The sequence below is a fragment of the Falco biarmicus genome, chromosome 6 (assembly GCF_023638135.1).
Source record: "Falco biarmicus isolate bFalBia1 chromosome 6, bFalBia1.pri, whole genome shotgun sequence".
Lineage (NCBI taxonomy): Eukaryota > Metazoa > Chordata > Aves > Falconiformes > Falconidae > Falco > Falco biarmicus.
In genome coordinates, this window is record NC_079293.1 from 70,610,130 (window position 1) to 70,737,279 (window position 127,150).

The following is a 127,150-nucleotide window of genomic DNA, read 5'->3' on the forward strand; positions in this document are numbered from 1 at the left end:
AAGCTGGTCCTTAAAACTGCAGTTCTGCTAGCAAGTGTTTTCTGTAAACCTACTGACTTTGGTGGACCAACTGCTGTGGGAATGGCTGTTTCTGTGTGAAAGGGGAAAATGTGATCCAGACAACCTCAATTAGCTGCGTTAGTCTGACTTTATAATTTTAAGAAAGAGTATGTCACAGAAAAGGGAATCAAATACAGTTTCAATCATCTATACGTACGTCTTTTCAAGTTAACTTGATTTTTAGTAAGGTAACTAATAGCAAGTAGTAAAATAGCGTTTCCTAAAATCGAGATTGCAAATCATGCCACAACACTTACTACTTGCATTCTGACTCTTCAGCTGGAGAAGTGTATTTGCAAGTGAATGTAGTCACCAGCAGAGTATTTTTGAAACCACTACATATAGCTAGTCTATCCAGAACACAGATTTTATGTTATCAGAGTTTATATGTTATCGTGTTGGAAATTATTAAGTCAGCTAAGGAACAATCTGAGTTCAAGAGTGATAACATGAGGGAAAAAATAGCTGGTGTGGATGGTACTAGCCAACGTTGATAGGAAACAACCTTCCTGAAAAGATTTTGCGGAGAAAACAGGTTAATGTGGAACTTTCAGGGACTGATCATGGGACCAGCAAGATTTACTATTTTCCCTCAGAGACCCGGAGCAAAGGGAGGAGTGTGTCAATAGTATTCTTAATTGCATATGCTGGGGAGATGTGGCTGATGTGAAGTATAAGACTGTCATACAGAAAGAAACAAAAAGAATAGAGGACAGGCTAAAGCAATAGAAATGTTATAACATTTAGCAGCACAAAGCCATAGATTTTTCTTATTAGTATTTTTTTATAAATAGAAAGCACTGCTGTCAGTTGGAAAACAGAGGAAAAACTCGTGGGACTGCCACGGGCTGTCAATAGGCTAAGGCTGCATGGGAAGCGCACACAGCTGTAATACGTGTAAGGGTCTGCTTTTCCGGGGGAGAGGGAAATGCTAATGCCATTCTCCAGGCTCACAACAAGGCCTGAAATACAACTCTCACCAGCTGTTTCCAGGACAGATAAGATTCAGATTGGAATAAGAACAGAAAAGAACAATTACTAGAACCAGAAGAATGGAGAACTAAGAAAATTAATCTAAATTTGTTTTTTTTTTAAAAAAAAAAGGCTGAGAGGTGTGTGCTTGCCCTCCATAGATCAGGAGCACATGCAGCAGAAAGGGTACAAGAGCAGCGGGGTAGACCACAATCAGGAGGTATTAAAGGGCAGTAACTGGAAGGTGGTTTTTAGCTTCCAGAACAGTGGTGTCCTGTGATAGCCTTTGGTAGGAGTAGTGGAAGCAAAATTACTTCTGAGGTGAAGTTACTCTGTTATGAGGAGGTCTTTTTTGATCATGTTGCCTGTGACAGCCAATGACTCGGTTCTGTGACAAGGGTTATCTCTTCCAATCTTAGGTTCCTGCTTTTCCTAAATTTACCAAAAAACCTCCAACGTGTTAAACAATGTACCCAGTGCCTTACACTATATCTCAGCTGTTCTGTTCTTTATTCCTTGCTGAGATGGGAAATTAAGTGTCTCTGTACTGAGACAGCATACTATCAGATTACTCTGATTTCTATAATTTTGTTTTAGATCTGTTTCAGAAGTAAAAAACAAGCTAATGTTAGAAATGTGGGACTTTCCATGATGACGTTTGGCACAGCACTTGATACATGTCTCTAAGTGATGTTATCTGGCTTGACTGTGGGGTTCAGTTAAACAGCAATACCTTTTTGGCCCAAGGTATCTTGGACAAACTGTAGCTATAGCTAATCTAATGACAAATGTTAGATGATGGTGTTATTCAACAACAAATTAGATAGTTGAATTACTTGAAAGTATTCACAACTAAATATGATTAAACAAAGGAAGTCACAGAGGCAGAGATGTAGAAGAGAAATGGCTAGCACTTCTTTGTGCAGTTTTCCATAATGGGTTCTGAGCAAGAATCAGTCTCGCAAGATTTAACAGGTCTTATCCAGTTTTACAGATGTGAACAAAGTTTTTTCACCAGGCTTTGATTGCCCAAACCGTCATCTGGGTGTTCCCAAAGAGAGGCACTACTGACAGTAAAACTACTATCTTTGTCATATGCCTAAGACAAGATAAATTGCCCCCAGAGTTCTGTTTCTCTGCAGTGATTATAGGAGCCAAGATCATTTGGAGACATTAGAGGTCTAAATTTCAAACTGAGAAAATTAACTTAGAAGAATCCCACTCTCAATTATAAGGAGAAAAAGATAGTACAAGTCTTTCCTGATAAATACCGAGCTTTTTCAGCTACTAGGGGGACATAACATGTACAGAAATAATACAAGAGGAAGCACCGTGCATGCTTAGCAGCACAAAAGAGCTACAAGATAGTATTAAGTAGGCATAAGACTGCTAATGTTGGACCTGTTCTTCTCAGGACTTAAGATCTAGGGAAACTCCAAGTGAGAGCAGAAAGGAAGTGGACTATGATTAACATCAGAGCTGGAAATTTAAAAAAGTTTTCTTCAAGCTGGTTTGCTCTGAAAGGTTAGATTTAGTAGGGAAGGACAGGCCTAGGTGGGAGGATGGCTTTAAAGCTGGTGCTACTTGCCATTGCACATGTGGCCCATAAGGGATGCCATTTTAACCTTTCCTATTTGAAGAAAGGGTATGCGCTTGCGTTTTTAAATGTGTGATACCTATAAATCATCTTGTCTTTGACCTGAAAGATCACTTCCAAATTAACACTTAACCTTCTAGTTAATGAAGACTCTCTGTCCAGGAGGGTATAAATAAATTCTGATGACAGCACATAGCACAGTCAGGAGGGATAAATAATTACTGATGACAACACATAATGTATTTGTCATGTTCCTTGAAGTTGTTACTGGAGTGACAGCCAAAATCTGGATTATCACATTGTCATGTCTGCTCAACACTTCTTTTTTTAATGGATTGGGATCATTCAAATCCATTCTTTAATGACTCTGAACTGTAGAAGTAGAATTGAAGCAAAGGTAGGACTAACCACAGATTTAAAATACTCACAGGTTTTGCAGAATAGCAATTTTCTTTTGTACATTTTTCATAGGGTGCTTCAGAGATGGAAATTAACATGGCATGCTGGCATGGGTGGAAGGATGAATTGACCAACAAATATATGGGGTTTGAGTTGAAATTGAGGCTATCACTATTATTTTCCTAGCGCCTTTTTTTTGAGGCTATCACTATTATTTTCCTAGCGCCTTTTTTTTTTTTTTTTTTTTTGGTAGAGTGATTGTTATAGCGGAAGGCAAGCACTGCTGCTTTAATAAAATATAAGAAAGTTATAAACTATAAAATGTGGCCAAAATTATTTGAGATTATAAAGTTTACTGCATAAATTACCATTTAAATATTGTGGCTCTGAGCCACCACAGGGAACTACATGAAATCTGTAAGAAAATACGTGTCCTGGCCTCTAGACACTGATTTGAAAAGGCATCATTTTCTGAACCTCAGTGTAAAGCATGAGGCAGTAGGTATTACAACACTTCCCTTTACATCAACCATGGGACAGTTTTTCAGTGTGTGTTCTCTGTTCATTAACATCGTACTGGTTTTGGCTGGGATAGAGTCAGTTTTCTCCACGGTAGCTAGTATGGGGCTGTGTTTTAGATTCGTGCTGAAAACAGCATGATAATTCAGGGATGGTTTCGTTACTGCTGAGCAGTGCTGACACAGCATCGAGGTCTTTTCTGCTCCTCACTTCACCCCCCCAGTGAGTGGGCTGGGGGTGGGCAAGGAGCTGGGAGGGGACACAGCCAGGGCAGCTGACCCCAGCTGACCAAAGGGATATTCCATACCGTATGACATCCTGGTCAGCAATAAACTTAGGGAGAACGTTGGCCAGGAGGCTGCTGCCTGGGGACTGGCTGGGCATCCATCAGTTGGTGGGGAGCAATTGTATTCATTTGCATCACTTGTCTTTCTTGGGGTTTATTTCTCTTTGTTATTTTCCTTTTCATTAAAATTATTATTGTTATTATATTTCAATTATTCAACTGTTTTTATCTCAACCCACAAGTTTTCTCACTTTTACCCTTCCGATTCTCTCCCCCCCGCCTCCTACTGGGGAGGGAAGGAGTGAGCAACTGAGCAGTGTTTAGTTGCTGGCTGGGCAAGCATAGTGTGCAAGTTTAGAATTTGCGATTTGCATTCTCCACAAGTAATTTCCAATTTTGTATTATTTATCCTGTTAATGTAAATGAAATAAAGCAGAAGACAACCTTTTTAACTTTTTCATAAAATGACATGTACAGGCAGTTTTCAGATGCTTTGAAACCTGTGTGCTGGAGCGTAATGGTACCATTTGGTGCCTTGCAGGAAATACAGTTTGGGCCTTTTCTTTTCCTGGAAATTTTGCATCCTTCACTGTTCACAAAGCTAAGGCACTGGAGGAAAAATATCACTTATGCATCATTCTCTCCACAAGCTCCTGCTATTAGTGCCAGCAGATACAGTTTATAGATGTCTGGCTTTGGTTTCAGTATCATAACCAGATGACAATGAATCATACTTTATGATTTATTTTAAATGTTTGAAAAAAATACTTTTCTTTGTTTAGTCCCTGTAGCTCACATTTGTTTCTTTGGAAACAGTTATTTCATGGTTTGTAGCATACAGTGAAGGCAACATGAAAAATACAAAATTAGGAACTCTTCTCACACGGGTCCTTTCAGGAAATGATGGTCATAGAGTTGGGCTTCTGAAGGTGGTTTGTGGGTGGAATTCTCCCAGCTGCAGGTTATTCTGAGTCTTCCAATAAGAATGATAAATAAACTGGTACTTTGCAATAGACTGGGGAAAAAAAAATGGTTAGAGATACTGAGAGGAAGCCTAGAAAAACAGCTTAGAATAGACATCTAATTTGTAAGTGAATGTAGGTAAGGTGATTTCTATATGGAGACTGTGGATAAGGCCCTTTTTAATAAAGTCCTGTAATTAAAAAAACGTGTTATAAATATCAGTGCTTTTCAAAGACACTTTGTGCTTCTTCATTTGATTTGTATAGAATAAGGCAATTTAAAGTCAAGAATTCTTTCAATAGCATGTATAACATTGCTCCAAGCCTAAAGCAGGGGGTGTACTAAGATAAGGATTATGTTTTGGTAAAGGAATCTAGAAAAACATACGTATCACACAAAAGCTATGCAACATAGACATTATAAAATGGCAAAGCCAAACTCTCAGTACTTATATGAAGACTCTGCATACAATTTTAATTCAGTTGCATTCCCTGTTGTGGTAAAAACTTCATGAGACTATCTTTAAATATTTGATCAGATGCTATTTTTTTCCCCAGAGGACCATTCCTCTTTCAGCAGTTCCCTTTTTACCTTGAGCACTCAAGAACCTCCTGTCCGCATCTTTAAGCAAGATTCTGCCCTGGTTTAACCGCACTGCAGAAAAGCTCTGATCTCACCCCCCATTTATGCTGGGCTGATATTTCTGGAGTTTCTATGTCCATCAGACCTGTGTTTATTTTGAAAACTTTATAGTTTTCAAAGGAGAATATGGATAATTGTGCTGATGTTAATAAATTAAATATTTATTAAAACTCAGGTCAAAAAAATTCAACCTGACTGGAAAGCAGTCACATAACATATATTTCTGAAACATATTTTATTGACTATTTAATATATAATCAAAATATATTTCTGTTGAGCCTAAAATGTTTTGTTTGAAACATCTTTGGGTTGACAAACTTCCTATAACTCTAAAACAGTGGTTCTGGTGGTGTGCATATTTGTGTGCGATTCAGTTTTGAGGTCTGCTGTATCAACAGTATAGTTGGAAAATGGTACAGTAACTGTGTCAGGTAATCATCTTCATGTCTCCCAATTTATTTTGGAACACAGAAGAAAACGATGCCAGATATCTATATCTGCAATCTGGCTATAGCAAATTCAATTTGTATCTTGGCATGCCCTTTCTCATTCACTAATGGACACAAGTAGGCGAGTGGGGTTTTGGCAGCCCTCTTTGCAGCATCATTACCTCCCCGGACACATGCAACCAGTTTACGTGCGGTGCCATTATGACCTCAATGAGTTTGGACAGACACATAGTTTTACATTTTCATTCTGTATCCCAGGTAAAATTTATGCAAAGCTGTAGTAATTCAAGAATGAGAAATGCCATCCATCATGGTTAATGTTTTTTTTGAAAACTGCAGAAATCCTTTTCTGACATTTGTGGAGATGGCAGGAGTATTTTAAGTCTCACTATAGCATCACACTATGCACAAGGCCTTAAGGGATCCTCGTCACCACTAGTGGTATTATTCTGGGGAATATCTTTAGAGATGCAGCTTTCAGTAAAGGCTTAATGTCACCAAAACTAGATTTAACAACTCTTGTTTAAGATAAAAAATTGGCTTCCAGGCAGCCTGCAGAAACCTACTATATCTATTTATTATCGATATTAAAAAATGTTGGGAGGTTTAAAACTTTTTTAAAATTCAGTAAGAATACAACAAGAATTTTAGCTTTTATTGTAACTTCAGATTTCAAAAACAGCTTCTGTATATTCTTGACCTTAAGGAAAAAGTGACCAAATTCAGCAAAAATAAAATCTACTTTGGACCAAGGAAGTCTTCGTTCATATGTCTGGTTTTTTTGTTTTCCTTCATGCTTTCTCAAACTAACATAGATGCCTTAGGAGAAGACATCTCACCCCGCCAAGGCCCTCCCAAGTCTCCCTCCAACATTCCCCCAGCTTTCCCCCCGCCCCCAAGTGCTTCCCTAGCACCCACCCCCTGCTCTCCCGCTGCCTGGACTCCTACCCAGCCCCACAAGGAGAATTCACGTTTCCCAGCCCTACACCCCTCAACAAATATCCCTTGCAGCCCACCCAGATGTTTCCATGACCCTCACCCCTGTATACCTTCACAGCCCCGACACCACATCCACATGTACACCCCCCCACACAACGGGGTTCCCGACACCTCTCCCAACCAGGCCCATACCAGGCAGGCTCACCCTCGCTGCCACATCCACCGCACTGCTGGAACAAGCATTTAGTCACCGACCGCCCCAGGGCTGCAAAAGACATCTGGTGCCCCGGCAGCGCCAGGAGGCAGCAGGACCCACCTCCACAGCTCCCAGCAGGGCAAGAGGCACAGGGCAGCAAGACCCCAACCAGGGCTGCTACACCCCCCCCACTCACCACCAGGTCTGCAGCACCGACATTTGTTTGCCAGGTGGCTGCAGGGTGGGGCCACTCAGGCCATGGGGCAGGGCTGGGCCAGGCCAACGGAGGGGACAGGCAGAGCTATATGCAGTAGTAGAAAGAGACAGAGTGCCAGAGATACCGCTTTTTATATCAATGGATACTGTTCTTCAGTATGCATAAAACGAGAGTCTTTTTCTTTATTTCAACCCTTCACACCCGTACCTACAGTTTTTAAAAATGCTTTAAAGCCACCCGCCAACCGCCGCCACATGCAGTGTGGGCACTGCTATTTTTTTGAGTGCGGCAGGTGCTGTGCCATTTTGAGGGCGGCGCCATTTTGAGAGTGGCGCCATTTTGAGAGTGGCGCCGTTGGTAGCGCGGAGGCACGGGCAGCGCCATTTTGAGTGCGGCGTGGCACAGGCGGGGACAACGCCGTTTGCAGCGCGGCGGCACAAGAGGCGCCATTTTGAGCGCGGCGGCGCCGTCTGGAGTGGGGCACAGGCGGCGGCATCTGCAGCGCAGCGGTGGCGCCATCTTGAGTGCGGCGGCACGGGCGGCGACGCCACTACCGGCACCATTTGCAGAGCGGCGGTGGCGCCATTTGCAGTGCGGCGGGGGCGGTGCGATTAGCAGCGCGGTGGCAGCGTCACGGGCACCATTTGCGGCGCGGCGGCGAGGACGCGGTTTCAACTCGCGATCGGCAGAATTCGTCCCGCGTCGAGGAGCATGGTTCGAGCGCCGTAAGAGCAGAACCGTCGCATTGCCGTGTGAGGGGCAATTGAAACCGTGGAGGGGCGCAGCCGTTCCGCACCGCCGCGGTCTCCAGGTGGGGGGCCTGTCGCCAGGGGCGGGGCCGTTGCAGCACCGAGCACCCGCGGGATGCGTTTGTCCCGGGGCTGCAGCGGCGCTGCAGTTCCGGACTCCCGTGCCGAGCACGCTCTGGCAGCGTGCCCGGGGGACGGCAGCGGCGGCTCCTCACCAGGAGGCAGCAGCGGGCGCCGCGGGATCGCGACGCCGTTAACAAAGGCCGGCAGCGCCGAGTGGAGAGGCGCCACCGCAGATCCGCGGCGCCAGGGCTGCAGTACGGACCCCTGGCCACTAGATGACAGCAAAAGCACACAACCAACTGGGCGGCTGCAGTATCCAACTTTGGTCGCCAGGTGGCAGCAGTTCTCCACCAACCCTATGCTGAGCACTGGTAGGGCGAGCACTCGCCCTCCCCAGAAGCAATGCCGCCAATAATTGACTACCTGGGGCTTTATCTCTTACCAGTTTGGAGCCAGTCCTCCCACGAGGGAATGCTACCTACCTCTCACAGGAGACCTGGTCTGCCACTCTGTCCTGGAGTAGTCTCACATTCTCCCAAGGAAATGCTGTCTTATGTCATTGAAGGCCCTCGTCGAGTTTCACAGCCTAAACGTACCTCAGTTAGGATCTTGTTTTGTCAGCTGGTGGGGTCAAGAGATAGCACACAGATACCAGCAGAGAAAATAACCGTTATGTACTCTTTGTCTCAAAGGAATACAGAAAATAAGACAAGAAGCACGTACAAAAGGGATCAGCCTACAAGACCCTCATTCAGGCAGATAAGCGAGGCAACGTACCTCATCAGTCCTACCGCCAGTTAGCTACAGCAATAAAGAATGATACCTATTCCAATTGCCCCAGTATGTTACCATACTCCAGACGTGCAGGCACTGGGGAGCCCCTCTTGCAGCAAGGATTTGGAGAGCCTCTCTCGGCAATGGAGAAGTGCTACACAGGGTGTCCCCTTGTAGCTGAAGTCTCCAAAGTCGCTGCAAGAGGGTCCAGCTTTTGAACTATGGAATAAACAAGCTCACCTCATTGCAAATGCAGAAATATCTGGTTTCGCTTGCCTCTCAGATCCCAACAAAGCCTGGCCAGGGCTCAGGGAGGACCTGAGGGAGTTTCCTTTATCTACTGCATTTTGACCATGTGGTTCCAAAGAGGGCCAAACAGCTGGATCCACGGCCTTGACCACCCGCCTCTAAGCAAGGAAGGATGCGCTATCTTGATGATAACACCCCACCCCCAAACCCCCCTAAACCTGCCTAACCCCCCCAAACCCCCTTAAAACCCCTTAAACCACCTTAAAACCCCTAAACCCCCTTAAACCACCTTAAAACCCTTAAACCCCCTTAAAGTCCCTAAACCCTAAAACACCTTACCCCCCTTAACACCCTAAACCCTAAAACAGCTAAAAAATATAAACCCTAAAAACCCTAAATCCTAAAGGCCCTTAACCCTAGAAACCCTAAACAACCTAAACCCTAAAACCCATAAAAAACCTAAACCCTAAAACCCCTAAACATCCTTAAACCTAAAAATCCTAAAACCTAAACAACTGAAACGCTAAAAACACTAAACCATAAACAACCTAAACCCCTAAACAACTTAAAACCTAATACCCCTAAACCTCCTTTAACCCTAAAAACCCCCCAAAACCTAAACCCTAAAAACCCTTAACACTCTTAAACCTAAACTCTAAATCCTAAACTTAAACCTTAAAACCCCTAAACACCCTAAACCCTAAAAAAAACTTAACAACCCAAAACCCTAACAACCCTTAAAACCCTTAAACCTAAAAAATCTAAACCCTAAAACCCCTGCACAGCCTAAACCCTAAAACCCTAAACAACATAAACGCTAAAAAGACTTAACACCCTAAACCCTAAAAACCCTAAACACCCTTAAACCTAAAACCCCTAAACCCTAAACAACCTAAATCCTAACCCCTTAACACACTTTAAAAACCTTAACTCCTAAATAACCTAAACCCTAAAAACCCTAAACACCCTTAAGCCTAAATACCTGAAACCCTAAAAACCCTAAAACCCCAAAATCCTAAAACCAAAGGCACCCACCCAAACCCTGCAAAGGCCAAAAAGCTGAAAAAAAGCCACTCTCCACAAAAAAAACCCCACACCACACAGAACACAAGATCACACTACCACAACCCCAGGAACCCAGGGCCAACAAACCCAGATTCTGTCCACAACGATAACATGCTTTAACACTACTCACTTAACCTCTGGCATACCATAACCCTGTTGCCCCAAAACCCCAGCACATTGTAGCCCTAAGGCAACATGAAATGGAACACAAAGTCCCTGGAGATCTCTGCCAGGGCCTTCAGGTGGTCCCTGACCTCAGGCATCACAACCTTGAAGTGAGACCAAGATAGAGGCACCAGGACAACACCGGCATCCATCTTCACACCCTGAGAAAGTGCCTGGGATAAACGCTCCTGGGGAGAGAGGCTGAGGCTCTCGGAGGCTTTGAACCGGCCAGCCACAATCACAGGGCTTCAGCTCATCATTTCTGTGTCAGAGCCACCAGGCAGATGGTCCCATCCTCCCTGAGAGACCGCTCAGGGCACCTGTACCCAGCTCCAGGGAGCTGGATACACAGCCCCGGATCCATGGCGGGGAGGGGTGCTTTAATGCTGGGAGCAGGATTTCTAACAGTGCCCCTGAGGAGGAAAGCCTCCTCAGGCCTGGAAGCCTGAGAAACATCCCTGCACTGCTCCACGTGTCACCAAAAGCAGGGGCCGAGGAAGGCTGCTTTGGGGCCCGTCGAGGGAACCAGCTCCCCTGGGCTGCTCTGTGGCCACCGGCTGCCGTTGCTGTCACGCGGGTCTCGGTGCTGCTCTGCACAGTTGGCCATCACCTCTCCAGCGCACCACACGTCTGCACTGGCTCTCCCTGGGAACAGAGATCACAAGCGAGGGATGGGCTTGGCTTTGCCCCCGGTCCCAGGCTGCCACCAGAGACCTGCCACCCCCACCCCAGCTGTGCAACGTGGGCACCACGTACAGCTGCAGATGTGGGTCAGGGCAGCTGTGGGCAGGGGCCAAGCCCCGTGGTGGTGCTGCCGGCGCTGGGGAGAGCGAGGGGACGCCCAGGGCAGCTGGCGGCGGGGCCCGGCAGGGTGCAGCACCCTCAGCAACGCCCGGCTCCTTGCGCCTCGGCCCCAGGGCTGCAGCGCAGGGCTGGCCCAGCTGGGGCTGGGCTGGGAGCAGCCAGGCAGGGCCCCCCGGCACACACCTGCTCCCTGCATGGGGCGGCCTGGTCCTTTGCAATCGACTGCGTGGCATCCAGAGAAGAGCCCTGTGGGCCCTGCCCTGGGCCTGAGCCATCTCTCCAGGGATGAGGCCTTGCCTCGGCTTCTGTCCCTAAAATCCCTCCCTCCGGCCCCCACGGTCCATCCCTAAAACACTTCCCCTCACCCCCAGTCCCTGTGAGTGGGGAATCCGCCTCCCCAGCTTCGGGCCCGGCTGGCGCAAGCCCCCGCAGGGCTCACCCTGCCATCCATGTGGTTCCTGGAAGAAACACCATCCCGCCATGCCCACAGGCAAACTGCTATCCCTATGGACACAATGGGGGCAGCTGGCATATGGGGGTCACTCTCGGGGCTATTCTAGTGAGCAACACTCAGAAAGGCCCAAAACTGGAGTGCAGAGTTGATGCCAGCATTACAGCTGGTTGCAAGCAAAAGGCACTCAATGGACATGGGAGCTGCTGGGAGGGAAAGTGCCACGTCAGGACGGTTGGGAATCTCAGGCTGCCTGGGAGGGAGCTCCATCAAGCGCTCAGAGGCGAGGCTTGAGATCCTTGCAGCCATGGAGTTTTTTGTATGGAGAGTTGCGCTAAGCAAGGCTGGTTTATCCCTTTGGCTACAACACGAGGGTGCTGCACCCCTGCATGTGTGCTTCCCCTGAGCCGACAGAGAACTTTCTCTCCTGTGCTTTGTTTCCTCTGGGACAGTGGCTGTGAGCGAGGCAGGGCTGTCAGATATGCACAGCAGGAGTCGAGGGGCTCAGAACGGATAAATGCCCCGGCCTGTGCCTGGCCCTGCCCCTCTCATACAGCCTCCATGGCAGTTACCTTTCAGCTGAATAGAACCATCAACGAAGTTACTTGTACATAGAAAAAGGGGACATCACATACCATGAAGCAAAGCCAAGAAGGTGACACCTGATTTTAAAAAAGAATATATTTAGTACATCACAAAAAATGCGGTGGAACTCACTCTTCCAATTGGATTAGGCAGGAGGAAAATGGATTTGGAAAGCAAATAAAAATCGCTCACTTCAAGCTATAAGGTGGCTACTAAACACGGACTCTCCTGTGCATGTCCTGCTCGTTAGTTCCGTGCTTTGGATGTGCCTGCAGTTTCCCTGAAGCACCCTCTCTGGGTTTCTCTTGCAAAGTGGTTCCTAGGACATCTGCATAAGGAAGCTGCCTGAAGAAATCACCGTTTGTTATCCTGTCGGGTTTCAGCCAGGGCAGATAGCCTGTGCTGAAACCTGACTACAAACTGCTGGCATCGCAGCTTGTGGATCCTAAGAAAAAGGAGGTACACGATATGAATTTACGGTACAAGGCTGTCACTGAAACAAGCCATGTGAAGCAGAATATAGTACTTTTAGCAACAGTGAAATAGCGTACATTAAAAAACTAATCATCTATATACAAAAAAGTAATGAAAACTTATTTTCAGGACATTTCTCAAGATCTTGAGAAAGATACCTTTGTTACTGGTAAGGAAAGAAGAAGTAAGAAACTAAAAAGTGTCCATCCCAATACACACACCACCACTACAAACACCACCCCCACCCCCCACCAAATTACCTCAGGTGAAATGTGGCCTTTTCAAAAAGTACCAGCATCTAAGGTGTATGTAGTGACCTGGAACAACGTTGCTGCATATTTGGGATTCAGATGATACAGGGCAGCGTGAGGATTGCCAACACAGACAAAACAGTGGGACTTACTTTGCCTCTTTATTTCGGTAGCTAGGTGAATAGCTAAGGATTGAGGCTCTTGGGGCGAGGTGTCTGCTTACCCTTGAGCAAACAGTACTTCAATAAGTGTAAAACAAAACCTGCAACATTGGGAATGGCATTTTCCTGCTGACGTGCATTTTTTTCCAAACGCCAGGTGTCTGCTTCTTATCTGGGGCCATCTTTGTGCACACTAAATATAGTTCATGCACTTAGTGCAGCGTTCAGAGTTTTGAAGGATGGACAGCAGTGTCTGGTACACACCTGGGCTTCTTGACCTTCCTGAATTTTTTCAGCGGTTGATCTCCAAAAGCTTTTTTTCTCTCCTTTTCTCTTCTGGTATGCTTTCAGCCTCTTTTCCAGAAGCCTGTTTTTTCTTTCTGTTTCTTTGCTTTTCATTTTCCTGAAATGAAAGACCCTGCAAACCTTGATATTCCACAGTGTTATTAGATGGGTAAAACCATGATCAACTGGAATCAGTTCTTATTTTAAACAAAGGGAGCTCATTTTACCTTCTTTCCTCTGAAAGGCTCATCAGCTATTCGGGGTCTACCGAGGAGTCTGCTGTGCTCTCGGGGGTGGTTGGAGGCAAAGGTACAAGCACCTGAACCAGAAAAATTGAAGTTGACAGGTGGCAAGACACCTAGAGTAGTAAGCTACTGTTTTCCAAATTGCTACCTTAGCTCCTCAAATAAGATCCCTTTGGTTGTTTTGCATTATCCACATTTTGCACAGTTGTAAGATAGGCTTCAGGAGCTCTGACAAATTGGGATGATGGACTGCCCCTTGCGGGCTGGGGCACCACAAACTGGAGGGGCCTTGGAGGGTAGGACAGACCTCAGAGAAACACGGGGAAAGGAGGGCAAGAAAAGCCTTGCCAGCTTCTTTCTGCTGGGGTTTCTTCTGCCTTCCTGGGACACGGTTCTGCTGTTATCCTTTGAGCAGCATTATCCCATTCTGGGGCATGAGCCTTTTATTTTTAAATCTGCTGTTTTGTATTGGACTTCTTGTAAGTATTTAGATTGATTAAGCACATTCCCAATGCATCTGAGAAACAACCTTTCTGTTTTTTCTTCTCTATCAGTACAGGGTGAGAAAAGTCAAACAGGCAAGTGATCTAATGACAGAAAAAGGCACAGCAGCTACTTGGACCTATCAGAAACTACTGTCATACATGAGAAACGTCACATTGTTTGTTGGCCTGACATCCCTCTACTATTTCTGATTTCACCACTATATCTGCCCCTGCTTCTTTGTAGAGGAGGAACAGAGACTGTGCTGTGTCCAAGAAGTCTTTTGCCTGGGGCTCTGTGTTTCCTTCAGCTACATGGCTCCTTTGATCTGCCAAACGCACTTCTGGAACACAAAAGTACATGCAGCAAAGTGACTTCGTGGAAGCGGACAACACCTAAACCAAAATCCACCAGCAGCACAATAAGGAATAGGACCAGAAGCCCCAGATTTTGAAAACCCTCAGCCCCTCCTCATACCTGTGCATCTGTCCATAGGTACTGGCACCTCCTCGGCTGATGGAGGGGGGAGGCCGGCCACCTCCTCCCCAAAGATGTCCCCGCAGTTTTCAATCACAAACTCCACCAGCACCTTCACCTGCACACATCAAAGCCTTGGTCTCAGCCTACGAGTTTTCTCCCTTTGAGCCTCCCAGTTCTCCCTGCCATCCCCCTGGGGAGGGAGGGAGCAAGCAGCTGTGTGGTGCACAGCTGGCAGCCCCACCTAAACCACAAGAGCTTATGAACAAAATAGTTAGCTGGTTGATGGTGAGAGTGCTCATCCTTTGTCCTCCATCAGGGCACAGGCGTCTCCCATGTCACATTGGGATGCACAAAAGCCTCAAGCAATCCAGCTGCTGTTGGAGCTGCTGGAAAAGCTTTTTGGGTGAGCAGACATATTTGTAGTGGCCAGCATGGCAGTTTGGTTTATACCATTGCACTGAGTGTGGGGGTCTGGAGAAACTGCCCGGCAGTCAGTGTGCAGGGATGACGGCCGCAGGGGATAGCAAGCTGCAGGTGATGGGCAGCGGCAACACCGTGTCTGCCTGCGTGTTGCCCTGGCTCTGAGCTAATGGCGCTGTTCCCCGATGGAGCATCCATCAAGCCTCAGCACGAGTTGTGTCTTAGCCAGAATCTGAGCAGGAGCTGAGAGGACAGTGACACCTCCAGAGGTGCGATGCAGCCCCTACCTCCCTGCGTGACTGTGCTGCAGTGTGAGTCGTAAAGCACCTGAGCTCAGCTGTGATGCCCACTGGCAAGAAGTCTGGGCCAAGGGATGATCCCAAAGTCCTCCCCTAGGACACACCACCAAACAATATCTGCCTAGTCCCCAATTGTCACATGGCAGACAGTCAGAAGAGAGGAACGATCATTTTATTGAGGACATCATCTGCAGGCTGGGGTGTGGTGGCTACACAGGAGCCCCAGGGCTTCAGACAAGAAAACAGCACCTGCAACGATAAGAGCCAGAAAGCACTGCTAAAGCCACAAAGCCAGGACGAGGCATGACTTGGTTGTCCTTGCTTTGGGGAACACTTTACAAAGTGCCTTGCCTCAGCACTCCCACCCAAAAGACTGGTTCTCTTCATTTACTCCAGCACCCTCAGCAGACAATAAAAGCCTTACACAAGCAGCCTGCCACAGCAAGAAAGGATTTTCAAATGGAATGTTACTGCCTGTGGAACAGGGTTTAATAGGCTGTATTCCCAAGACCTCTGACTCCCCTTTACTGACCTAGGCCCCCATGTTCGTGCTTTTCCCAAATGATATTCGTTCTAATGTTTGGTCCACAGTTCCGTATTCTAATATCTAATATTGCATTCCACCACTTCATACCTTGATTTTTCAATCGCTTCATCTGTCTCTGGCCGGCCCCCTCACAGGGAACACTGAAACACAGATTGGGACTCCCCACTCGCTTCACAGTTAAACTGCGTCTCACACACATCACTCTCTCTGGGCAGCCCTCAGTCACACAGGCAGTATGTTACCAGGTACCATGCACTTACATACAACTCTAGGAATGCTGACAGCTTGTGCTGGCACACAAAGTATGTATTTCAATGAACAATTGCCAAAAACCAAGTTCTAAGTTTTTCTGGCCCTAAGCAGCGTGTTAAGCTTTCAGCTATCCTCACCTAGAATTGCCAGATTATTTTTTGTTGTTGTTTGTTTTTGTTTTTGTTTTTTACACAAGATTCATAACTAATTTTGAACATGTAACAAGACAACACAAACAAACAAGACACAGAGCGCTATGTCAGTTGTTATGTTCTAGGAATTTCCCAAATCTTAAGACACCCTAAAGGAAGTTTTTAGCTTCCCAGATCTTAAGACAATCAAATATTCAAAACAAAGAATAAATATAAATACCTTTCATGTTGTGCAGAAGTCCTTGTCCACTTGTGTGAGAAGCAGAGCGGTAGGGGAGTCTCACCAACAGCAGATCCAGTCAAGGGCCCAGAGGGCCCCCAGACCCCTGGATTCCAGCACCGGCAGAGAGTTCTCCTGCCTGGCTCACCACATTGATGCCAAAATGGCACAGAGTAACTGCTCACAGACCAATTTTGTCTTTAAGCAGCAAAGGTATTTATTTCATGCAACGTTGGGGAGCTAGCCGATCCGCACCGGCCAAACTAGCTCCCAAGCTTCCAATGAAAAGTTAGGTATTTTATACAGTTTTCGTGAGAGGTTACACAACATCTTTACATACATATTCACTTGATTTGGGCACCCAATCATTCCATTCATAATAGGTGGGATCTAGGTGGAATAGACCTTTCCATTTTCTTTGTTCAACAATTTCCTGACTTGATGGTCTCCTCCTGTCCTTCAGGTGCCCACATTATCTTTTCTAATTATTCAGAGTACACTCCTTTCTCAACACAGACCATTGTACCAAACTCATCCTGATTCATTGCCATTTATTTATTTATTAAGACCTTGTTCTCTTTCACAGGTGCAGCAGCTGTTTCTTGGCTTTCTCCACACCCTGGGCTAGGCTCCTGATGGTCACGGTGTCACTGCCAGAGCCCTTGGTGGGGAAGTGGATGTGGACTTCACCATGCTCCTCCACGATGGAGCGGATGAAGTGGCCTTTGGCACCAATGAGGGAACTGTGCAGTTTGGAGGGAATAGAGACCTCCACCTCTGTGCTGTTGGCCTAAGAGAGGACAGTACCAGCCTCTTAAGCTGTAGAAATGTGTTTGCACCCACTCTGCTTACCCTCTAACGTCCACCTTGCTAGGAGCTTTATAGATCTGGAAGAAATGCCTGAGCAGAGGGCTTTGAGACTGGCTACTCCTGACAGGAGCAGTCACAAACTTAGGTTTACGAGTCAAGAACAGACTGACACATTTGTCTCCTCCCTGCCCTCACCCATTACAACCACATCTATATCTGTGTCTTCTAGCAACATTTTCAAGTCCTTCAACTGCAAAAGGCCAGTTGCTTCACTTACCAGCTCCTGGATGGCAAGAACCCTGTGGCAAGCAGCGTCACAGTTTGCTGTCTTGCCTGTGATAACAATTGTCTCGGTTGCTGTTCTTTGCTGGGAGATCAACTTTGGTGTTGCTTTCTTTACAGATCTGCCACAAAGGAAAAAAAAATCATCTCAGAAGTGTCCCATGTCAGAAAAAAGCCCTTGCAGGCCATATTTGACATCACCAATGAGCAGGAGAGAGCATCCAGTGGGATTCTGCTGCAGGCAGTGATCATCATGAGCACTTGAGTTAGGAAAGATGTCTCACCTTCTTGATGTTGGCACCTCCTTTCCCTATGATGTTCTTGTGGAACTGTTTGCAGATGGGGACAGAAATAGAAAAGCTGTTTCAACCTAAGGGAGAAAGGAAGGGAGAACTGAAGATTACACTGTCGTGGCAAGTGAGGCCCGACTGCAGGAACTCTGATACAAGCTTTTGACAATAGGCTTAGACCCAAGGAAGTTCTCTATACAAGAGACTTGTAAGAGTAAGCAAAGGCAAGTACGTTCCCCTATAGCCTTCAAATAACAGGTATTACCCTCCTGCCTCCATTCAGCCAAAACAGTGTCGACAGCTCCCTCCTCTTGAGGTGTTTTAGCTCTACCCAAGCCAGTACAGCTCTGCTTTACCCCAGGGTTATTCAGGCATGTAGGAGGGAACATCAGACAGAAGACCTCCTTACCAGGTCTGCCACCATCTTGTGCATGTACTCTGTGCACTTCACCTCATTTTTGGGACCTCTAAGTTGGACAATATCATTCTTCTGTGCAGGGTCTGGGAAGCTGATGATAACCTGCAGGAGGTGGTCATTTATAGTCAACTCAAGCAAATGCAAGAACCCTTGTGTCAGACACATGCAAAGGTTGGGGGGGATCCTACACATCCCGTTTTCCCATTCAGAAAAGGGTAACCGTGTTAGCGGCTTCTGGCTAAAAGAACTACCTTCTCAGACACTTGAGCTACAGACCCACTAAAGTTACAACTTCATTGATGATAGGCCTACTACCTGTGTAGAAAATACCCCCCCCTGGATTCCTCGTCTCCTAAAAAGCCTTCCCTCTGGGAATTTCTCCCAGATCCGCTCACCCTTCTGCCCAATGATGGTCTGGTGGAATTTCTGCTCAACAATTAGGTCTTTGGTGTGTTTATTTTCCTGATGAGAACAGAGTTCACATTGAGTGTTCAGCAGGAGAGCCATATACTTTTAATTACCATCTTTCTGCCTGACAGTTTACTTGCCAGCACTGTCCCTCTTTTCTCTAGAAAAAATTCACTCTAGGTTGACAGAGAAGGGCTACTCGAGGGAACAGAGGAAGACATATGTGAAGAGGAACTTGCACTTATGAGATCCAAGTGCTCAGTGGGCAAGGGGCACACACTTGCACCAGAAGGTTACAAGGGAACACAAGAGCCCAAACCTTGCAGTCTCCCAAACATCACATCCTACTCACTTACCATATGGGAAGCAAGTTCCAGCAGCTCTTTCTTGGCCTGTTGGACCCCCTGTGGGTCTCCTTCAATTCTGATCAGGTTGCTCTTCTCATTGTCTGGGGGAATACACACATACACCTTGTAGAGGTCCTTAATCCTGTTAACTTCAAGGCAAGGACTGTGGTGACGCAGTCTGCTAGGCAAGGACTTGGAAGCAAGGCACCTTGATTTATCACTGCTTAGAGGCTGTTTAAGAAGTAAACCCACCTCTGAGAATGGCTCAGGGGGGTAGGGTTGAGACAGGAGAAATTGACTCGTCACCCTGGAGTTCAGTGAGAGCAGATCTGTGCCACACAAGAACCTGCACAAGTAAATACTGTGGCATCTGCAGAGCCAACTGTTCACTTGTCAGAACAAGGCACATTTCTTCCCCAAACAGTATCACATTTAGAGCAGAAGATAATCATTCATTTCTATCCCAGATTCTTTGTTGAGGAAGATGTTGCAGCACAATCAAACTAGTAGACTGCAGTAAGGTCATATTCTACAGTCTGTGCTGTATCTCCTTCCTCCAAAAGCCAGACCACCACCCCACCATCTACAGGGCTATTTAACCACTTAGTGGGAACCAGCTACACCTACACATCATCCATGTCAACCAACCCACTGCCTCTGAGGCAAGGCCACAGCTGCATGTTATCACTGTTAATCAACCCACTGCCTTCATTCCTCTACAGGGAGAAGCTCACCAAGCAGATTTCCACCACCCACAACTGGCTGCTAAAATGTAATTCACACAGAGCAAACTTTAAAAAAAAATAATAATAAAAAAATTTCCTCCAGGACATGTCAAAGTAATTCCACTACTGTTCAAGCTCCCAAGATACTTTCACACATTAAAGCCATTGCAAGGCCTCACAGCCCATTTCTCTCCTTGTACCACCACCACTCCAGAAAAGCAGAGGAAATGTGATGGAGACAGCACACTGGATGAGCTACAGAGCCCCTGATACGATCTACTAAACACGGAGAGTCTGAGCATGGGAAGGATTAGAAAGGCACTCCACTTACTGTTAGCTCCATTCTTGCCAACGAGGTGTCGGTGGAATTGGTGATTTCTGCGTAATCCATCCGGTTGATCTAAAAAGAATTGTATAGGGCCAGGTAGGGTAGGCCACTGCTTCTGTCTCGTGCCCTAAGTAACTGCCTACTGCCAGTATTGGCACTGACTCACCAGCAGTCAGCTACAAGCACTTCTCCTGCTATTAAGCAGAGCACAAGCATTCCTCTGGTTTGAGAAGAGAACATTGTGCTCATGAAACATTGAAAAGACTTACTTATATGCCTCTCCAGCTATAACAAAGAGAATCCTTCCTTCTCTGCATCAAAAAATTGAATGCTGACTTTTCAAGAATGCTATGGATGAGTTTCATAACCAAGGGGTGTCATCCACCTGCCACACAATTTGTCTTCTGCAAGTTCGATTAAGCATGTCAAGACATCATATGGATGTGATAAACACCTCATCACCTCTGCTCTGTTGCCCCTTCTTCCCCCAGTTTCTTACTGGATCTAGTAACTCCAGCTCACCAGATCCTTGACCATGACTTCAATCTGTTCCTGAGCCACAGACACATCTTCTGTAGGTCCTTCCAAAGTGATTTTATCCTCTCCTTCAGTGAATTTGAGGTGAACCTTGAGATTAAAGACAATGAATCTCTTAAGAATTTTCCAAGATCCAAGCCAGGCCAATGCTGTTGGTCAGGCCTACACCATCGATCCCTGCCACTAAGAGATGTGCTCCTTCCCAAAAAGCCCAAACAAAATCCCCGCATTTTTACAAGTCAGTAACTTAACAATTTTGGCCATATGGCAGTGCCTAGAGCCCAAGGCTCTGGTGCTGTCCCAGAGTCTGCAAGGGCTTTGGAGAAGTTACTTATCTAGCCTTTATCTAGATACCGTCTAACTCACCAGGGAGAAGCCTTGTTGCAGTCAGCATTTCCATGTATCCTACTACATCAGTTCTCAAAACAGCACCACATAAAGCTTCCTTGGAAGGGCTCAACCCATGAAAATAACATAGGATGAGCAGTGTTTGCAGCAGTAAAAGAGGGTTCCTGTCGCGACGGAGGGAAGACACAGTCACTCAATATGAGTGATCAGCAGACTTCGTTTATTGTACCTTACAGTCACCTTTTATGCCTTCTTATAATTAGCTCATACATATTACAAAAGTTAAGCTCATTATTGGTTAGTTGCCTAAATACGAAGCCCGCCCCTTGTTTCTCTTCTGTAGTTATCTGTTCCCACCTGCAACATTCTTTTCCCACCAAAATCTTCCTGTTATTGTGTAACAAGGACAGCCAAAGACAGTGTATTTTGCTTTACTTCAGATAAGCTGAGAGCGATGCGCATTTTTGTCCAGCCAGCTGGACTATGTCTATGTGACCCTTTTCAGCTAGTCAGTTATCCACAGGTTCCCTTTAATAGTAAAGATCTGTGTCATTTCCCCCTGGTTTTACCCACGCTAGAATACATCTCTCTCTTCCGTGACAAGTGATCTGAACTAAACCATTTTTATTACAAGGTAACATTGAATGATCTTTGGGTTTATTTCTTTTGTTGTTGTGTTGTGTTTTTTTAAGGAGAATACTAGTGATAAAAGTGAATCCAGTACATCAGAGACAGAAGAGAGACAATTCACCTCAGGAACTGAGCCTGTGAACGAATCTGTAGAACAGACAGATTCATCTGTAAAATCTTTCTCCAGGAAAAGACGCGGTTCAGACACAGGCAACTCCCTCGGTAAGAAAGATTCTACGTTTTCTCAGAGATTATGGAGACAGCTACTCTGAAACTAGCTATTACAGAAAGGGGAGAGTAGAAGAATTTAGTTGTTGTCTGCCGTGTAAGTACCTCATTGTTCCTTCATTTAAAATATTATACTTGTACAACCTCTTAGTGTACTTACCAACACACTTCTATAGATACACTTATGCTAATTACTCTGATGTGGGAAAGGGTATAAATTATGTAAGTAAATAAAACTTGAAGTTCTGGGAGTTGTGTCAGAAACCTGGATGTCACAGTGTCGAGATTAAGTCCATAGATGTGTTTGCTGGAGGGTGGCAGTGCTGTGAAGGAAACACTGAGTAATGAGGTAACTATGGAAGTTCCAGGGGAAAAAAAACATCCCACCAAACTGATGAAGTCAGTGTAGAAGTCTGAACTCTTTGTCTCAGATCACTAAATACATTGTACCAGTCTGATACATGTCCTGAAACACGAGAAAAACAAGCAGCAGAGTATCTGAGGCTAAAAACTTCACAAATCTAGTAACTGAAGGAAAAACCTAAATGTCCACAGATTAGAGAGACGTAAGAGGACACAAAAAGTACTTGGGATCCATTCTAGAGGAGAATTTGGTTCAGCCTGCAATTCTCTAAGAAGCTGTTTCCCTCACAGCTGTTCATCAAAGAGCTGATGGTAGAGTTTGAAGAGCTGTTGCTCACTTCAAAGGATAGTTTCTAGATTCCAGATCATGATGCTAGTTAATAGTTCAGCTCATAATGCCCATCAGTTTCAAATATTTAAGTAAGGAATAAAGTCTTTCTGTCAGGAAGGTCAGAAAAAATGTCGGATGCCACCTTGAAAGAAGACAAGCTTTTGTTTAAAACACAGAATCCAGAGTTCTTGTTCAATTACTTCCTGGTATCACGGATCATTAGCAAACCTCTCAGCTTTCATATCTGAAGCAAAACATTTGCTTACCATGCCAGTTGTAAAGTTATGTACAGGAACATGCTGGAAAGCATTCCCATGGGATTGTTCCACAGGGATGAAACACTGTTATGCTAACGCTAATTAGCAACAATTGACATAGTCTACTCTCTGGGAAATGTGACGGTCATCCAGGTCTGCATTTCCACTGTTGTACCTTTTAGGCTTGGTGTGCGTGTAAAAGGTAGAGATAGCAGCATACCTGAGCCAAACGTGATCAGGCTCAAGCTAGCCCAAAATCAGTTGGGTGCATGATAGAAGCCTCCAAGCTGGCATAGCCTGTCGGCTGCGCGTCAGCTGTAAGCCTGAAGCAGGCAGGCTCAAGTGCAAGCTGACTTCTGAGGCTCTGACTACACCTTTGTCTGTCAGCACCTCCTGTCCTCTGTGAGACTTTGGAAACTTCTTTCTTAATCTTTCTGCGCTAAAATGCATCACGATGATTTCCAGGTGTTTCTTGGCAACTTACCCTCTGAGTGTGATGGAGTCTGTCTGTTTTCCTGTTTTCCTTTGGGCACTCCTTTACAAGTTTTCTGAGCCTGCACTTTGATACATTATACCCTGCTGTGGAAAAGGCTTTTGTTCCATCTGTTTCAGTAGGCTGTTGACATGTTCACTTTTCTTTGTTACGTGGTGACACCGAGTTCTAGATGCCACACAGTGAGAGCCAATATAATGTGGTACATAATGAAGAGGGAAGGAAAAGTCACTTCAGTGACTGGGAGCAGCTCTGAGCCCAACCCCAAGGTGTTAAACTGTAAAAACGTACCAAGAATCAAACCCGCCTTTGTGGAGAAGGCATTGCTTCCCTCTGAAGAGCTGGACTGGACTTCTTTGCATTTCACAGCTATTCTGTAGCAAGAAAAGACAAGCATCCTTTCACTAAAACACCGTCCCCGGGGTTTCCCTCCATAGCTGCCAGCCCATCTCTGCAGCACCATAAATCACTGAAATAGGTTATCTGCTTCCTTCAAATGGAAAAACAATGTATTTAACCAACCTTCTCAGCTAAATTCTAGTTTACCAGTTTTAAGAACATTCTGCCCAGCAAAATCAAGATGAAAGGTGTCTCTAGTTCGTTGTCCTGTCTCCAACAGTATCTTTGGCATTTCTGTACCATTAAGCAGAAAAGGCCCCAGTAACCTTTTCTTAATTGATTTTTAGAGTCACTTTTTGAAGCTGTGCAAACATTTAGCATCCAGCGTGTTTTTTGTAAGTTAATGTCATTAATGCAGATTAACTACACAGTGGGTGAAGAACCCTCCTCTTCCTTTGTTTTGGATGCAAGTGTTCACTTTAACCATATCTTTACTCCTTATGCACTAATTTGCTTTGTGCCTGACAATCTGGCAGAGGGACCCAGTTTTCTTTGGTAGCAGCAGGAGAACAACAACTATTTCTGAGTCCTCCCGGGAGCCAGAGTAAGCTGCAGAGGGTGCAGAACTTAACTCAGCACTAAGATACATCATTGCAAATGATTACAGGCTGTGTCATCTGTTCCCTTCCCACTCTTTTTCTTGAGAGGCAATGGGTATGGTGCTCTAGCTCCTGCCATGTTTATCACATGGAGGTGCAAGGAATAGTTCACCTTTCAGGGGCTGCTTTTTTTGAGCCCCAAGCTCGCTCTTAGGACATAGATTCGAAGGTGCTGATGATGCATCTGCTTTTCCCACTACTTTCTAGCTGAGCTCGTCTGTTAAAATGGGATTTTTGCAATAAATCTGTCAGCTTTTGTTGGCAGCTTACACACTTGCAACAGGAGTCCTTTTGGACTTCACAAATGATTGAGAGGAACTCTGTAAATACTTTGAGTCTCCTTCCCCATCTCCTCTGTATTGTGCTCCACAGGTACACTCAGCTAGTGAACATAGCTGTAGTGGACCTAATATCTGTGGCTTGTGCTTCCTCTTCTAAAAGAGCACGGGAGAAGGACCAGATTCTGATGGGAGGAACTTTTGTTTGCAGCCCTTCTTTCTGGAAATAGGGATCTCAGAATGGAGCAGGTGGAATTTGTTACTTCTGGATTGAAGCATTTAAGCTGATGCTGAGACATTAAGGAAAAAAACTTTCTTTCTCGATGGCTGACCATATATTTTCTGTGAGTCGTCTAGTCCTTAAAATAATCTGATGACTCTCTCTGACTTTTTTTCTTTTTTTCCCTGCAAGAATGCAGACATAATACTGAGGTGCTACTGACTCAGGTGAATCCATCCCTATCATGCTGCAAGGTGCCCTAGACATTTGCCACCCACTCCCATGCCACTACACTTGTGTCACTATGCGTTCTCTCTCATTCCCTCCAAGGTAAATAGATTTCTAGGTGCAATTCCTAAGGGGAAATCTTCATTCAGGCAAGGTCTCCCATGCTATCATCTGTTCCCTTGAACTGTTGCCTGCACCTTCCAGCCAAAAATATTGTTACTGTTCATTTAGTTTTCCTAGCAGGTCACAGTGAGATCTCTTCCTACAAAGGTGTTAAAAGTTAATGTGGGGACAAGCCTGGCCCTGAACTCTTGAACATATGTGTGAAGCCCAAAGCGAAGTTGCTCTCGGGAGTCCAAGCAGCAGCTTCTTGCTCCAGCTCAGTTGCCATTACCTTGACGTCATTATATATTCATTGAAGGAATTTCAAATTGCCTGTCCTGGCAGTCTGCTATTTGGGATGAGTGGATGTTATACCCTGTGTCTTAACTTGACATAATTGAGGTGCATTGTTACAAACCCCTTCATTTCTCTATCCCTATGTATTTTCAAGATGCGTTCCCAACAGAGTCTGCTTTGGTAGGAGGCAGATGTCAGAAAGTGCAAAAGTGATGCCTGTTGGGCAGGAACTTTGTAGTACAGAGAAAGAACAGAGGCTGGAAAATGTGAATGTGTCTGTTTAGAGGTTACATTTCTTGTGGGTGATGTTTGCAGTGGTAGCGCTGTTGTGACTTTATCAGGGTACTTGTTTGCTTTCTTGACCTGCAAGATCTGGCCGCACATTGGAAGTATCTCTGTTTTGCTGTTGATTGAGGTATTTGTCAAAAAAGGAGCCTCTTGTTTGTCCTCTCTGTGATGCTATGAGTTTTCTCTAGGATCCTGGCACTGGCTGTGTTGTGCTTTGAGGCAATTGTGCCTTTTCTGGGTAAACAAAGGGATATGGCACAAGCAGATCAGGCCTTTCTGTAGATACTGCCAAGGATTCATAGTAATTAATGTTTGACTTTTGGTATCCATGGTAGCGAAGGCATGTCTAAATAATACATACTGAAGAATGGGAGCACTTTTCTTATAATCTGCTTTGTTGGGGTTTTATATTTAAATTTTTGAAAAATTGGAAGAATTCCTATTTCTTTAAACAGTAGGCCTCAGGTGATCAGGTTATAGTGTGCCTTTGAAAGCATATTTTACAGTACCTGATAGAAATGCAATTGCTCTGTATGCTGCCAAGTGAAACATATACAAGCACTGATACGTACTCAGTATTCCCTTTTCTTCCTAGATCTCCGTCTGCTGGTGGATGTACCTTGGAAGCGGGGTGCTTTCTGGAGGACGAAACAAGTGAGTGAGAAGTGGGTGACAAATGTGCAGCAGCTGCCAGCTGGATTCCCCTGTCAGACCCCAGCAGCAGTGGAGCTTTGCACACTACAGCCACTTTGGATCATTTCAGCTGTGTTTAAAAAAAACCCAAACCAAAAAATCCCCCAAAACACACACCCCCCCCGAAAAAAAACCCAAAAGAAAGCAAAAAAAACCCCAAATACAACCAACCAAACCCCCCCTCCACACACCACTATTTTTTGCTTTCTTTCCAACTTGGTAGGGTATTGTTTAGTAGGCCTCTTTCATTACATTTTCTACCTGTCAAGTTATAAAGCACCTAGTGGTCAGGGTAATTAATATGAAGTAATTACTTAGCTGTTTGTATTCTTTAGATACGGAAAGTCTGAACTTTTTGTAAACAGGAAACCTTAAAAACTTTCTTGAGAAATCCTTACTGGGAAGCAAATTGTTTTTAGTGGTCTATTAGGAATCTATTTAACTATTTATTTATTTATTTAATGTTGTTGGGAGCTACAGTATGCTCAGCATAGACGGTGGTTGGTGTTCTCGCTGTCTTTGCTTGAAGTCATACTGTGGCCCTTTACTGGGGTCGTGTATGAAACAAAAGCATTGGAAAGTCGCAAGATTCTGGGTCTGAATGGGTCAGAGATTTCAGGAGAGCAGCTAAAGGAAAGATGAGCTAATTTTCTAAGTGATTAACCAGGAAATGTTCTTCCTTCCTGAACCAGCTCTCTGTTTCACCAGCAAGTGTATGTATGTCACAGCTGCTGATCTTTTACATTCCTGGGGAATTCTTCTGGTTTAATAATTTTCTTTTGATGCTAATGGTATCTGTAATGATAAGTTCTTTATTATTATTGTTGTTATTTATTGTTCTAGTACTCTGTTTTAATTATGTCTTGAAAATATTTTTTAAACTTTTAGAGGAAGATTGTACTTACGTTGATAGCAGATCTTAAGTTTTTAATAGCTATACATTTGTGTTTATGTTAAAATACTGTTTAAAGGATAAAGGGGGCACATCCTCTGTTTGTGGTGTTAAGGAAATCCATGTGGAAGAGCACCTAAACTATCAATATAATGGCTTCATGCATGTTCATACGAGCCAGACCTGAGCAAAACGCACGAGAAGGGAGCAGAGAAGTTGTCAGGACCACCTCGGCTTGTGTAGCTCCCAGCTGTGGCCAGGATGTGCTAAGAGAGCACCGGGCAGTAAGATGAACTGAGGCGAAACCTTTAATTACAGCTTCTGTAATAAGATATTTCTTAACCAGTAGTAACTTCTGTAATAAGATGGTTTGTAACAAGATATTTTTAAAAAAGTAGTAACTTTTGTAATAAGATGTTTTGTAATAAGGTATTTTAAAATAAGTAGCAACTTCTGTAATAAGATGTTTTTACTGATAGTCCTGTTAACGGGACCAGGGTGGGATGTGGTTTTCCTTGTGTGTTCTGTTGTACCCCTGCCCAGGCAGGGTAGGCCTCGGGTGATCAGGTTATAGTCTGCCGTTGGAAGCGTATGTTATAGTATGCTGCCAAGGGAAACATATACAAGCACTGATACGTACTCAGTATTCCCTTCTCTTCCTAGACCTCCGTCTGCTGGTGGACATACGTTGGAAGCGGGGGTGCTTTCTGGAGGTGACAGATGTGCAGCAGCTGCCAGCTGGATTCCCTTGTCAGACTTGTAGCAGTGTTGCAATAAATTAAGCTTTGACACGGCAACGGGTGTCGCATTGGTGTTCTCTCCGTGTTCTCGCTGACAAAGGGTATGCATATCACAGCTGGAAGAAACTGCTGCTTCCTGTTCCAGCGGTTCTTGCTGACACGTGTATCACCCACTGGCTGCTGCCCGGCGGAGCAGTTTCCAAGCAGGCGGCCCGCTCTTCTTTGCGCCATGTCCCAGTTCCTGCGGGGCGGCTGCAGGGGCGAGCCTGGCTGCGCGCAACGAGTCGCCCCCGGCCCCTGGCCCTTCTTCGGGAGCCGCGGCGGCGGCTCCCAGCGACGCGCCGGACCGTGCGCGCTTTCTGCGCGGCTGCGGAGGCTATGCGGGGTTTCCGCGCACGCCGCTTCCCGGCTGCAGCCCCACGCCGAGGTTCAGGTCTGACCTGCAGCGTTACGCGCCGGGCAGCGCTGCCAGCGCGGAGCCGCCGGAATTCCGGGCCTCTAGCACCAGCCTGAGCCCGAAGCTCCCGGCGGCAGCGCCTCGGGCGCGGCAGCGGCGGGACCGGCCCCCGGCCCCGGCCCCGGCGCTGCCCCCTCGCGCCCCGGTGCCGTCCCGCTCAGCTGCAGGCGGGCGGCGGGGCCGGGAGGGGGAGCCCGCGGTCCCGGCCCAGCGGGGGGCAGTGGCTCCGGCTGCTCCACATTCCCGGTGTGTCCGCGGGTAGGAGCGCGCCGGCCGGCCCCGGGGAGGAGCGGCCGCAGCTGCCGGCGCCGGGGGTCGGGCCGGGGGGGCTTCGCCGCGCTTGTGCCGGGGCGGGGCAGCGGGGGTTGCGGCGCTGCCAATGCGCCCGGCGCTGCTGCCCGCCCGCCCCCGGCGCCTGGCGCTCGCGGCAGCGGGGGCGCCGCGCGGGGGGACGGTGCGCTGGGCTCGCGCTGCGTGCGGGCAGTCCGCTCCGCTCCGCTCCGCTCCGCCGCGTCGGCCCCGCAGCGCTGCCTGCGGCGGTGCTGCCCTTGACCCTGCTGAGTGCTCTCGGCTCTGCTCGCACCTGCCTGCCTGCTGCCTGCGCGCCGCAGGGATTGCCTGCTGTCTTTTAACCTTTTTTTATTATAAATACCGACTTTGGGGTAGTGGTGGTTTTTTTTAAAGAGCGCGAGCAGACATCACCAGACCCACGCAGTTTTCTTAAGCTGCTGGAAATAACTTTGGCCCAGGATTTACAGCCCAGTTTCCACCCGCCCCGGCCCCTGCAGACTCCAGCAGGCACGCGCTGCCTAACAGGTTTGCAGATTATTTTATAATTTTTAAACCATTTTTTCTCCTCATGGCTGTGCGATCACCGTAACTTTGGGTTTAGCTGAAAACAGCCTCTGCCTGAGCTCTCTACATTAAGAAGGCTCCTCGACACATTTCATGGGACCTTTGGGCAGACGATGGAACTTTACATTTTATTTTGTGGGGCCTTCAGTCGGGATCTTCTTAATGTGCGCGTGGAAGCGGTCATACCAGAACTTGGGCGTGCACAGAAAAAGCGCGAGAGAAACCAGAGATGCTGTAACTTTTTGCTTGCTACCTCTTTGGTGTGCTATCTAAACGTCCAAAGACTTTGAGAGCCTTTTTATTTCCTGGGAACTTGAAATTCTGAAGAGAAGCTCCGAGCTTTATTAGTTGTTCTCGAGAACTGTACCCGGAGTCAGACTCGGAACGTGGATTGCCCGGAGAAGAGTAAAGTTGATCTCCAGACTTGAAAGAAGCACTTCTGGCAGGATGGAGCAGGATGGAAGGGATCGACTCGATTTGCAGAACAGTACTGAAGCAAACTTCCTTTTCACCATACATTCAAGCAACACCTCCAGCATAATTTCTGAGAAGGCCGCTGGTAACTGCAGGTAACATTCAGGGGGAAGAGCTTGAGCTGACGTGGTCAGAAGTGCTGGCGAGAAGGTGAGGTGTCTCTCAGGGGTATTTGAGATGGATGTTTTGAACCTGTGGATCTCCCTAACCCTTGGGTGGGAAACACGAGGACACCACGTCCGTAGGGAGATCTCCCGGGGCCTCATCTCCGTGGGACCGGTGCGTTCCTAATGTGCCCCAGTGTTCCTGTAGGGCCGAACTGATTTCTTGCTTGCAACCTGTTCTGCTGACCTTTTGGGATTTATCTGCTGGAGGAGGGACTTATACTTCAGGATATTTTTTTTGTTTGTTTGTTTAAAATATGCCTTTGAGCTCCCAGTGGCCTTTGAGCATGTGGCACCAAGGAAGAGAAACGGTGATGGCAAGGACTGAAGAAGTTGTGCGGTAAGCAGTGCTGGCGGTGACCGAGGCGCTCTGTCCCCACTCTCCCACCTCCCTGCTGCTGGGACCGCATGCTGGGCAAGCCGACGAGCTTCGCCGATGGCCGGAGCCCACCGCAGGGTGAGAACTTGTTCCTGAGCGGTATGTGTGGCTGGAGCCTGCTGCTGCAGCTGGTAGCATGAGTGCTGGCCCTCAGCTGCAGCTGGCTGTCCTCTGGCCCTGGCTGCTCATGGTGACGCTGCAGGCAGCACTGGACCATACAGGGCTGGTGCTGGCAGCGGCGGTCGAGTCGGAGAGGTCGGCAGCACAGAAAGCCTTTATCAGGGTGATCCCCCTCAAAGTGGAGCCGATCGTCCCGGAAGGGGAGTTTGCAAAAGTTGCGGAGGTGACTCCAGCTCAAGGAAAGCTGCTCCAGGGAAGAGCAGCTGCATGTTACCCAGCTCCACCTGCCTTGCCTTCCTGCTCCTCTCCCCGCTTTGCCCTCCTTGCTGCTTCAGCTCCCAGCGCAATGCGTTTGGTTTTATTTCCTGGCTGCGGATTTATAGCCGAAGCGACGAGGTGTTTTGCGTGTGAGCTGTCCACCTGTGTGTTTTGTCACTTCGTGTTCCTGCCCCCCAGCCCTGCAGGCTGTGGTGAGAGAGAGGGGATGGTGCAGATCAGTCACGATCTGTAGCTGTGTTGTGTTAATGTTTAATTTTGGATGTGGTCAGTGGATTCCATGAAGATTATTGCATATCTTAATTGATGTTATAAAGCTGAATGTGTTGAGTCACATGTTGTGATGCTAAACATCTGGCCGAAAACATGATTTTTTTCTTTTTTGTGAAATCTGTAAGGTTTTACTCACGCTGCTGTGGGTTACTGGGCTTCTGCTACAGCTAAAATACATATCCAGACTTTGCCCACCAGAATGACTGACCCTGCTAGTTCTCACCTTGTGTGTTGCCTGTACCTGAAAGTTGTGTTTTACCCATACAGCGGTGCCTGTGGTGTCACCACCATGTGTTTTTGTAAGTGAAATCAATGCTGGTTTCTGACCTCTACTAAGGACCTTTACTTGCCACAGGCCCTTGTAAAAAGTCCCCCTCCAGCTTTCCTGTCAGCCCCTTCAGGTACTGGGAGCTGCTCTAAGGTCTCCCTGGAGCCATCTCTTCTCCAGGCTGAACAACCCCAGCTCCCTCAGCCTGTCTACACAGCAGAGGGCTCCAGTCCTCTGAGCATCTCGGTGGCCTCTTCTGGACTTGTTCCAACAGCTTCATGTCTTTCTTATGTTGAGGGCCTCAGAGAAGACAAGCACTGCACAGGGAGGGTCTCACCAGAGCAGAGCAGAGCAGAGGGGGAGAATCCCCTCGCTCGCCCTGCTGGGGATGTAGCCCGGGGCACGGTTGGATTTCTGGGCTGCAAGCACACGTTTCTGGGCCAAGTTGAGCTTCTCATCCACCAACACCCCACAATCCTTCCCCTCAGGGCTGCTCTCCATCCATTCTCTGCCCAGCCTGTGCTTGTGCTTGGTATTGCCCCAGCCCACATGCAGAACCTTGCACTTGTTGCTTCTTTCCTACTTTCCATTAGATCTAAAGATGTGGGTGACTTTCCTCCTACGGGACATGCAGCAAGAGCACTATGTCAGATCAAGGTTCTCTCTCTTTGAGTTTTAAAAATTTTTTCACAGGTTGGTACTTGCATAATGGCTGCTTAGAAAAGAAATCTTTGCCCAAAGGAGCCTGCTGTGTGGCCCAGCTCTCAACTAGGTGTTCAGGCCTGGACATAACTTTTAATACTGAAGTGCAAATCACTTCTGTTTTGATGGAGTTCTGAGAGTTCTGACACCGTTTAGGTAACAGAATGAAATGTTTGCATGTGGCTGAATTTTGTTGATTCAATAGCTGGTAAATATTCCCTGGTCAGCCTTCCAAAAATAATCTATCCAGGGGGATGCAGGAGGCTAGGCAGCAAATAAAGCAGGGCTTTGCCGGGTAGGGGGGTGGTTTCTCATTAAATGTGTCTTCAGGGAGACTGACATATTTGAAGCAAATGGGAGGGTGGTGGAATAGGTGCACACAGCCAGTGTGCATGTTGTAAAATATATGTTGTGATTTCTAGCCTTAGACTCTGTGTTAGCAATTACTATATCCAAATATATAAAAAAATTGAAAGTATCAGAGCTGCACAACAAAGGACAACCTTGGGAAGCACAAAAGCCAGGAAACAAAACCAGTGCACTTACAGGTACCTTAACTCTGCATCTTCATGTTGGATGATTTGCTGTTAGATGCTGGCAAAACAGTGTATTACTTCTGGAAGAACTAAATTCTGCAGCAGAGTGATAATGAGTGCTGCTTATTGTATGGAGCTCTTCCCTCTTTGTAGACAAGTCGGCTAAGAAGTTAATTGTATTTGTGATTGCTTTTGCTAAAAATGGTCTGGCGCTGGAGACTGTCCCAGTGTGCCTCCCCAGCTGAGGGCAAAGCCGTGTCTTTTTGCTGCTCTAACATTGTTTCTTGCTTGATAGTATCGCTGTAATGGTACCCAGTAATTTACAAGCGGAGCTGCAACCCTTTGCAGCCTGGGATCAGATTAGAAGATGCCGACAAGTGATGTTACAAGGTGGGACAAGTGCTTGCCCCTGTGTCTCTCTCACTTTCATGCACTCTTTAGCCTTTGCCCTCAAGACTGAAGTCTTGGCCAGGAGGCTCCGTGAGGGCCATGACTGCTTCTGGAGTGCCTTGTGCTGCATGAAAGGGGAAGAAATTAAAAGCCCTACACTCAGTTCCTCCTCTTCCTCGCTCATAGTTCAGGAGAGAGTGGAGAACCCCGCTGGAGTGTGTGCATCCCTGTAGGGGACTCTGTAACCGTAAGACTGGTAGACTTCAGACCTTTTGGAGAGCAACTCTGAATTCATTGGGTCGCAGATCTATACAACATGACACCAAAGGTACCGCATTATCAGTTTTCTATAAAAGTATAATTTAGCTGTTAGGGAAAGCAGAAGTTCAGGTCTCCATCTCTGAGTCCTCAGTGAAGTACAGCAGAGATGCAGGAGCCTTCAGGCACAATTCACTTGTAAAACAACGCCAAGGATGCAATTAACTATTTAGCTGACTGCATAGGCAGACGGGCATTGTATGCCAGCCGCTTATTACTCTCTGTCTACACAGCCACCTTGAGAAGACCTTGAGACTATGTTAGCAAGAGGGCTCCTCACAGACACTCAGTATCACCTTGCCTTGTTCATGCTGCAGTGGCTGTCGGGGAAGCGGCGGGAAACCAGTGGGCGTTGCTCCAGCACCATGGCTGAGCGCTCAGTCTCAGGCTTTTCAGATCATGCCCGTGAGCGAGGAGTTTAGTTGAGACTTGAGAAATGAAAGCACTTGTATACATGCCTCTCAGCTGGGAACCTTTAGGTGACAGCTGTGTAAACCCTCTTTCAGCTTTTTCTTGTTTCAAGCTAAGCTGTTTGACTTTGCATTGTGGATGAGCACTTTTATGGCCAGAGAGAGGTTACTTGATGCTTTCTGGATGATTGTTATGGGCTAAATGGCATGTACTGATGGTATCAGATGCACTTTAGCCTTGTGCTCCAAACGAATCTGGGAGTAAAAGCTCAACTGATAAAGTACAAATGCACCGCATACTCTGGCTTTGGGTTCTTGAGTAATTAAAAGTAAACTGAGGCTCTCTAAAGATTAATTTTGTCCACATACGTTAAAACACTATGGCACCTTCTGCCATGCCAGTTTCAAGAAAGGAGCTTTTTCCTTTGAAGAAAAGTTCCACAGCAACGGCCAGAAATGGTTCATATGTTTGTGGGTTTACAGGAGAACGCAGAGTCAAGCTATGGGGGCCTCCCTGACCTGGAAGCTCACTGCAAGCTCGGTTGCGGTTTTGATTTGTCTGCTGGCACCTGCTATACTTTCTGCTTGCTGGTGACTTCATGCTCATCAGTGGTGGCCATATCTCCTTGTGTTTATTGGCATGTCACTATGTCTGTTGAAACTGGCTACCTCAAGGCCAACCTCTGCCCAGCATTTGTTGCCGTGCTGAGAAGTTTGTGCTACAAAGTTTTCTGAATGTAATACGACTCTTTGGCAGTGTTTGTAGTATTACGTTAAGCAGGCTACCTCTGACTTCAGGTGGCCTACACAGCTAAACCCTTCTACCTTCTGCACCCCAAACAGTGCCATTGCATCCAAATGCCTGTTGGGAGCAGTCCCTGGCACACCACCTGCATTTCCCCAAAACGTGCTTAGGCATTGTTTGGGTAAGTGCTGGTTGGCACAGGCCAAAACCTGTAGGTGTGCTAACAAACAAGCTTGGATGATCACAGGCTGGTGCTTAAGTCCACACCTGGGCTCAGTTTCATTTACTAGTACAAACAAAGCCTTTGCTGCTGTCTGTATTAACCATACTTGAATGATCCTGAAGACAGGAATAGATCTTCTGGGAGTGACTGCTCTGTAAGTCCTTGCAAAACAGAACAGCAGCAGAGAGCACTGAAAGAAAAAGGAGCTCACAGTATTTTGACTTGGCTGAACATGAATATTATTTCTTTGGAAGTCTTCAATTTAAAGTCTTCATCGTTAGTGGCTATGAGGTGTCACTAACGATAATACGTTTTCTGCATTTATTGATAAGTTGCCTCAGGAGAATAAGGGAACATTGTCTTCGAGAAGCAAGACTGTTCCTGAAAAATGTGGTAGCTGCTGCTGAGATACTGTGCACCGTTGTTAGGAGGAGTTCAAAGCCTTGATGCATTTTCTTGGTGTACTGCCTTACAGCAAATAACATGAGCAGGCACTGTCATCCTCTGTGGAAAAGCAGGGCCTCTTACAGGGTGGCAGCATGAGAAAGAGATACCTTCAGGAGTGCTTCTAATAGCCCTCGCTGGCAGCTAAACAGCCTTTGAGCAATGGGTTGAGGTGTGTGCTGGTATGTGCTTTAGGATCTAGAGCATTACATCCCCTGCTTTGCCACCAATGCAACTTTTTCAGAGCTGTTGACCTACAAATAAAAGAAAAATACTTGGATGTTGTTTGTCAGGAGCTTTATCTATATCTTTGTTATTACTCCAGCTCATCTTCAGAGAGGTGCTGCATGAGGGGTGGTGGGATAGGGAGGGGCAAGCACTCTTGTAAAGAACTGAGGTGCGGGGCTGTCCAATTTATTACCCTGTCTCCAAGGAGAGCCAGGCACTGGGAGCAGCATCTTGGGGAAGTGTAATAAATGTGACAGGTATGCAGGTATTCTTTCCCGGTGCATCTTTGGAGCAGCCAATATCTTAGATTTCCTACAACAACTATTCAGGAGAATGTGTGGTCATGTTTCATGGTCACTTGGTGGACCCACCTTCCATGACTTCAGTGTATTTTGGAACCAATTTATACTTCCACATTGCACTGTGGCAGTGAGTCCACTGTCTGTTTTGTTGTTGTCTGGAAAATACTTGTTGAACATATATCATGACCATTCCAGTACCTGTTTGTGTTTCTATCAGGGAAAAATAAGTCTAATCTTCCAAATGCACTTTTTTATATCTTTTATGACCTTTTATGCTTCTCACCCATTCTTGTCCTCCTCTTGTGGTGGGGAGCTGTTTCCTACTTAAGTTGTCCCTATAGCAAAGCTCTTCTATACCTGTGATTGTCCTTGCCACCCTTCTCTGGAGGCTTGAGTACTATGTTATCCTTTTTGAGATGGATTGGTGAGAAATTTTTGTCACTCTGAAGATGCGTAAGATGTGATGCCATAATTTTTCCTGTCTTACTCTTTTCTAAATAACTGCTAACACATTCTTAACCGTTTTGCTTCTTTTGAGCATTGAGCTGAGGCTATTTGAGAGCTCCACAGTGACCTCAAAGTCTTTGAGGCTTGGCTGCTGATTTGTACTGAACTGCTCTGTGTCATAGCTGGGGTTATGCTTTGGTCATCTGTAAATACTTTACATATATTTATATTAAATTCTGTGCTCTCTTTTTATCACAACATCCTTTGCAACCTTTTCCAGACAGCCATAGATTCTCCTGGATAATTCTGTATCACCAGCAACTTTGTCACCTAATGGCCCATTCCCTTTCCAGGCTGCTTGTGAATGACTTGACTGGTGTGTTCATGTGAAAAAAGAACACTTATTCCTACCTCAGGCCTTCTGCCAGGCATCAATAAGCAACAGCCAGGGTAGGCTGTTTTCACATTTTAGGGGTTCTTAATAAACACCAGCTCAGGCCTCCACCCAGAAACTAACCAGTCTGATGGGAGTGAGCTAATCTTTCCAGCTTAGAAGTGATAAATGAGATGGTTTAACAACCAGTATATACTTTAAGTGAGGAAGAAAAAGGAGGAGAATGGAAGAACAGAACAGAATTAAAATAAATATTACTTTACCAAAGTACAACCATAATTATTTAAACCCTGTGGTTTAATGTTTAGATATTTATATATCTATATACAATAATATGCATATTATATATTATATATTTATAGATAATAGTATATATTTGTATATCATTATAAATAAAAATAGTTTAGTGAAGGCTAAATAACTGGCAGCTTCCCCCTGGCTGCAGAAACTCCCCGATCATTTCAGTGGTAGTTGATCCCCGGGCACAGCCCTCGATCCTTGGGGTGAGGCCCAGTGAGCTGCAGCTGACCCCGGAGCTGTCACCATCCACTGGCACCGGCTGCTCCCAACAGCCGCTGCAGCGACCTACTCCTCTGCAATCTCATTTTGCCAGCTGTTCCAGCTCCATTAGCCGCTCCTGTGCTGTCTTCTCGTGTTCCTCATGGCCGTGACATTAGTGACAGCTTCTGTGTCGCTGCTGCTGTTATTCAATAATGGTTATTTGAAATGCCCTGTCCCCTGTTTCAGTGCTTGAATGCAAGAGTAAATGCAGCAGACAAGGCAGTGAGGAGGGTTGCACAGGTGCGGACTGTACCTAAGGAGAGGTTGCTGGGCTTGTTCCTCACTTCTCCAGGTGAGGCTTCATTAGGCTCTCCCTTCCTTTGCAGATGTGTGCAATGGGGCAGTGATTGCACGCTGCAGCCAGCCTGAAATCAGCTGGTGGTGCTGGCGAAATGCTGATGACGAGTATCTTGTGGCACCTGTTGCCAAAGCCTGTTCCTTGAACCCTGGAGTAAAGGTATCTGGTGGCATGCCACACAACGGGAGCAGCGACGACAGCGAGGCCTGTGATGCTGACTTCGGTGAGACAGCTCACTCCCTTCCGTGCTCTCCTAAACATGAATTAGTCAGTGCTTTTTACACCTAAGTGTTGCTGTTGCTGCTAACAGGGCTGTCACAATGCAAGGTTTAAACCCAATATCCAGGTCGATAATCTGTGCCCTGTCATGCCTTAACAGCGGTGTGTGGGGCAGGTCCCTGGGCTCATTCACAGCCAGTGTTGGGGGGTACTGGAGGCCTGTTGTAGGAGGGAGGGAGGTGCTGGGAGCTCAGTCCGTGTCTGTCTCTGCAGACTCATCCCTGACCACGTGTTCAGGTGTGGAGAACGCAGGAACTCCTCAGGAGCTGCTGATTCTTGATGCCAGGTCCTACACTGTGGCTGTGGCCAACAGAGCAAAGGGAGGTGGCTGCGAATGTGAAGGTACAGAGGGCTAAGTGCATCCTGGAACATCTTCCTCTTGAACCTGCTTTGTCAAGGGGGTCCTAGAGCACAGCAGGGGGTGTGTGGGTGTGTGGGTGTCAGCATTTTGGTACTCAGTTTCTGGCACCACGTTCCCCTTCTTGCTCGTGCAGTCTGTTATTCCATATTTATCGCTGCTGGCCCACAAGTCTTTTCTAGAAAAACTGCCTACCTACTGCTGAAGACCAGAAATGGTACTGTGAGGGAACAGCTATACTAAGTGTATGGAGGCAGAGCTGCAGTGACAGCAGCTCTCTGGATGTTTGCATCTCTGTTGCGTTTAGAGTATTACCCAAAGTGTGAAGTCACATTCATGGGCATGGCCAACATTGACTCCATCCGGAACATTTTGCAGTATCTACGTACTGTCTGCAGCCAGGTGCCAGACCCCAGTAAGTGACTTTTCTCTAGCTGAGTTTGACATCATATATGTCAATGTCCTGGAGGGGGTTCCCTCCCTTTTCCTTTTTCCTGTCCCAGGTTTCTACCTCAGAAAATGGAGGGAATGTGCCCACAGTGATTGAACACTGCTTATTTTCACCCCTGGTAATCCAGAAGGGGTTGCAGCACTGCCTCAGTGTCACTTGGTTGTGTGTGTCCTTTGAGGGTTTGTAAAATGTAGAGTTGTATCTAGGAAAATTTGAAGTTAGGCGTTCAATTCTTTGTGCTTATTCTAGGCTGGCTGGCTCCTCTTGAGCATCTTTTAGAAAAGACTGATTTTCATTGTGGACTCCAAAAAGACTTCAGTTAAAGTGTATGTGTGTATATTTATTTATTTATCCTCCCACTGGAGAGCTAAGCAATCGTTTTCTTGCTTTTTGCACACCTTCTAGCTGGCTTTCAGCCCTGGAGAGTACCAAGTGGATGCCGCACCTTTCTGTCATGCTGAAGGCAGCAGTGCTAGTCTCCAGTGCAGTTGAAAGAGAAGGGCGTCCAGTGCTGGTTCATTGCTCAGACAGCTGGGACGGGACTCCGCAGATTGTAGCGCTGGCAAAGGTTCTTCTGGACCCTTACTACAGGACCATGGAGGTGTGGGTTGTGCTGGGCTGCTCATTCATGTCTGTTCAAAGGCAGCTTTTGTCTCTGAGTCTCCAGAGAAAGGAGCAGGGTCACATTTGTCAGTAAGCTTAGTGATGTTTCAGAGCTACAATTGTGGGTGTTGGGGTTTTCCATGTTCTTTTCCTGCCTGTTTTCGATGAATGGTACGTCACTCTTCTGCTCAGCTTGGTGAAGTACTGTGGTAAATAACCTCTTGTGTTCAAGGTTCAGCTGGTTCTCTGCTCCTAATTGTGCGTATTTTCCAAGCTGTTTCTTGTATAGAAATAACAGCTGTTAGTTTGTATTTGGAAACCTCTGACATTCAGGTTTGTTCCCAAACCAACCACAGGTGCAGCCTCCTTTCCAGCCCTTCAGAAGGCCTGCGTTTACCTTGCGCGAGTGGCAGATGGGCCTTGCCTTATCCTGCTATGTGCCTACAGAAGAGTGTCAGCAGTTAGTTTTTTCTTTTATTTACAGGGCTTCCAGGTGCCTGTTGAATCAGATTGGCTGGATTTCAGTCACAGGTTTGGTGACCAGGAGAAGGTGGAAGATCAGAATGAGCAGTGCCCAGTGTTTCTCCAGTGGCTGGATGCTGTTCATCAGCTTCTTGGCAATTTCCTTGCCTCTTTGAATTTAATGAAGCTTTTTTGGTAAGAGATATGCGTGCAAACATCTCTTTATCCCATGCCAGATGCAAGCAGAGGCAGAGGGAAGGCCATGATGTTTTAAAGTGTTGTAGCTGAAAGAAGACAGAAGTTGAATTCTTTAAAAATGTCCAAGTGTCTGAGTAGTGCTGGGACTTTCTGCTGGCATTCCTGACGTACCTTCACTGTGTGGGTCCAGCCCTGCCCTTCAGTTGTGCTATTTTGACCTGGGTCTGTATGTGTGATACTACTGCTGGCTTCTGTTAGCTCCTTGTAACTTCTTCCTCCCTTCCCAGTGCAGGCTCAGAGGACCTAACAGACTGCACAGTGACAAAGGGTTTATATTCTCTGGTTTCTTTCAATTGCTTCTTCTGCACGTCCCTTTCTAGCCCAGTGAATTCAGATACCATCAGCAGCACTGTTTTGATTAAAAGCCTAATTTGCATATCTCAGCAATATGAGTCTGAAACATTTTTAAAAAATACATTAGGGAAACAATGGCTATTAATCTCGGTCTTATCAAATAATACACGTTAGGGTTATAGAGGGATGGTTATGGTATGAGTTGACTGTTGCTTTCACTTTAAGTGATTCCTGTTGCTGTCCCTTCTCTGTCCTGCTCTGTGTGGAAAAGGACAGCAGTAGGGTCACCAGCTGGGTAGGAAGTGCAGGAGCCACCGCAGAGGAGCGCAAGACATTTCCCTTTCAGACAGGAGACACCATTTCCCAATGGCCCTGACAATTGTTCCCCTTCTAGTGCTGCAGGTGAAGCTGGTGCAGCACACGTATTCCTGCCTTTATGGGACCTTCCTTGGGAACAGCCCCTGCGAGTGAGAGATGCACAACATCTACAAGCGTACCTGCTCCGTGTGGTCCCTCCTACGGGCTGGCAATAAGAACTTCCACAATCTTCTCTATATGCCAGGGTCTGAGCAGGTCAGTAGAGCTCCTGGCCCAGTTTTCCAGACTTTTCATCTGCCAGGCACCAGGGACTGTGTGGGGAGTGTTTGGAGGGGTTTCCTTTTGCGTTCATCTCTGATTGTAAGTGGTGGTTGCAGGTGCTGCATCCAGTGTGCCATGTGCGAGGGCTGCATGTCTGGACAGCAGTGTATCTCCCAGCTTCCTCGCCACATCCTCTGGGACAGGATGGCATGGACATTTACCTGACCCTTGACCTCAGAGCCAGGAGTTCAGTGGCAGATGTTTGGATAGGTAAGAGCTTAGAGCTCCAGGCCCAAGTTGCTGCCTACCCGCAGGCTGCCTTTACCTCCTCACTCATTGTAGTCCCTCTGTTTTACCTGTTCTCATCTTTCCTGTGGAGAGCAAGAGCTCTGTAGCTCTTGTCCCAGCCACTTGGAGAAGAATGTGTGCAGCTCCCTGCTGCACCTAAAAAAGCAGATGGCAAAGGCCACGCTATAGCGTTGTTCTCATGCTGCTGCACCGCCCCTCCCCCACCCTTTGATCCGTAATTAGGAACATTTCCCGTCCCTCACCTCAGTTCTGACTGAAATGAGGGAAGTTTCAGGGGGTTTGTTGTGAGATTTGCTTTGCTTTTGGGTTCTGGATTACTAAAGACAAGATCTATGGATGACCTCCTCTCGGCTTGTGACTCCAGCAGCCCACTGACCCGCATGTCTAGTGATCCCAACCTGAATAACTGCTGTCAGGAGGTCTGGGTGGGCCTGGAAGCCCGGCATGCCGCTGCTGAGGGAGCTGAGCCACACTTGAGCGAAGGGCAGTGCGGTGGGTGCAGGAGAGACACAGCAGGTGGAGGAGCAAGAGGAAAACGCTCCCCTGCAAGCCAACAGCGCTTGTAGCAGCCATGCTGAGCGCACAGGACATAGCAAGCAACTGAGTGGCTGGGCTTCTGTGCCAGCAAGCAATGGCTCTCTGGAGGCAGAAAAGGGAAGTGAAACATACACGGAGGAACTGGATGGCACATGTCCAGCTCCAAATTCTTCCAGACAAGAAAACGCTGACAGGGTTTCCACCAGTTCCAGAAAGTTCCAGTTAGAAACCTGTCCTCGGGAACCTTTGAAGGCTACTGGCATGGTGTCCAATGGAGGAGACTGCCCCATGAGAAGTGCCACCTGCCAAGACATTCGCAGCCAGGTGTCCCTGGCACCAAAAGGGCCTTGACGTGACATCCCAAGCCCTGCCCTGGGCATTCACTGCCTGAATGAAGACAACAGCAAAGGTGACGCTGGAAGGAGTGCGCCCTGCAAGGAGTCTGGCTGGCTGGGGAGAGTCCCCCTAGATCAATGGCGCAAGCCCATTTCCCAGAGCCAAAGCAGTGAGTTCTTCTTCCTGGGGTCCAACTGGGACAGTTTTCAAGGAATGGTGACATCACTCCTCAGTGGGGAGCCTGCACCCAGATACCTCCTCTCCTATGGCTGCTGTAGCAAGAGGTTGAGCAGAAAACCTCTGTGGGCACCGGGCCTGTGTCTCAGTGGCCAGTGGGCTGCCAGGGAAGGTGCAAAACCCTCAGTCTGCTCTGGCCACGTCGGCACGCATTTTGCAGGCCCTGCAAGGAAGCCCAGCCATTCATGGCTACCCTGCCACCTGAAACAAGCGTCTGGTCCCAAGCACTTGCCACCAAAATGCCTTTCTCCTGTGCCTCCTCTCTATCTGGACAATGACGGGCTCCCCTTCCCCACAGCCATGATTCAGCACAGGCTGTGGCAGATCAAGGCCAGCTACAAGCAGGAGGTGGAGCAGCTGCGCAGGCAGGTGAGAGAGCTGCAGCTGCGCCTGGACATCTGCCATTTCTGTTCCCCCTCTGGCCGAGCCACCGATGGACTACCTGGATGACTTTGTAAGTAACTGCCTCTAACATCCCAACTCTGGCAGTGTGGCTCCAGCAGCGGCGGTCCCTGTGCCCCCCCTCACACTGCCCTTTCCAATGCACAGTTTGCAACCTTTTACTTTTGGGCTGAGTGGTTAAGCTTGTTCCTATGCTTTCTCAGCCCTGCTCCCCTCCTGTCCATGTGCCGTGTCCTCATGCTGCCTGGAGGTATCTCTGCATCTTGAGAGCAAGCAGTGGCTCCTACATAGTCATGAATGCTTTACCTCCTCGTATGGGGAGCTGTGGAGCCACCCACGTGTCCCTCACAAGCACTGAGCATGGCCAGAGCGGGGAGTGCCCTTGGCTGTGTGAATGAGGCAGCTGAGGGGATTTGTGACTTCACCTCTTCTTGCAGACATGTTTGAAGGAATCGGATGGCAGTGACACTGAGGATTTCTGTTCTGATCATAGTGAAGACTGTCAGAAGCAAGCTGGGAGCCTGTTGATAAGAAGGAGACTTGAGGTATGTGTTCTGTTATGGCAGTTGTAATGCAGCAGGGGAGGGTTTCTTTGCAGCTAACTGTGGTGGTTATGGCAGCAGAGTGTGATCTGGAAGCAAGGCAGAGAGCAGCCACCCTTGTCCTTTAACACATCCTCTGCATCCTCTGCTGCTGCAGTGCCCGATAGAAAGGGACCTGTGGGGTGGGCTCGCTCTGAGCTAGCCTGTTGTGGTCCAAAGCCAGCTCAGCCTGCACTGGGGCCCTGAGACCTGGTCGTTGTCATGTTGCAAACTGAAAGCTGATGAGGACTGGTGTCTGCCCTAGGTCACACGTTGGGTTGCAGACCACATGGCCTTGCATTGTTTTAACTGCGATTGTGAATTCTGGCTGGCCAAACGGAGGCATCACCGCAGGTAAACTATGCTATCACTGTAGTTCCACTCTTCTTCTCAGCCTGTTTCTCACAAACCTCACAAAATGCCTGTCTGCAATGTTTCTTCCCTCCAGCTCCCAGGAGAAAGTTTTAAGTCTTTATTTGCCAGGCCGCCTGAATTCCCTGCCGATTTCCATTCTGCATTGTTTCTGTTTTTCCAAGGCCTGTGATCCTTCTCCTAGGTAGTGATGCCCATTAGTACCTTTTTAGTGGTAGCCAGTTGGCTTGCTCTGGGAGACCACAGTATATACTTTAAGAAGCCTGTTGATATATCGTAAGTAAGGCTGGTACCTCATCCCTAAACTGGATCCTGTGTGCTTGCTGAAGTTTTGCTGTGGTGTTCCCAGGTCTCTTTTCACTGGTTTTCTTGCTCCTTGACAGGAACTGTAGGAATGTGTTTTGTGCTGGTTGCTGCCATCTGAAGTTACCCATCCCTGATCAGCAGTTGTACAACCCCGTCCTCGTTTGTAACTCCTGTGATGACCACATCCAAGTGTCTCGTGCCAGGGAGCTCATGAGCCAACATCTGAAGAAACCCATCACCACAGCTTCCAGCTGAATGCCAGACAAGGGACCTGTCTAAGCCCAGCCTTTTCTCTCATGGGTTTGAAGGGTGACTCTGCCTCCACTGTAATTGTGAAGGCTTTTGGTGCAACACTTGAACACCAAGCTTGAATGCACTGTCTTCAGCAGTCTTACGATCAGTCTGGAGCAGAGGAGCTGAGATTAGAGGGTATGGTGTGTGTCCCCACTCTGGTACTGGTGGGCCCACACATTGTAGTCTTGATGATCTAGAGCTAAAGAGAGGATTGCAACCTCTCTCTTTTGTGGGCTGGAAAGCAGTGTTTTCACAGCTACTGCCTGTGCAAAGTACCCCCAAAGCAATAGCAATAGAAAGGCATGTTTAGAACCAACTCCCCCTACAAAGGCAGGCTGCTGTACGAGAAGGAAGAGGGCAGGCTCCAGGTGGTACCGCGTGCTTTGGAAGGGCCTCAGCCTGTGTCTCTCAGTTCTGTAGATTCTTTTTCCATGAGTGTGATTTGCGATCAGCCTGGTGAACAAGACTCATTAGCCATCACTAATTGATTTTCTCTTGTGTGTTGAAGAGAAATTAATTCCAGCTGAAAATGGGCCAAGCAGATTTTGCCCGTTTTCACGTTCTGCTGGGATTGGTGAACGCACTTGACTTTGCCCCTGACCCCACTGCTGCAGGGAGATGGGAGACTGGCTTTTTCACTTCTGCTCTGCCCGTCTGCTTTGTCTGCGGTCATATCACAGCCTGGTGCTAACACAGGAATGGCACCCTGATCCTCTCCTGGCATGGAAACAGAACTTGTGTTCCTGTGTTGCTCCTCCTCCCCTTTTCTGCCCTCAGCTCTCCACTTCCTACTGCTCTTTATCCTGAAAACTTGATACCTTGAGGGTATAGGCCATAAGGTGTTGTTTTACCTCCTGGAATGTACTGTCTGGTGTATGCAAGGGCTTCAGTCCAAATGCTGCTATATATTTCTGTGCACTTAATGTAACCCGAAGAAGGAGAATGAAGCATCGATACCAAAATGGGGGTGGGGAAGGACACTGGCTGACATAGACACTATGGTCTTTGCTTTTCACTTCAGCATGTACAGCCAAGCTACAGTGATAAACACAACGTGTGGCATCTGTTCATGGTGAAAACAATCTCTCTGACTTGCCCCAGCGCTACCTAAAATGCCTCTTGAATTTGACTTGTCTTTTTGTCTCCTGTACAGTGGTCAGAGTTCAGAGTTGCCAATTTGTAGTTGCTTCTCTACTTCTTTAAAATAGAGAGCAGGAATCCCAGCTCATTCTAAAGAAAAGGAACTGGGTTTAGAAAAAAAGTAAGCTTTAGAAAGAAAAGGGGCTTTTAATCCCTAGATTCCTCGGGGAGTATCCATCCTGCCTCCTTTCTAAGAAATCTGTGGATATTAACAAGGGAGAAGAGTTTGAAAGCGGGGCATTTCTTTGCAGAAGTGCAGGTTTTCTTTCCAGCTAAATGACAGTGTCCGATATATTCTGCATCTCATGAGCTGAGACTTCTTATGTGGTGGGGAGGACCTGTGAAGACATTTGGTCTACTAATGAGGCAAAGTACTTTACACTGTTGTGATCTCCCAAAATTTTTGCTAATGGTTTGTCATCTCTGTTGGAGGGAATAGAATAATGACCCTTTTCTGCACTTTGATGTCAGCCTCTGGGTTTGTAAACCCCAATAGTGCAAACAAAGCTAGCATCATCTGAAGACGCTGTACTTACTTGGACTCTCCTTCTTTTCCATACTGGGAACAACCAATATGGCTTTGGGAAGAGAAGGCACCTTGCTTCAGATTTTCCCCTGCTTTGTACCTTGCAATCATTGCCAGATATGGAAGAGTGACCGTTAGGCTGGCAGAAGAAACTGGATTTGCTCCTGTTTTGCCCATGTTGGAATGACTGCAAGCAGTAAGGAAGCCAGAAACTAGGTACTCCTGGCCCTTCCGTTCAGGCCATTAGTCCAAACTGCTTTTAGCTCTTGTGAGTTTCAGCATCACAATGTGCTGGCCAAAAACTCTAAAATCAGTGTGATAGCATTGTGACAAACAAAATGTGCTGTACAACTCAGTACAGTCAAAATAAAATCTCTATATTAGTGCTGCTGTGTTTGGACCCATTCTTTCATTTGTGGTGAATTACTGTTGTTGCACAGTGCTTGCCAGGCTGCTTTCACTTACTGCTTTTTCCATTGCTGTTAGGAATTTAATATCCCTTCTCACAAATAAGAGCCAAGGGTAGGACACAAGCCACGCTATGCTATGGTCCTCTGCTCTGAGGCCCTCTGTTCTCTTCCAAACAAACCTGCAGCTGCTGGGGATACCAGCCTTCCAGCCTCTCCCATGATGACTTGGTGAGGAATTTTTCTTTCCCAAGGAATTGCTGCTAGGATTCACTAGCTCTTCACCAACAGTTTATATCACATTTTGCCGGCTAGGTCGTTGTAAGAGTCAGTCTAAAGAGAATGATACTGTCTCAACATTGCTAACAGAGACCTGGAGATGGAGTGCGGTCCTCATGGACACCAAGACCCAAAGACTCTGGGAAGGAGAACTGCATGGTATGAGGAGTACTATGCTGGTCCCTGCCACCCGGCACTGGAAGGAACAACTACGACAAGGCCGCATAACAGCTGTCCAGAAGATGGATCACAACCATTGCTGTAACAACGAACAAGAAAACTTGCACTTCAGGTGAACTTTCTTCATTATAATATCATTATAATACAAAACCACACCTCCTGGTCTGAAGCCACCCACCTCTAAGGCAAACCATGCCTCGGGCACTCCTCTTTGGACATACTGGTTACCTTGCTCAAGAAGGCGGAGATTGGCAACAATCCATGGGCCAGAGGAGGAGCAAGGTGTGTTGCTTGGCATAAAGGATGGCTCCTTAGAAACCCAACTTTGGAGATCTTCCCCACCAAGGATCACGACGATCAGAAGGACCGGCGGGATGGTGCCTGGACCTGGGACATAGGGACACCTTGGACCTGTGGTGGTAGCTATAGTCCTCTTTCCTTTTCTTTTTACTTTACCTTTTCTTCATTTTCTGTCACTATCTATTGCATGCCACTTTATGGGCAAACAATAAAGTTGTGCTGTTTGATCGAAGCATAACCCCTTGGCGTGGTCACCTTGATTTTTTGCGCTTCAAGATCATAGTAAACGAACCATTGTGAGTCCACTGTGTGGACCATGACAGCAGGCAATAACGATCCTGCTTCCTGCGTTTTTTTCTGCAGTGACACAGCTGAAGCTGCGCGGGATTGTACCACAGGAATCATTCTTGGGAAAGAAGAGGTGCCTCTTCCCTCCTACCTCATCGGAACTGCTGTGCGTGGGTGCTGTGTAGCTCATCCGATGTTCCTGGAAAGCATCAGAGGTATCAAGAGTGCCCAGATCCGCCGCACTGTCTTACATGTGGTTGTTTCATATGAAGAGCGGGTATGGTCAGCATTCTTTGTAGCCATGGCGTGCTGGGTTTCAGAGCGCTTCAACCTGTCAATGGGGAACAGAAGTGAATGTAGCTTGTAGGTTTTGGTCATTGCCAGCACTGAAGTGACCACTCTGCATTACAGATGCAGTGCTTGTCTACTTTGGGACCAGGAAAGTGCCTCTGTGCCCAGGAAACCTGTCAGATTTCTACTGAGTCATCAGGATCCCCACCCCCCCCACCCCCCACCCCCCAAGTTCTGGGCAAGCATGCCCACGAAAGGTGAGTGGAAATGGAGATAGATGCAGTGGAGGACTGTTAGGATGATTGTGGGAATGCAGAGCCTTTTGTCTGTGAAAGAACAGACCTTCCATGGAAAATGTCCTCATCCTGACTTCCGTGGGGGAACACATCCTAATTAGGGGCACGGGATTTCTGGCACCACAGATAAGTGGTTTTCTGCATAGCTCCAGTTAAAAGGATGAGTAGCCTCATAAAATCAAGTAAGATCAAGGCTAGTTGAAGTGACTGTAACGGGAGGGCAGCTTAACACTGCCTAGCCAAAGAACTGGAGTACATGCTGAGTCTGGTGAAAGGAGCAGGTTGTGGCATCTGCAAGTCCCTACTACTTGTCATCTCTTGAAGTGAATAAAAGCTCTTATTTCAATTGACATAATGAAGAATTCTGTGGCAGATTTTTCTGGCTTTAAATGAATGGCAGGGCATGTAAAACAAATGTGTGTAACATAAGAATATTTTAAAAATAGCAGATGGTTTGGCTGTTGACTGCAAGCATGATTTTCCATAGTAAATTCCACTGCAAGGGGGAACAAGGGAGACAGTCCCAAGAGTTTTTTTCTGGACTGTCTTATCCTAAAGATTTGCACTGGGTTTCCTGTCAGTGGCTTTTATTTGCTGGTGTTTCTCCTGACAGATGCTTTTTGGAAAGTAAGTGGTCTTTAATTCATCTGTGCTCAAATTTGCATGCCCTTAATGCAAAACAAATGCACTGATATCACCAGTGACAATGACTTAAGCTCAGTTCAGAGTTTTCTCGAGGATATTGAAATGTTATGGAAGATGAATGCCCAGACAAGAAAAATCCCACAACAGTCCTAAAGCAGTCGTGGAAAAAATTATGTGGATATTTGGACTTTACATTTTAATGAGACTCTTTGGAAACCTTAAATCCATTTTCTTTTCCTCTTCTAGGCTTACAGGAGGGAGAAGACAATGATTGTAAAGAGAAAATTTGGCATTAATGTCAGTGAAGAAAAGGGTTATGCTAGAGTATTAAATTCCTTTGCAGATACCCTCTGCATGTAGTGAATAAGTAGAATTAGGTTTAAGAAACACTGTAAAATTAAACTGTGTAAGATTACTTTTTTATGGAATATGCAGTAGTTGCCACAGAATAAATGTATGTTTTTCATTATATTTTTATTATGCATTTAAAGCACACTAAGGAGCACACAACCATCAAAGAAAAATAAACTTATTAGATTTAGCAAGTAATCATATCAGGTTTATGTATGGTTATATTTCTTGAAAACAGGAAAAGATGCATGTCAGATGTCCTTTCAGGCTATTTAGTAAGACATTTTTCTTTGGCAGAACAATATTAATGGCTCTTGTGCTATGTTCATGCTGTATTGCCATGAGCATTTTGCCTTTTTTATTGTAGTTTCTTGTAAGTGTGCCATTACAACTTGAGCAATCCAGTAGAGCATCTGGAAAAATATATTATTTTGATTTTTGTCTCTAAATGGGCATTAGTTTGTGTGTGAGCTTCTAAATTGTTTAAACGTTTAGGCAAACATTTGTGGTTTTGTGGGTGGTGTTGAAGAGTCGTTTCACATTGTCCTCCAGAAATGAAATTTGCGCAGTTAGGTGATCGTTTAACATTGGTTTGGAATATTTAGTGATCTAAGGCTGTTCTTCTCTTTCAGTTTCTCTTTCGTCGATAACGTGATTGTCATCTGTTCTTCATCAATGTTAAATCAGCCTCAGATTTTGGTCTCTGCCAGGCAAACCTCCACTGACTGCTTTCCCCCCTGTCCCCCAGCCCTGACTGGGGCTGCCTCCTACCCAAGCTCAGCATTTTAGCTTCAGGACACCAGCTTGCCTCAGCTGGTTACTGGTGCTTTGGAAGCTCTGTGTGTCCTGGCTATGTGATTTATGTTGTTGTAGGACTGGTCCTTGGCTATCGCTTCTCAATATTGGGGGTGTGTCTGTATTTCAGTTCAGGAGGCTCTTGGATGTGTCTGCGCTGTATGCCATGTGTCGAGTACATCAGGCTGCCCATGCTTCAGGAAATGTATTGGCGACGGGTATTTTATTAGTGTTTGCATATATCTGAGTTCCTCTGGTCAGTGTATTTTTTAGAAGGATTACATTTGCAATTGCTGGTCCAAGATGTTTGAAAACATCGCAAGCAAATTGCCCTTCAGTGATCTTCATCTCAGTCCTACAGCTTCTGAGCAGGGCTGCAGGGCGCATGGGTTTTCTTCCAGAGCCTGTGGTCCCCTCATGCCCCCAGCCCCCTAGTTCAGACACCATGACTAGAGGGGCAGGGGTGACCTTGGCCAGTTTTTGCATGGGTAAGTGGCCTCCCAAGAAGTACGCCTGAGTCTGGGCTTAATTACCGCCTGTCTGAGGCTTTATGGGCTGGTTACAAGGCAGATGTTATATTTTGATGATTTTGTATCAGTGCTAGAAGGAATTTAACATTGTCTAGACTCAGATAAAATACCCCTTTTGTTGGCCTAAGTAATACCATTGTAGTAAAGTTAATGTGAGTATTGAATGGGCACTTTAATGGAAGCGCTGAAAGCCAAAAGGGCAATACTTGTTTTCATGCTGAGTCGTGACAGTAATTTTAGCAATGAGACTTGACATTCTCTGCCTAATAAGAGCAATGTTTATGCTCAAGTTGTGACACTCTTTATATGAAGGAAAAATAAAGTTAAGCAGTAGTGTGTAGCTTTAGCAGCTTCACAGTTCCTACAGATGTCATAGTCCTTATTCATTTAGTTGACAAATGTCACTTCAGAAGCAAGTAATTTCTCTTAGTGGCAACCTGATTTATATTTGTGTAACACAATCCATTTTTTGGAAAAAGTGGACTTATTTTAAAGAATTGTTAATCTAAGATTCATTTCACTGAATATTTTGGGATTCCGTATTTTTATACCATCTATTACCAGAGCAACATCCTTGAATTTCTTTTTTTTACGGAAGTTCCTTCAGAAACTTTTCCATCATGTGTTAAACATTATAGGTATGTTAACTCCTGCATTATTATAGGAAAATTAGTTAAGGGTATATATGCAGTAGTGATCTGAGGCATCCTAGACAAGATGGAGCTCTGTTGCTCTGGGCAATGGGCATAGCTCAGAAGAGGCCACAGGCTTTGCACAGTAACAGTGACAAGGAGTTTCACTGATGAAACTTCCTTCACGCAGAGGTGAAGGATGCGGCATGGTGATTGATTGCTGTTAATCTGACTTAGAGCTCTGTGTTGGATACCTCTGTGACAGCCAACTCAAGTTTTTATTAGTTTGGTGCAAAAAGCCTGTGCATCTGTGAATTAAATTAACTCAGAGCTAGACTACACAGTTGGACAGCTTTTTGTGACCCACTGCGTACTTTATGCTGCATTTAATGTGGTACAAACTAAAATTTGTTACCGTCAAAGCATCTTCAGCACTTAAGTCTGGGAACATATTCAAAACATGAAGGATAGCCTTAAAAGCTACAAAGAAAAACAGTAAAAAAATATTGTGATGAATAGATCACTTCTTCCTCAAGCACCATTAAGGGGTTTTAGTTTTTGTATTTGCTTGTAACTTGGTCTCCTAGGAAAGCATTGTTCCTTTCTCGCTCCTTCCTTCTGCATGACTTCTGTGCTTTTTTGAAACATTTAATCAAAATCTGTGTCTAGTTGTACTAAGATGTTTCTGAAAGTTTTCAGAAAAATGACTACTGCTTTTGCAGCAGGATGTCTCTTTTTGCTGGGCACAGTCAGCTGTGGGATTGCATGGCTTGAGTGTTTAAACAAAGATAAAGATACTACATTTCTTCAGATCTTCAGGAACATACGCTGTAAGACCAAGAAATGCCAGAGAAGGATTTAGGAAAATTACAGAAACAGACACGTCGTTGTTTATAGTACTGAGTTGTTACCTTGTTTTACAGTAGCATTGTACAAAATGTAAAGGGATTCCTTGTTTATTTGAATGAAATGACCAAGAAAGACTAGTAATCACAAGGGAGGAAATGAATTTACTAATTTAGAGATGTCTGCTTTGCTTGAGTGATAGGATACACCAGAGTGAGCGCAGTAATGTACAGCTGGCTTGTAAAAACAGTCATCCAAATGCTGCTTCTCCAGCAGAGTAAGTAACGTTCACTTGCTGCAGCCGCATTATTTGGCTGAAGATTCAGCTGAATTCTTATCTGCGACAGGTTAGCCTAGCTTGAGGCAGTGTTATTTCATAGAATTCTGGACTGATGAACAACTGGGAAAGTGTTTTTTCTAGATTCTCTCAGTGGTTCACATAGAACAGTAAAGACTTGTGGTTTATTTCCAAATGGGTATGATCCTCTGATAGACACTGTTTATTTGAGCATAACTTCACCTTAAAGAGCTGTCACCTCTTGGGGGGTCTTGGCCATCAAATAAAGGGAGAAAGGGTGATCAGCGTTTATAGAGACAATAGCTAGTGTTTATTTTCTCTTCCAGATGGATGGGATAGTATAGGTATGCACCTTTGTAGAAATGCTAGAAGATTTATTAATGGCTTTAAAATTTAATCTGTGCAGTCTTGTTTCATGAAAAAGTCTTCCCTCGTATTGTGCAAAGATCCTGTTTTCATGTCTCTGCTCATGTGTGACCTTTTGCTGTATGTTCAGTAGGGCTGGCCCTGGAGATGCGTGACAAAGGTGACTCCTGGTCACATTTGTGTGGTATGTTAGCTGGCTGCTTACAGCTGCTTCCCCAAAACTGACTGAAGTTGTCATCAGTGAGCTTGGAGTGGTACCTAGTCAATATCTAAATATTGTTTCTTTTATGCTTTTGTTTGGGATGCCTATCATTATTTTCCCATCGTAAGCATCTGTATTTTTATATATAATTTTCTTGAGTAATTTAAATTAATTTTCAGAAATTGTCCAGCTCTTCATGTGGTTAGGGTACATGTGTAATTGTGTAGTTAGGACAGTTAATTGCACTGTTTAATGATGCTACATCAATTCCCTTATGAAGCATATTTAATGTGACAGACATGCGCACAGGCAGTTTTGAAGGACCAGTTTCTCAGACAGTAGCTTCACGCCATCAAGAAAAATGACAGAAAAGCATTTGAACTGTATTGCAAGGTGATTCTAAACTGGCTCTGATCAAAAGTGTAAACTGGGTTTTCAAAAAAGGAAGTAAAAGAAAGTAAAAATTTGGCATTTAATGACCTATTTTAAACATTTAACCCTGACTAGCTCGACTGTATAAACAAGAAGATGGCAATTGCAGCAGTGCAGCTCCTTCCACCTGAGTTCCTGCTCCCTACACGGGTGATGCTGTTATGCCGGGTGCTGCTGCAGAGGGTAATTGGCTTTTTTGGTTGGTGACCCAGGGTAATGATAACTTTCACAAGAGAGGATGCCCCTTCAGAGCTGGAGGAGCATGACATTCAGTTGATTGAAGATGTGGCTGCCAGAGACTGAAAGTTCAACCTAGTGTCTGATTTTGATCTTTGCCAATGTTGGTGTGTGCTGTTGCCTGAAACTTGGGCAAAACTTGAGGCTGGCTTTAAATGAGTGGGTAAGAGGTCTTTTCCCTAAGCTGATAATGGGGCATGTTTAGTGCGTTTGAAGACCCCTGGTGGGTGTGAGCAAGGAGAAGAAGCACTAGTGTCATGACTGAACAGGATTGTGAGCTAAGAGACCATACAGAAGCCCAAGGAAGATGAGATGTCAGTGAGGGGGGAGTGATCAGTGGTGTCAAAAGCAATGGCAAGGCAGGAGGGAGAGGCTGGAGGAGTCAGGTGCAGAAACGTCAAGAAAAGGAATGTTTTCCTGTTATTCTCTTAAAGTTATTAGCTGTAACATTTCCAAAAGGTTAAGTTGAATCCATAGGAACAAAGATTAAGGGTGTTTGTGGAAGGCCTGAAAAGTGAACTCTGATGAAGAATTCCTGTATTATTTTTCTTGGTTCAGTGTTTTTATACAGATGATGCATTGTGTAACACTTACTAATGCTGAAATACTTTAGAATTCTGTCATAGCCAGTGCGATAACTTCTTCTTCTTTTTTTTTTTTTTTTTGAGGGATGCTACCATTTCACTGTTTTCCAAAATCTTCCCCAGAATGAATTTGTGCTGAATTATAGCAGTTTATGGATGCACATAAAGTAGCCCAGTGTGACACCAGCAGGGCCGCATCAGTCACAGCGAGGAGAGTGCCTCTGAGCAAGGCAAACCACAGAAGCAGCTTGTTTTGTTTCTGATCCTTGCAATCTAGTTTGCTGTTTCTTCAGAGCTGATGCTAATGGAGGGAAGGCAGGCTGTTGTGGGGAATGTTTGGCCTCAGTCCCTTTGGGGGTAGTAACTCCTTCCCCACCACATGGGATGGAATATTTGCCCCTCATTTGGAGAGGGTGGCGTGGCCTTGCTCCTGTGTCCCCATCCAGCTCTGCAGGGTCTAGTGAATAAATCTACAAGCCTGTTTCTCAGCAAGTGAAGGGGTTTGGTCCGCTTTGGGCGGCGAGGGGGAAATAGCCCCTTGTATTCCTTGTGCCTGGGAAGTGGCTGTTGGCTCCCAGCTCTTGAGTGGTAGCTCCTGGTTAGAGCAGCGTGCTCTGCTGTTGAATCCAATGTGTAAATTCACCTGGGGTGAAATTCTGCCATGCACCTTTCTAAAGCCTTCAACGTGAGCAGTGTGCTGTGCTGGTGCTCCAGTAAAGTGTGGGGAAGGGGAGGTTTATTGAGCTCAGTGGCCCATGGGCTATTTTTTCTCAGCAACTGAGAACACCTCTGGCCCATATGGATTGGAAAATACTGGTCAAACTCATTATCATTTGAATGCTGTTTTCTAACTCACCTTCTAAAGCTGAGTCAAAGATTTCCTTTTATTCCTTTGTCACATAAAATTGGTGTTATTTTAGGGCCTAATGGCCTCTAATCGGTGGACCTTGGTGTGCCTGGCTGCATGCAGGCAGAGCAGGAGTAGTCCTTTGCTCCGGCGCAAACCTACAATTTAATGGCAGAGATGGATGTGGGATAGTGGAAGGAATATAGCATGTAAGCAAGATGACTAATGTGGAATCAAAATTATCTCACTGTCTTCAAGTACTTAAAGAATCACAGGATTAAACATATGTGCTTTAAAGCTACACGTGTGGGTAAGGGCTGTTCTAAACTGGGCTAAATAATGCACCTGCTTGCTGTCTTGGATTGACACCTCCAGGCATGGACGCATGGAGTGTATTTTGAGGTTTCGTATTTTTTTTGGCTTCAGTTTGACAGAATGTGTTTGAGAAAGTTAACATTGCGTACATGCTGGGTGGGCTTTCTCCCCTTGAAAAGCTGGTTTGAATTAATGTCTCCAAAGTGTGAAGAGGGTTATAAAATGCATTGTACGACCGTGGTGATGTAGCTGATCCTGTCACTTATGGTAAGCTTCTGTTCCAGACCTCGGAAAGGGTGTTGTGTGCTCTAAACTGGCCTGTTCCTTAGATTTTTGGGGTGGAAAAGTTTGACATCATTTATCCAAAAGCAGAGTCTACAGACGTCACCCATCCTCCTGGCTCCTTAAGCATGTAGGCTACCAAAGGCATTCGGTACTATTTGTGTGATCTCTAATGAGGATAACAAAGCAGAAAGAAAAGGAATTCTTTTGCGTTACTCTTAGAAGCCAAAATATGATTGGATTTTCTTCTGCCTTAGGATCTGCAAAGTAGTTACTAGAGACTTCAGTGCAGTATTAAAGACACAAACAGTTTTGATAAAGTCTTCTTTTCCCCATGGAATTTGTAGTAAACAGAGATAAATTGTCTCATCTGTTTTCTGTTTATTAACCAGGACTGTATTAAATTAAGCTCCTCTAGTACTGGTGTGAGATGGACATATAATCACTACAGCTCTATTTAATAATTTCTCTGCCAAAATGAGCTCATAGGCAGCGAGACTTGAAGAATTTACAGGCTCCATGTTGGGCCATGTGTGTGTGCGTGTGCAGAGATGCTCTTTAAAGAGTATAGCTTGGGAATATCTGCAAGAAAGCTCTTTTATTCTCTCCTTTTGGTGGTACTTGTCTCTCACCTACAACTTTGATACAATGTGATCATTTATTACCATTTTTTGTGCAGAGAACTGTTTTCTGAAACAAAAATGGATTTTTGTCTAAATGAAATTTTTTAGAGCTGTGGTATCAGGTTGGAATGCAGCTCTGGAGGCTGTCTGGATCCGTTCTCCTGCTCAGAGGCAAACAGCCAGGTTGCTAAGGTCACATCTAGTTGAGCTTTGAGGTTCTCTAATGCTGGAGATCACACAGCTCGGGGTAACCTGATGTAAAGCTGCAGGTTTTGTTGGAAGAGTCATCTAGAGAATGGAAGAACCCCTAAGACAGGTTAGAAATGCACTGTGGTTTCATGTATTAATTTTAAGTTTAGGTAGCACCACCCTCACTGGTTTTGCTGTCTAAAAACTGCGTAGTTTTGAACAACCTGTTTCAGAAAACAGTAGGTACTTGGAGAGGTCCATGTCCCAAAACTGGTTGGTCCTTTTTGGCTTGTCTGTAATCACTAACTTATTTCAGAGTAGCACACAGGATTCAAAGAGTACTTTAGTTGTATTAATGTGGTAGATTCATTTGATAGAGTTAACTTTAATCCTTTGTTCAAACACCCACCTATCCACCCCCCTGCAAACAAACTACCTTTGTCACTTTTCCCATATCACATTTTTGAAGCTTGCATTAGCATTTAAAATATGGCTTTTCATTATTGTAGGCTTTCCATTCATTACCAGCCTTTGCTTGGGAGGGTACTAGGGCAACATGTGTTTGTTATTGCTCAAGAGCAATCTGTTTTGTTAAACTTTAATGATATTTCAACAGCTCTCAGTAGGCTTGTCAAAACCATGTAGCAATGCTTAGGTACTCAGGAATATCCAACTTGTGACAATAATCCTTTGAAGATGGAAGTGCTTGTCTCCTATGAAGGAGGTGGGTAGCAAAGATCTTTTATTTCACCACCTCATGGTCATGCAGAACAAAGCATTTCTTAGAGCTGCACTTAAGAAGGGGTAAGTAGTGTCTGTACTGCTGTATGCAGAGTTTTGTGTACTTTAACACAGCCATATGGTTGTGACCTGGGTGATGCTTTCTCAAACACGTACTCTTCAGCATGGCTTGTAGGCTGCTGTTCCACTGACAGTCTTGCAGAGATGTAGCCAGCTTTCATCCCTCTTTCATGTGCAGGAGCGTGCAAATCCTGCCCATGATAAACATTTTGTGATGCCTCTGAATATTTAGGCTGTTGCAACTGCAGAGTAGAAACTGACTTCAGTTCTTCTGCTTTGTGCCTTTTAAGTGCAGGCAAGTATTCTAGTATTGGTGGATGACTTCTCAGTAAGGTTTCTTTGTGTATTTTGGGTTGGGTTTTTTTGGTTAGTTGGTTGGTTTGGTGGTTTATTTTTTTCTTTTCCCTAATCACTTTGTTCTCTTCTTGTAAAACAGCTTTGGAAAATTAAATGTAACGTACTGGCAGCTTGATGATCCTCATTGTGCTAATTATATTTCCTTTGCTGGAACACCTTTCTCTACCTTCCACAAGCCATATGTGTTTAGTAACTAAACTAGACAACAGTTTCTGAGTCAAGGAGCATAATTTTCTGCAGTATGGAACTCTGACAGTGATCATCTTGGGTAACACTGTGATAATAATGATAGTCCATTGCTAAGTGCCTTCTAGAAATGATTGAAACCAAATTCTTCATGGAGAGCTTGCACTCTAAATCAAAGCCGATGCTTAGAGGGAGGTCCTGTTCAAGAAGATGCCATTGCTGCAGAGGTGATGGCTATATTATACTAATATCTGTGTTTTTTCTGTAATTCACTTTCAGGCACACTGCAGAACTACAGAAATAAGTGAGTTTAAATGAGACAGAGGCTCTGGTTTGACAGAGCAGTGTAGGGAATACATGCATATTAATCCTCAGGGTTACTATTGACTTGAATCTTTTAAGTAGTTTATATCGCAAGTAAACATTACACAGCTGGTATTTATAGTTTACAACTTGCATTAAATGTTGCACATGCAGAATTTAAATCAGCTGTTCATTGTTCCTCATGTTTGTGTGCGCACTTGTGTGGCAATACGGGTGGTATTTGTTATGTACCCTGGGAATAGAACAGAATATAAGCATATGTTGCAAGAAGGAGGTTTATATCCACTTATAACCAAAACGTTGTAAGTAGGAGGCATAGGTAGTCACTGAATTTTGTAGAATCCCTGTATCTCCCTGTCCCTGGATTTTTTTGAGGTGATGATGGTGTGTTTTGTTTTTTTTTTTTTTAAGAACAAGTTGTGCTGGCATACCTTAAGTATAGCTGATTTTGCTTTGTGTCACTGTGGTGGACTGGTGAAATGTTTTAGACCTATTTTTTTATCATGATATGACAATTTTATGCATATAAGCCCTCTAGGAAATCTTTGTGGGAAGTGACTTAAAATGTTTCAGTTTTTTAATACCTATCACATGATTAGTAAATATCCAGAGTGATCCTTTTACATGTGCTATGTTTATACAAAATGTTACTGGCATGTTGACCCATTTGAAATTGTTCCATTCGGTGTTTATATTGTTACTGATACTGGGGGTTTTTGTGTGTGTGTTTTGTCAGCTACTAAAATGTGATTTAGAAATCCAATACTACTAATGTGCTGAAGAAATACGGCTATATTCACTGAACAGGATGATAAAATAATGTCAAATAAAACTGGGGAGAATATTTTATAAGAATGTAAAAGTTTTCAGTAATACTAGATACAAGCATTTTCATTGGGTTTCACAGTGTTATGATAATAGTCATAATTTTCTTCAATGCATTTTCTTTTAGTGAGAAGAAATTGTAATGCTGGATCCTCTAATTTTAGACAGTTTATGTACAGCAGGCTCTGAATCAATGGCCGGTGCATCAGGAAGATGTATGCATTTGTAAACTCTGTGGGGATGTTCCTGAAGTCTGCTCATTTCCTTCTTCTAAAAGATGGGTCCTTTTCTTGCCCATCTGGTGCCTGGGGCTGTATTCCATCATGAGCACTGTATTGTTGTTGATTAGCTTACATTTTCTTGGAATGGAAAGTGGAAAAGTGGTTTGTTTTAGTCACAGCAAAATGAGGATGATGGGAGGATGAGATTACGTAAAGTTAAACAAGCACACATATATACATGCATGCTAAATTTGTAAGTCTCTTGTTTTCATGGCAAATGAAAATTGTGAAGTGAGAAAGAAGAATCACAAAAGCTACATCAAAACAGCATGGAATTATATTGTGAAATAGATTTTTTTTTTTTTTGGGGGGGGGGGGGGGCGGGGGCAGAAAGGAAAAATTTTAAGATACCAGACTTTCGAAACCAGTTACTTGGGAGAACAGAGAGAAGTACAAAGCTGACACAATTACAAATTATAACCTCTTCAGATAGTTACATATTTCCTAACAAACCTGCCATCTCTTCATTATCACAGACACACTCATTAACTGAAATATTTATTTGGGATTATGGGAAGTTTAAAAATGCAACAGCTGCTTCATTTGGGTTTTCCATTCTGAAGATGTGATTTATTTAATGTTAATTTCTGATGCCTACTGCAGTTGATAAGAGCTCAATGCAAAGATAAGGTAGCATGGTTCCGTTAGCTGGGTAAGGACGTGAGCTGCTGGAAATTAAAGTGGTTTCTGGAGTAGAAATAAAAGATGCAAACTGTGGGTCGGGAGCGTGGCCTGTGTGTACTGCACTGCTGCTTCACATCGCTGCTTTTCAGCAGCAGTCTGCGGACAGCTTTGAGGATAACTGCAGAAAATAGCTACGAGGAACACACTTGTGGGATCTCATATCCAACTGGAAAATTTTTAGGAACTATAAACTTGTGAGATTAAAACTGTTATGGTATTATGGTAATTTGTGTGTATGTACCTGAGAAACATGCATTCTGCCAGTTATAGTAGCATGAAAGTATCTTTTTCTCTAAAGTTGGATGCAGCTTGTGTGAACACCAGATGTTGGGCAGAGCAGGTGGGAACAGGACGGATCCTGGAGTCCTGCTGCTCATACTAAGGCAACTTTCCTAAGGATCAGGGCACTGCAAAAAGCTTCCTAACAATCTCCTCTTCCCCCCTTTTTTTCCAGCAACAGCTCCTTTATTTAAGAGAGCCAGGTTTGTTTTGCAGTGCTGCTCCTTGTGCAGCCAACAAAATATTATTGGTATAAGCTCATGATCAAATGCAGCACAATAAGCAGTTTAGTGTGTTACTGTTTGTCAGCTCATTTGGGGTAACTAGCCAAGTGTGCCCACTTTGCACAGCTGAAATGCAAAGCAAAGCACACTGGCTAAGCAGAGAGGGGGAAAGCAATCGAGCTGCTGCCTCTGCCAGCTTTGCACATTGTGCGAACAGCTGTGTTTGAAACGACCCGCCAGTGAGCTGCAGCTGCACACCTGGGCTGCTGCCCCTCCTGCAAAAACAGCAGCGAGGTCTCCTTAAATCACAACCTCATGGCTGACATGCAAAAGGGGGATCTATTTACTTTAACAACATGAGTGTTGTAGGGGAGGTCAGGCCTCATCCCTTGCTGGAAAGCCCAGGGTGGCTCTCGGTGTTGTAGGTTCTTTCCTGGGGGTGGGAATTGGGTGGATGAGAGGATGCTGTGGAACATTTCCGTGCAACCCAACCATAAGAATCAGTTTTCAGCACTCTGGGTTCGTCATTTGGTGAGTTGGGCTTCTTGAAAATGCTGCAAGCTGGGAGACTGCATGTTAAATCCTGTTTCCATAAGGTGAAGGGCAAGATGGCTTGTTAGTTCAGCACGGATGCAGTTTCAAGATTTATTAAGGTCCTCCTCCCTGAGGCCTGCCATGGGGATGCGCATAGGGTCTACACCTCAATGAGGCTGCCACACATGGAAGTCTGTTCTTTCCAAGTTCATCCAAGTCCTGTTCTTTCACCTATGTGCTGAGTTTGATACATCTGGAATGCTCAGTAGTTGCCAGAGAACGGGGATTTCTGCCATAGAAATCTGACAGAATGTATAGAAATTAAATATAAATGATGATGAGTGGTCTGTGTTCTCAGGTGGCGTAGCTTCATTTCCATCCGTGAGTCAGAGCTTAGCAGAAATTCTGCTCCCTGCATTTTATTTTATGTTTTTAAATAGGAGTGGGAGCCTGACTTTTCTTCCCAAATTATGAGCTGCCTTTTGATCAGAAAGGTAGAAGTTCGCGTAAAAATACCGTGATTTTTTGGCATCTTGATAAAAGAGACACCCTCTCTGAGGTTTTTTAAAGATCCCCTTCAATAAAAAATAAAAAAGGCAACATGCAATTAATTTCAAAATGCTGAGCACTTTTTGAAATCCAACTGGTTATATCTACCTCTTCTATAGACTGAGATGACTATAACTTCTTAAAACTACAGGTCTTGGAAGCTCCTATTAAAGAGATGTACTTAACTAGGAAAAAGAAAAATTAACAGGATGTCTCTTTAGATGAAGCAGAAGCAAAAGGCACCTAGCAAAGTGAGTGGTAAAGTTCCTGTATAATTGCCAGTAAAAGTCTCTACTTGTTTCGCATACTCCACTTGAAGAGTAACAGGCTTTTTTAGCTCAATACATCATTTTCCTGTTGGCATGATTTTGATGTTGTACAAGCTTGCAGACTGTAGCTGACAAACATCAATATTATCATCGTTGTCTTTACCTTCTGCAGTGGCTGAGGCCTGGGCATCTCAGGGGTGTCGTTGTTTGGTTGGCATCTTATTTATCTTGTCTGCAGTAAGCCTCCCACCGGGCCCTGTCCGGAATATTCAAAGACACCAGAATAGTCTCTTGCTGTCTTATGGACCTTTTCATGTCTCTGGCATACAGAACACACATACACTGTTTGGAAGAGGGTGGCGTAGGAAAACGATCATTTATTGACTCTACAAAATAAATTTATAGCATGGTTCATGTGTGGCAATACCAAGGAGTAAAAGGAACAAGATGACCTAAAGTGTCAGAGCTGGAGGAGCTAGTAATATTTTTTGTATGTTTAGTAGCTTTGGAGCTTTGATCTGAAACTAAGCTACATTTTTTTATGACCAACACAGGCATGGTAGGTCAAGTGTTACACCAAAGGGACATCTTTTTATCTTACAGAATGCTACCTTCTTTTCTCTCTAGGCAGTTTCCTCTGTTTAGATTACTACTGGAAATTGCTACTTCAAAACTTACTTGTGATGAATGGGTTAATTGAAGGTAATACTATTATACCTAAAAGACGTGAGTCTGACTATTTTTGAAGTGTTCTTTCTGCAGTGCTTGGTCTGAGAGCTGGTCCTGGATGATGTGTGTTCTGCGGCCGGCAGGCGAGCTGCCTGCGGGATAGCTGCAGCGCTGCAGGTGTGGGAGCAGAAGCGTGTGGGTGCAGGACAGTGCCCTGTGCTGCTTCTGCCCTTGGGGCTGCACTCAGTACGTGGCACTGCTGTGTGCAGTGGGTTTGCTGACAAGCAAGAATTTAGCAACTGAAGAGACGGAGCTATCGCACAGGTTGCGGAAGGTGGTGGGAGAGGAAGCTTAGCTGCGCAGCAGGGGATTCTATTGCCTCTTTTACTGCCTGGTTAAAATATTTTTTTTACAGCAGAAACACTCCCTGGAGGCTGAGCTGTCAGAAAGGATTTCTGTCTGCTCCACAGCATTCTGTGGTTGTGTTGTGTAGGTAATGGTAAAACTTAGACTGTGTCTAACATTGGCGTTGTCTTTGCTGGAAAACCTTTTTTGGATAGCAGCTACCACTCCTAAAGGAAGAAGAAAAAAAAACCATCACAACTTATTTAGGTGAAAATTTTTGAGTAGGTTTGATATAGGTATACAAATCTGGGAGAGTGCTGGTAAGAGTTTGATTATCAACTGCCAATTCAATTGCAACAGCAGTGCACAAAACAAATAGTGTCATTGCTGTGTACAGAATGAAATATGACATTACAAAGCATAGCAGGGGATAACTTGCTTTGTACCTATCATATGTAATATTAGATAGCATTCAGCAAATATTTTATAAAGTTTGATTATGTTTATATTAGGGTGGAAGAGAGGAAGGGTAATCTGGAGAAAGGGGGAAATGTATGGTTTTAAAAACCAACCAACCAAAAACCAGACAGCAAACCCTGAAAACACAAACTGACTTTCCAGTTTGCATTGACAAAACTTACTTCAGAGAATCAACAAACAGGAGTCTATAAACTGTAAAATGTCTGTAGGGAATATTGTACCAAACCAACTGTAAGTGTTTATGTTAGTCATAATAGTTGTTGACACTGGCAGGTTTGTGTACTTGTCTGTCTTTTACTGCCTGGAAATAAAGAAAAGGTAAACGTATTTTTGATGGTGTTGGAAGAGCTGGAAATGGCAAAAGGAGAACTGCTGTAAGCAAACTTGTATCTCAAGCTGAGGAAGCAAACTAGAAATGCTGACGTGACCTTGGTGTTGACTACAGAGGGAAGCATCTAGAAGTAAAATAAAATACCTGATGTGTGCACAGAGGAGGGAGGAATCAGTTCTTTTCACTAGTGTGTCAGAGCTGCAGGGCTGTTTTGCTGCTGGGCACAGGCGTGAGTAAGAGTTGGCGTGTCTGGCTCAGACCCCTCGCTGTGCAGGGCCAGAAAGTTGCCTTTGACATAAACTGGGGTATTGCTCCCATCAGTACCGTGGCTGTAGCTGCCCAGGCAGGGAGTGGATTCTCTGCTCACTTCCCCATGTTCAGTGTGTTGGTGCGGGGGCCAGGGCTCGGCTGCCCACGAGAGGAAGGTGCCTTCCCAGGCGGTTCAGTCTAGTGTGTGAGAAATCTGAAAAATCCAGGCTGTTGACAAGCCATGCGTCCATAGCTTTCACATAAGCGGAGCGTGAATATTAGCCTGTCAAAACCACGTAAGAAAGAAATTGACCTCATTTGCAGGTAGCTAACAAGAAACTCCTTCTCATGCTCACAATATTATGAACATTTGTTGTTCACAGATGCCATCAGGTGTGAGACAAACTTTATATACCTAGGAAAAATCACTTTTTCATTTTCCTCACACAGTTCTTCCATTGTCACTGTATCAAAATGTGAGTGGAACAGACAAATCCTGCCTGCCTGCCTTCATGGTTGGGTTTGGGCTACTTTGTAAGTTGAGTTGTCCAAAACAGACTTTGCATTCAGGGCATTGCCTAGGTGGACCCTCGGATACTGAACAGGAATTTAATTCAGTGGGAGCACTAACACAGACTCCTTCTCCCAACTGGCTGATGCTTATATCAGACCCATCCAGACCTAATAACAGACTGTAATAACGCAACCTCTGCTGTGTTTGACAGAAATTGGCCTGCAAATAGGCAGGAAAGCTGAGAATGCCTGTGGGCATAAACATGTGCAAAGAGATGGCATCGCCTGCATTTCCATGGGAAACAGGCAGAATAGTTCTCTGGTGTTTGGAGCATCAGGGGATTGAGGAAGGTGACAGGCAAGGTTTGAGTGGGTTGCTGAGGGTAAGCGGTTTGCTCAGTTACAAGAGATTCTTCCCCCAGACCAGGAGTGTGTTTGGGCTCCAGGGGATGCTGCTGGTTCCAGAGTGCCCAAGGAGGTTGGTGCCTGTGGGACCTGTTGATAAGGTGATATAAATGGTCTTTTGCTTCAGCTGCTGAAGAGGACAGTTCAGCAGATGATGTTCAAATGGAGCTGAATTCAAATCTTTGGATGTTCTTTCACCCTGAAAGAGAAGACAAACCATTTTGTGTCACATTGAATGAAATGTTTCATAAGCACCGATGTGTGAGAAAGCAGTAGGCGTGAAAGTTCACTTTTCTGTTGTTACACTTTTTGTCCATTAGGTTTCTGGACAGGGAACCTGACAGAAGAACCTAGATGAGCAATTCTGAAAATAATTACATCTTCTCAGCATTTTTTTGAGGATGGATCACCCTTGGGATCCTTTAGTTTAAGCATTTACTGGGAGTTGGGCTTGATCCTTATGGGTCCCTTCCAACTTGAGATATTCTATGATTTACTTTTTGAAATACTGATGCATAACCTAAACTCTCATGTTTCCCCTGATGTTATTGCTGATAAACATGAAGCAACCTGAGGCAGGAGGGCTACGTTTGGATAGACAGCTCTGGCCATGTGGAATTACAGAAGGGAGAGATGGTGAAGTTGAGATCTATAGGGTAAATCCCCTCTATACTTCCCATATGTCTGTTATCATATCACTGCTAATTTTTTTTCCCAGATAAATTGTTGGTTATGGTCATCGAAAATATTATAAATAGCAGTTGGGACATCTAAAAATGAAGATGGTAATTCTGTAGCTACTGGTTGGCACTTTGAAGTGATATGTGAAATACGAAGATTAGCAGAATTAAATATCAGATTTGCCATTAAAATATTGTTTCTGAAAAGCTTAAGATACAAACAGATGCTTAATTACAGAGAAAAAAGCATTTTTCATGTCTTGAATGGAAGTGGCCAGACTGAGTCTGTTTGACTTAGAGGGAGCAAAGTAGTTTAAAACAGAAATGTGAAACTTAGTTGCAATGGGTTGAGTATAAATGGATCTACTTTCTGTAAATAAGTCAGTATTGAAAGAGCTTAAAAAAAATACTCCCTTGATACCAAGTGTTTCAGAACCCAACATCAATTCATTTAAAATATTGAAAGTCTTTTGTGATCAGTCCTATAACCTATGGTCACTGAGCATATTCAGGATTTGTAAGATTGATCCCAAAATGGCATAGAAGAACAAAACAAAAAGTAGAAAAAAAATTAGACATCATAAGATGCCAGAGCAAAGAGTTGCAGACTTGAAAAATGTGTCCAGATGTGTACAACCCTAGCAAGACTTAAGATAATAAAGTAGAATTAGTCAATTCTGAATCATCCATATAGCAAATAGTATTTCAAAGCATAGAAATAGCAGCTGAAGGCACCCCCTGAGCTGGGTTCCCTTCTAGTTCAAACAAAGACATGATTCTGTGCACCTACAAAAATATATTTTAAAATAAGGCGGTGCTTGAGGAGGAAAGTAAGTCTTACACAGTGTATTTCCTTTGTTATCTGGGGTTTTTTTGTGCTTAATGTGCAGTTGCACATGACAGTGCTGAGGTCAAAGATTTTTAATGGTTGAGTTTATCCTATATCAGAAGAGCAAATCTTTCAGCTCTGTCATTTGCCCATTTAAGCTACCCCGATGGAAATGATTGTTCTTTCAGTACTTGAACAAATAAGTAACTCAAAGGTTTGCCAGTAGACTGACTTTGTTTGTGCCATTGCACTTGACTAGCTAAGAAGTCAGCTTCCTCTACGCAAGTGTTTTAGTTTTGCTTATTTTAATGCTAGGCAGAACTGCAGGAAAATGTATTGTCTTTAATTAGGTGGAACCAACATCATTCAAAACACAGATGCACTTTCAGGCTTAGGTCTGATAGAACTATCAGTCTGAAAGCTTGTCCTTTTTTTCCAGGTGTCTCAGCAGTTTGAGTATCACCTCTCATCTCTCCTTCCCGAGCCTTGCTTCTCTTGGAGGTTGTTTCACAGCATTAGTCTAGTTATTACTTTGTACATGCATGTCTAAGTAGGAACCCAGACTTTTCTAAGGCGTTGCAAGGCTGTGACACATCCTACTAGTTCTGCAGTGCTTGTTCTGTGAGATGCACCTCATGTTGAGCCTTCTGCATCCTGGCTGAGAAGCCCCTGGGTGCAGATTATTTATAGGTTTGAGGGGTCAAGACTTGATCCCATACCAATATGTGCTGTTGTCATTCTGACTAATTCCCCAGATAGGATCCTAAACTGGTGTAAATTAGTGCAGCTGCAATGACGCTACCTCAGTTGAAACTATGAATAGGGTTTTTTTTAGAGAAATATTATTACTTATCTTGAGATGCCACAAGGCTTAGAAATATAAGGTACCTCCACACAGTGCAGTCAGATGCAAACTCTTTTCCTAAACTCCAAGTGAACCAATGTGACCCATGCTCCCATGAAAAAGTAATGCTGCCTTCCTTTTTTTGCAGTTGATAATCTCAATTTCTTAGCAGAACATATGAGGTCAAGCACAGAGCTGTGGTAAATGCAGCTGTACTGTTTCAGAGTCCGCACTGGCTTGTCCAGGGAGTTTGGAGTATGGCCAAAATGAACGCCTTACAGACCTACCTGTTTTCACTGATATATTATCTTCATTTTCTGCAGAAAACAGGCTCGCATACTGGCTCCGTTGTCATGAGATAAAATTTGCTTTTATTTATATCTTAGCTGCATGACCCAGCGAGTCTGCTAGCTATTGCCTGTCACACATAATTCAAAGTAAATAAATCCCATGATAGTTAATCATATATTGGACACAAATTCTTTACAAATTCAAACAGAATGTTCCCTTTTTTGAAGGTTTAGCAATGGGGGAACTTGAAACCAGAGTATTTGAGCTGAGTGTCAGGTTTAATTTTCACTTACTAAGAATATTAGTTAGGATTATATTTATTTAAGGAATTTGACATTAAGAATTTATTCATAGCAAATGCAAGTACTTTTGAAACCTTCATTCTCTGTTGAAACAAAATGTGCTGTGGAGTTATTAAGTGCTACTCTGAGCTTTGAATTTCAAATAAGATTTGGGTTCAAAAGCATCCCAGTGGACTGAAGAGTGGATGGAAGAGAGCAAACATGGATCGGCTGTCTGACCTTGAACAAGTGACTTCAGAGCCTAACACTTCAGGTTGCACCTTGATCTGTGCAGTAGGGATAATTACACTTAGCTGCCTTTGTGAAAATGGAACCAGGATTAATTTTTATTCTCCGCAGCATAACTTCAGAATACCTTTGTTTGTGCCAGAAGAAGTATATAAAACCACTTTTGCAGTTAGTCTTGTACGTTGAAAGTGGTGAGTCTAGATTTGATCCTTGATTCTACCACAATTTTCCTGGGTGATTTATGACAAGATCAGGTGTCTTTCCCCGCCCCCCCCCCCCCCCCCCCCCCCCCTTAATCTTTCCCTTTCTTGTGCCTGGAAATTGTGGAAGGAAGGGAGATGGTTGGACACAATGTGTGAGAGCAAAGATACCGTATTTTTGATATCCCAGGCATATTAGTGTTGAATCCACTTCACCTCGTAGTTTTGCACTTCAGTGACCTCCTTTATGTTATTACAGTTCAATTAAAAATAAAAAGACTTCTCCTCCCCCTTCAGTATTAGTTAAATTCTCTGTATGCTGGTAGGTTAAATGGGTATTGAACTGCTATCTTTAAACAGCAAGGTCTGGGGAGAAGCCAGGAGCACACTGTCAAATTAAGGCAGTTGCCTGTGTAAACCGCTGCCCATAAATCAGATTCTCTGTATACATAACAATTGTTAATTGAATAGTTACCTAAATTTCATGTCTTAATTTTTTCTTCAGGAAATGCATTGTGTTTACTTGGAAGTATTGGATTTTTTTAGCATTTTTGATTTAACAAATCTGAAGGTGCAATATGCGTGCTAGCAGGTATGCAGAAACTTTCAGGAGCTCATGGTTGAGGCTTAGAAGTTGTCGACAGGAGGGTGATAATGTGCATACAGCAGTGCCAAAACCTCTGTCAGAGCCATTTCGTGTGGCAGTGGTTAAGGCAGTGTTCCGGTTGAGGGTTGTGTTGGTCAGAGGCTGGATATGGTTTGGCAAGTCAAGAAATAGGACCCACTGAAATCTCTGTAAGTCTCCCACAGATTTCAGTAGCAGTTGTGTCCTGCCTGTTGTCCTGAATGGCCTCCCCAGGGCAGCCCACATTGTGCTTGGGTCCTTCGGCAATACTGGCAGGACACCAGGAATAAATTTGTGGGATGCCTTCTCTATTAGACAGAACAGGTCACTCGGAGAGGTCTGTGTGGTGTGAGACCTGATGGAACTGGGAGCCAAACGGAGTCTGCTGTTATGTGAAGTGTGGTAAATAATGAAGAAATAAATTGGAAATGCTATAGTCTGTCTGGAGAAGGACACCACAAAAGTGTCTTTCTGTGGTGAGAAAAGACGTTTGCACTCCTCCGGATCCAAAGTGGTCCATGAATGAACCACCCATGCACAGCTTCACCAGAGGAGGTGCCAGGAAGGACTTATCTTGGCTTTATGAGTCTGAGCAGAACCTAGCACTTGTTTTCACACAGGGCTGTGAAGGATGTTCTGGGACATCTGCGTGTTGCTTGGCAAGCCTGTTCCCCTCTTCCCGAGACTGCCTTGCTCCTTAGCTATGCTCCCCAGTTTCCTAAGGCTGATATTTCCACAGCTGCTTCTGGATCTGGGAGGAAAGTAGATGATGCCCATACCAGTGCCACCGAGGCAGCTGACAGCATGGTGCTCCTATGGCAGGGAGAGGAGTGGGTGCACCGGCCCGCACTGTAGGTGGGGGGCTAAGGGCACCAGCATGTGTGTGTTTCCAGCAGGAAAAGGAGAACGTCCACTTCCTGGAATCTCCCATGAGTAAAAAAAAGAAGAGCAAGTGCTTCAGAGTTTACTGTTAGGACGCGCAGAGTAAGGGAGGACCTGTCTCTGTTCTGGAGCCACACTCAGAAAAATATACAAATAATTAACTTTAAGCTTACCTTGCCCCTGGGGTGCTGTGCAGTTGTTTGAGCTGTTTCCATTTCAGATCAATATGACACACTACATCAAACATCTCTCATTTGGAAGGGATTATCCAGGCATTGTGAATCCTCTGGATGGGTCAGACATCATTGCACACCAAGGTAAAAGCCAGCTGAGAGAAACCTCTTTTTAAATGTCTGTATTCATAAGTGTTAGAAGAGAACAGGAATGAAGTTCCCAGTCCTAAACAGTTTTTTTTGAAACAAGTGATCTTCTGAATATACAAGAGAAGAGGATTGGAATTACCAGGTGGCCCTGACCGCTCTTATGTTATTGTTCCATCATTTTTTGTTTGGCATTAATTTGAGGATGGAACTGCCTGAACCTTGCTGCTATAAAGATTAGCTGTCTTGTCTGGCTCTGCAGAGCCTGCTGTAAAAACCCTTTTGTGCCAGGCCATATTCATCCAGTTCTACCCCCTGCCCCACCCCCCCAAAAGAGATGCTGGAGATAACTGCATTGTTTGCCTCCAGTTATAATGTACTGTATTGTCATGAGACATGGAATGGATTTAATTTGCCATCAAATATGCTTCCTAGCAAGAGCACCTAGCTTTTTAAACTTTTCTTAATGTTTCTGAGTGTGGTGATGCTGTATGCCAGACCTCTGTGAAAATGTGCTGAATCCCACACACCTTCCTTCCAGCTGTTCTGGGCAATGTGGTGAGACCTAGTACTTGGGATGTGCTTAGTTGCTCCAGATTGCTGCTCTTGTGAAAAATGCAAGTTGATGTTGCAGCAAAAAAAAAAAGTGTTTGGAGTTTAAATTGATTTTTAAATTGGATTGTGTTTTTTCACTTCCCCTCTGTTTGTATTTTGAAACAAAGTCCATTCCCTATGTATTTTGGTAAAGCATTTAGAAGAAGAATCAAATTATTTAAACTAACCCTGGTACCGAATTGGAAATTATAATCAAAAAACATACCTGCATTGTGGCAAAAAACAGATACACTATTCATGGTGGGTGGGGTTTTTTTGTTCTTAATGATCTACACAAGTGAGTAAAGTGCTTGGCATGTGAAATATGTTAGGAGTCATCTGAAAATACTGAGGAAAAATAAAATATTGTGGAGGCAATATTGAGGCAAAACTCATCACTCTGATGCCTGGAAAATGCAAGAGCATGCCTGCAATTTCAGGCAGTGAGGGCTGTAAAGAGGCTGTGTAAGGACACTGGTGATGACTAATATGTTGTCCTCTCTAGATGCAGACTTGTGTGGTTTGCAGCAAAACAAAATAGCATGTCCGCACAGGATACAGATGCATTTCCACAAGTCACGACAAAACGAGCTGGTTTGCCTTTACAATTCATTTATCAAAGCATTTCCAGTTCCCATTTTGAGGCTACAGGCTATTTATAAGTATCACTTCAGGAACATTACATGGTGCTCAGCTCAAATAATATTAAATTAAAAAACAAACCAAAAAAAAAAAAACCCACCCCCACAAAACCTGAAGAGTGTCTGTTTTGGCTTGAGAGTATTAAGCAACCTGGGAGGCCAGCTGAAAACACTTGGTGTATGCCAAAGTAAACAAGAATTTTTGTTGCCAGTTTGGATTTGGGGAGTATACAGAGATGTTAATGCAACGGACCAGTCCTCAGTTCAGAACTTCGATGCTAATTTGCCTGGGGGCCCCTCCTATACTTCTTTGTATTTAATCAGTGAAAACTGCTGGCTGGGAATTGATTTGGGGGATTGTATCCAGAAACACCTTTCTCTGAAAAGCAGCAGTAACAGCAGTTCAGCAGAAAGGATAAACAGCTGGATGGTTTGATCCCCGTTTTCAGTCCCTGGTCTGAGCGGCGGGGGTCCGGTCCCGGGGGTCTTAGTCCCGGTCAGAGCCGCGGGGTTCCCGGTCCCAGGCGTCCCGTTCGTGGTCCCAGTCCCAAGCCGCGGGGGTCCCGCCCCCGGGGGTCTTGGTCCTGGTCGCAGTCCGAGCCGCGGGAGTCCCGGGTCCCGAGGGTCACGGTCCCGGGGGTCCTGGTCCCGGTCCCTAGCCGCGGGGGTCAAGGTCCCGGGGGTCCCGGTCCCTGTCTCGACCCGCTAGGGTCCTGGTCCCCGGGGTCCCGGTTCCGGTCCCGGTCAGAGCCGCGGGGGTCCCAGTCCCGGGGGTCCAGGATCCCGGTTCCGGTCCCTGGTCCGAGCCGCGCGGGTCCGGTCCCGGGGTCTTGGCCCCAGTCCCGGTCCGAGCCGCGGGGATCCCGGTCCCTGTCCCGGTCCTGACCCCGGGGATCCAGGTCCCGGTCGTTAGCCGCGGGGGTGATGGTCCCGGGGGTCCAGGTCTCGGTCTCAGCGAGATCCGCGGGGGTCCTGGTCCCGGGGTCCCTGTCGCGCTCCCGGTCCCGATCTGCGGGCGTCCCTGTCCCGGGGGTCTCGGTCCCGGTCCCTGGTCTGAGCCGCGGGGGTCCAGTCCCCGGGTTCTTGATCCCGGTCCGGGTCCGAGCCGCGGGGGTCCGGGTCCCGGTCCCGGGGGTCTCGGACCCTGTCCTGGGTCCAAGCCGCGGGGGTCTCGGTCGTCCCGGTCGGAGCTGCGGGGTCCCGGTCCCTGCCCAGAGTCGAGAGGGCCCCGGTCCCGGAGTCCTCGTCCCGGTCCTGGTCCGAGCCGCAAGGGTCCGGTCCCAAGGGTCCCCGTCCCGGTCCCGGTCCCGGTCCCGGTAGGCCCCTAATCCCGGTAACAATATCGTGCATGCGCAGTAGCGTTACTGGCAAAACGAAGGGCAGCGCATGCGCAGAAGCGGCTCGGCGCCTAAGATCCGGGTTCGCGCCCCGCACGGGCAGAAGCGTGGCGTGTCCGAGTGGGGGGGAAATTAAACCGTGGAGGGGCGCAGCCGTTCCGCACCGCCGCGGTCTCCAGGTGGGGGGCCTGTCGCCAGGGGCGGGGCCGTTGCAGCACCGAGCACCCGCGGGATGCGTTTGTCCCGGGGCTGCAGCGGCGCTGCAGTTCCGTAGTCCCGTAGTCCCGTGCCGAGCACGCTCTGGCAGCGTGCCCGGGGGACGGCAGCGGCGGCTCCTCACCAGGAGGCAGCAGCGGGCGCCGCAGCACGGCACCGCGGGAGCGCGACGCCGTTACCGGCGGCCGGCAGCGCCGACTGGGGAGGCGCCACCGCGCATGCGCGGCGCCAGGGCTGCAGCACCCATGTTTGGCCGTCGGGTAACAGCAGTAGCGCTCCACCAACGGGGCGACTGCAGTATCCACTTTTGGTCGCCAGGTGGCAGCAGCGCTCCACCAACCTTGTGCTGAGCACTGGGCGGGATCTCAGCCCCGTTTACGCCACCGGACCCCGGGGGTGCTCGCTGCGGCTGAGGGTTCGCTTCGCTCTGCCCTTTGCCCACTCGCAGCCCGGGCATTAATACTTACTGCCTCCGTATGCAAAAGCATCCACGTGCTTCAAGCATTTCAATCCTTTGCGTATAATGCGCTCTGTTTTGCTGTGGGAAATAGGGATGCGTTTGCTCTGTTTGCATTTGGAAGCATCTGTTAGTAACAGCAACTTTAAATTTTTTTTTTTTTTTAAATAGAAGAGACTTCGCAGGACTGCACTTTTTGAGTAGGGGCAAAACGAGTGGTGTAAATACGTGGCTTAGGAAAAGCTCACACTAGGTTTTTTCCTTGCACAACTAAGCCATTATGAGCTGTTGCACGAATTAACCTCTTGAGTTCATAGCCGTTCCCTGTGACAGGAAAGTGAGGTGTCACCGGAATGAAGGGGTGCAAAGTACGCGGCATGGACGGAAGATGGGGCAAGGGAGCGGGGTTTTCCCTCCTCCAGCCTCCCTCCCTCCCTCCCCCCGCCCCGCCCCCCGGCAGCGGGTACCCTCCGGCGAGGATTTGCTTTCCGCTCCGTGGCTGTGCCAGCCGGTCGGAGGGGCAGCTCGGTTGCTCTCAGCAGGGCGACTGTAAGCAAGTGCGGCGCTTTGCAGGGCGGAGTCAGCGGGCGGGCCGGGGGGGCTGTGACACCGAGCGGCAGCTGCTCTCGGCCAGCAGCTTCGCCTCGGGACCGAGCCCCCCAGGCAGCCGCAGAGCCCCGGGGGCCGGCAGGCTGAGGGGAGCCCGCGGCGGCACCGAGCCCCTGCCCGCCCCGGCGCAGAACGGGAGCCCCAGCCCCCACCCGCCGCAGCTCTGAACGGGCCGTTGGTGGCTCTTCTCATGTTGGTGGATCTCACTTTGCCCTGGTAGCCATGTGAAGCACACCACAAAAGTCGTGCTACCTGCTTTCTGGGCTGAGATGGGGAACCGCTGACTCATGACATGGGTGATGTCGTGGAGCATTTTGGCTCCAGCCGAGTGCAAAAGTCAGCGGTTCCCCATCTCAGCCCAGAAAGCAGGTAGCACGACTTTTGTGGTGTGCTTCACATGGCTACCAGGGCAAAGTGAGAACAACCAAGAGAAGTCCAAGGAAAATTATCCCGAGATCAGCAACGCAGTCTAGATGTATTTTGACAGCTGCTTGCAACTCAGCAACGAGCTGTGGCACGTCCACAGCTAATGAGGCTGTTAGAATGGATACATGACAAAGTGCCAGGCTTTCCACCTGATGGCACTTTGCAAATTCCAGCCTGGCCAGTGTGTCGGCAGATGAATGTATGATGCTGTCGTGGAGGAGCACTCCGCAGTGGGAATGCATTTAGCAACTTGGTGGCAAATTCTGGCTACTGTTTGCCAAGTGTCGACTAATTCTACTAATGGTGCTAAACCAGAAGAGGCTGTAAATTGCAACAACAGCTCGAGCGCTGAACCAGAGGAGGCTGTAAATTCCACCAACAGTGCTACTCTTCTCAACACACTGTCAATGATGGCAGCTCTGTCTGCACCTTCTCTGCCCCCAAAGCTTGCAGCGACCTTCACAGCACAGGACCAAGTGCCGGAACAGGACAACTCAGACAATGATTCTACTGACATTGAGAAACCTTTTGATCCAGGTCCTATAGATCCGGGAAAGTAACCAGACCGACCTCGCCACCCTCCCTTCCCTGATGACTTGACTCTGTTTTCAGGGAAGGGTGAAAGGGGGTCCAGGAGATTGGTGGCAGGAATGCAAGCGGGAAGCGCTTAAGCGAGGGGATTTGGGAGTCGCTATGGCATGTCCGATATTTTATCGGCCAAATCAACCTCCAGAGTGGCAGCCTGTGCATATGAGGCTGTTAAAGACTTAAGAAAAGCAGTGCGCAAAGGGGGGATTCATAGTACATTCCCTATGTCTCTTCTTGAAGCATGGCAGTCTTACACACTCACACCGCATGACTGGAAGACATTGCTTCGCATGGTCCTAACTCTGAAGCAGCATATGCTATGGTTATCTGATTTTCGTGAGCTATGTGTAGTGGCCTTGATTGAAAACCTTAATCGGGGAATTGCTGTTAACTATGAGCAGTTTGCTGGGGAAAAAAACTACACCGCTCCCGTGACTCAGACAGGGCATCCCAGGGACACCTATTTGCAGTTAAGGAGGTGGCTGTTAAGGCAGTTGTGAAGATACCCGAGTCTGGGCGAACCTCTAGTGAGTCTTTCATGTTTGCCACAGTCTTGCAGGGTCCTAGAGAGTTATATACCAACTTTATTGATAGGCTTCAGAACATTGTGCAATGACAAGTTGAGCGTGAGGAAGCTTGAGAGTTGCTTTTAAAGCAACTGTCATATGGTAATGCCAATGAAGATTGCAAGCAGGCATTACAACCCCTTTGCAATCACAATCCTGCACTGTCTGACATGGTAAGAGCATGTCAAAATACAGGGACCACAGGACATCGTGCAGCAGCCCTTGTTTCTGCACTGGCTGCTCAAATAAAACTAGGATCCAGAGCCAGCCAGGCCACCCATTTTCATTGTGGGGCTGTAGATCACTTAAAAAAGGAATACCCCAAAGCAGGGCTCAGGGGGGATAAGCTGGCTCAAAACTGCCCTCGGTGTGGGAAAGGGGAAGACTGGGCCAGGGAGTGTCACTCCAAATATCATGCCAGTGGGCAATTGATTGCCCTGACATCAGGAAACAGGAATTGGGGGGCGAAGCTGTGCGCCCCAAACAACAAAAGAAATGCAAGTGCTTGGCCAGTAAGCTCCAACCCGCCACGACCGGCAGTGCAGGATTGGACCTGGCCATCTGACAAGAAGTAATTATTAGAGATACTAAAGTAACAGTATTGCCGACTGGGGTATATGGCCCTATTGGCAAAGGAATGCATGCATTATTGATCGGACGATCATCTACCACCAAATTAGGTCTTTTTGTTTTACCGGTTATTATTGATGCTGATTATACAGGAGAAATACAAATCATGACCTGGACACCAGTGCCACCTTGCCACATTCCAGCCAAGCAGCAGGTAGCTCAGTTAGTGCCGTTTTACGGTGGCGGCAAACAGACAGGGAAAAAGGAGGGGGAAGGCAGGCTTTGGTAGCACAGGAGCCCCTCGGGTATACTGGTCCACAAGGATAAAACAAAGCCAGCCTTTTTTGGCATGCTACATTCAAGGCAAAAAATTTCAAGGTTTACTAGACACTGGAGCTGATGTATCTATTATCGAGTGCTCCGAATGGCCCCCGGAATGGCCAACAAAGGAGCCTGCATCCACTATTCTCGGGGTGGGTGGAATGCGAAGACCTCGACCGAGCATCTATTTGTTAACTATTCAAGGGCCTCGGGTTCAGCTGGCTCGAGCCGCCCCGTTTGTTATGCCGGTGCCGTGCACCTTGTGGGGTTGTGATGTACTCGGAGAGTTTGGAACTATTATTCATTTAAATGAACCAGACAAGACATCTTTTTCGTCTTTTTCATAGGGGTCATTGAACAGCCGTCCAACCCAGATTTATCACTGTCAATTATTAAGCTTTCCTGCCTCTCCAACAAGCCAGTATGAGTTGACCAGTGGCCCCTGCGTAGAGAACAGCTTGAACATCTTTATCATTTGGTAGATGAGTGGCTAAAAGCAGGACATATCCAGCCCACAGATAGCCCTTGGAATACCCCGGTGTTTTGCATCCCCAAGAAAACTGGGAAATGGACGATGTTGCATGATTTGAGAGCTGTTAATGCTGTAATTGAACCTATGGGAGCTCTTCAGCCAGGCTTGCCATCGCCAGCAATGCTACCTGCTGATTGATCTCTCATGGTAATTGACTTTAAGGACTGTCTTTATACTATTCCCCTGCATCCGGATGATGCACCTCGGTTTAGCTTTTCAATACCGGCAATCAATCAACAAGAACCCATGCAGAGATATCACTGGACTGTGCTTCCTCAGGGCATGTGCAACAGTCCCACGATGTGCCAGCTTACAGTTGCCACTGCCCTTCACAGGGTTTGTCGTGACAAGCCCTCCATGATTAGATACCACTATATGGATGACATCTTAATAGCTGCTGAAGCATAGGAGGCAGCTCATTCGGCTGCTATGCAGGTACGATCTGCTGTTAATGAAGCAGGGTTACAGATTGCAGAAGAAAAATTTCAGTGTACTCAACCCTGGAAATACCTCAGCTGGCAGATCACTCAACAGGAAATCCAACCCCAACCTGTAGTTCTTAACACCCTGAAAATTCAGACTCTTAATGATCTGCAAAAATTATTGGGAGCCATTAATTAGTCGTGCCCTGTTCTGGGACTTAGTACTGAGGATTTACATCCCCTATTTTAACAACTGAAGAGGGACCCTGATGTTAACTCTCCATGAACTTTTGACATCAGAAAGCACTCAAGCTTTGAGGAAAGTTGCTAATGCAATCAAATGACATCAATGCTTTTGCCGGCTTCTAGATCAGCCTATGTATCTAGCTATCATTCCCAGTGATTTTGAAGCCTTTGCTGTTATTTTTCAGTGGAACGAAAAATCTTCAGATTCCTTTTGGGTACTGGAGTGGGTGTTTTTACTGCATACCTTGCAAAAGACTGTAACCACAATAACTGAACTGTTTGCACAATTGATTCAATGAAGGAGAACAAGGCTCCAAATGATTAGTGGACGGGATCTTGATGTGATATATTTTCCTGCCACTAAGGAAAACCTGGACAGGTTGTTATTGCAAAGCCATGATATACAAAGTGTGTTAGTAGACTTTGTGGGGCAATTGTCTTTTCATTATCCTGAACATAAAATATGGACTGATATTCGACATCTGCCCTTATATGGCCGATGACGATTTAGAGAGATGCCGGTCGATGGCATCACTGTTTTTACAGATGCATCTGGAAAAACAAAGAAGGCAATAATCACCTGGAAGAAACCTGCCCGTTCTAAATGGTCAACTGAGGAACACCGGTGAGCTCAAGGATCTACCCAGCTCAATAGCTTGTTGAGGTGAATATGGCTTTAGAACACTTTGTACAGGAACCCTTGAATATTGTTACAGACTCCATGTACGTTGCTGGACTTGTGCAACGTATCGACTGTTCTTACCTAAAGTAAGTTTTCAGTCCTCTCCTCATGAAGGAACTTAGAACTCTGTGGACACTGGTGAATCATCGTACTCATGACTATTATGTGTTGCATATTAGGTCTCACACGGATCTTCTGGGACCCATATTTGAAGGCAACAATGTAGCAGATTTCCACACTATGTCTGCTGTTGTGCCTAATCTGTATGAACGGGCATGTATTTCTCATAGCTTTTATCATCAAAATGCATGTGCCTTGAAAAGACGGTTCCAGCTTACGCTCCGACAGGCTCATGACATCACCCTATCTTGCCCTGATTGCCAGAGAGTGACCCCTTTGCCCTCAAAAGAAGGAGTTAACCCAAGGGGTATACACTCTAATGAACTGTGGCAATCCGATGTCACTCACTTTGTGGAGTTTGGGCGATCGAAATATGTGCATGTCTCTGTAGATACCCTTTCAGGTTATACTGTTGCCACGGCTCATGCCGGGGAAAAGAGTTGTGATGTTTGCAAACATTGGCTAACATGTTTTGCCATCCTTGGCGTGCCCCAAAAAATCAAAATTGATAATGGGCCTGCTTATATAGTGCAACGAACTGCTGAATTTCTGCAGCAGTGGGGACTTCTTCATACTACAGGAATTCCTCACTCCCCCACCGGTCAAGCCATTATTGAAAGAGCTCATCGCTCCCTGAAGGACATGTTAAATAAACAAAGAAGTGTGGGCAGGGTTCAGGACTCTCCACAAGACAGATTATGGAAGGCCACCTTTGTTTTAAACTTTTTAAATCATAACAAAGATGACCAAACCTGTTATGATCATCAGTTATTCCTGCAGCAGGAAATGTCAAAAAACCCACGTGTTATGATCCAAAACCTGGTCTCGGGGGAATGGGAGGGTCCTACGCGTCTAATAACGTGGTGTCAGGGTTATGCTTGTGTCTCTACAGGAAACCAGCTCCGATGGGTCCCCGTGTGTTGTATCTGGCCTTTCTTGTCATCCTCACTTGCGATCCAGGAAGAGGCTCCTATCACCCACCTGCTTCACCCAACACCAATGTCTGGCTCACCCTCACCAATGCAACCAATCAATCTACACTGTGTATTGCCATGACCAGCCCTGCGAACCCATTCCAAACATGCCTGGTGGGCATTCCTCTCACCGAGGAGGAATGGGACTTATTGTATAATCAGCCCGTACAGGGGGGCTTGCATCAGCCTGGGTGTCCGGGACCCAAAATGGTGGTGTGATGCCACCTAGTGATTAACAGAGGGTGAAGGTGCTCCGTGGTATAAAAAGAACAACTCAGGGAAAGGGCTTGATAAAATCAATAACTTTCCAGCTCTCCCATTAGAGCCTCAAGAACTGGAGCTACTGGGAATCATAAAAGCACCAGTGTGTTTTTACCTGAATCACACTAGCAGGCCGTATCTCGACAGCACAGGCATTGACCTTACCAGTCAGTCAGCAGTTTACCGAAATAAATCTGCCTGGTGCAAGTATACCACTCCCAGAACAGTAAACCCGGGAATTTCCTCTATAGGCCTTCTGAACAATACCTTCTGGATTTGTGGGGACAAGGCCGGGATGGGAATTCTGGGCAGGGCGGGGGGGGGGGGTGCCTGGTACATCTGGTAATCTTTCTTTCTTCCACCCCAACGACTCGGCTGTTAGAGTATGGAAACAGTGCAGCACAGACCTCACAGCAGACTGTAACTCTCAGGTTGAGTTCTAGAGTGCAGCGAAGCACGTTTTTGCTTCTCTAATCCCTTCTATAAGAACAGCACATGTTCATAACTTGCTTAATAAATTAGGTTGCTGGCTTCCTAAAGAAAGTAATGCTGCAAGCGCTGCTCTTTCTGGCTTACTAGCGAATGTTGACTCTGTCCATCATGTGTTGCTACAAAACCGAGCTGCTAATGATTTCTTATTGTTAGCACAGGGATATGGGTGTGAAGACTTGGATGGGATGTGTTGCATGAATCTAATCAATTCACAAAAGCATACAGAATTTAAAAGCCTTAAACAAAGATCTGCAGCAGAGCCAGGGGCAGGATGCCTTTGGTCTCATAGGTGGGAAACTTTGGGCCGTGGGTCAAAAGTATTACAGGATTTATTATAATTGCTTTAACCACCTTATTGATGTTTGCCTTATGTCTCCCATGCCTTTTTTCCTGTATTCAGCATTTAGTTGATCATAGCATAAGTCAGATCATGGCCACCCAGCTACACATGGCCTTTGCATTGTCACAATTAGCAAGCAAAAAAGAAGAGGATAGAGAATGTCTGAAGAGAGATGTATGAGAGGAGTATGGAGAATGTCTAACCTGGCAGGAGATAAGAGAACAGCTGGGTATTGTGAAGGAGAGTAAGAAACATAAACATGGTTATCTAGTAGCAAAGAGGTGCTTGTAGTGATATATAGCTATGTAACTGCATGAATGTTTTCTGCCCTGATCCTGGTGGTACATACAGCTGGAATTTGTATCCGGGCTCAGAGATATTCAGAGATATAAATAGGAGCTTCTCTGTACAATAAAGTATCTCTGGTTGCATTAAAAAAAAAAAAAGTGATTTAATAAGACTTAGAAAAACAATTGTGAACATAGAAATTTTTTTTTTCACTTACCCTTCTGTTTCTAGAAATAGCTTTTTTACCATGTGTGTTTTTCAGTTAAGGGGTAAAATGTGGAAACTAGTTGTTAGGATGACAACTGCAACCTAATCTAATTCCAAGCGATTTGAGATAAAGTGATATTCTGAATTTTGTTCATACATTATAATGGTGTGCTCAACTTTTTTATTTCTCTGTTTGGGTATAGTTCTCTATGTACATAAAAAAAAAAAAAACCAACACCAAAAAACCCCACAAACAAACCACAAAGCAACCAGAACATTTTGAGAAGCTTTTGTAGTTAACTCCTGCATTTAAGTCCAGTAACCGTTCAGCTATTTGTTTAGTTCTAAGTTTTCACTGTATGCTTTCAGGTTCTTTGAAAAGCAGCAATAACAGTTGAAAAATTATTTAAAGTAAAACTTTGTTCTACACCATTTCCACTTCCAAGCTTTAGAATGGAGACACAGTGAAACACTTGCCCAATTCTAAGATTTCAAGAGTTTTTAAGTGGATTTTCTCTTTTTCTTAGGATAGAAAATGTTTTGTAGCAGCTTATATATAGAATTTACAATTAAGCACAATTTTTCATGCTCATTTATTTGATTAGAAGTTTCTGTTAAAATATTTTCATAACATTTCCATAGCTTATTACATGTTCTTATAAGTAATCATAAACCTATATGTTGACCTCTGTATGGAATGCACTGATAACAAAAGTTTTACATTTTGTGAACCTGATTGAAATGTACAAATATACACTTAAAATAAGGCTAAAATCGGTAATTAAGTGATGAAATTAAAAAAAAAAAAAAGAAAAAAAAGGGGAATGAGCAGTCCATAACATGTTAAAGCAACCTTTTGAAAAAAACAAAAAGGGGGAATTGTAGGGAACGGAGGCAGTGTGTTGTTTTGACATTGATAATGTGCAGCTGTGGCCTTGCTTTGACGATGTGCAGCAATGATCGTGCAGCAAAGAGGTAAATAACTTTGAGGGAGTATGAGAAGAAACCCGGATGAGACAGAAACAAAGGAGGAATGAGCTCTCACCTCTAGAAGATAAGGAAACAGAGCGAACAGCAGAGTCGCCTATAGTGAAGAGCGGCTGGGCATGCGGACAGTAGAGTTTGACCGACAGTAAAGCTTTTAGCAGTGCCCATACAGGGTATGAACTTATAAAAGCTGTAATTAGCTAACAATAAATGTTTTTGCTTCACACTCCTTGCAAAGTCCGTGCCTGGTACGCCACAGCACCCCTTCATCCCTGTTGCTCATGCGGTGGGCATCGCGCCCCCTCCTCCGGCGGCTGGGGGCCGAGGGTGTTTAGGACCCTGGCCGCGCAGCCCCTCCCTGCCAGGGCTCTCCAGGGTTATTGCTTGGTGGGAGGTAGGTTCAGGGCTTGATGGTATGAATGAAAGAGAGAGAGGAAATCTGGACTGAAAAGCTCAAACTGGAATAGCTCGCCTGTCTCCAGGCAACAGGCCTGACGCAACCGCTGGAAAAAAAAAAAAAAAGAAAGAACAGAAAAAAAAAAGTCCCTTAAATAAAAAAAACACACACACAGAGATTTCTGAAGCGAGACAGGGAGGAGGATGAGACAGTCTCCTGAAGGCGCTGGTGACACGGCTCTACAAATACCAAGTTGGAGACCCGAGACTGAAAGCAGGAGCCAAGATGTCTGTGCCATCTTCCCTCTGACTCCGTCCCCGGTAAGTTTGTTGCTTGCATTGGCTTGGCCATGCTGGGGCTGGGGGGCACAGTCACCCTAGGGACACCCTGCTGCACCCAGGACAGGAGCTGTCTGAGAGATGCCTGGTGCTAAGAGGGGACCCCCGGCTTTTCCAGCCCTGTGGAAAGGGGTAGCAGCAAGGACCAGGTCCCTGGGGAGCATCAGGGTGGGGGTGATGGGGACCCCATGAAGTTCAGCACTGTGGTCTGGCAGACCAGCTATGATGCGGTGGGGCTGGGGGTTTGCATTGTGTCCCCCCCACCAGCCACAATCTCCCATCTTGCCGAAATCCCCTGGAGATGGCTGGCACAGTGGGCTCCCCGTTGATGGAGGCAGGCTGGAAATCAGGGCAGGGGCTGAGGAGTCCTTAACGATGAGGCTTGTGGATTTTGTTCTGAGCTGGGAGCAGCATAGGGGTACTCACCACCTTCAGGGGGATTTTTCTGTGCTGGATGAGGTGTAACAGGGAAGAGTTTGACCAGCTTTTGGGATGATCACCTGTTGCTTCTTCTGCCCCCTCCCCGGGATTTGCAAGAGCCTTGGAAACGTTTGTGGATTTGTGCAGTGCAGATATAATGGGATGAAGCGTGGTGGCCTCGCAGGGCGTAGCTACCTTTGATTTTTGAAGCAGGCACCGTGTGCTGAGCAAGAGCAGGTTCCTACCTGCTCAGATCTGGCCCTTGCAGCTCACATCAACACTGAGAGGGGAAAAAAATAATAAAACACCCAAAACTTCTTTCAGAGCCCTTTGTAACAGCTTGGGGCTAATTGCTAAAATAATACTGTCAGCCCACATACCCTCCCAGCGTAAGTATTTGTGCAAACCCAGCCAGCGTGCCCCGGTGTGGTGCACACTGCTGCACCCACAGTGCCTGCATCATACAGCCTGCACACTCGCCAGTCCCCGCAGACTGACACCTCACCCGCAACGGGCACCAGCGCCAGGCTAAGGAGACCCCTCCCTATTTGCCTGTGATGCTCCTTGTAATATTCGGTACTGCTCTGCCCTCCTGGGCTTTTTTACATTAGTGACCTCAGAGGACAGGGGGGAAAATGGATGAAAGCCAAGGACCTTCTTTCCAGTGAGGAGCTGTGTCCAGCTGATTCCTTTGGCTTTGTCTGCTCGTCCCCTGTACCCTCCGGGCTCCCCACTTTCCAGCGGGAACAAGCCTGTTCTGGCTGCTGTGGGTTTTCCCTCTGCCAGCCATCCTTTCAGCATACTGGGGCTGTTGCTGTTTGCATCTCAGGTCTCCTCTGCTTTTGGATGCAGTGGTACCTCTTCATGGGGGGATCTGTACAACATAAAAATCGAGCAGAATGGGAGGGATCTGACTTCTCCTGGGCTCTGGGCTTGCAACAGCTCTGCAGCCATTAGGTGTTCACAAAATGTAGCAGAGACACTGCAGGAGAGAAAAAAAAAGGGGGGAGAAAAAAAAAAAAAGCAGCCTTCATGTAGCTTTTCTGGGGGAAGGGACTGGGGGTCTGTTTGCAACCAGCTCGCCTTAAATAATATTAAATAACCAAGTGCAGCTCAGCATTGGGAGAAGGCAGGTCTGAATACAGAGGCTGTATGATTATTGCTCAGGCAGCCACCAAGGCGAGTATTAGGATGGGACAGGGAGCATATAAAAGGGATTAGGGGATCACCGGGGGGGGGGGGGGGGGGGGGGGGGGGAGGGGGGGGGGCGGGGGGGCTGACCCTGGGCCTCTGACGACTTCAACCTGGAGCCTCAGGCTCTCAAATGGGAGCTGGCCCTGGCACTTGTCTTTGCAGGGCGTGAGCTCAGCGCTGGGCAGAATGAAGCCAGAAAGAGGGTTTTTTCTGAATATACACCCTTCTGCCTTCCATGCTGCATTTAGGGAAAAATAACTCCCTGTGCTAGTCTCCTGGGAAGAGAGCATTTCTCAGTCTTACCGGGCTCGTTCCCAAGGAGTCCCAGCCCTTCACATTACCCCAGTTTTACAGGCACAGAGGTCCCTGCCTGCTCCTTTGCTCTTTCCTTGCTGAGAAGCGGCTGCACTTCGGGTGGCAGAAGGGAAAATAAGGGAAAGAACTGGCTCTGCCAAGCCACAGCTCCTTTGGGGACATCTCTGGGGTCATGTTAGGTATGCCACCTCCAAGACTAGGTCCCAAAACCTGCTAGGACCCTGGGTCAGTGCATGGAGTGGTTCCCTTCACCTTAACAGACCTTACCAAAAGATGACTTGGGTGGACGGGGTTTCTTCTCCAAGAGCATGTAAACTTGCCTTTGCTGCTGCTTAGTCCCTTTCCCTCTAAGATCTTGTATTCACACTTGGGTTTGGCTGATGGGCTGAGAGCACTGACCCCATCCAGCTTCCCAGTTTGCAAATAGTTCCCACTCACTGGAAGACTGGTTTGTGGGAATGCCAAATATCTGGCAATGCCTGTTGTCATGCAGGATTTCCACATGAGGGAGTGGAGCTGGTCTGAAAATGGAGCTGCTAGGGTCTATCTGAAGCAGGCAGCAATCTCAATCCTGCTTCCTTGCAAGGATCCTGCTTTATTTTGTGCAGGGGATGCAGGAGGGATAAGATGTAGTTAGGCAGGAAGGTACAGATGTATTTATCGAAACAGGTTTTGACTCTGCTAGTGATGCTGGAGATCAGCCAGGGAGAAGTACCTCAGGGCAGGGAGTGCAAACTGGTCCCCTCTTATCTCTGCACTTCTGCTCTGCTCCTGGTCAGGCTGGTGAGTTTTCTGCAGCCCACCACTGCTCTCCCCTCCTCCCTTCATTGCTGTATTTAGGGGTCTTTCTGGCGGTCATTTGGGCAGAATGATGTGCCAGGGCAAACCCTCACCCTGCTCCAGGTCACACCTGAATGGAAAACCCAATTTCTTCCCTTTTTCCCCCGTGGATCTGTGAATGCCATAACATCCGAAGGGCTGAAGCAGCAGGAACGGCTGCTTCCCTGCTGCTGACCTTAGCATCCAAGTTGTCTGGGAGGTCTTCTGGGGGTTTGTTCATGGGAGTGAACAGGCAGGAATATCCAGGTGCACTCAGGATCCCATTGAGCTGGGTGCTGTACCCCTATGTCAGCCCACTGTGTGGGGCGGCTCTGTGACCACCTCTCCAAATCCCTGCAAGGACATTGAATTCTGGATCAAACTGGGGACAGAAACTTGGTCTCCTCCCTGGGCTTTTGTCATGTATTAGGCTGAAAGTCAGGTCCATGTGTGTGTGAAGGGACACAGCCAACATGGGCAACCCTGGAAGGAGGTCTGAAGATAGAGTCACCAGACACGAACCCGGCCCATGCTTGTGATGATCAGTTTGGTTGCTTCAGTGTCATCATCTTGCCCCTGAGAGAAGGGACAAGCTCATAGCCCCATAGAGTGAGGCCAGGAGGTCTCCATGAGCACTATGTCCAGTGGGTGCTGAGGGCTCTGCCATGACCCCTCCTGCCTTTCATGGGCAGACCCCCTTCCATCCTGCCCTGACCATTCTGAGCAGGCAGGCAGCACCTGATCCCGACAGCACTGATTTCATCAGGAGCCTTTGCCCTGGAGCAAGTCCTGGCTTCAGGATTATGCAGGTCCCCAGGCTGCTGGAGTCTTCTCTTTTTAGGGGGGGGGGAGGCTGAAAGTCACTTTGGGACAGGCAAGAAAGGCTTTGGGAACCAGATCAATTTTCTGCAGGAGCAGATTTCAGGTGCTGCAGAAAGGGATTAGGTGGCCAAATGCTGGATAATATAACCCAGGGAGATCAGCTCTTCTCTGACGCAGTGGGATGGCCAGGGGAGCAATTTGCTCTCCATTTCTGTAGGAGCCTTGTGCAGAGCCACATGCTGCAGCTGTGCTTCCTGGGGGGCTGTGTCGGGGGACTCCAGGGCGATGAAGAGCCAGAGCTCACCAAAGCCCACCCAGCACAGCAGCTCCTCTGCTGAGCGAGGTCATTTTGGCATAGGGAAAGGGGCGGTTCACAGACAGCCTCCCTGAAAGGGAGCCACCAGCTCCAGGGAGCTGCAGTGTTGATCCAAATGGGTCTCTCATTCCCTCACCTGCTGTCTGGGGCCTCAGCATCCTCACTCCCCGGAGGATGCTTGCTCGGGAGCCTCCATCCACCACCCTGCAGCAGCCAGAGTCCTCCCTTACTCCATTGCTATGGCAACCCCCTTGCACAGGCATCTCCTCCTCACTGCCCGGCTGCCAACCTGCCAACCTGCTGCAGACCTCCAGGGGGGTCAGCCATCCCACACACACACCCCACAACCCCCATCCCTGTCACTTTGCTGTGCAGAGAAGGCAAGCAAACACAGCTCTCCCTGCACGGGGTGTGCATGCTCTGCACCCACCTCTCACTCCACTTCAGTAGTTCTTCAGCCCACTGTTTCAGGCTCAGGGTCCTCCTCACCCATGGAGACCTGCAGAGCTCAATGATGATGTTAGCAGGGGCAATTTGCTCTAGGCTTTTATTTTGTAGGATCAAGGGGTGTCTGCAAGGCCCACAGAGTGACAACTATGCAAACCCTTGGAGCAAGCACCTGCAAATGGTGAGGGGAACCATACCCTGACCTCCATGGATCATAGAGGGTGTCCCTGCATTGATTATAGTGAGAACATGGGCACCCAGGTGAGATGGAGAGACCTGAAGATCCCACAAGCAAATTCTGTACATCTCTGAAGATCTTCAGAGTTTTTTCCTGAAGGCCAGCTGCATGACCTGCCTACTCAGTGAGAGGGAAACTGAGGCATAGAAGGGGCTGAAGTGATTTTTGAAGGTCATTATCAGGCTGAAGCATTACCTCTTTCCTGTTTACCCCATGCCAGAAGTGTCATCCATTGGCTATGTGGGCACACCTTCATCCTGCAAAAAGGCTTCTCTCAGCCTGGGCTTTTTTTCATACCGAGGCTTTTTTTCTTAGAGACTAGACAAGCAGGGTAATATAGACTCTTACAATCAGTGCTGCTCCTCTACAATCAAAAATGATATTACAGTAAGCTGAAGTCCACCAGGAATAGCGAAGGGAGAAGAATAATTTGGTCCCCACACCTCTGCCTTGACTGGTTGTTTTATTTAATCTGCCATTTCCCTCCCATTTCCATTCTGAGTGTTTCTGCCTTCTTTTTTTCCTTTCTTCTCCTAGACCTCTTGCTCCCCAGCATGTGACCTTTCAAAGCAATGTGTGCCTTTATTTACAGCCCTGAATTTAACAGGCTGTACCTGTGCTTGCCCTGGACCAGCACACACCAAACGATGCTTCTTTGTGCATGCCTTATGTTCAAAGCTGACCAGGGCACAGAGAGCTGATGGAGAAGGTACAGATGTATAAAACTTCTCAGGCATGCAAAACTCTCACAGGGTAAAAGGCTGTGCCTAACATCATATTGTGAAATCTCCCTTTTGACTGTGAGCAGCATCTGAATTTATTGTTATTTATTTATATGGTGAATCATAACACCAGGCTTTTCTCACACCCCTGTACACCTTCCCTTGCCTCCTTACCCCATCACACCTGTTTGTTAGGGGATGTTCTTATGGCCCTCCTGATCCCCTGCTCTAATGCATGCACAGGGATGTCTGAGGGTCTGTGATGGGGACAGGCCTTTTGCATCTGCTTCAGGGTTGGAGGAATGGCTGCCACGGGAATTTGTGGTGCCAGGTTGTGCCGATGGACCTGGTTTCTTAGAGCATAGGACACCCCATGATCTTCACAAAGTGTGTCTGGTGTAGAAGAGAGCAAGATTTGCATTACTGACCTGTAACCATGCGAAAGTCAAACCTCAGGGCATGCCAGCTCCACAGAGTCTTGGCGTGGTAGGACTTCACACGCAATCCAGTCTCACAGTCCTGTTATTTCTCCATCCTGGATGTGTGCTTCTGATAATCCCTTTGATGACAGCTGGCAGGGCAGGTGGGTTAAGTTGACTTCTTCAATGGAAATCTAACCCAATAAAGAAATTAAAGATGGTTTTGTTGTCTCAGTGACCTGCTGTGACCTGTGCCTTCAAGATTCCTAGGATTCATGCAAGGGAAGGAGGAAAACCCTGAGCAAAGGGTCTTAGTGAGGTGGGAGCAGACCCTCACCCCACTTTTGTGCCGAACCCCTGTTATCCCTAATTAGGCTTGAATGCTCTGAGCCTGGCAATCGTGATAACAAAGACAAATCAAGAATTAATCATTTAAATTCCATTGCACCAGCCAGCCAGGGGGAAACTGAGCCTGGAGCAGAGAGACTGGGAGTCTATTCATTTGAGCCAGAGGCCAGGTTTGTTCTTGGTAGCTCTCAGGCAGCAAACAGGTTTGTATTACAGCCTCATACACGGACATTTTTCACATGCTTACCACTCTCAGATCTCTTTTTCTACAGCAGGTCTTTGACCTGAGTCCAAGATATTGATAGGAAATTAGAGTTGGCTTCTTTCTGTCATTTTTGAGTTTGGACAGGCTGGGGAACAGATGCCCCTATTTAGGGGGTGTCCCTACACGGTGAATGAAAAGTTTTGCATTGCATCAGGGAAGGGGTGAAGGATGGGCTGGATCGATGCAGTTTTTAGGGTAGAAAAATCAAATCCCTCCCCAAAGGGGCTGGTGATGGGGAGGGGGAGATGGCAGCAGGGTCATGACAGAGGGGATGCTCCAAACTGCTGTCCCGTTTTTGTGGTCCAATGCTGTAAACGTTAAGCTTTACTTAGGGCTCAAATACCAAGGGCTTTTTCCACCCTGAGGACTTTATACATGCTGAAGACACAAGACAAAAGAGTTTGTAGGGGCTTTGCTTTGTAGCTGCGGCAGCTGAAAAAGTCAAGCTTACAACAAAAATACTATCTTTGCTAGGGGGTTCCCAAATCTACTAGCCCAGTGTGGAGCTGCAGCAGACTATTGGGCTGCTGGTTTTGGCCACCCCTAGCAATCTCCATCTCAAAGGACAGAAAAATTGCTCAGAGATGAGGTCTTTCAAGTCATTGGGTGTTTTCTTTTATTGATTTTGGTAGGCTGGAGCTGGAGGCAAGTGAAATTCATCGATATGCCCTCAGCTCTGCAGAGCATCCGTGCAAGAGTTGGTACAGGACCTGACTCTTCAACAGGACAGCCCTCTGCTTCCCCTCCGTACAGCCTATTTTTCAGGAGAAGGAGGAAAATTATTGGTGCTTCAGGCATGAAAGCCGCTGGCTTCAACCTGATATAGTATCTGTGTTTGCTTCCGCTCACTGTAAAATTCTCATTAACATAAGTAGGAGCAGGAACAAGACCACAACATGACTAATTCTCCACCCTCAGACTGTCTGTGTGTATATTATCAACTCCTTGTTCAGCTCATGTGCCTGCGCACATTTGTGGGATAAATCTTGCTCTCTGTTGGTGTTTATTTTAAATTGAATCTTCTTTCTGAAAAGGTTTGAGAGACGTAATTATGGTCTGGGTTTCAGAGTTACACACGTCTTTGTGGGCACAAATAGCAGGGAAAAGAATGGCTGAGTAACTCATATTGCTGTGGTTTAGTGCATCCAGCTTGAAAGCTGTGTAACTCCTGGCCGGTCTTTCTGAGCATGTTACCAGGCAGGCAAAAAAGTATTTTGTTTTGTGTTTGATGTGTAGATGAGAACTCTGGATCTATTCCTAGCTCAGCCATGGATGAAAATAGGACCTTGAGTAAGTGTCTTATCTGATTCTTATCTGATCCTACCATCTAATGAATGCAGAAGCTGCCTGAGCTTAACTCTTGCAGAGTAGTTTGAGTCCTCTGTCCCTCCAAGTCCTTTGGTTTGATAGATCAGCTTTGGGCACAGCTTTCCTGAGTCCACACATGCTGGCAGGAGGAGAAGCGGGGAGGAAGGTCCTGACTCCTCTATGCTAGGCCTCCACCAAGGTGTTTTCAAGGGGACCATTGGGACCATTCCCAGTGGGAAGACTGGACATGGCCAGTGATGGAAACCACAAGTGCAAGCCTCGCCGAGCACAGGCATCTGAACCCAAACCATGCCATCACCCCAGCTGCTGTCACACAAAAGAAGGTCACTTTTTCCAGGTCTTCTTTTGACTCAACATCTTGGGAGAAGTTTGGGTTGTCTTACTTCACCTGCCTCTGTTTTGTCCAAGAGAAAAGCTGTAGGTTTGCCAGCCAGGAAATAGCAAAACGGCACACACAGACAGTCCAACAGCCAGAAACAGCCATTGCTGTCTGGAGAGGACATTGGGTTGTGTGAGACAGAGCTGGGGGGTCTGTGAATGTCTCCTGGCCTCTTTGGCAACCCTTTCATGGCCCCTTAAGACGGAAGATGTAGGTAACCAGAGCTTCCCTAAAAACTAGAGCCTGTCTGTTCCTGCCCCAAAAGCAGCCACATAGCTGAGGTGAAGTAACACTCCCCAGGAGCACCTTGGCATCGTGCCTCTTCCAGAGCCCTCTCTCTCTCCACTACAGCAAGAGCTACCTCTCTTTTCTTGCTCCCTTTTCCTTCTCAAACTGGAAACCAACCCTATGCTTTTCTTCTAGGTGTTCATCCAAGGCTGGTGTGGTGCTTGAGTGGGAGCCACTACCACCTCGGCTGTCCTCTAAGGCACTGTGTTTTGGAACGCCGTGATACCTGGTCAGACCTTGAGGGTTTCCCATCCCCATCCCTGGTCCTTTGCAGCCCACCTCTATGCCTTTTGACTCCCAGAGAGGATGTCTCTACCAAAAATCCAAATAGAAGAGGCACTGGACAGCATGGATGCTGGCTCTGGAGGTGCTGCTCCTCCTGATGACCACCTGAGGACCCTCAAGGCATTGACAGAGAAGCTGAGACTGGAGACCAGGCGCCCTTCCTACTTGGAGTGGAAGGCAAAGTTAGAGGAGCAGGCATGGAAGAGCCCCCAGCCAGCAGGAGAGGAGGAGGAGGAGGCAACTGAGGCCAAAAAGGTCACGGGTGAGACTGTCCCCTTGAGGAAGGTGCAGCTGCATCTTAATGGCAGCCCTGCCCAGGACAAAGTGACTCTTACATCAGGAAGAATAGGTGGCTTCGAGAGCATCGATGAAGCTTTGATGTGGCTTAGGAAGGAATTGGTAAGTGGTTTCCTGTCCCTGCTAGATAGCACACATTTTCAAGGGGAAAACAAACAAACAAACAAAAAAAAAGAATGAGGAAACAAGTGACTCCTTGTTCCTACCTGCCTTCAGCCTCAGATGAAAAGGCAACAATCAATCATTGCATTTTCTGTGGCTGGCAGGGGCAGGAGCAGTCCAGGTAAGGAAAAAGATGAATGCCAGGGCATCTATAACCTCAGAGAAGGAGCTGGGCCAGTCTCAGCATCCCTGCTGGGATCCAGCAGGCTGAGGAAGTATGGTTGCTTGTGCTGGTTAGGACTTGTTAGCAATTTGCCCCCTTCCCTGCTTCTCTAATGATATCTCAACACTCAGATGAATTCAGCAGGTATGAACATACCATGAATACGTGTATTATGTGATATGCACTGATGGTGTAATGACACTTCTCTGATGAGCATCACAAGGGGATGCTTCATCAGGCCCAGAGAAAGGAAGCATGACTAGATCCATCCCCTGGATCTGCCCTTGCAGCTTGTGGCTGTTGGTGGTTTAGGAACTCCCTCAGTGGGACACTGTATGCTGACCACTGCTTTTAACAGCCATTAGTGGATCTAACCTCCAAGTGTTTCCCTAATTCCCCGTTCTTCTTTTTCTTTCTTTTTAAACTCATAACTCTTTATAAGATCTTGTGGTACCCTGCTTCCCCCCGCACTGTTTGTGCATGGTGAGACCAAGTGCTTTCTTTTGTTTCAAACTCTTGTGGGATCCCCTTATTCTGACCATGTAATACATTAATATTCACTTTTTCTCCGGTATGTGTGATGCCAGAACCTAATCTCAGACCCCTCCTCATCCAGCTCTTACAGGTCTATCATCTATTCATTACAGGTCCATCTCCTGCTCCATTAGAATCTATTCCATATTTCTGTCACCCTCCCATCCCAGCCTTGGGCCCTATCTTACACATATGTTTATTTCTGGTAGTTATGAACTGGTAATCTCACAGAGAGGAAGTCAAGGCAAAAATGCTACACTTGTGCTGAGCCAGGGCACGGGTGCTGGAATTCATCTTTTACATGTTGCTGTCATGGTCTTTGGCACAAATCTGACGTGTGCCAACTAGTGCTGACCCAAGCAGTTCCCACTCCAGCTCAAGAGTCAGCACAGCCTGGGGATAATTCCCAGGAGGAAGTGTGGATGCAGCACATCTTTTCTGGAGGCCACAGGGAGGTCAGTAGGATGGACATGACAGGATCAGGGCAGCTGTTCTCAGGGCTGGAGAATGGGCCCTGGTGCTCTTAACAAGTGTAGGAGCAAGGAGACACCAAGACCACAATTCCCAGTAATCCTTCCTTTCTCCTCACTAGAATGAAAAATCTTCATTATTTGGCCCACACTCGGCCACGTATGTTGCATGGCTTTGTTTCTGTTGCCTAACTGGAAGTCTGCCTGTGAGTCCCACCAGCATTTGCAAGTGTTTTGATAGCAGCAATATTTGGCACAGGGTCCCAGGGGTCCGGGTCATCATTTGCAGTTCAGATGCAATTGTGAAAATGTTCCTGTGCAAATGCTTTGCTTCTGATAAACACTGAAAATCTTTGAGGAAAACATCTCATGCACAACAATGAATAGCAATTTTCAGAAATTCTCTGCAACTTTTGCTTCAGATAATATTTATTAGTCAACATTTTGTGGCTCTTGCTGTATTCACCCAGATAGATTGATGTCTAGAGAAGTTATTTACAGTGGTGGCTCTGGATGCCACAGTTCTGGTGGTTGAGCTGTTTCTCAAGACCATGGCTTTCAGAAGGCAGGTACAGTGCTTTCAGGAATCCAGGACGATTAGGAAGAATCCAGGCCTATTTTGAGCTGATCTCCTCAAATCACCCAGCACTCTGGAGAGAGACATCTGAGACTGGAATCTGAGTCTGTACTTGCATCAGTGATGCAATCTTAAATTCACAGTGCACTTGATATAACCCCCAAATCTCAAGATGCCCAAAGACAGTAAGAAGAAGATTTTCCTTCTCAGAACCCTGGGTTTTAAAAGATTTGGTTTGTTCTTTCAGTTGCTGCCCATGATGGAAGAACCATAAATTGCCTCAGAGTCCAAATCTACCATTTAGACTGGGGTGTGGTATATAAACCACCATCTGACAAAACCTAAAAGTTTAAATTAAAGAAGAAAAAAGGCAAAGCAAACTGTAATTGTTCCTCACTTTCCATTTTCCTGCCTCTTAATTATACCAGTCTTTGCTGGATCTGGACATGACTCGTGTAATTTAGAACAATTTCTCCAAAAGAAAGAGATGTATTTGACTGACCACATTGCTAAATAGCTATGTTGGAGGCACTATTGTTGGGTAAAAGCTGCCAGCAACACAGTGAGAACACAGCAAGGCCATCGCATCACAGGATTCTGGAGCAAAAAGATGCATTTCACATTACATTTCAAGGGTGAAACCCAGTTTCTTTGCAAATAAATGGAATGAGCTGCCACACATCCCAACACAGCCAGTGTTTTTCTTTGTTTATCCCCAGGTTATGATAGTAAAGGAGTCAGGAAGGCTTCATAGCAGGATAGGGTTATGTCTGAGTTTACAGATTTATTTAAGGCAGTAGCCAAGGCCAGAAAAGGCAGCATCCTTCAGACAGCACCCTCCTTGGGGCAGCCAGGTGGGACACCAGCACCCCACACCTTGGCTAAGGCCACCCTAAGTGGGTAATTCATTCCTCTGGTCTGATTTAATGTAGGAGACCACAGACCTGGGAACAACACACAACCCAGCCTTGCCCCAGGCAAGTGTTGAGTATCCCGGGCAGCTTTCTGATGATCACCCAAAAATGATCCAGTAGTCATAACCAGGGTGAAATCTGCCTCTTCCACACTATCCTCTTCTGCAGGGTGAATTCTCCCTAACACTACACAGTCCTTCATGAGAAGTCATTTTAGGGTATGTAGGATTCAACTGTCCATTAAAAGGGCAAAAGCTTGTGAATGTGGAGATTTCTATCCAGGGAAGGAGTACGCCATCCATGTCCTTGCTGAATGAAATGCAATGATGCAGGGAGTGCAGCTCCGTCACCCAGACGGTGCAACCTTCATCCACAGCTACCAGCCTGTTCAGGCTGGGTTATTTCAACAACATGGCCCCAGCATGGTTTTGGCTTGTACCAGATAGTACCCTGCCAAACAGAGCTTCAGGAGTCTGGACATGCTGGGGACTGCTCTCAACAAGCAATTTGTATGGGACCACCCAATTCTGGAATTAACTCTACTCCAGCCAAAACCAGTACAGGCAGCAAAGTGAATTTAGCAGTGTGTATATGCCCAAACTTCCCCTTGGCCGTGGTGCTACAGAGCAGGACATGTCATGGGTTAGTTGCCTGATGAATTGATAGCCCAGGAATGCCCAGCTTTAAAATTAGTTACCCATTAAATCTGAAGCATCACCCTTCCACAAAAGGCGTCATCTAATGCTGCAAGGAATTTGTGTCTTCAGAGTCTGCTCTGGTTCAGCTTCAGCCAGGCTCAGGCTCCTCACATTCAGAAGTGAAGCAAAGGAAAAACCCAAGATCTTTCCTGTGCATCTGCTGCTTCACCCCACATGACCTGTCCCAGGACCTGATTCTGCACATCAAGTCCTGGCCGTGGTTTATAGGACTGACATATGCCCACTGAGCTCCTGCCAGCCACGTCAGCTGGGACCTGCTGAGAACCTAGCTCTGAGAAGCTAATTTATTGACATGAAAACTCCTGCTCTTGTTTTTGCACTGAGAGGCTCTGTGTAGGTGTATGAGCAAATTGCAGCACTCAGCATGCACTGAACTGCCTGGGGCTGGAGCACTTCCCTCCCCAGCTCCTCCTGCCTTTTCTTTGCCTTCACATTTGCCTTTGCACTGTCAAGTGTGGCTGCTTTTCATCGATGCTGAAAGTAAAGCCAGACCCAAGGATCAGAGTGGTCAGACTGTACTTTGCTCTTTGGTTTTGAAATTTCTCAGGTTTTACAAGTTCTAAAATTAAGCCCTCAAATTCCTTTTCCTCTTAAATGTGGTTAAAGAACAAAGCTATGAACTGGGACATCTTAGGATACTTCTGACTTTGTCACAGTAGGAAAACATGTTTTCCATTCAAATTCATCTACGTTTGGCACTGAAATCTGAGGTGTGTGAGCCAGAATGCAGGAAAGGGTATTGAGAAGGGACACAAATGCCTGATGCTCTCTCCCGGAAAATTGTAAACCACCTGTGTCCTGTTGGTCAGATATTTATTATTAAATATTGACTGTTATTATCTCCATTTGGGATACTGATATTGGCTGAGCAAGTACTTAAGTGAACTTATACTGATGGGCACCAAACGGTGTTGCCATGAGCCTCATTGCAGATTGTTCTGTGGTCGTGGGAGGTGAAGAGGAAGAGGAGGAGTCTAACACACAGATATGGTGATGGAGAGTGGCCTGCGTTGGAAGTTCTCTGCTATGTAGCGGGTCCGTGAAGGATTTATCTGTATTGGTATTTAAAGTAGTGAAAGAACACAGGCACAGGCACCAGAACAGGGTCATCTCTACTGTTAAATTGCTAGAGCTGGGGCACAGTTTAGGAGTTATCACAGAACATGACCATCCCCAAGGGGCAGTTTGGGTGCAGCCACACTGTTTTGGAAGGAGAGGGAGTTTCATGGGGTGGTTGTGGCTTTATGTGTGCAGCAGAGAGGTAATGCAGCTGAGAAATTCTGTGCCCTTCTCTGTAAGCCCACTGAGGTGTCCCACTGTTCACCTCACTCAGATGCTAAACTTCCAAGCTTGTCCGCTGGCCGTGGGCTTTGTCCTAGGTACACCATTCCCAATCCTGAATGCATTTTAGCACCCCTTAATTTAACAAAAATCAGAGGTAACTACCTCACTCAGGAAAGGCAGTAGGAAGATTAATTCTGACGGAGTCAACACAGACTGAACTCAAGGCTGAAGGAGGGTGAGATTTGGGACCCACATTAGGCTTTGCATGTGTCAGTTGGCAAAAGTATCCTGGACTTTGGTGTTGTGTAACTCCCAGACACTGCAGAAGGAGATGAGATACCTCATTTGGGGCTGCGGGTTGCACCATAAGGGCGTGAACATCTGAAATTAAGAGTGGCAGGTGGCATCTGAGCACCTTTGAAGATGAAGCCTTAAACAAAAACATAGACTTAACCAACTTCCCTGAAGTGTTTGGGAAGAGTCTAATAACTGGCCTGTGCTTCTCCATGCTTGAATCCAAGTGGCTGCATTCAGTTAGGAAAGCACTGGTTTAAATTTAACTTTCTTTTGATCTTTTGGAAATAAAAAAGGACTAGCCCCATGGGAGCAGTTGCTTCTCTACAGACCATCACCCTGAGCTTCATGGACCACAGACTGGGACTCTGTCCATGGGTCATTTCTCTTTTGGGAAGAAGTCCCAAGGAGGTCCACATCTCCATGCCATGTGGTGCTCCCTGCTGATACATGCCCCCATAGCAATGCAGAGAGAAGATGGACCACCAGCAATGAGGACATTGGTCTGTGACCATATGGTTAAGGCAAACTTAAAAACAAGTCTGGGCTACACCATCAGCTACTTCTAGCTATTTGGGCTAAGCCACCTGGACTGGACAACAGGCAGGGATGCATCCAAAGCTTTCTCTCCCTCCCCCATATTAAATATCCCTGGAAGACTGATGCTTAATCCAAACAGAAAATCCTTCCTTGGTTCATAAGATCTCATGGTCCAGCTTTGTGATTCAGTCTAGCAGTTGCAGTAGCTCCTCTGCCAGGAGGGACCTGAGTTGGGTTCCCTCTCCCACCCGGGGAAGTTTGAACCAGTAGCCTGTCCATCCCAACAGCATGCTCCAACCATGCAGATGACAGACAGCTCTCCTGTCAGCATCTCCACCTACATGCTGGAGGTGGGTGTGCAGAAAGAGGCAGAGCATGTTGCAAAGTGATTTGTGTAAGCAAGACATATCTAAGGCTTTTCCTCCATTTGGCATGTAAGACTCGAAGGAAGCAAAAAGCATGGCCTCTGCTAGGTGCTCCCAGTGGGTTTCTCCAGGACATTGCACAGAGTGTTTGTAATCATGCTGTTGTCCCACACAGATGAACTGGTGCATCAAGTTACTTTGTGGTGACTGGCCCTGTGGGCAAACTGTGTAAAACGAAAACCCATGGCTTCGCATGATTTGGCTCCTGTAATACCATTATCTCTCTCCAGAAATCTTTGTGGAGTTCTGCTGACCCAACAGGGCTCCTTATAAAAGGAGGTCATTCATCATTTCTAGTGATGGTTTGGTCCTCAGCATGGGGTGGATTGAATGTTTCTAGTACTTGTGAGGAGCCTCTGGGAAAGGGAAAGAGAATGAGGATTTCTGAGTTCTGACCCAAATTCTCTAATATTCTGGGTGGTTTTGAGCAAAGCAGGATTTAATGGGACAAGTACATGGTGGGATGAGAGGGTGTTTGCATCTCAAGCCAAACCCCAGTGATGAGCATGAAGAGAGAGAGGCTATGTTCTGCAAGGCAGCCCACCCTTCCTGCCCACAGTGGGGCCTTTCATGCCCTGCTCCCTGCCCAGTTGTCACCCCATCGACCTACCTCCACAGGACCTGTCATCATGCAAGGAGCTCCCAAGCCCTCGGAAAGATGAGGCAGGTTCCTAAGGGGCACAAGCAGTGACAGCCCTCATCCCCTGTGCCACCTCCTCAATTGTGCACATCACCTTTCAGTCAGCCATTGCCAGGCTTTGTTCCTCACCTATCTACCTTGCTTTCCTGGAGGACAGAAGAGGGCTTTATCCCCCTGGGAAAGCCTTGGCTGGTAGCGCACATCCAGCAGGTGACCCCTGCTTCCCCATTCAGCCCCAGAGCACAGCCATAAAAGGTTGTGTCCAAGGTGGTGTCACAGCCTAGGTGATCACTGTAGATGGGTGGTTTGCCCCATGCCACGTTGCCCCCACCCTACAGGTGGACCAGTGAGCCATGTGGCTGGCTCAGAAAATGTCAGGGTCACCAGGTCCAGTGGGGAGAAAAAAGGGTGACTAGAGATTGAGCACCTGAAGGACATGCCCTGGAGGGCTTTGTCTTCCACGTTGCATGAAATGAAGAAGGCTTCCTCAAAAGACAGGGAAAGCAAAAACCAGTTAAAATGTGGAAAGCTGGCTTCAAGGGAAAAATAGCAATCTCCAACTCATATCCCTCTCTACAATGGCCTCATAATTAATTTCTAAACCCTTTTTGGCTGTGGTGGTTTTTTTAGTACCACACTCTTTGAAACATTCAATGAAAGCAGTTGCTGACATTTATTATGTAGTTTGATAAACTGACAAGACAGAACAACCAAGGGTCAGTTCAATAATGCCCGCGATTGCCTTCCTGGTAAAATTTCAAGTTGCAGCTTCTGCTGTGAAACAGGGAAAAATATCAACAAAATGAATTTGTTTTCATTGCAACTCAGGTGGGAGAAGAACAACCTGTCGAGTGGCATTACTGTGCTTGGGGGCACAGGCTGCAAGGTCTGCAAGGAAATAGTGGTTTTTTGAAGCAGGTAAATGGGGACAACCCTGCCAACAATTCGAGAAAGATTTCCTAGGAGAGAGAGATTCACTCAGAGATTGGTACCAAGGTGACTTGATCCTCTCCAGGCAAGGGAGCTGGAGTACAGTCGCTGGCTGAGAGCACTAGGCAAGGTTCTCCAGGATGCCTCCATGGTGCAGGACTGAGAAAAGCCTTGCTTGGCTTGGATTAACTTTCATTATACTCATGTCAGGTCTCAGCTTAGGCTCTGAGCACAGCATTGCAAAGGGTTTCCTGACAGGCACACAAAACAGCTGGAGCACAGCCAGGCTTCCCTCCAAGCCCTTCAGCCTCCTAAGGTGGCTGCTTCACCTTGCTGTGAGACTGGCAATGCTGCAAGGGGTGGTCCCAGCATCTTTGAAGGCATTGCCTGGAGGAGGAGGGATTATGCCACAAGCTAGAACAACCCTGAAGCTGTTCTGGTTCATGTCCTTGTTGCAGCAGCCCATGCATGAGACATTGGAAAGGTCTCATGTAGGCATACCAGGGCCACCTGTGGAGCCTCTCAAGGGGAATTTTCCCTCCTCCCTTTCCTTCTGCAGCTTCATGTATGAGCCACCAGACCAGGAATACATTTACCCGCTACGCCTAGAGCTACATCTGTACTTGTAAACTAAACAGCTCATTTTCAGGCCTGGAAGCAAACTGGTATGATCTAACCATGTCCATGCTGTTAAAATCCAGACAAGGGGTTGTAGCCCAGATGCTTGCTGAGGATTAATCCTTCTGGGTTAACTCCTGGAGAGTGCCTGTGGGGAAACACTTGGGACTGTAAGACCTGGCCTCAGCTCAAAGGATTCCAGAACCTTGCTCACAATTGAGCAGAAAAGAAGACTTCGTTGTGATATGCTGTTTAATGTATTGCTGTAGATGTAGTCTGGGTCTGATCCTGAGCTTCTCGTTCAAACCACAGGGAGCCAAGAAACCAGTGAGGCAAGCTAAAGGAGTGAGGTAAAGGATGGGTTTGGGGTCAGGGCAGCTCTACGGTGCAGCTGGAGGTGAACTCAGGGCATCATATCATGCACTGAGAAGTTGGTGAGGACAGGACTTACCCAGGGAGCCACTGGGAGGAAAAAAACACAAACAAAACAAAATCAGGAGCCTTGGTGCTGAGGGGTTCCTTCCAGTGCCAGTTTGTGTCCTGCAATGTAGACCACACCAGGGAAAGAGGGAGGACATCACATCAGAATAGATGCAGAACTATTTTCCAGTTTTGCCCCCTCCTTGTTTCCAGCAGTTACAGAGATTTAAGCCACAAAGTTTGCCAAGAGCTGTTCGGCTTCTCTCCTGCCACCTTCTTTTTTTTGCAGATTTTGTGGTTTGTTGCTTTTCTGTGCAGAAGGATGCGGGGTGAGAGGTGGGAATTGTCTTCTTGGCATCTGCTGTTCTAGCTCTGCCTGCTTCTGTTCCCCAGACAAAGGTTTATTCTTGCACCAAGTGTTCACCTCCTTCCTTCACCACCCCCAATATCCTGTGGCAATAAATATTCTGCTTAATTATAAGTTGGAATAATAATAAAAAAATCTCTTTTCTTTCATCACTTCTGAATCTTCCACCTTCCAAAGTTAGGCGCCAGGGGAGAAAAAAATCTCCAAAACAGTTAGCTCATTAGCCTGCGGGATAGTTGTTCTCTCTCCTGTGGGAAACCATGGAGGTCCCATCCTGAGAGCCAGTTCAAATCAGTGAGATAAGCCAGGGGGGATGTGGAGGCTCATGTTCCCGACTGTTGTGAAACAGCTCTAATTTATGCAGGCTGGAAACCTGGGCCAAGTATTTGGGGATCGGTTCTCTGGGGTTCTTTTAATTGGTCCTTTCCACCTCTAATTGCTTCTTCTCCCTGTGGCTGCTCCCTTATGAGCAAAATTAATTTGGGCTTTGCTTAAGGTTGAGCTGGAGGCTCGGAAGCCTGCCCTGACGTATACTCAAGCCAACAGCCTTGGCATGGCTGGCTTTAATTCCACTTTCCTGGTGCTCCTGAAAACCTGGGCAGGCACAGCCTTCCTGAATGCTAAGAATTCACTGTCCTGAGTGGGCATTTGACTGGGATGCATTGCTGGCTTGGAACTCCCCTGTCTCCCTCCCAGTTATTTGCAATGGCGTAGCATCTCTAGATGAGTTACATTTCCAGTGATCTGGTGCGGTCTTTAGCAGAGAGCAGCACAATGAGCAAATTTGCTGTGCCTCTGCCAATATCTTCTTCCCTCCTCACCCTCCATCTTGTGTTTCAGGCAGAAATGCGCCTGCAGGACCAGCAGCTGGCAAGGCAGCTCATGCGTCTTCGCAGCGACATCAACAAGCTGAAGATCGAGCAGACCTGCCACCTGCACCAGCGCATGCTCAATGATGCCACATATGAGCTGGAGGAGAGGGATGAGCTCTCCGACCTCTTCTGTGACTTCCCACTCATGAGCTCCTTCAGCCTCTCCACACCACTGAAGCTCATTGGAGTCACCAAGATGAACATCAACTCCCGCCGGTTCTCGCTGTGTTGAAGGGGGGAAGGAGAAGGAAGGATGGGGGAGAAAGCGAGAGAGGACTGGGCAGCACCAGGGATCTCTCCACCTGACGGCTGGGTGAAAAGAGGCCAAAAAGGAGCAGAGGGAACAGGAGCAAACAGGGAACCCACAACTGGTCTTGGTGGCAGGGTGGAGCAGCAGAGTGAGGCACTGAGATGGCCCAGAGATGCTTGTTGAGAAGACAGGACCTGCATGGAGGAAGCATGGAGAGCATCTGAACCCAACTGTGCACTTAGCCTGCTCCTTTGCAAAGTCTTTTCTCCTCCTCTTCCCCCCACAGTAACTCAGAGGATGAAGCTCCAGTGTGGTTGGTTGTACTCAAAAATCAAAGAAGGGCATCAAAGATCAGCCACAAAGCAAAGTAAAATCCCTTTTCCCTTCCCCTTTACCTCCTCCCAGGCTAGAGTCGACTCATCAGAAAATAAGTCACTCTCCTCCATGGATGTCTCCTTGGATATCAATCTTCAGCCTCTGCTGACCCAAGCACAAGGTCCAAGGGGCTATTTTTGGTGGGAAGCTGATTTCTAGTGGAAAGGAACCCTCCTAGCAGGTGAGGGACTGTGGTAGGCAGCCCCAAGAAATGGTGAGAGAAGGAAGAAGACTTGCTCTGTTGAGTCCAGTGTACTCTAGCTTGATTTTGCCTGTGGTATAGATTATGGACAGACCATGGACACATTTATATAGAGAATACAGCTGGACAGAAGTCACCTGTGTGCCCTAGAAGGCATACCCAGAGCAATATGTGTTTCTGATCTTGTTGTCAGCAGTGACCACAAGACACCGTGTGGTTACCCCCACAAGCAGTAAAGCAAAGGAGGTAACTTACACCCAAGACATCCCATATCAGAGAAATCACCCCAGGCTGACATTCCCTCAGTAGCAGCACCAGCAGATCCTGGATCCTCTGTAGCAACACGCATCCATCAGAGAAAGGAACTTCAAGAGGAGAAGAGGGACTTTTATATAATGAGCATAAAGCGTGACTATAAAATTAAAAGGAGAAATATTGCTGCGATGAGCTTTGGACCTGCAGCAAACACGTGGGTTTCCCTCCCTGCTTGGCAGTATGTCAGATGGATGTTATATTTTCTTGCCTTTCAGTGCACACAGATGTACACCTGCCTGTATGTGACGTGGTGTGGAGGGCAGAGTGTAGCCCAGCAAGGGCAGGGACTCAAGAAGTCTAGCCATGGCAGTCTGGCACCCAAGGCAGTTGGTCTAGAGCAAGTGTGGGTGCCTCTAGGCTCTCCCTCCTGTGCCAACACCACTTCTGACCGTGTCAGAGTGGTACAATCTCTCAACCCATCACTCTAGCCCAGCTCAGCTCTCCACCACATGCCCAAGCAGAGAGCTCTGCAGCTGAGTGAACATGACTGTCTCCACGCAGCACTACCCTAGGCCCTGGGGATAAGCAGGAGATGCAAGCCAAGGCTGAGCTGGAAGCTGTGTAGCTGTGTTGATGTGCCTGTACCTGACTGTGTCTGTAAGCTATGTGTGTGCATAAGTTGTTGTGTGTGTGCATGTGAGCCCACAGGATGCCTCTTTCAGGAGGTTGTTTGGTGGACCCATCTCTTTGCTCCCAAACGTGACGTGAACCAGAATCCAATGAGATTCTGACGTGCCTGGGAAGATGCAATGAGGCTTCAAGACTTGGGGTTTCCACAGAGAGCTTAGGTCGATGCAGAGAAGATAAGTTAATTCATCTGCCTCCACAGGTCTCCTTTGGAGCAACAAATGAACATCACAGAGGGGTTCATAGCCACATGGGGACTGGCAAGGGACCCTGGAGCTGAGTTCAGTCCTCTATCTCCCATAGTACATAGCCCCTCAGTGATGCCTCCCCCTCCACGTCAAAGCTCACTGAGTATCTTTTCTTTCTGCTAAGGAAGGAGGTATTTGGGGTGCTGGAGCTCTGTCTATACCAGTAAGTTACTCAGTGCCATGCCTGGGTGTTCAGTCTTGTGCTGCCCAGGTGGTGAAGGTTTAACTGGGTTGTGGCCAGACTGCCAGTTGGCCCCTGGACAAGACAACCTGTCACGATGCCATTTAGCTTACTAGTAGAGAAATAGTCTTATTTCCCCATGGACATCTTGAAAAAGAAAGTCTCGTTAAAATTCTTCTTTGTTTACTTTTTTAATTCTAAAAATACAAATCAATTCATGTCTCACATGTTGACTTTCAGAGGCGTTTTCGATCAAAAGATAGCAATGATGACTTTTCAGTGACAATAATACCTTGGAAGAGAGGGACCAGTTCTCTCTAGGATCAGCTAGAGTCGACTGTAGGGTGGACCTGCCTGTGGGCTCTTGTCTGGTAGCCAAACGTAGGAGGTTAGTACAAGCACAGTCTTAGGAGGTCATTATATATGGCATTAGAAATATCAGACGTCTGGGTTCCAGACACGTATTTTCTGCATTAAGTGGAATGAGGGATGGCTATAACTGCCAGCTGTTTGTCAAAATGCACAATTTTTTAATTATAAAAATATGTCTGTATTGATTTCTGCCTCTGGTCTCTCACTGTGTTCAGTGGCTCCAGCTTTGCCTGGAGAGTGGTTGGGGAAGCACCAGTCTGGTGTGTTCAAGGTTTACAGGTGTGCAAGGTTTCCAGTCGGGTTTTTCTATCCATGGACATCACTGGGGCACCCTTACATAGCTCCATCAGCAATTGCTCTGCCTTGCAGTCTGGAGGAGATGGGAAGAAATCAAGGGAGTACTTATTACATATTTAGACAAAAATGTATGGGAAAGCAAGCCAAAAAAAAAAAAAAAAAAAATCACTCTTTTATGTTAGGTGTTGTTTTGTTAGTCAGCCACTGAGTGAAAAGTGGATCCAGGCACCTAAAAATTTAACAGGCTATGGAAGAAAAATAAATAGAAGTATATCTCATTTTTGCTGAACCTTGTTTAAAAAAAACAAGTCATCCAAAAGTTGGGTGAGCCTTGAGAAAAATGAGCATAGGGTACTGCTCCCACTGCAAAATTCCCGGAAAGGAGCCCCCAGGTCTCAGCTGTCTGCAATGAGATGATTCACGCCCTTAAGTGCTGGTTCTTCTCCTTGTACAAGTGGCTCAGAGCCATGTCCCCTTTCCTAGGTGATCTACGATGTCTACAGAGAAAGGCTGGTGGCAATCAAAGCTGATGTTTCGGGGGTTCATCCTGAAAATACGCTATAACGTGACCACATTTAACGTGACCCGTTTAATGTGGACCACCAAACCACGGCCATGGTATCTCCACCTGGAGCACCAGTGGCTGCTGCTGTTGAAGCAGTGATCTACCAGACTTTGATTCAAGGGCTATCCACAACCACTCAGCAGTGAGACATTTTTCTCGCTGAAGTTAAAGAGCAAGTTTAAGCCTAGTCCATGTGAATAATTAACTGAATTTTTAATTTAGATGGCCAGACTGGAAGACCATGGATATCTCCAGGCTAACTAGAAGACCAAATTTCAGATTATTTTTTTCTGAGCAAAAAACCTCAACGCAAATTTTGGAAGGGGGAGGAAGTCAGTCTAGCATTTTAATTGGTTACATTTTGCTTTTACTTTCAGCAGTTCTAAAAATCTTAAATTAGAAATGAAACCATTAACACCTCATTTTCATTCAAACATTGTTATGTAATAAGCAGTCAAAATATTTTCCCTGAAGTAGCCTTAATGAACTTTTCCACTTTCTCTTTTTTGGTGGCTATCAGCCATTCATCCAGCTAGACCCAGTCCCTGAACTTTTAGTTTGACTAAAGCTCTATATTTCAGCCTGAAGAAATCAGTTAAAAATTTAATTGGCCCAACTTGATTTCTGACTTCTTTTGGGTCAATCAAGAAGCAGGACAAAGTCATTTTACATATTTCAGCTTATGGTCAACTGGCCACTCTCCCTGACATGGTCTTGCCATGATGGACTAATGGACAAGACCTTGCTTGTCTGTCACAGCCCCAATGCAGTAACAATGAAAAGAGTCATTGTTCCTAAGAAAGTGTCTCATTCTCCACTCTTTTGGCACCTGGCAAGTGCTATCATATAATCGGTGGGTGATTTGTATTTTAATGTCTCCCACAATTTCCTCCATATAACCCTTAATGAAATTCAGTAGAGATACCATCACACAAATGCCCCGATAGGTCCCACTTACACCAGGAAAGCCAGGGAACAACGCGTTTAAGGACCTAAAGTCTGAATTTTCAGATTGCATCTGCTACACAGTATTTCAACTATCACAGTCTAACCTCATTTTACATATATATACATATACATATAGATATGGGAAAAAAACCCCAGCTGGAGTATTTCCAGCACCTTGTAGTTTTTTTTCACAAGCTGACACTGTCTGCTAAAGTGGATTTTATTTTAGATCAAGGAAGACAGAAGGGGGGAGAAAGGAAAAAAAAAAAAAGGATTGCAAGGAGACGGTGGCAGGCTACACACTGAAACTAGACTCCTCACTTCCCTTGCTGCATGTTTTACAACCGAGTGCCGTGTCTGAGAAAACACACACAAGGGAGTGAGGCATCCCAAAACCTCGGGGAGAAATCACCCATCAGGCATTGCTTATAAGCCAGCCAGCATCCAGAGGAGCCAAGCAGCAGCCCAAAGGAGGAGCGACACTGAAAGATGTGCGAACCACCACTCCTGAAATCCTCACCAATCTCATCAGTGCTACCTGGGAAATCTGGAAAGCTGAATAACACTGGTACCTGCCTCCCCTCTCTGACCAGGGGACACCCCTGGGCCTTGAATGAACGCACTCACTCATGTGAAGCTGAGCCCCAAGCTGCAATGGTTGGATGTGGATTTTAAGGTAAGGATGATCAGACTTGGGGCAAACTCTTGATTTCAGGCTTCCATCTCCCATCATTTCAATCTGTTTTATGAAGAAGGACCAAGAGACCATCTCCATGTACCCATCATTCAGAGCGGCCAGAACCTGGACTTGCCCCACCGATGAAAAAGGTGGGTGATGCAGAGTCCTGTGGTTCGATCCTTGGGGCAGCCAAGCCATCCTGGCCACCGTTGTCTTCAGCATCTCAATGTGCTTCAAAACTCTCTGGAACAGCCACCATGACAGGTCTGCAATGCCCAAGCCCTGAGATGCTGGTGGAGGATGCCCAGTGCTTCACCTCTGCCTCTTCCCCAAGATCTACTCTATCTGGTGGTTGTCTCACCCCCGCTCTCCTGCTGGCCTCTTGGAGGGGGAGGAGGAGTAGGGGGGTTATTACACAATGTTTTTGTTCCACTGATGATTTCCCTCTGCCAGCTGGAACAGGCTACTCATAAATTGCAGCTTTCTGGAGGGGTTTCAGGAGCTTTGTGTTCTTAGATCATTGTCTCTCCTTCCCAGGAGAAATGGGGGTAGCAAGGAGCTGCTCCAAAAATGCCATGTGCAACAAGAGGAGTTCTTTAGGATGGGGATTGCTCAGGGAGGCAGAGGGAGTTTTCCCCAACCGCTTTAGCTTGCAGCCTACGTAGCTAAGGAGGCAACTCAATGGGAAGCAGGAATGCTGCTAACATAACACAGATCTCTGTGGAGATCTGCAAAGGTCAGCTCCTTCCTACCACCCCAGAAAGGTAGTTAGAACAATTATCCTCTGAGTATAATGTGACAAATGAGATGTGGGATGCCCCATGCTGTGGGTGCTCAGTCTGAGATACAGCCAAGGACCTTCTGGGCTTTTCAATGTGAACACCGTGGCATGTTCAGCGTGTCCTTTCCCACCACGGAAGCTGCTGGGACTGGGCTTTTAGACAAAAGTCTGTCCTGCAGGTGAATTAAAATCAGAAGCCTGTTGCAAGGCTTCCAAGCAAATCAGAGGGATCAAGTTCTTAATGCTATTAAATTCATCCTGTGAAACCAGCACCTTGTTAGACTGCCCTGTCCTCCTTCCCATGCTGCCAATTCCAACCAAAGCTTCACTGGCTTTGGCATGTTGCTTACCAAGGGTTAGCTCTGCCTGCTGGATTGCCAGCATGGTTCCTGGCATGGTGATGGTCCAGTGCAGCTAGCACCGATGCAGAGAACCAACAGGTATGGCTCAGAGCTTAGTGTAAGCCAGGGACCATGCCGAACTGGTAATCTGGGTGCAGCTGCCTCTTTTGGGGTATGAGGGTTTAACCATATGAACCTGTGTGGGCCATACCAGTTGGTCTCATGGACAGAGGAAGGGCCCTGGTGCTGTTCGGTTCACCGATAGAGTTGCAACAACTGCATGAAGAAATGCAATCAGGACAGTGGGCAAAAAGCCTTTCTCATAAAACAGCAACCACTAATGACTCGTAAGTCTTGCGAAGGGACAGTTGCCTAGGGCACTTCTAAGCCAAGGTTGCAGAGATAAAGTTTTCTTGATTCTTGACATACAACCCACCCACCCATCCCCCACCCCCACAGAGGTAGGATCATTCATTTGGAGGGGAACACCAAGAGCTATATCTTTGCCAGCAACCAGGGCCCGTTCTCTGACCTAAGGCCAAGTGACCAATCTGGCCAAGTCCATATTACTAACTATAAAACAGGGCAGCCACAGCCAAATTACATCTTAAGAATGGTCCCTGATGCATGCAAGCTCCTAAACCTTGCCTGGGGATTGTTGTCCCATGCCTCAACCATGCCAGGGATTGTGATAGCCATTAAACAGTTGAACTCCAGTGCCTGGAAATTCTCCTCAGCCATTTGGTTTGCTAGCACAAATATAGCCACAGCACAAAAACTAGCAAAGTCCTGAAGAAGTTGTTCTGCACTTCTTGGGTCTCTTCTAAACCCACCCAGGGTAGACAGAGGATCCCAGTCCTCTCAGATCCCCATGGGGGAGCGTTAGCCAACTTGTTAAGAAAGATGACTTAAAATCTTTGTTATCTTCATTAGCTGCCAGTCTGCTCTGACCAGTGGTCCCAGGGATGCCAAGATGCTCCCTAGACATCTTGCAATGTCTAGGTGCAATCAGGAAAAAAAAAAAAGGCAATTATTTATCAGATGGTTCCTTGTCATGTAGGAGGAGAGGATGGCAGAGGGAGGGTGCTCCAGGGGCCCTACAGGGAGGAGCAGCAGCCTCCAGCACCTCTCTGAAGGATGCTGCATTCTGGTGTTCCTGAAAATCCCTCCTGCAGGAGAAAAACAATGACCAAAAGATCTCCCGCTGCATCCCCTGGGTAGGATAAGCCATGATGCCACACAACAGCCAAGCTGAGGCCCTGCCCTGGGCAGAGAGGAAAGCTTCAAGCAAAGGTCTGGCTACATATAGGCAGCCAACCTGCCTGGAAAAAGCCCTTCTTTTGGTTTTTCACCATTTTCTCTTCCATAATTTTTCCCATTTTCTCATCTGGAGGGAGGAAGGCTCCCCTGAGTTGAGGAGGAAGGGGCCAGAAGGGGCATGTGATGGTTCAGTGGTCAGGGCAGTCCCCAGGAGAATGGAAACTGGATTTCTCTCTCTGTTTCTGTGCCTTCCCCAATGACTGTTTAATGCAAATACACAGAGGGACTGGGAGCCAGCTAGCTGCACTGGCTCAGCTTGAACAAGCCACAGAAAGCCCAGGTTCCTGCAGGGTCTCTTTTACTTCCTCATGATTGTCCAGCTATTGCTTTGGGATGAGCAAGGGCAGGGACTGATCTCAGTGCATGCCAGCCTAGAGATTTGTCATTTATGACAGTGCAAGGTGAGGTTTTCCCCATTTTTTGTGGTTTCTTCCACGTTTTAGGGTTCTGGTGGAGAAGGAAATAATTTAGTACCAGGATTTCAGTACTAAGAGGTTTCTTCATACCCTCGAAATGCAAGCCTTCTTCCCGGCACCACTTTAAAGTCATTGCCACCAAAGAAGAAAAACAGGTTCCTTTGTATGCTTTCTCTCACCTTGAAGTCCCACATCTGTTTCTCCAGAGCAGCTTGCACACCAGCCTCCACTTAACCATGCCCTGTAGCTTGGAGTCCCTGGGTCCCTGTCTTCTTGCTCTTCATATATCCAGAAATTAATTTCCAGAGGACATGCTCCATGATCTTTCTAGGGCCCCAGGTGAGACTGGCCTCTACAGCTCTCCACATCCTTCTTTTTCCCTTTCTTAAGATGCGTGTAAAGCTTGGAGGCACCTGATGGGCGGAGAGAGGCCAGACACCATGTTTTTTCTGTAGATGACACGCAGCAGCCTCACAATCACATCAGAGAGCTCTATCAAAGCACCAGGATGATTTCTCTCCAGTCTCATGGATGTGACTACATTTAATTTCACTAAATAGTCCCTAACATTTTTCTTCCCCCACTGCTGGCTGTTCTCCTTCCCAAATGCTGTTGTTATGTGCAGGAGCTTGCAGCAAGTCTGACCTATATAAACTGAGGCAAAAAAGGTATTCAACCTTTTCCATAATCATCCATTTTTGGGCTATCCCCTGTCCAACAATCACCCACATTTTCCCTGAAGTATGCTGTTAAAATACTTGTTAAAACACAAACCCCCTTTTTGTTACTGTTAGCATCCCTGACCAGTCTTTGCTCCAGCTGGTCCTTAGCCCTTCTGCTTTCATCCCTAAGTACTCCAGCAATGCATCTGCACTCTTCTTTCATTTTGTCTCCTTATTTCCATTTCTTGTATGCTCCCTTTTAACAGCTCAGTTCACTAAGAAGTGTCTTAATTAGCCAAGCAGGCTTTGTGCTGAAATTCCTGATTTTCATGTGCAAAGGCAGGGTTTGTTCCCAAGCTCTGAATAAGTTTTCTTTTAAAAAACCAGCCAGCTGTCTTGGACACCTTCTCCCCTCACAGCAACCTCCCAGTTCCATAAGTAAGCTGAAGTCAACTCTTCTGAGGTCCAGAGTCCTCGGTCTGCAGCTGGTCTTCTCAAGCCTCTCTCCAGATGCAAGCCCAGCCATCTCACGAGAGGTCAAGTTGCCACCCCTTACCACAATTGCCCTCTGCTTCTCCACATTTATTGAGAAGCAGGTCAAGCACATTATGGACGTGGACAGGCATTGATAAAGGACAGCTGATGAGCTTAAAAGTTAGCAAGAGGAAGGCCAGGGTAGTAGTTAAAGGCGGATGGCAGATCCTGATGGTGCAAGTTTTTCTTTCCTAGAGAACTGGGTTAGAAACAGGGCCAGTCCTGCTCTCACTGGAACTGGCCTAGGTCCCTGCCAGGTGCCAGCCTACCTGCTGGCTAACCACTCTCCACCCTCATTTCCTTCTCTCCCATAAGATGACCCAAGTGTGGCAGGGTATCCTGGATCAATTATGTCTTGGGTGTTTTTCACATGGTTTAGCCACATTAGTTAAAACCTGGATGGGTTTATCATTCCAGCTCCCCACGTGGCTGCACAAATGTGTGTGCCAGCTCACAGGAGAGAGGTAGGGAGGAGGGGACAGGGACAGGAGCCCTCAACTCCTCAGCACCAGTTTGTGCTGCTAGTGGAGCTTCATGTTGTGTCTACCTAGCAAAGAAAGCACAGCCAAGGGTGAGCCCCACACCCAGCCCCGTGCTTCCTGGCAGGTACCAGCAGCGCTTTCCCAAACTACACCTGGGAACTGATGGCAGCATGGGCTGGTCTCTAGCAGGGGTCTGATACAGCTGCCCTGCTGGGGGAGAAAGGATGTTTGGCTACAGGTATGGATGTCATCATATGGACCACATCATCTGTATCATGTCACTTGGTTCTGGGGACCAGAGGGTAGTTCCTGACCTGTTTTACTTACCAGCATAGATGTAGCTACAGAGCCTGAATCCAAGGTCTCGCATTCACCAAAGGTTCAGCTTCAATGCTTCAGCCAGTGGTGCTTGTGCTAAGTGGGATTTGCAGATGCCCCCTCCCCGAGCACCAGACCAGTCTGTGTTTCCTCAGCTTGGCCAGACATCCAGCCCAGCCTGCCCAGGACTGGAAAGAACACAGGGGCATGCTTTTCCCCTGACACCATGCTGCCATCCTCTCCCCTTGCTCTGACTGGTGGGAGAGTCTGTCATCTCAAGCCTGGCCATCAGCATCATAGCCCACAGGAAATCAGGTTTTTGGTAAGTTCAAGCCCGGCAGATCTGCAAGATGCCATTGTGGCTCAGCCTCCCACCCCTCCGAGCTTAGCTCACCTTTCTTTCCCAGCAGTTCCCTGTGGAGTGTTTACTCCTGCCTCCCCACTCCCCTCCATGCCTCTTTGTTTTCCTTTCACTGCTCAGTGGCTGTGGGGGTTTGATCACCTGCGGCTTATTAATTACGATGTGCAACTTTCCTCCGTCTCCTTGAAAAGCAAAGAAAGAAAGGTCCCCTTTTAGCTTTTCCCCAGGGACCCATTTTGTCTACAGGCCTCCAGTGTCCTCAGAGAGCAGCTCTGCTGCATCCCTTGTGCATCCTGCTCGTACAAAGCCCTCTTTGTGCTGGCGCTGGGCTCCAGCCAGCCCAGGCTACAGGCACATGCTTATCTTTAAGCAGAAGCAGTGTTACCGGCTTCAGCAAGACTGCTGACATACTGAGCCAAGGAGTGCATCGTGCCAGGCATCTGAGCTCCTCCTGCAGCACTCAAGAAATAGCCTGCCCCAGCCCACGCTGCAATGAGTCACCCCTTTTCCACGCCTTCCCCCAGGGCTGCACTTGGGGTCCTGAACGTGAAGCCTCCAGGCGAGGCAACGCAGAGGGAATGGTGCTCCTGCTGCCACGGTTGTCTGCCATCCCTCCCTGGCACCAGCCAGAGGGATGTTGGTCTGCTTGGCCAGGCTTCGGGGGGCTCTTGCCAGCACAGCATTCCTCAGGGGCTCACCCCACTCTCTATGGGTGATTGCTAACGGGGCAGGGGGAACAGCAGGAGTCTGGCAACAGCACAGTGCCAACACTCCTCCTGGGATGCAAAGATTTAATTCATCATGTCCAGGTGCCCGGAGTGTTTTCATACATTGCAGAGGAGGCTGTTTCCCTGGGAGAAGCCGCCTGAGCAGAGAAGGAGATGGGTGGATTCGAGGGCTGCTTTTAAAAGAGGCAAAATGATTTTCATATCTGGAGTGGACTCAGTAAGAGGATTTCAGAGGGGGGGTTGGGGGGAGATTCCCTCTGGCCTGTTTTTGCTTGGAAAAGCGGCAAATTCCCCTGTTCCTACTGGTTTGTTCTCAACAGGCTATACTCACAAAGGTCTAGCCTTGCATGCAAGTCCCAGACTCCAGGCTTGCTTTAGCAGGGCTACTCACAAGCAGCAAGCTGAGCACAGGCTCCCACCACTCCCCACCATGGGTCCCAGAGGGGAAAAATGCCACTTCACTTATGCAGGAGTGCCCTTAACCTCCAAGGCGACCACACCTGTGTGTTATTGTAGGGTCTTTTCAAAGGGGAAAACCCTGCCTTGTAATTTGCCAGGTTGCTGTTGAGAAGATTTTTGCAGTCACAGCCTGATTTTCTTTCCACCCAGCTGTTTGCAGGTGGAAATCATCATCTTGGGGGTGGCAAGCCAGGTTATTTACCCACCTCTAGAACAAGCCTTGAATCCTGAGGGCATAAGCCCTTGCCTGATTTTTTTTACAGAGAGGTTTCCTAGGGGTTTTTGCTGGCTTGTTTTTGCAGGCTTGCATGCACACCAGCTTTTCCTTGCCCGTGCTAGTTTGCTGTTTTCCCGGCGAGGGTCTGTGCACCTCACCAGTGGCTTTTGTAATACTGGTGGTGCGGGAAAAGGAGCAAAGGTGTCCTTTACAGGCATGTCTTGTGGGAGGGAGAAACCTGCATCTTCTGTCCCTAGCCAGCACTGCCTGCAGGGGAAGAGCAAAGCTTCTCACTCTGAAATCCAGGAGGAGAGCAAAGAGTGGGGGCTTGAGGGATGTGTCAGTGGCAGACAAAGGCGTGCTGAGGAGGGGATGGAGCGAGGAGCTGGCTCCAAGGCTGCCGGCCGGGTTGCCATGGATTTTGTGCTAATCGGCCCCTTCCTTGTCTAGAAGCAGAGGGAAAAGGGAGAGTTCTGAGCGTGGAAGAGCTGCCTTCATATCTGAGCTGTCTCCTGTGACCATCTGCCCAGTAGCTGTGCCAGGCTGAAGGGCCAAAATTTGCTGGTATAGGATAATTTGGGAAATAAGGAGGTGATGTCCCTGCACCAGGGATGCCTGCTCCATGGCACGCCACTGTGCTCCTGGCTGTGGCTTGGACCTGGCCATGGTATCCTGCAGGGCTGCCTGTGTGCTCTGGATCGTGCAGCATTTGTTGTGTGGGTGATGGGAAGGGGAGATTTGCAGGAGTAGGCAGCAGGGCTGGGACTTTGAGGTGCCTGTGTGATCTGCAGGAGATCTCCAGACCCCAGGAAAACCTCCAAAGCCCTTCTGTTCACCTGCATTAACACTCCTCCCTATTTGAAAATGTCCTTCCCCAGATTTCATCTGTCTCCGAGTCCCGGTGTTCCTGAGCACATTTTTCACCTTGACATGGAGAGGATGCAGTTATCTGCCTGGACAAGGGAGGATGGGGTCGCATCTGTGCTAAAACTCCCTTCCTCTAAGTGACAGCTTTTTATTAAGCCCTGATTTTGAGAATGTCAGGAAAGCTACCCCAGTAAAGCCAGATGTAACGCTGGCTTCCCTGAGAGCATGGCTGCCTTCTCTAACCGAGGCAAGGATGCTCACAGTGAAGTATGAGGAGTCAGAGCTGGCACCAGGCATTCAGAAAGGCAATCACACGTCAAAGAGTCTAGGGTTTTAAGGGCTCCATGCATTGTTATAAAGGAATTTTAATTTATTAACATGGCTGCCAAACCTATTAATTGGCCTCAGGCATGTAAAGAGATCTCTGGCTGGGGATCAGGTTCCAGGAGCGTGATGTATCTGCTGGGCATGAGTGTGTGTGTGTGTGTGTACGCTGCGATGTGAACCACGGTGCATGTGTCTGTGTGTGCCGTGGTGCGTGGATGAGTGCATGTGTGCTGTTGTTCACGTGTGTGCTGGCACACGTCTGTGTACCACAGGCATGTGTGTGCTCATAGTCTATGCTGAACACACATGTAACAGACTTTGCATGTGTGCACATAGAGGTAACATGTTCAAAGCATAATAAAGTGACAATAAAATGCGTGTGTGTACCACGATGCTTGTGCACATACATGTATCACGGTGTGTGTTGAACACAGCAGTGTAAGCATGAAAACTCTTTACATGGGTGTCATGGTTTACGCCCAGCAGGTAACTACGTCCCACCAGGACATGTAGACCACAAAGCATGTGCACAACATTTACATGCATTTGCACGTGTACTGTGCTACATGTGTGGATGCATTTGGGTATGTGTGCACATCAGTATGCAAACATCTGTGTGTGCACCTTGCTGTGCACTTGTGTGAGTGCAACGTGCGTGGGTATGTAGGGCTGGTACTGTGCATGTGGCTCACTGCAACACTCATTTTAATCTTCATTTTCAGGATGTTTTCTTGAAGAGCACCAAGGGGCAGAGTTGGTCTCTGGAGCTGAACATGCCGATGCTCCAGGGGGGGTTGCCAACCAGCCCTGGGGACATGTCACCCTGTGGGCTGTTGGATGGGCCAAGCATGTCCGTGACCTCCAGCCACCTTGTCCCTGCCTGTGTGGTGCTCCTGTGACCACAGTAGATGCCCAGGGACATGGGGCAACCCTGCTGCTCCTAGTAGCCCTTGCCAGCACAGGCAGGTTGGAAGGTGGAGACAACCTGTGCTGGCTGTCCTTGGGGACAGGAGGTGAAGTGCATCTCTTTGGTACTGAAGTAACCAAGTAACAAAAGCCACTGTCAGAAGATGGGAGCCTCTTGCCACATTTCATTCCCAAATCCCCCTTTCCTCCTCTACACCAGTTTCCCAAGCCTCCTCCTTGCACTATTGTTCTCAGGCTCCTCTCCCATCCCTGGCATCCCCTCGAACACCCTTTTTTCTCCAAAATGCCCTCAGCTGTGGGACTGAGAGAAGGGTGCATGCTTGAAAAGAATGCATATGTTCTTCATTCAGTCTTGAATTCCAGCTGGCCACCAGAAACTCCTACTCCAGCCCCTCTGATAGATGGAGGATAAAGCCAGTGCCACAGACAGCCCTGCTTAAGTGAGGAGCTGTTTTGCCGCTTCACTGCTCACATTTTGGTTTCTCCTTCCTCTGCATTCCAAACAGCCAAATATTTTGCCTTTCCTTGTGGTATCTCAGGGTGGGGGAGAAAAAAGAGTCTCAGCTCACCCAGCCCATCTGTCCGCTGTATCAGAGTAGATCTCATTAAAAGAGAGGACATAATTAAAGAAGAAGTAAATAAAAACTGTGGTGGTCCTGCTTTACTGTTTAGTCATGTTCCCAGATATTTCTCTGCTCAGTTGTTAGTACTCAGCCTGCACTGGCTGTGTCCAAGGGGATCCCTCTGTTGACCACTGTGGGGTTTGGAGCACTATGTATAAGCAAACTTCAAGTCTGCAGCAGGCAGGAGCTGATCTGAGCACTGCTTCTCAAGGATGATGAGGGATGGAGCTCCAGCTGTCCTTTTGGTAGCATGTCCTATTCATTCTGGACAGAGCTGGTTCACCACGTCCACTTGCCTCAGGAGGTCATGGGCTGTGCCCATGTGTGCACCAATTCCAGAGCTTTTCTAGACACCATCTCCATTTTTTCCTGGGTTTTTCGTAGTGACTCTTGAGATACTCATCCAGCTCCACTGATGCAAAATCCAGAGCTGTTAAGCATGTGTGCTGGGCTTAAAACATACAAAACTGAGCTTAGAGAGCCTCTGAACTTTTTAAAACCACAGCAAAAGCTCCCAACACATCATTTGCATGGGCAGCTGCTTTATACGCCAAGGTTGTGGTGTTCAGGTACCAAAGTCCATAAACCAGAGGTGTAGCTGGTTTGGATCTGCAACATCCCCTGCACAAAGCCATGGTTCTTCATCCAGGTCCTGAAAGATGAGTGGCAACACCCCCAGAGCCTTTACTGGCCCACCAGTCCGGGCAACGGCAGTGGCTATCCTTATCATGGCAAGGGCCAAGTGGGCGCAGGTTTTCAGTGGGAAAGGATGAAGGCACCCTGCCCTCCTCAGGATCTCATTTTGTGGATGCATCTTCATCCTGGGCCCCACTTTTAAGCTTCTTTCATCAGCATAAGGCTTTCCTGAGCCAGACTGTGTTCAATTTTCCTGGGCAGAACAGCATGCTGTGAATTTCTTTCATCCCCCCTTGAATCTCCATACCCCTTGGGCTCTGCAGGGGAGGATACAGAAGCCCAGGAGTCAGGAGGTTTTTGAGCACTGCCCAAGGCTTATACTCAAGTCCAGGCTGGGAAATGTCTCTGTTGCACATGCTTGGGCCAGTGCTCAGCCACCACAGCCATTCCTCACTGAACGATCATGGTTTCAGACCTGCAATGAGGTTCATCACACTCTCAGTCTTTCCCAAAAGATGCCTGAGCTGGTGGGATGAGATGTGGGGAGGACCAGAGCTGCTCTGGCTATTGAAACTGCAGCATCATTTCCAAAGCAAACAGCTTCAAGCTCAAGTGAAAAAAACAACCCCAGGCAACCTCCCTCCTCCTCCAGCCTCCTTTTACCCCAGCAAGGCAACCTCGACCCAGCGTTTTGCCCTGGGGAGCAAAGGGACGCAGAGAGGGAGTTGCAACTCCAGACCAAACTGGGTTAATTTGACATGGAAGGGTTTTTTTGTCTCCCTGTTGCATGCTTGTCAAGGGAAGAGTGTGCTTCTTCCCCTCTTTATTCATATTCTGAGCTCATTTGCTGCAGTGGGAGCTGCGCAGCTGCCAGCTGGGCTGAGAAGCACATGTGCATCATGATGTAGTCAGAAACTCAGGTCTTCAAATCAATTACTGACCTTCTGCTGCTCCAGAAATTGCTCGGGATGGATTTGCATGTTGGGTGTGGGGAGAGAAAGAGACTCAGCCTCGTTGCCTCGTTTTCTGCCTCTCTGCTTCTCCGGCTTCCTCAGAGGCAGAGCTGTGATTTAGTTGGTGGATCTGATTAATTATGCCTCGTAAAATTTCCCCATTTGTCCTGATCTTCCTCCTTCTGGTATCAGTTCTGATTGTTGATGCACAAGCTGGTTTTGGAGTGGGTTTTTTTTCCTACAGCACTTCTGAATGATGCTGATTGTGTATCCCTCCATTTGTCGTCCACCTCCTCTCCCCTCCAAACAACTTTGGAACCTCCTGATCCCTGACAGATTGGACAGAGCCATGAACCTCAGAGATGTCACAGTCCCACAAATGTTTCTCAAGTGCTTTTCCATCGGCATATTTATCCAGCAGAGGACATGCCTAAGGCTAACTATATCCAATACCAGTGAACTAACCAGTGCCTGGACTTGTCTGCCATCCCAAGGCAGCCCTGTCCATCTGAGGTGGCTATGAAGGAGGTGGGTATGATAACTGCAGACCCACCTTTTCCCAGCTTCTGGGGAGCAAGTGATGAAACCAGCAGGGAATCAGTTTAAAACAGGTAACACAAATCAGGTCTTGGCACAGTGGGCATCACAAAGTATAAGGATGCTGGGAAAAAAGCAATAAATAGTTGTAGGCAGAAGGGCCATAAATGGATGTTAAAGACTAGGCTGGGATGTCCTCTCTAATGTCCCTAACCCCAGGGGTAAGAATGCTGAGGAAGCACTTGGGGACTGGCCCATGGAGAGGTGCTGGATTTGCAGACTCTCCCTAAAAAGCATCTCTTTGGCCAACCTGGACTCAAGGGACCATACTGTGACCCCTGGAGATATTTACTATGTTCACTCCTGCTTGTATCACCTGGATCCTCACAGTTCCTGGGATTGATGCCCCTCCACCCAAAGGGCTGTGCAAACACATCCTGAGGGAGCCCACGGTCCAGCTGGGAAGCAGGGGGGTGAGATGGGGAAGGGCAAAGACATGCATCACAGTGCCCAGGAGTCCTGCAAGGATAGGGACCATGGAAAACAGAGGAAACTGGGGTCTTGGGGGAGACATAATTCTCCCCTGGGAGCAGCTCTCCATCTCCATCTGCATCATGCGCAGAGCAGAGCTGGGAGCACCCAAGAGCTCAGTGCTGGTGTTTGCTGAGCTATAAACACAGGCAGGCTGGTGTCATTTGTCTCAATAAACTGGTTATTAATTCTTGCAGCCGGGAGGGGATGCATTCACAGCATCATGTGCTGGCAGGAAAGAAAAAGGCAGAAATGGTGGCTCTTCCTGCATTTAGAGAGCACACGGACACCCAGCCAGAGCCAGGCTCTCCTCAACCATCTACAGAGACACTCAGAAAGCACCTGGGGTGTGTGCAGTCACCACCAACACTCAGATCTACCTAAATTAGCAGGGTGCGTTTTTGTTTTTTCAGAAGAAAAAAACCCACCAAAATGACCAGCAAAGAAATCCAAGCCTGTGTTTCATTTAGAAATCCCTATACATACAAACAAACCTGCCCACGCACACAGTGTCAAATAAATAAGTAAATACAGGAAGATTGCTTTAGTTCTCCCAGGGTTTCACCCTCAGCTTGCTACTGGAGATCAGAGCATCTCCTGAATAAATCAGTACTCAGCTCAAACTCCCAGTGGGCATCCAGGGGGCTCGGGAGCTGCTCCCTTCCTCAGATAAAAGATCAGCTTTAGAGGAGGGCTTTGGGATTTGATTATTTCAGTTTCTGTTGAATCCTCTCCTTCTTTTCCTGGCTGCTTGAGGCTTACGGCAGGGCGGGTAGGGGAACTGGGAAATGCCCCTGTAGGGTGAATGCCAGTGGGGGAAGTTGCAGGCTGAATTTGGAAGAGAGGGGAAAATACTACAGGGACAAAAGCCCCAAAAGATCCCTGAAGCTCCATGCTAGTCCCATCCCCATCCCCCTGTGGTGGGGAATCCTGTGTCTTGCCAGCGCCGTCACATTCAGAGCTCACTGCTAAGAAGGAGAGCTCAAAAGCTCCATTGAAGTAATTCAGACTTCCCCAGCCTTCAGATAACCCCCTTGCAACTGTTCCTCCAGGGAATTTGGAAGTACCAGGATACTCTTGGGATTGTGTGAGACAACTCAGGCAAACTTCTGAGCTCCAAGGAGACAAGCAAAAAGCAGAGATAGCCAGAGCCAAAAGTAGACTGGGAAGGAGAAACCTTCCTGGCTTAGTGCATAACATTTTCAAGGATCAAAATTTCCACCAGCACCTTTGAAGAAGGGGGAAGGACATCCATCCCCAGAAAAAAATCAGATAAGGCCTCTCTGCCTGCAGAGATGAAGAAAGGTGGAGGATTCACTAAAAGGGTTTCTGCATCCCCAGCAACCTTTGAAAAACAGTCTTTGATTAGGAAAAAAGGCAAAGAAGCTCCATGCAATGCATGAATATTTACAGCATTCAGGTTTGTGTCCCACAGCTCATAGGCTTCTTCACCACTCACAAAAGACTTCCATAACCTTCCTTTCTCCCTTCTAAGTCCTCTTCCGTCTCCTACCCATCCCTGTCTCTCTGGCTGTGGATACACCACGTCTTGGCCTTGTTTGGAGCTATACAGGTGCTGAGCAAGACAGCAGAGGCACTGCCCAGCTGCCATGTCTCTGCTCTAGTGGATACCAAGCAGTTTGAGGCACTGTCACCCCTGCCCTTCCCTCAGTGCCCACAGGAATGCCTCTCCTGTCCTCCAGCCAGCAACCAGTCATACTAAAAGCCTGCAAGAACCATATATCTTTCAGACCTGCACTTCTAGATCACACATGGCTGCAATTCGTCATGTATTTCAAGGCAACTAACCCTGCAAACAAGCAAGTGGCACAGGTCTGCATAGTCATGTAAGCCCCTTTCTTTAGAAAACACAACAAAACAGCATTTCAGAGCCTTGAGTTGGCTGTTGTGCGGTTTCATTTCCTCCAAATGTTGCTATGTAAACACTAATCAGTCCAAATTATTCAAATCACAACTGTCGAGCATGGAAGCAGCATTAATGAGGAAAAAAAAAGGAACAGATTGGTAGAGCAGAAAGTGTCCTTTGGCGGGAGGTCGGTGGCTCCCATCCAACATACGCAACTGGCACTCCTTCCTCTCCCACAGCCCTTGGAAATCCATCCCCTGGCTGGCTAAACGCTAGGGGATATTTCCCATGGAGAAAGTAAGCACCCTGGGGTCTGACTGCAATGTGAGATGTCCCAAAGACTGGAAGGGCTCCAACCTGTCCTGCTGCCAGGTTTCCAGCCAGTGCAGGGCCACCTTGGGTGGCTACTGCAAAACCAGGATGGATGTGAGTGCAAGGCTCCATTTTATCCTTCCAGTGGTTCTGTGCAGACTCATAATTCATTTAACTCATTTCCAAATCCAGGTAAACTTCAAGGCACCTAAGGTTCCATCCATGGTCATGGTGGTTCCTGAAGGCAGACACACACCACATTATGGTGCCTGTTGCAGCTTGGGTTCATCTCTGGGAGATGAAGTGATTGCAGAAGTCTGTTGCAGTGCCAGAGGAGCCCTCCATATGGTTTGGACCAAGGAAGGCACCAGCCTCCAAAGCCCAGGCCTCTGAAGGCCATGGCAAAGACCATTTCCCCATGCAAATCTAGGCGTACCGTGGCTGCAGAGCTTCATGCATTCACCACCACCTCACAGTGCCTGTCTCCACAGAGCTATGCTGGACCAGGGAGACTATGTCAGGCAAGGAAAAAAGTCTCTTATCATTCCTCAAAGATTTACATAGCATGCCCAGGCCCTTTTTGGCCTCTGAGCACCAATGCATGACACTTCACGAGGGCTTTGAGTACATAACCAGCACGTTGCTACCTGCTCAGTGCCCCATGCAAAGATTGCAGTGAAAGCAAACAAACACTGTGCCCAGGCCAAAAAAGAAAAGGCAGATGTTACAACAGGTTGTTGTGTTCATGTTCATGTTCATGTTCATGTTCATGTTCAGGTTCAGGTTCAGGTTCATGTTCAGGTTCAGGTTCAGGTTCAGGTAAGACTGGGAAGTGACACAGGGTGAGTCCTTGGTGATCTCTCCAGGCCTTTGCAGGCCTGCTAAGGGGCTGAGCGTGGTGTGAATAACACTCACAGTTCTAGGGCAATCATCTCACATGATGCCCATTCCCCCAGAATAAGCTGTCAAGCTGCCACAGTGTGGAGACCACCAGCAAAACCCCTCCCAAAGCAGAGGACACAGGTTGGTGTTGCTACCAGTCACAAGGCCAGGAATAAGTGTCACCCCTGGAGGCTACATCTGGTGGTGTTTTGGGTTTGGGGTTTTTTTTAAATGAAGTTTTCCAGATAGTTTTTGAACATCAGTGATACCGATACCTGAAATAGATGTGAACCACTCAATCAGAAACGTCACGGCAGAGCCTTGCAGGAGGCTCTTCAAAGGTGGGAATGGGGATCTCTTGGGGGGCTGTTCAGATTCAGCATATTGGAGCAATTTTCAAAAAGCAAAACAGGTGTTACATGTGGAAAGGGTAAGCCACACGCTGAGGAGAGGTAAACTGATTTTGTCCCATGAAAAGCTGCTGGTCTATGGAGAAAGCTGGCCAGAAATCACCTGCAACCAGTCTGACATCCAACTGCAGCATATACTAAAGCAGGAAACTATCAAGTCAGCCCTTGAAGCTGGTGTTTAAACTATCTGGAAAATATCCTAGGCACTAAACACTTGGAGCTGCTAGAATAAGGTCAGAGTTAGAGAAATGACACTTGGAAAGGAAGGAATTAACCTGTCAGACTTCAGCCTCAGGAAAATAAATTTTAAGACCTGCAGGGGGGAGGATTTCGAATTTGGCTGGAGCACCATGAAACACTGCACCTAAGGTGTTTGGGTTTCCCTCTGCTTTGCTGGCAGTCCTGTTCTCCACCTGTCTGGCCCAGAAACCTGGAAAATCTAAATGTTTTGCTTTGTGGCCCTGCTCCTTTCTCCACTGAGGTATGAAAGGGTCTGTTGTCCCCATCCTAGCTTCAGAGGCAGCAGCATTTTCAAAGGACAGAAGTCAATGTCTGTGCCCAGAAGCTGGAGGCAGTGTCTGTATTTCTCAGAGACTGACTGGTACCCTGTTTTCCACCCATTCAATTTAGAAAGTGCTTAAAAACAGATTCAATTGCCAGAACTGTGGAACTCCTTGCTGCAAGATGTTGCTGCTGCTAAAAGTTGACATCAAGTTAATAGGAGACCATATTACGATGTGACAGTGAAATTGATAACTGGTAAATGAGCAGAGAGAAACCACAGACAAATTCAGGAATACCTTGAGGCACAGCTGGATTTGAAATAGTGCCTTGGGAAAGGTTATTTTAGGTTTGCCTTATCTTTATGATATTCTCTAGGCATCAGCTTCTGGACACTAGTAGAGATGTTGGGAAGATGCCCCTAACCCATGAGGGCTGATGTTTGAAAAAACAGTTTTGCACACCTGAGTCACCTGGTTTTGTATGCCCCAACCCTACAAAGATGTTTGTCTCTTTGGTCTCTAAAGCCACGCAATTCAGACTCCAGCTCTTTGCGCCTTGTCTGGTCTGTTCTTATTAACTGGGCTTGGAGTTTGACTTTAGAGGGGCAATTTCTCCCAGACAAAGCATCTGAGCCTCAGCTATGCTCAGGTCCAGTTTTCTCCCGAGAAGAGATGACTGGTGGGGTCAGTACGTGCAACTCCAGAGACTCCCAGGTCAGCCCCTGGTTGCCCACCACAAAGGGAACAGCCCCATCCGTGCCTTCATACACCTGATTTCCATGTGTCTATGTTCTGCTCTAAGTAGGTGTTTACACTGGAGCTAAACTGAGGTTGGGATTATATTTACACCCCCAAAACATCCTCTACTGATGGCTAAAGCCTTGTGTCTAACAAGGATGCTCTCTGCACTCCGGTGGCCACAGCTTGCCTCTCCTCCAGTCAGACCTTGCAGCAAAGTCAGTGATGTGGCTTAGGGCCACTGCTTGGCCTCCAGTATCTGGCAAAGCAACCCCTGGCATCCCTTTCAGATTCAGACACCCCCAAATCCCCACATCCCGTGTTTCCTGTGGGCTTTCAGGAGTCTTTGGCATTGGAAGTATGAAGGGGTGCGGGGAAGTTAGGGGGAAATTAACCCATCTGTGCCCAGCTCCTGCATCTGACTTACTACACAGCAAGCTGGTTTTCAAAACATCATTGATGCTGTGGATGGGAGCAATGACAGATTTGTTACCTGCCCACCAGCTCACTTTGCCTGGAGACAGTTTTGGGGTGATAGAATCAGCACTGCTGACCAGTTATGCAGGCAAGATGGAAGAGGAGGAGGAGGATAAGACCTGTGGGGTTTGCAGTGTGAGCCACTCAGGCATTTCACAAGGAGATGGAAAGCAGCAGGATGGGCTGAGCCCCAACATCATACAGGCAAACTGGTCCAGGCAGAGGCACCCTTGGGGCCAGCCCTGGCTTGGGGCTTGTCCTTTGGCAAAGCTGGCAGCACCTTCCACTCCTCTTAGAGAGGAGTTACCCCTAATTTAGCCATCCCCTGCTTTGCTGGGCATCTACTCATCTTTTTTGTTGGATGCCACTGAAGCTGAGGAATGGATGCAGCATCCTAAGGACTACATACATGCCAGAAGCCATCCTGAACCCTGGGGAAGGGCATGTCATAGCACCCACCACCCACCACCAGCTCAGCACCGCTGAACTGGCCTTGAGGACCTGCAGTCCTCCCTGATGGGTTTGAAAGCCCCCTCTCAGGAGCTATGGGGTGGTGTTAAGGTCAGAAGAAGGCACCCCTTCCAATAGGACTGATTTTGGGAGGGAGTCTGGCCCATCAGTCCCGCTCTGATGTAAGTCTAGCGTGAAGGAGATACTTACCTGCTCAGAGACACACCTTCCTCACCATGACACCATATGGCAAATGTGGTCCCAAGAAGCCTCAGGCTTTGACCAAATTAAATGGTAAAGAAAGCAAAGGGCAAGGATTGCTGTTCTCCATCGTGAGAAGATGTGTCCTAGATCAGGTCCTGACCTAGTTGAAGATGTCCCTGCTCGTTGCAGGGAGGTTGGACTAGATGACCTTTAAAGGTCTGTTCCAACCCAAACCTTTCTATGGTTCTATGAAGTCCTGGCTTGGCAAGCATGCATACCCCTGGCAGGAGATCATACAGACAGTGGGGAAGAAGTCACTGTTCCCAGTCTCTCCACCATCCTACAACTGGCTCTCTCCCTTCCAGATTTGGGGGATAAATCCTTCATTTTGTAAGCAGTGGGCCAAAACCGTGTGAGTGAGTATGACAACCCAGTGGAGATGGTCATAGTCCAGTGAGTAGGTCCATCTCCTGGCTTGCACAGACCCTCTTTGACGGCACAAATGCAGCTAATGAACCCCCCTTCAGTCTGTATACATTTGCACAAAGACTCATATGAGATTTATATGGGCCTTCACCCCATATTAACCACATGTTCTTTCAAGGAATGTTGTCAGGGACTCGGAGTTCCTCAGAGACCAGGACACAGTTCATTAGTGTGTAATTGCATAACCAGCTACAGCAGAAAAGCTAAAGGAAACCTAAACACAAGGGCCAGCCCCAGCCCCAAGCTACTAGGTCATGTCCAGGTCCTTGAACAGTACATGAAAGATGTGAAGGGAAGTTTGATGGCTCCAGGAAGTGTAATTAGCTTGTAGTGGTGAGTGGGAGACTGGAAACAACATTAGTGCAGCATATATCATCTTTTTATAAAGTCCTATTTACTTGTAACAGGCTCCCATGACCTGTGACCTGAACTTAAACCTCCACCTTTGCCCTCTTATCCACTCATCTCTGGGTTTTTGCATTGCTGGGTGGAAGGGAAAGCCAGTCTGTTGGCTAGCAAGCTTGCTTGGCCCTTAGGAAATGCAGATGAACAGATCTGGAAACTGCCTTAAGACAATTTCCCTTCCCTGTGGGAGGAGGAGCTACACGTAAATCAGTGCTGGTGGTGTCTGTCTGATGGTCTTTCATCAAGGATCACACCTAGATCATGTACATCACCTTGTGTCCCATCTGCCCTGGGTTTTCTCTGCCATAGACTGAATGATCCCCTTTGTCCCTGTTGGTCCTATGGCTCTGCATACCCCAGCAACCCTGCTCTATGCCTTAGCTTTACCTTTTCACCCCAGGATGATGCTCACAATATAGAGAGAGGATCATAGCAGGGTTGTTCATCTCCACCCAAGTCCTGGTAGTGTCTTCTGAAAAATACTCCTTTCTCCAAAAAGCCCATTTTTTTTTTAAGTCTACCACCCCCAATTGCACATGTACAGTGGATGTTTGGGGCAGTGGGTCTCATCCTGGCCAAACCTATGCCCACAGCCAAATGGGTGAGTGAGTGCAGAGCAGGAGCACAGCTCTGAGCCTGCCTGCAGTCCTTCCCACACAGCTGAAACTAAGTCGACTCTTTAATTATGCCAGGTTTCTCAAAAAAGGGACAATTTTCTAGAGAATGTGCTTAAATATATGTTTAACGTATATCTTGAAGCAAGCACTTACAGCAGGGCAGGCTGTGTGGTGGGGACAGTGAGACCTTCCAGGGCTGAGTGAGGGGTCCCCAAGAGGATGGTACCAGGGCAGGGTGAGTCCTCGGTGGTGCTGGGGGAAAGGCAATCTGGCTCTAGATGTGTCTGCCCCGTCAAAGGAACACAAGGGGCAGCCATGGGTCAGCCCTGCCTAAACTATGCAAATACACTATAAATAGATGCAGTTTCCTGCTGGAGCCTGTTTGTTGCTGTTTTAAGGGCCTGAGCCAGGTCTTGACACTGAAGTCCCCATGAAGCCGAGGAGAGTGAGGGATGTGCTGTTGCAGACAAGAGCGGTCCTTGCAACGATGCTGCCCAGGCTGACCCCAGCACCAGCTTTTCTCCAAGGCAGAGCACCTATCACCATGCTGTGGGCCGGGAGGTGGGTGCCCAAGACTTCCTGGCGTAGAAGGCAGCTCACTTCCTCCTTGTTGATGAGCCAGTTCCTTGCCATGTCTCCCTTTGACCTTCTGCACCTCCCTGGGAGGTAAATCCTGTTGAAATCCTTGCAGCAAGGATTAAAGATTGGGAAAGGGTTTCTCACCAGAGGGCCCATTCAAGAAGGGGAATTCCTTAATCTCCATCCATTTTTTACAGCAGCTAGGAGAAATACTTGTCAGGATGAGTTTAGGTGGCATGATCCTACCTTGGAGCAAAGGTGTGGGAGTGGGAGCTCTCCTGCCAAGTCTTTGGAGCTGTGATCATCCCCAGACCCGAAACAGCATTGACAGCAATGGCACAGATCTTACTGTGAGTCCTTCCTGATGCTGGCCTTGGCTTTAATCTCTGCCCCATGCTTGAGGTTTTTGCAGGAAGGGCTGGCAGGGAAGTCTGTGCCATGCTCACCTGCGGTGATTACAGGCTCCGGGGTAGGGACAGAAGATTAGTGTCCTTGGACTCAATCTCGCAGTTCATCTTCCAAGCAAAATCATCCTGCCCTCGTTTACCTGCCGGTCCTTCCCACTGACACTGTGGAGAAGGATTTGCAGCAGCTGAAAAAGGGAGACCTCAGGCTGGAAAGGACTTTTGGCCTCGAGCAGTTCCTGGCCAAGCTTCTGCAGCAAGCCCTTCCCATAAACCCCGTGACAAGCTGCATATGTGAAATGGATTGTTTAGCAGCACCCTTACTTCTGGTTTGCATCCCACTGCGGGGGTCCTCTTGCCCTTCATGCAAAGACCCGCATCTCCTGCCCACCCAGCTGAGGGCACCAGGCACTGGGTCAGCGGCACTTGAACAAGGCTTCCCTCCACAGCTCAAAATGAGGAGCAAGGCAGAGGAGAGCAGCAGAGCTGTCCTGCCTCCTGCTCTACCTCTCTTTACAACCAAAAATGTCTCCAGCATAACTACAGAGCCCCTGATTTAGGGTTGTGCTGTTTTTGGGAAGCAATGAATAGAGTTAAACTTGAGGGCTGGGGCCTCTGACCTCAAAACGATAGAGAATTTTTGTTCCTGTTTTGATTGGGACTTACAGTTTCAAGCAATGAGCATTAATGCACTCAGACCTCCTGGAAATCACTGAAGCCATTTTTAGACTATGAATAGCTCCTAAAGCAGTGCCCACTGATCCTGAACTTCTCTCTGCTAGCAGAAGAGCCCCTTTGCTGCCTGCCTGTGCCTCTAACTCATCATTTTCTATATCCAAGCACATCCAAACACAGCCTTTTGTCCCCTTGAGATGAAGTCTGGCTGTCTCTTAGCCGCCAGGGCTCAGTGTTTTTCTCCCTCTGACCTGTAGACCCACCAGCACTATGGCTGAGGAGGCCCAAAGGGTGACGTGAAGAAGACCCTTCACTTTCCCCTGTCTCCTGGCACAGCCTCCACCCCACACAAGCTGGATGTAAGAC

General features: G+C 46.9%; 1 protein-coding gene and 2 pseudogenes across 2 annotated transcripts; 2 read left to right on the forward strand and 1 right to left on the reverse strand.

The window, feature by feature from the left end:
• Nucleotides 1-16,956: 16,956 nt before the first annotated feature.
• LOC130151925 (vigilin-like) lies at nucleotides 16,957-21,059 on the reverse strand (annotated as a pseudogene).
• Nucleotides 21,060-28,895: 7,836 nt separating this feature from the next.
• LOC130151758 (myotubularin-related protein 4-like) lies at nucleotides 28,896-45,917 on the forward strand (annotated as a pseudogene). The gene is made up of 11 exons (XR_008822703.1): nucleotides 28,896-30,351; nucleotides 37,237-37,431; nucleotides 37,701-37,829; nucleotides 38,153-38,264; nucleotides 38,702-38,897; nucleotides 39,384-39,556; nucleotides 40,316-40,486; nucleotides 40,609-40,762; nucleotides 41,091-42,365; nucleotides 42,751-43,248; nucleotides 43,650-45,917. The product of XR_008822703.1 is annotated as a myotubularin-related protein 4-like (transcript).
• A 35,770-nt stretch (nucleotides 45,918-81,687) lies between these two features.
• FAM167A (family with sequence similarity 167 member A) lies at nucleotides 81,688-103,451 on the forward strand. The gene is made up of 3 exons (XM_056344812.1): nucleotides 81,688-81,846; nucleotides 90,321-90,869; nucleotides 100,665-103,451. The coding sequence occupies exons 2-3, from the start codon at nucleotides 90,492-90,494 to the stop codon at nucleotides 100,926-100,928; spliced, it is 642 nt and encodes a 213-aa protein (XP_056200787.1). The 5' UTR covers nucleotides 81,688-81,846; nucleotides 90,321-90,491; the 3' UTR covers nucleotides 100,929-103,451.
• The last annotated feature ends 23,699 nt before the right edge of the window (nucleotides 103,452-127,150 follow it).

Coding starts and splice junctions, on each gene's coding strand:
- FAM167A (XM_056344812.1), top strand. CDS start 90,492: ATGTCTCTACCAAAAATCCAAATAGAAGAGGCACTGGACAGCATGGAT. Junction 90,870..100,664: donor TGTGGCTTAGGAAGGAATTG/GTAAGTGGTTTC, acceptor CTTGTGTTTCAG/GCAGAAATGCGCCTGCAGGA.